Genomic DNA, 119,365 nt, shown 5'->3' with positions numbered 1-119,365 from the left:
AGCGTTGCAATCATGGATCAAACTATCAAATCTTGCATAGAACCTGCCCACATTTTAGTGAGCCCTTCTCATCTTTGACAATATCATCGTGCACCAAGGTACATCTCTTGTGCAGGTATGTTGATTATCTACCTCAAGTGATAGAATCTAAGGTTGGTAGCTTGTCCTGAAGGAGGACAAGACGTTGGCCATATAAAGTCATTGCACAAAGTAGTAGTGTTACTCTTAAGCTAATCAAAGATGAGGGCTTGGTCTTTAAAGAAAGTATTCCACCACATTCTACTGTCTGCACTTCTAGAGAAGGTTTTTACCTTCTTTATCAAACTCCTCTTTTCATACATTCAATTTTCATAGTCAACTTCCCTTCCTTGAGCTTGTGGCTTCTTTACCTCACTATCAATAGCTATAGGTTCTTGCATTGAAGCATGCATTTCACATACTAAAATAAAATTGCAAGCCATCCATGGGTACCCAATCTGGAGAAGAGCCATATTGCTTACCATATCGATATGTTCTTTGATCTACATTTTTCTTGATGAGAAATTAATGCTAAAAGCTCAAGTCATTCAACCTCGTGTTACAACATTCCTCACTTGGTCCACCTTGAATAAATCTCCTAAAATCGTAAGTCTCTTTCAAGTGATAATTATCAGGTTGTGGAAAATAAGTTTCTTTCACAAGATATATTATCTCTACCAAAGTGAATGCAACATTTCTTCCAAGCTTCTTGGAAAATGTACTAAAAGTTTGATCTATTTGATTGTGAGCATGACCAACTAAGAGGAACCCAACCCTAATCGATATATAGTGTTCTTGGAAGGGGGTCTTCACATGACATGAGAATGCAATGAGTTATTGTGATTGATAGATTCACATCATTATGCAAAATTGGATAATTGAAGAGCTTTTTATGATACAAGAGATATGCCAGGAGATGCATTTGCACAAATGTCTCTTACTTCAAGTCTTTTGGAATGATCATGGAGTGTTTCAAATAGGCCTTCTTTTGATCCCATACCATCCATAAAGTGCCTAAGATAATTATCGATATTCTTCAAATAGTTTCTTCTATGCTTTGCTAACTTTAATCTTTCTTAGGTCTGTTCCTCTCTATGGTGCTTAAGAGTAACAAAAAAATTGCTACACACACACAAAGTCTTTTAGAGAATCAACTTGTACATGTAAAATACCTTGGTACCTTATTTGCTTGAGGTTGTTTCCCTTTGTCATTGAACCTTGAGGTTTGCACATACACTATATATTCCCATTCTCAGTTTTGGGGGGGTCTTCACATTATTAAAGGGGTTCTTTCATAATCTATTGAAATGACTATAACTAGTAACTAAATCATTCATTGCTCTCTAACATCTCCGCCTTCTATAGTGTGAAAGCCTCAAATCTTGTGTAATCATCCATCAAGTGCAGTTTTCTTGTTGTGGGCATCACTTCTGCATTTAAAGCAAAATATGTGCATATGTCCAATTACATCCATGATATGTGCATATGTCCAATTGGCCCAATTAGACATGGATTCCTAAAACAACTTATTCTCTTTTGTACACATGCAAGCCTTGCCTTCCCCAAGCAATGAGTGTTGTTAAAGGTTGATCTTCAAATCTACATACTCCCTAAACTATACTTCACCTACTAGTTCTTCAAAGGGATGATTGTTGCATTCAAGTAATAATCTTGTTCCTCACAATTCAAACCAAACTATTGTGTCCTCACAACTCTAAACTTTCTCACACCTACTCTCCCTAAACAATTTTGAACACAACACATAGTGGTGCATGTCTCCTTCAAGTAAGCATCAGATATTACGAATTGCATTCTTCTCCCACCATAACTAGTGGATCTTTTATCAATCTACATAGGAAATTAGAAACAATGTGCCTCTTTGTTTAGATGTTGAAGATAATTTTTTGCATTCATATCATGCGTGGTAGTAGAATGAACATTAGGTAGGTGCTGGCAACTTCAAAACTGATGCATTGCGTTTCAATCCTTGTGAAAGAATATCGCTCATATGAGGACAATCAAAATTTTGCCCGCTCACTAACATGTTCAAACAAGGACATAAACACATTCTCATAACTAAATTCGAGGTTATATCTTCAAGAGATTGAAGGCTTGTGAGGGCTGATGAAACTTCTAGTTTGAGATGACTTAGAGGAAGATGCACTTCAAGGACCATAGGTTGAGACTAAGATTTACATCTTGAAGATCACAATTACAATAAGGAAATGCCCATACAGAAGCCTAGCATTATATATAGACAAATGTATTTAGGCCTATTATTGTACACCCTAAACCGACCCTAAAAATGGAACCCAAAAAGGACTATAATAATGCCAAAAAAGGGTTTTGAGATCCACATCTTTGGAAAAATATATATTAATATATTATTTTTGAAAATGTGTACCTTGGACATGAAAACGTTATTTATATTGAGCTAATAATGAAAAACTAATTTTTAAGTAGTTGTTTGAAAAAGTAAATATTTTCATATTTTTTAAAATGTTGGACTTGAAATTGTAATTTACGTTGACCTGATTATCTAAAACTATAACATCAAAATCCTAACCCTAATCCACCTAATCTCCCTCCTCCCAACTCTAATAGCCTGTAGAATCCAAGCCAACATCTAAAATGTCTACATACCCCAAAAAGTGAGTGGAATCATTAGATTCTTTTTAGATGCTCTTTCATTTTCATTGCAATTACGCATATAAAAATATTTGTTATCCAAATAAAATCATTCTTTTTTTTTGGAAAGCCCTGATGTAAATCCAATCCTGAGATCCAATTCGTATGCAATCCCGATGTGGGCTACATGCAAATCCAATCTCTAAGATCAAATTTGCATGTAGATGCATGCTAACACGATCCCTAGGATTGGATTAGCATGCATCCCACATAGGGTCTACATGGTAATCCAATCCAAAGGATCAAATCAGCATGAAGCTCCATGCAAATCTGATCCCAATTATCAAATTTACATGAAGCTTCATGCAAATCCAATCCATGGGATCGGAATTACATGAAGAGTGGTGCTAATTTGATCTCGACAATTGGATTAGCATGCATTTACATGGAAATAAAATGCCAAGGATTGGATTTGCATGCATTCTTCATGCAAATCTAATCCTCAGGATCAGATTAGCATGTAGTCCCTATGTGGGATGCACGCTAATCCAATACCTAAGATCGAATTCACATGATTATGCAGGCTAATCCAATCCTTGGGATCAAATTTTCTTAACTTCCTTAGACTTATAATCCCAAGGAACAAATTTTGATTGTTTTTGTTGATTTTCATAATTTTTTTTGAAAAACTTATGGTTATCTAGCATATTTTGGGTGTTCTTTTGTCATTTTTCTTTTGTAAAATATAGAGTTTTTGTACATTTGTATAATGCTGAGGACCCTTGGGTTTTTGAAGTTTTTGGCAATAAAATGGTACTTTTATGCTCCAAAATTTTTGTTTTTCTTATTTTTTAAATTGGTTCTAAGCTTTTATTCAAATTTCTAACACAATTGCTATTTTGTCATGTCTCTCTTTTTGCAGACCAATCAAGTTGAAAACTAAGTAGCCCAGTGATGAATCTAACCTTCTGGGTTCCTTTCCTATTACAACCCCTATCAAAATCACCGAGAAAATTAGGTCTAAAGCTTCCTCACCTACAACACAAATGAAGTTGTTTGTCTCTAGAGGATAGTAAGAGGCCTCCTCAACGTCAAGCCACCTACTCATTAGAAGTTGTTAACAGTAGAGCAGTTCCACCAAGAAGGCCCCCAAGACATTTCTAAAGGATTCCACTAGTACCTTTGCAATAGGTGATTTTTGGAGATCATGGACAGAGACTTATTATTATTTTTTGCAAGGGGTTCCATCTTCTCGACGATGAGAAGAATTACAAGTGTTGTGGTCTTGTAAGGTCAGTTACCTATAGTGAAGATGGAAATGACTTTATGACCTAAGTATCAAAGGATCAAGGAGACTTTAGTAATTGAGATCGATTGTGATTTTGACAAAATTAAGCCTCCCTAATTGAAAGTAGATGTAAAGGAAGTAGTAAGGACCACCTCCAGACTCTTGCCAAAACTGCTCACTTACATTTTTTTAGAGAAGGTGTCAATGGAAAACGAAAGTTAGAAGTCCCCAAATACTTAGAGCATCAAGAGGACCAATACTAACTCCTCACTTGGGCTAGTAGAGGGTAGTGCTAAGGGTGCAGTTAAGAGATGAAAGCAGACTCCATAGAATCAAGATTTTGATTTAGCACCAAGCTCAGAGGATGTGGAGGTTGACACTGGTGTTCTTGGCATGCAATAGAATTCACACATTGTGGATACTAAACAAAGCATTCCAAGAGAGCAGATAAAGCAAAACAAGCCGCTTGGTGCCAAGCCATTCTCAATTCAAACAAGCAAGCTTCTTACGCCTCCTAAGGAACTAAACACTGGTAGGAGACCACTTGAGGTCAAACCACCTCATGTACATGTGTCAAGTCGAAGGTCCAGGATGAAGATAAACCCTTTGGCCAATGTGGTCCCATTTTTTGTCATGGTGGATCTAGCTCTTTGTCCTAATAAGAGCAGTTTTAATGTTTCCAAAACAAATATCTATGACTATTTTGTTATTGGTGGGTGTCACAATGCAGAGACTAGGAGACAATTATGCACTAAGTATCTTGACTCTCCTGATTTTAAAATAGCAATCAACATTCCTAAACTTCAACTTCTTGGAAAGTTTGTGAAGCATGTTGCTTTGCATTCTCACAGTAAACTCTCTCTTCTGTAGCCATTGTGGTAGTCATGAGAAAATAATTCATGCTTTCTACTTATATTGTTTTTCCTTCCTGCATATGTCAACATAGATGGTGGTCTCTATTCTCTTGTTGATTTTTTGAGTTGTTGCTCTTCTGGTTGATCTTTTGTAGTTTCTTGCTTTTTGTCACATCAACCTTCTCTATGATTGACTAGTTGGTGTGACTATCTCTTATGTATTTGATGTCTTTCATTATAATTCTTCATCAAATAATACATCTCTAGAGATGATGACCTTTTGGCTGATGGGATCATACAGCTCGTATGCTTTGTTCTCATGTCCATATCCAACCATGATGCATTAATGTGACTTAAAATCTAGCTTCTTGCAACGATTGTCATGTATGCGAGCATGTGCTATGCATGCAAAAATGTGGAGATGCCCAATGCCTGGCTTAAGTCTATTAAATGCCTCATAAGATGTATACCTTGTATTAGGTCATGTGGAAGTCAATTAAGTAGTTTGTGGTGTGGATTTCCATTACTCTTGCAAAAGCTCATGAATGACAAAGACACGTATTCACCTCCTCTATCTAATCAAGTACTTTGATCTTTTCGCCTATCTGGTAGTCATTGGTGGACATGAAGTGGTACACTAAAACATTAATGTTGTATGTATCAAATAAAGAGTACCTATTTATCTATAGAACTGTCTCTAAAGCTACCCAAAGTAAAATGGAGAACTACCCTTAATGCAGAAATGGATGCTTTGTATAAAAACAACACTTGGGATTAATGTGACTTGCCACTAGGAAAGAATTCAATAGAAAACTTGGGTTTACAAAGTCAACTACAATCCATATGTGACATTGAAAGATACAAAACTACTTGCAAAAGGTTAGTACAATAATATGGTCAAATTATGATGAGCCTTAGGCTTTAATAGCAAAGTTGGAATCCATAAGATTTTTTATATCAATAGCTACACTCAAAAGATGGAATGTGCACGAGCTAGATGTCAAAATTTATTTTTTCAATGACTGCTTAGATGAGGACGTCTACATGCAACAACTATTGGGGTATATTGAGCAGGGAAAATAGAATTAGATTTGCCATCTCAAGAAAAGTCTCTATGTCTTAAAGCAAGCACACCCAAGTGTTGATTTAATGAAATTGACAAGTATTTTGCTAAAGTGGGACATATGAAGTCAAATGTAGACCATACGCTCTACTACAAATTTCAAGGGGAGACATTACCATTGAATTCTTATATGTAGATATTTGATTGTGATAGAAAGAAATGATAGCTTTATCAAAAAGCTGAAACAAGACTTATTTGTCAAAGTCACAGAGAGACAATATTCCTTGCTTTGCCCAAAAAATTCCCATTGCACCAATCTCAACCCATAGGCCTTGATACAAGGCTTAAGATCAAGACTAGTGAACCTCAAGCCATAAGACAAACAAAAAACCTAAACCCATGAAAAGTAAACCAAGAACAAAACCAAAAATATGCTATGTTTATTAAAGAAACACAACACAATTGAGATGCAAAAATCAACATTAGACAATTAATAGCTAGCCTACAACCTAGAGACCATGAACACCCTAACTTGAAAACAAAAACATAGTTAGCCTACAACCTAGAGACCATGAACACCCTAACTTGAAAACAAAAACATAGTTAGCCTACAACCTAGATACCATGAACACCCTAACTCCAAAAAAAAACATAGTAGACGTACACCCAATTGAGGTAAAACAAAATTTCATGAAAGTCTTAAAGTACTCTCACAATACTAGACCTGCTTCCCAATGCAAATCATGCAGCTTGCACATGATTGCACATGAAGGCCACGATAAACACACATCACCATAAGGTACCATAGTTTGTGGACAAAAGTGCACACTAACTAGACTGAATGTAGCATAATTAAATCATGCACTAAGTGTAAAGACGGACCAACTAACAAGAAGCCAAACATGATGCAATTGAGTTGCTCATCTCCTAATCGAGCTCTTGAGGTACAAAACCTATCAGTGTGTTTGGCATGTCCTGGGGGGACTTCTTCAATTCATCTCAACATTGTTTGCTCGTGGGAGACGGGGGTGTGGGTGCACTAGTGGAATGAAGGAAGGGAAATTTACTTTTCCTTTGAAGGCATGCCATGCATTCTTGATGTATGCAACTTTGAACTCTATGGCTGGAATGTTCTTCTATGTCATTCAAAATAGACACTACATATATTGGTTGATTAAGAATTATTTAACATGGAGTATGATATTTGGAAGTCTAATTTTTTGTATTCCTTTCTTGAACTATACATATTAGATCTTCTTTAGATTTAAACAATATAGTTTAACATGGTTTTATTTCTCTCAACCTTTTAAAAAGGTGGTTTGTTGTAAATAGTAATCATTCACATGAAAATCGTTCATAAATGGGAGTGTCTTTAATTTCAGTATTGCATTTTAGAATGTGTTTAGAACAACTCCCAAATATTTCTATGTATTTTTGTTTACTGGCATTCATGTCAACTACAATCGATTGCTCACACTTTTGACCTCTTTTTTGGGGTGTGTTACTTTGGTGTTCATTTAATCCATATTTTAAACATTTTCTTGATTATGCTTCAACTGTAGTGGACAATTGAGTTATATATTTTTGGGTTTCTTAATAGTTTCTAAGTTCACCTATTTTGTGTTTAAGTGTATTCATGGACATTTTCATGTTTGAGTATTTTTTCTTAAGATGCTCACTATTGTTTGGATGTTGCTTTTTTAATCCTTGTAAACAATTTTTCTCTTAAGCATAAATTTTGTTATATGATAATTGAACATGTATGATATTCATATCTCAAAAAACATTGTTAACATCATAATGTGTTTCTTAATGTTGTGTCTCCATTTCTCAATTTTAAATAATAGTGCTTACAAGAATGCTTAGTGTTAATAGTTTCTACCTCTTTGTAGTATAATATCTAATTTTCAAATGTAAAAGGAGCAGATGTATATCAAAAAAATAACAACATTTCCATCCTTTCAATGTACTAGGATTTCCATTAATAGATTCATGCCAATTATTGTGAATGTGTAAGGCCCAAAAATGCAATTGAGTACATTGAGTATTACATGTTCAAAAGCAAATCTATGTTGCCACTATGTTTCCAATTAGTATGTAACCGATCATAACTCCAAACATATTTGTCAAACATCTACCTTCCACCCTTTGAATAATAATTCAAATTTGAGTAGATGAGTATTTCTCTATAGAAAGTCAACAAAATAATGGTACCTACAAAACTTTATACACCCACTAGTCCTTTAAAATCACCTCAATTAAGGCTCCATCTATTGTGTTGATCATAGCTTTTAGGTTTGTGACTTTAATTAAAGAACTAATTTTTTGCAAACCAAACAAAAAACCTTTTTACCTTTCTTTCTTTACATGTACCACATATAGATTCATGCAATGTTTAATTGATATTGATAATGAAAAGAGTACCACATATTTGAAACAAATCAAATTAAATTAGTATCTCTCCCTTATATCTCAAGAATATATCTCATCATAAATAGGGGACAGTGAGCATCAAACCTTCACTTAACATAAGGAATACCTATTACCATAGCTTATTTGTTGAATGTGGGTACTTAAAACCCTTGACAATTCAAGTATTCTGTGCACTTTCACTAGAGTAATTGTAGTCAAGTCAAGCATATTAAGGACTATTGGTTGTGTTTTTTTTTGCAACCAACATTCCTTAACATAAACTATAACTCCGCAACATTTTTAAACCTCTCTAACACCTTCACGAAGCTAGAGTTCCTCTTACTCAAAAAACTAAAATGTAGAAAGAACTCTATTAATACAAGCAACTAATAATTTTGAAATACTAATGCATAATTATAACAGTGATTAGATTGTCAGCCAATTCTTGATCACAGAAAAGGAGCTTGTCTTTCTTCCGAAATGAGGTGCCCACTTGATGATCGGGGAAATCAACATTGCTAATGACAACTAATTGCCTTCTTTTTTGTTTATCAAGTTTTTCCTTGTATTTTAATATACTAGTTTTAGGGAAGAACAAGGACTTGACTGGAAATTGATTCATTCATTCAATTCTTGTTGAAGAATTAAATTCTAAACTAAAGTCCGAGGTTCCTCCATCATCTATAGGATTTCTTTTACACAGTTAAAAATTGGAGATTCTGGTCGACAATGACAAATCCACTAGGGTTAAAGCAAGAGGTGGGAATCTCATGAGCTTGTGAAGTCTAGTGCATGAGAGCTTCCTTCCTGTCAGTGGCTGATTGCAGGTGTGTTGGCCAAGCAAAGTGCTCAAGAAGGGATGAGATGTCTAGGGAAGGGTGTGTGGGATGCATGAGGTCTCAAGGTAATAGTGGTTCCTCAAAGTCAAGGGATGAGACAAGAGCTAGTCACAAAGAAGGACGAGACTCCCACTGTCCTATGCTAAGACACTTGCAAGAAGGATAGGAAGTGTTTTTCCAGAGATTCATGATGATCTTGCCAAGAAGTTATTGCATGCAGAAGCACAAAGGATATCCAAGGAGGTTGCTAGGAAGCCGTGGTTCAAATCGAGGAAGAAGCACAGTGTATCATCTAAGATTGGGCTCAACGAGGTTAAGCTGGAGCTCATGTAGCTTGCCAAAGGAGGGGTGTAGCTTTTTTTCACTAAATGTGTCCCATCACTGGTAGAGCTTGAGGAATTCCTCTCTTATGAATGCGATATTCCTTCCATTAGATTTGCTGCATGATTTCTCAAGAAGGGGTTTTTTATGGTTTTGTTGGCCTCGGAGTAGCTCAGAGATGAATTGGTGGGAAGATCTGCTTGTGTCACCATTTTGGTTATCCCATGGAGCCCTTTATTTAGCATCAACGAGTTCCTTTTTCATGAATTTTTAGGCTAGATTGACCTTCCAAATCTCCCTACCATTCTGATGAAATTGGTGGAACGTATTGCAGTGTCTAGGCCACGTTCTTCTTGTCACACCTCCCTTGGAATCGCCATCAAACCTCAAGCGAGATTGGATCTAGATATGCCAAATTTTGTGGAATTTTAGCTCGTGGATGGTTATGTTATTCCGCAACAAGTCGTATTTGGGGTGTTTCCTAACTCTTGCTTCATCTATTGTGATACCTTCCATTTTGCAAAGAATTCCCCTAAGAGGGCTACTAACACTCATTTGGTGATTGGGGGACAGCCAGAGGAGTCTGTGTCCACTCTTGTTGAAGGATTGAAGTGAGATCTGGCAAAGCAAGGTGACATGCAACCGATTGAAACCACTGGAAAGGGTTTGGAGATGGGAATTGAAGATAAGTTCACTAGCAATGATGTCGAGGAGCCTTGGAGGGTGGCCGTCCATAAGGATAAGTCGAAGGAGGTTGTGCACGATAGAATTTCTAATCCATCTCATATTGAATGTGTGCAAGGGATTGAGGGGGTGAAGAGCGACATGGAGCTTAGTGGAGGTGGTGAAGACTAACCAATATGAAGCTTTCCAATAAAGTAGTGGCCCGGAAGGCCTTGAGGAAAAGATGCCAGAAGCATATCATCAAAAGAGAACTCTGGAGTACCAATAAGGTGGGAAGAAAGTTCTTGGCACAAGCAATCAGAGCATGCGTGTCCTCTCCTCGAGGTTAGTTTTCAAAAGGCTTAACGAGGTGGCAAGGAATTTGAGGCAAGGTAAGAAAAAACGATGTAATTTTTTCCATAATGCTTACCACACCTTGGCGTATCAGTAGATGCGTAGATGTACCATAGAGTGGCAATGTTTAAGTCTGTCTTGACCATGTCTTGGAATCTTAGAGGCTATTATAACCAAATTAAGTAGAAAGGGTGTCTGATGGTCTTCAAAAGGTTAATGTGGACATTATTTTCCTACAGGAGCTTAAGTGTGGGGAGTGTGATCCTTTTGGTTTTCAACCTAAAGCTTGGATATGATGTGTTTGAGAATTGTTTGGTTAGGGAAAAAGGAGGGTGTGCTATTTTGACTAGAAAGTCGTTGGGGGCAAGGGATCTTTTTTGTCACCCAAGAGGTTGGTTTGTTGCAGTTTTTGTAGGCGTAGATTTAGGGTGGTAGGATGCTTCAGTTTAACTCAATCGATTAGGCATGGATGCCCGATTGCACCACTTCTTATTTCCTGTGTTCAATTCCCTTGTTGAATCGATTAAAGATGGTTGTAGGTAGGGATGGCTTATGGGTGTTCGTTTGCCTTCAGGGGGCAAGTCATGTTTGTTGATGATTTGATGACATTATGCAGAAGGATTCGAGTAGTGTTGATACCCGTAAAAGGTTGATCTTTGATTTTTGTTTGGTCTTGGGATCTGTCCAACAATTGGTAGAAATCATTTGCACCTAGGACTTCCTTAGATCCTAAACCACGGACTTGGCAGCTTCCATGCCTGTGCAGTGCTGAGTGGACCCCTAGGGGTGAGATAATTAGATATCTTGGTGTGCCTTTGGGCTTGGGGGTGACCTTGAGACGGAGATTTGAGTGTTTTAAGGAGCATATCAGGGCCAAGCTCTAGGGGTGGCATGTCTTGTACCTTGGATGGAATGCAAGATCTTTGGTGGTAAAGCATGTACTCTCAGTGATGGAAATTTATGTGACCATTGTGTGGAAATTTAGGCACTCTCATTGGCTGGAGATTGAGAAAATATTCCATGCCTTCTTGTGGGTTGAAGAGGACAAGAAGTGTTGGATGCATTATAAGGGAACCTCTCAAGGCTCCCAAGCAACAGGGGAGATTGAGGGTTCCTGATGTGGCTCTTGAGAATGTCCCCTTAATTGCAAAATGGCTCCCGAGTTGTTTGGGAGTAATGCTCTGTGGGTGGAGATGTTTTATTGGTTTGTGGAGAATGGCAGAAGAATGGGAATGGGAACTTGGCTAGGGCTAGGGCTAAACTGGTAGGGTTAAAATGGGAACTTGGCTAGGGCTAAACTGGTAGGAAAGGCTTTTCTCTTATTTCCCAGTGCAAATTTGGGGTTCAAATCTGATAGCAAGGTTTGTTACAGCATGGAAAATTATTGTCATGTAAGGGAATGGGGTGTCTGGGGTGATGTCAATTTGGGGGAGTGCATTTGGTGGAGTAAATATGGGGTTGTGGATGGACAACCTTTGGCCCTCTTAAATATTTCATGTGCCAGGGCCATCTTTAAGAAGGGCATAAGGTATTGGGAGCAGATTTGGGACATCAATAAGGGATTTTTTATACATCTAGGTGAGATAACTTGCCGATTCTTGCTCAATGTGAGGGAGACGGTGTTTATGAACTCAATTTTGAGGAGAGTTACAGAGGATTGGCTGACCAAATGATCTATTTCTAGGGGCCTAAGAGTCCAACAATGGTGGTTGGGCAAGACCCAATTGAGAACAATTTCTGCTAAGGCCTCGTATAGATTGTTTCTTGAGGATCAAATGTCACTAATGATCTCAGTAAGAAATGGGGACTTTGTTGGTCTCATCGGGATGGTGGAGGGACAAATTTAAGGAGATTTAGCACAGGTGGAGGGTTGGGAAGGTGAGATTTCTTTTGTGGAAAATTGTTCATCACACTGGCTCCCTCTTCGAGATAAGCTTGCTAAGAGAATTCACATTAAGTTTGTGTGCCCTATGTGTGGAAGTTCTACTAAGCGTATGCAACATTCGTTTTGGCACTGCTCGACCTCCAAGGGGGTTTGGTTGAGGATTGAGGGGGCAATGCAAAAGGTCAGACTAATGTCTAGATTTAATTTGGTTGCTAATTGGCAAATGGTGCTACTTGGTGATGCTTCAAGGTGTCCGTCAACGCTGAAGGCATGCTAGCCTTATGTGAGGAGAGTTGTTTGTGAGGCCATTTGGTTGGTAAGGAATCATTTGGTATTTAGAGAAGTAGGGGGTGTGGGCTACAAGGATTCATGGATTCTCAACTTGGATAGAAGTTTTATGATAGACTTACAGAAGCTAGTTGAGTCTGAAAGAGGTTCCCTTTGAGGTAGTGTTTTAGAAGCTAGCCTTTGTTGGTGTGTATAAGTGCTATCTTAGCATAGGCCTAGGGTGAGTAGCCCATTTTTTGCCATCTTTTGTATCGGGTTTGGTTTTTGGGATTGACCCCCACCTTAATGAAAGCCGGCATTTCTTGAAAAAATAAAAAATATGGAGATTTTAATGGAATCTCCAATGTTCAAAGTCCTAAAGAAATCCTCATAATAAATTCTTCTATGTATAAGTGATGCATGAAATTCGTTCTATATCTAAAAGGCCCACTTTCAAAGATCTATGATATGAAAAGTTTGGAATCATAAATGGTGTTTTGACATAAAGGTCGATCTCCTCAATTAACAATGGATTCACAACACCAATGTCCTTTTCATCATTTCCAATATATTCAAATGGCTCTACAAAATTCAAAGCACTTGGACATGGAGACTGTTTTCCTTTGGAAATACAATCTTTGATTTTTATCGATGTTCTATCAGTAGAAGAAGAACATGTCAAGAGAGATCCTACTCTAGTTATCAAACTAGGGCTACCCCTACTTTAAACTCTTGGGAGACTCTCATTCATAATTAGCTTGTTTTCTTAAGATCAACAATATTCATTTATGTAATAGACAACAAATCATAGGTTTTTAGGATGCAAAGATGTAAATTGAATCATAGTTCTCACAATTAAGACACACGAATCAATGTATGCCATTAAATTAAAATTTTCAAAGAATCCAATTTGAATAATGCACATGCTACTTAAAGATAAGATTTAATGACAATGTAGAAATGAAATTTTCTTTACAATCACAATTTATTTAACTTGGAAACAAATTTCAAATTAATGGTCTAAATGCTTATAATCTTTTGAAGAAAGCATACAAACTGTTGCATATTGAACCGTTCAATCATTAATGATGCAAGTGAAGAATTATTGCATAATGTAGATTTCAAGCCTCACATAACAGTCTAATCTTGCATTACTTAAGTAATTCACACAATATGATATGGAACATCTTTTAAACCTTAACAATTAATTTTTAGAAGAGACGATTTAACATATAATAGTTTTTCCAAACTAAGACGACAATGGTAGATTTTTTTCTCAAATTAGTAATACCTTGCTTAGGCTTTATAGCTCATCCAAGTTGAACAATATCTATAAAAGATGATGTCTAAATTGATCGACTATATTACTAGTCAAAGTTGTGGAGCAATAAAAAGTTTGTGTTGTAGTAGAAGAAATAAATATTGGAGGTCTAAACATATAGCTTCGAATATGTTCAGGATCATAGACATGTAGTTTAAAATACAAGACTTGCCACGTGTCACAAAAAAGGAGCTCTTGGATAGAGGCTTGGAGAGGGGAGGAGGTGGAAAGAAAAGAGGCACCTTTGGGAGGAAGGAGGAGATAGAAGGTCAATGATGATGGAGGAGATGGAAGTTTAGCTTTGGGAGGAAGGAGGAGATGGAATGTCAATGGAATGAAAGGAGGAGATGGAAAGTCTCAAAGCCATGGGTTAAGACAGCCAAAATTTCAAAAGCCAATCCAAGTATCCAAGGTGAATTAATTGGCAATTTAGGAATTTGATAAATGCATGTGCCAAAAGGAGCTTCTCTCTCTCTCTCTCTCTCTCTCTCTCTCTCTCTCTCTCTCGATTAGCAATTTAAGAACTTGATAAATGCATGTGCCAAAAGGAGCGCTCTCTCTCTCTCTCTCTATATGTGTGTGTGTGTGTGTGTGTGTGTGTGTGTGTTCTAAGGGGAGGGAGGCAATTGCTATATGCATATATATATGTGTGTGTGTGTATGCACACATTATACATTTGTGTGTCACATATGTGTACACATGCTCATGTGTATGTATGCTATGTGTGTGTGTTGGGGGGGGGGGCAATTGCTATATGCATATGTATATATGTGTGTATATGCACACATATATACATTTGTGTATCACATACGTGCACACATGCTCATGTGTATGTATGCTATGAGAGAGAAATGAAGATAAATACATACATATATATAAATATAAATATAAATAAATAAATAAATAAATATATATATAGATAGATAGATAGATAGATAGATAGATAGAGAGAGAGAGAGAGAGAGAGAGAGAGAGAGAGAGAGAGAGAGAGAGAGAGAGACCTCATCACATGAGAACACAATGATTCAAAAGAAATTCTTAAAGCCTCCAAAGCCATATACAAAAAGATCCAATAGATCCACATAGACCTCCCCTAATAAGTTTGAATTGTGTTTGTTGAGTATAGAGCAAAGACAACAAATTCAAAAAGATACAATAGATCTGCATAGAGCTCCCCTAATAAATTGAATTGCATTTGTTGAGTAAATTGGGTTACATGAAACTTGAATTTTAATTTATTGACATTTAAAGATCCTACCTTCTTGAGACCCAGTGGAGTGGGTCCGTAACCCATTGTAGACGGGTGATGCAACTTGTATATATTGTCGATCTAACTTATGGGGGGTTTTAGTGGTATAGAGAACTCAAAACACAAAAATGCAACAGACAACTAGAAAGATGCTGAGAAGCGCGCAACATGATGTCACCAATAAAAAATGCAATTTTAGCGCAATTATCTAAGCATGGAGGTAAATAACATAACTTTGAAAATCAGCCATCTCTATGGTTATGAAAAAAGCAACATGAATTGGATACCTTTGATTAAAAGCAAAGGAATGAACATTTTTGTTTAATGCAACTCCTTGTATAGGCTAGAGATGCATACAGCAAATCCTGCAAAGTTAGGGCAGCTATAGAAGCTACTTGCTTCCTGTGTGCATTGCATCTGGATCATACGTCTCATTTCAACTTAGTTTGCATATTTCATTTTCATTTTGCTCGCACTCTTGTTTTGTTTCTTCTCTTCGCATTCCCTTCCATTGTTGTTTTTTTTCATTTCTTCTCTTCAAATCCCCTATTGTCTCATTAGTTGTGCTTTGTTGCATGAGGAAAACGTGGAGGAAATCGACAGACAGTGTAAGCTATCCTATCTCTATCAATGTGCTTTGATGTGAGTGTATGATTTCACATGCTTGATATTACATTTTTGGGTCACCTCACATCTAGCCTATGAGCTTCCTCTGCCAAATTGGCAAGATGATAATAGCCTTGTTTGTGCAAGTTTTGGTAAGAGAAGATAATGTAACAGGCGTTAAACACAAACATCTCCGCACCTGGATGCAATTAAAAAGATCATGCGAGGATGGAATCCATGAGTGTATTATTAGAAATGAAAAATATAACACCATGTCAGAAACAAATTGAAGGTTAGGAAGTTCGGTGCAGATATAAAGAAAACAACGAAAAAACAGAGATCTTGTCAGGATTTCAGATGAGGGGTGCACTAAAAAATTGGCTCCAAACCGTTACTAAGTTTTTTTTCAGTAATAAACCATTTAAAAAAATGCTATCCAAAATAACAAAGAAACAGGTGCGCTAGATCTACTCCATGGTGGCCGTGACAAAATATGAAGAGGGCAGAGGAGAAGAGTGGAGATGAGGAGAGAGGGCACAACTAGAGAGCACACCACAAATGGCAAATTGTACACTAGATTTAGTTGAAAATATAGAATATATACAAACCCATTTAGGATTAGGGTTAAGGTTAGGCATCTACCCCTTTCTTTTATAGCACTCTATTGGGTTTGTGCTATGCACATATGATCACATGATGTCGAGCGTGATCTCTCAACACCTTCCCTCAAGATCAACATCATGAAATAGGCCTTCCCTCAGGATGGTGATTATGGGGAATCGAAGAAGGACTGAACATTACATTCCGTCACACCCCTTTAATGGGAATATCCTTCCTTTGCGTCAAACCAAGAGCTTGTCAATGTTTCTCTAAAAGCTCTTTACCAAGTGGTTTGGTAAAGATGTCTGCAACATTCTCTTTGCTATCACAATGCTGCAGTGTGATGTTACCATGTAATACTCTTTCTCTGATGAAGTGCTCTCTGACATCAATGTGCTTTGTCTTGGAGTGATATATTGGATTCTTGGCCAATGCTTGATCCGATAGATTATCACAGTATATCGTTGTTGGCTTTGACTCATCAAAGTAATCTGTTTCTGATAATAGTCATCTAAGCCATATAGTGAGTGTCCTATATTCTAGTTTTTAGTCGAAGACAAAGAAACAGTTGGTTGTTTGTTTGATGATATGGCATCTTGACCAAGGAAAAATGCATATCCCTGTGTGGATCTCCTGGTCTCATGAGCGGCTTGCAGTCTTGTGGGGAGCTTGGAGCTACGCGAACTACTGGGCGAAGCTGCTGGTATGCCGTTCATGGAGACGTAGAAGTAGCCGCTGCTGGTCGTTGGATGCGTTGTAGAGCCTTAGGTAGAGCTTGGAGATCTGTTGGCCTTCGAGGCATTTGTTGGAGGTGGCTTGTTGGTTGAGACCAAAGAAGCATGCCTTGCAGGAGGCTTATGAATTGTTGCTTTGTTGGAGAAGCTTGGGGAACTCTGGCGCTGTTGGAGACGCCCATGCTGGAGTAGACGGGCTGTCTGCCGAAGCTCTGCGAGTTGTTGGAGATGCCCGTGCTGGAGGAGGTCGTTTGTTGACGGGAGGTGTTGCAAACTTGGTAGATGAAGCATGCACTTTGCTTTGCATGCAGTGTAGCTTAGAGACGACGTTGCTGGAGGTCGCTCAGTTGGTGGAGCTTTGGGCTGTTTGGAGTTTGGTCGTCCGGCGTTGTAGTTTGCAGCAAGCGTGGAGGTCGATCGATAATCCGCTGTGAAGATAGTCCGTTGCAGCAGCCCATGGAAGGCTCTAAAGGCACTGCATTGTGGACGTTGCCGTTCGAAGATAGTCCGTTGGAGCGGGGGGCTTGGGCTAGCCTGTGGAGGAGCCCTTCTAGTAGTAGTTGTTGTTCGGGAGAGATGACTGTTGAGGACTGTGGAGCTTTGGTACTTGGAGAAGTCGCAGAAGGAGGCTTTGCTGCAGTCGTAGCATATGCTGTAGAAGGTTGAAGCACGTTGCGTGTTGGATCAACACCTCTCACCTCTTGGAACACCTATTTTTCACACAAAGAAACACTCTCAAACTCTCTTGGAATACCTCTCTATCTCTGTCTCTCAACAGAGTGGACTCACAAGAGCTTAAACTGAAATCTCTCAAGAAACTCTAAGCGGAAATCCTCTCTCACTCAAAAAGAAGAAATCTCTCCCTCACAATAAGAATGTCTCAAAGAATGAATTGAAATCCTCACAAGGAAATCTCAAGAAATGAACGAAAATCTCTTTCAATCAAATGGACGGAAATCTCTTTCATCAACTAAATGAAAGGATGCTCACTCAATCGGTCTCAATCTCTCAATCTCAATCTCTCTCACAAGGATGGAGCCTCGGTAGAAGGCAGAACCATGCTCTGATACCATGACAAAATATGAATAGGGGAGAAGAAGAGTGGAGATGAGGAGAGAGCGCAGAGTTAGAGAGCACACCACAAATGACTAACTATACACTAGATTTAGTTGAAAATGTAGAATATATACAAACCCATTTAGGGTTAGGGTTAGGGCATCTAACCCTTTCCTTTATGGCACTCTATTGGGTTAGTGCTATGCACATATGATCACATGATGTTGAGCGTGATCTCTCAACAGGCCAAATATAAATGGAAACTCAAATGAATTATGAGATCGCTCAAAGCTAATCGCTCAGAGCCAACAATCAGCCAACCAAAGGTCGATCCTCGAGGGGGACACTAAACCCACAGTTAGCTTGATAAAAAAACAAAATAAAACAAGTGCTGGATTAGCAAAAGGATGTCCATCTTTCCATATACCCTTAGCAGGGCCAAAATTTGGCCACTCATGCATGCTTTATTTTTGCATGGACATGACGGTTCACTCTCGCAGTTTTGAGGTTATTTTGGGTAGCCCTCTTGCCTTTGAAGATGCAACAGGTAGGAAGGGCAAATCTATTTGCAAACAATGGTAGGCCATTCTCTTGAGTCTACAAGTGAAGGCCATAAATGATGTCCCTCTCTCTACAAGAACCTTCATGCTGCATCTTTGCTCTGTTACACACTGGATTTTATCACGAGCATGTCATACATGTATTTGAGTTTGTCATGGAAGGTCATCACCACTTTAGGATGCATAGGCATAGCAAATGACTTGTCCAATTACACACCATGATTAGTCTCCAACGTTTCAAAACACCACTCCGATACAATGACGTCCTCCTCAACAGACATCATAGTACTTGGGTCTTTGGCCTTTTTGTAGGTTCTTCCCTCCATTCGTGCAGTGATGGCAGATGTCCCTCTCTCTACAAGAACCTTCATGCTGCATCTTTGCTTTGTTACACACTGGATTTTATCACGAGCATGTCATACATGTATTTGAGTTTGCCATGGAAGGTCATCACCACTTTAGGATGCATAGGCATAGCAAATGACTTGTCCAATTACACACCACCATGATTAGTCTCCAACACCACTCCGATACAATGTCGTCCTCCTCAACGGACATCGTAGTACTGGGGTCTTTGGTCTTTCTGTAGGTTCTTCCCTCCATTTGTGCAGTGATGGCAGATGTTGTCTTACTGTACTTTCAAGCACATTCCTTTACATCAGTCATTACACTCACCGTGTCCTCCATAGTCCACATCTACTCTACTCTCTGAAAGGGCAGTTTGGGCATAGCAAATGGGGGCTCAATAACAACAGCTGTACCAATAGAGATGGCGTGAGCAAAATCCATCTTCTCAAAAAGGAGGACCTAGATGCTTTCTTCTCTCTTTTGTTGTTGCCTCGTTGTGTATAGACCGATCCCTTAGTACTTCACCTATGCATTGCGAAGAAATCAAAGAGAGAATATTTGAGCTTGGATAGTTGCTTGATAGTACATATATACACTGGAAGATTCTGTTGAGGTACACAAAAATCCAACTATTATGACAAAACAAGCTATTTGGCCCCTTTATGTGCATTCAATTCTCTCTCTTTCGCATCAAAACAGGTGGCAAAACCACTACATTACCTGTTAAGTATAAAATAAAGGTGGCTCAAACAAAGGATACAATAAAATCCTCCAAATAATAGTAAAAGGGGAAGAGGAGATGGTGAAATGTAAAGATTGAACAAAAGTAAGCAAAGGTGAACGCACGGGAGGCGTGAAAAGGAGAAGAGAGATAAAAAGAGCGGATTGAAACAAATGTAAGAGAAGAGGGAGCGGGGAGGGAGTGTGGAGCCCCCTTGTTATACATGTAAATACCCTGTTTCATACATTTATTAAAAGCCCAGTCAGCCCTTGCTAGAAAGGAGGGGTGTGATGGAGGACCAGGTTCTCACATCATCCAAGCCCATTAAATGCAACTGCATATTGATTCCACCAATGGAGTTCGAATGCTGCAGTTTACATCTTTCAACTTGTAAAGTCGTGGGGACATTGTGGCCTTCAAAAGAGATTTCCGCATGATTGGAATACCATGGACACGTCGAAACCAAAAAAATTTGCTCCCAAGGCGAATTATTGCACTCGCTTGATAGTACCTTAATGGGGTCTCCATTGACCATGTAGTGTGTTTGGAGACCATCCCACAAAAGAATTACCATACAATCTCCCTAACAGTAATAGACCATCGTGCCATCCATACTACCAAATTTGCATGTCAGGGATAATTCCACATTAGAAGGTGCAGCTATCTTCCAATACTCATTGGCGAGCCTTGGATCCCAAGCCTGATATCCACAGAGATAGATAGATAAAGAGTGAGAGAGAGAGAGAGAGAGAGAGAGAGAGAGAGAGAGTAAATAGGCCAACATGCTTTACAATGCTCTATTCCAAAAAAAAATCAAGGGAATGCTAACGATGAAATTTGCACCACTTTTTGCTAAACCACTAGGACTGAGTTTGTATTGGGCGCTGCCAAAAGAAAAGGGTTCCCCATATATTTCTCAGTTTGCAATCATATCTGAAAGTTTCACAATGTGTAGGCTCTGTTGACATTCACGGCTCTAGAGACTACTAGACCTATCATGAATTACAAAAAATATTAGGCTCGATAAGAAACGAGGCTGTCTGAACCAATCCCAAGACAGGATTTTGTCCTGGATTATTGTAATTTGGTGGTAATAAGAGTTTTGGTCGATCTAAAATCTTGTGGCCATTAATAGCAAATGGCAGATAAAGAAACCAGTATACGGATCATATGGACAGAAATAGTAACCAACTTTCAAATGAAAAAATTTTGCAAGGGAAGCTGGCTTTGTAATTCCTTGAGAAACAAATTTATTCGACGAAGTTCCTGTACATGGGGTTCATCTGATTCAACAGGAATGATGTTGGCCAGTTCGCCTTCACCAAAATATTCCACTACTCGATTAGCAGCTTCCAAACCTGTCACATATGCCTTTTCCTGGAGGGAAACAAAAAATTTTCAATAGTGATCCATCTCAAGCTCCATTTGAAAATAGCAAACGAAGGAATTCTATGTGCTGTGTGCTTTGAATTAAAACCAAAACATATGGTGAGAATCTAGAATCCTGGTCCAGTTCTGTCATCCTTAGTGTTTACCTCGTTTAAAGTAAACGTTTGCATGCTACTTAATGGATTTGGATATAAAAACGTTGAGTACACACTCAAAATTTCATTCAACAGACTCAGGATTCCTTAGGCTGTTACAACCTGTGACCAAGAGCCATGGCGATTGACAATCCAGTCTCCTGCCATAAAGACATTTGGAAAACTTGTTGTTCCACGCATAAGGTATTCATAAGAGCCTGCATAAAGAAAACTGCAAATTTTAATAAACATTATGCAATACCATGGAGCTGACACATTTTCTATTCAATTTTGGAATCTGCATATCTAAGGAACCATCCATTTAGAAAACCCCTAAAAATATGTATATCACAAACAATAGTCATGCATGTAATTTTTCATTGAAGTTTGAAGTAGTGCTGTATAGAATTGGAGATATACATGTCTACATCAATAATAGCATGTGCTGTCCTTTTAAAAAAGATAGGAAGATTTTGTTGCATATCATGAAGTGAATCGATGCTGTAACCATTTATCTAAAGTCTTTATGTAATTTAGATGAGATCTATAAGGAAGCCTGCATAATTGTTTTCAAACAGAATTTGGGGAACTTATTTCTGCATCAAGGACACTGCCCCCCCCAAAAAAAAAACTGCAATATGCATCTAACTGAATTTACAGGAAGATCTTGGTAATACATTAAAATTTCCTGATACAAGTAGAAGTTTGAAATTATCTTTGATATGATCTCCCCATTAGGAAGTATAAAAGGTGTTCAACATGCAAGGTCTCGTATAGCATTCAATCATACCTATGAACTTTGTGTCATTACAAATGACATATTGTGCATCAAAATTAGAAATGCATATATGTTGGAGGTCATAACAAATATGATGAAGACCACCTCAATACCAGATTCCAAGTACCTAAAATTTACTCAAAGATTTGGGTGCATTCAGGCTTGCACACCTACCTTGGGAGATGATTGGGTGGACAGCCCTCGCTGGATTTTTACTTCCGCCTCTCTCAGGTCTCCTACCTCTCCTCTCATGACTGCCATCCTCAAAGCTTGGGGGAGCTTCAGGAACACTCTTCGAAGGGTTCCGCCCTCTACCCTTGAAGAGATTGATAGGCAGCCGATCATTTGGAACGATAATATACTTGATGAGCATGGCAGACCACTGGGCACTTCCCATTATATGTAGTGGTCTAGATGGGAGAGAGGCCCTGCCTACACAGTAGGCACTTGGATGGCTTTTATCAGGCTACCCAAGGATCAGAGGCTACAGTCCGTGAGTCACCTCAGAGGGGTAGCATGTAGGATTCAATAGATAGATGCAGCCATCCCGGTGGAATGGACAGTTGAGATGCCTATTACTTCCACCACTTGGATGGGAGCTTTTTCGAGGATAGTAGTTCCTCTACAGGTGATCGTTCTTTGAGGTCTCGCGGAAGATGCTCTGGTCTTTGACATTGGAGATGGAGATATACTCTCTAGATCCACGGATGATATTCTTCTAGAGGTTGCCTTTCAGCCTGTCAGGATTGCTGGTTTTGTGGACCATGGAGCAGGCTTGCAGTGGTACTTAGACCCCGACCCTCTGCTCTTGGCCCTGGGATCTTGGAGGTTGTGGTTATATGGAGGTGCACCTATCAGGTGCTTGCAGTGGGACCCAAGAGAGTGGGAGTGGATAGATCATGGGCACCGAGAGAGGGGGATTCTCTTCTTTCGTTTCACGGTTGGTAATGCCAAGAGATTTCAGCTGAGCAGTAGAGGTTGGATTCCCTCCAGAGCCCCCCATTGGGATAGCTTCTTCATCACCGCAGATTTGCGTAGGATTTCTGGAGGAGGCTCTGGAAATCCCTCAGAAATAGAAAGATCACTCTTTTCTTTTGGCTTTCTATTCATGGAGGGATTGCAGTGAACCTGTAGGGGAGATCACAATTTGGGGCTGATCCCACTTGCCCTCGCTGTCATTTTGCAGAGGAGTCAGTGTGACATTGCCTTTGGGACTGCAATCAAGCGAGGACTGTTTGGAAAGAAGTTGCTCGGATAGTCAGCATTTTTCATACTTCCCCTTTCTTCATGACTTGGGGCTCGGTCGCATGGTTATCCCTTACTGGGCCCCAGGTGTTTTATGAGGGTGAGCCTTCTTCTTGGGCACTCTTGATCTGCCGACAGGTGATAGAGCCTTGCTCTCTTCCGGATGTACAACATATTCCCTTCAGAGCTTCACATGTTTCAGTGGACACCTCTTGGGAGATTTTGGCTAGCATTTCCTCTTGGCACATTTGGAGAGCCAGATGCACGAAGGCCTTGGATGACACCCAGATACACCCATCACAGGTGTTCACGGGTATTTGGAGTGGCACGGTTCACACTTTGATAGCCATATGGGCTAGCATGCAGGGCCCTTCACGGGCAGCCTCTTCTAGGAGGACTGTATTTCTTCAAGTTTGGAGGGGTTCTCCCTTTTTCTCGGAAGTTGCTACCGGATTGAGATGGCACTATCAGCCCCAATCCTTTCTTTTTGGCTCTTGAGCTTTTCATGCATTGCATGGTGTATCCCGTATTCTCGAATGGAGCTTGCTCTAACGGTTTTCTTTAATACTTAATAGAAGTCTCTTTTTTGAAAAAAAATAAAATTTACTCAAAGATGGGAACGATATAATCAGTGCAGGGTTTCTTGATTCCTGCCCCACTTTGTAACTTTGACTGCTTCTATTCTAACTCAGCAAAATTGTACTTTGAACCATGTATTTTTCTTCAGTTACCATGCAGAAGAAGTTAGGCTCTCCCTTCTGGTATTCACTCTGCATTGTACTATGTCTCATAGGCCATTTGGTCTTCTAAAGATGTTAATTAAAACTGTCGTTCTTTCTTCCTCTCTCTCAGCTTCTGTGTCTTTATGCCATCATTTACCTGAAGGAGTTTCATGGCTGTCATCAAATGAGACACGCATGCAATGCTAGGTTCTCGCTTCCTACATGCTCATTGATTGTAGGCCAACTTGCAATTTTGCAAGGTTGACTTGGTAGACTAGCCAATTGTGCTCCTATGGCCCCACTATGCCACAAACCTAGCTACACTGGCACCCGCCAAATTGTCTGCCCACAGCCCCATTGCAGTACCACTTCCTTTCTCCATAACTTGTGCTCACAAATACTGCATTAAATTAGGAAAAATGACCACAATTGACTCAAAAACTGTGTATGGATTTAGGGCCTAAAAGCGCCTCTTTAGATGTACTTTATAAATGCTGCAATACAAAGTAAAACTGAAATGGCAGCCATTGTGGCTAGCAGCAGTTTGTGTCAGTGGCTGCGATTGTAGGGATGATGCTGCTAGAATTGGCAACAGTTTGGTAGTATCGACAACAAATGTGTGGTTGGGAGCAATTGCACCTGGTGTCACCACAAGCTGGCTATTAGAAAGGTACTCACTTCACCACCCTTAAGGACTAGTCCCGCTGCATGGCTTCCATCAGTCCACTAGGTGAGCAATGGGCATGGTGCCATGCCACAATATCTAGAATTTTGTTAGAACATCTTCAAATGATGAGTGCGGCAGAGCACAGCTGCATGCACAAATATTGATCTACTTCACCAACATGTCACAAAATCTGAAAGAGTGGTCTACTCAGATTCGGGGTGGATTCATCCTTCACTCTCATTGGTGGAAAGTCCTTATCCATTGCTGAAGCTGTAATAGAGGATGAATCCTTCATTCTCATTGCGTGGGAAACTTATATTGTACTTATCCATGAGCCAAAGCCGAAATAGAACATGAATGAGGACACCTATGCATGTTGTTGTGCTTGCAGACTTTGGAGAGCTTGTTTGCCTAGCAAGAGACACTGGAGCATGGTTCAGGCAGATTTAACTCACTTGTGTGAGCTTGGATCTGAAAGTCTGCCTTCTTCTTCCATATGCTAGCTTGGCAATTGCCTTATATTTCGTTTTGTTTGTATGCTCTCATGAGCCAAACTGTCCCAAGAGAATCCAGACTACCGCACACAATTACAATTTTGTGCGTAATTAGTCTTTGCAACAGGGGGAAGTCTTTTGACGGGCTTTTTAATGTGAGCTTTTTTATCATTTCCTTTGTTTTTGCGAGCTTTTTCGAAAAATCTATACGTTTTTCTTTTATTAAAAAGATGGGGAGGAGGATAGAGGACATGTTCATTTTCATAGCACGTGGGAGAGGTGAAAGAGAGGATATTACAAACAAAAGGAGGGAGGGGGGGGATTTGAGTGGTAAGGAGACAAAAAGGTATGTTCACATTCAAAGTAGAAGGGAGGAACTATGGGAGATATGTTCATTTTTAAGGTGTATAATTTGACAGTATTGACCTCATATTTGGATTCCTCGTCGAATTCCGGTCATTTTGAGTACCGACACGGCCATATTCCGACAAAATTTTAAAAAATGGTGTTTTTCTCATGAATTCAGTTTTGGCCTGTTTTGGGTCAGTGCAGACTCAAAATAGGCCCAAAACAGGCCAATTCATGAAAGAAAGAGCAGACTCAAAACAGGCCCAAAACAGGCCAAAACTAAATTCATGAAAAAAACACCATTTTTTCAAATTTTGTCATAATATGGTCATGTCGGTACTCAAAATGAATGGAATTCGACAAGGAATCCAAATTATGAGGTCAAAACTGTCAAATTATACACCTTAAAAATAAACATACTCCCACATTCTCTCCCTTCCCCTTCACGTTTGGAAAATGAACATAACCTTCATATTCCTCATCCTCTCCCTCCTCCTTGCACTCCTCTCTGCATATACCTTATATGTTCTCCCTTTCCATTCTCCACTATGATAATGAATATACATTCCAACTCCCCTCCCCCTTCTCCATGCCACCTTACCCATGTGCCCGTCCCTCCCTCTTTCCTTCATCTCCACCTTACCCATGCGCCTGTCCCTCCCCCTTTCCTTCATCTGCCCCCACTCCCCCCTTCCCCCCCCTCTTGCCTCCTAGCTATAACCCAAACTTCCAACCAACCCACTCCATGTTACCCTCTCTCTCTCTCTCTCTCTCTCTCTCTCTCTCTCTTCCCCCTCAAGTGAATGAAAAGCTCACAAAATTCATGAAAATCGAAAAAAAAGCTCGTGACAAAAAACTCACAAAAAAATCACACCCTTTGCAATACAACAACCTCACATACAACACCAATGGTGGTGGCATAAACTTATGCCACCTCACGTTCCCTCCATAATACCTACACTCACATCAATAAATAACATCATCGCTGCACCACCACTTTCACAATTCCCCCTACAGCATGTGTTTGCAAATATTAAATGAACTTGAGCAAATTGGTCTCATTGGTTTGCCTATAATACAATTCCTTAGCCTTTGCTATTCTGTCCTTCAATGACACCAAAGCACCTATTCATAGGCTGTCGTCTTTTCAATTTTGTGTGAGGAGTGACTTAAAATATTTTCCCACTCCCATCACAAGGGAAGAGGAGCTACTTGACAGTGAGTTGGCAGATGACACAGCAGTTTACTTGGATGCCACTCCACAGACGCTCATTTCTTTCAGGACAGCATTGGATCTATTTTGCTTGGCGGCAGGGGCGCAAATAAATTGGCATAAATCCAATGGCTTTTGGATCAGTGATGAGGAGACACTAGTTTGGGGGCTTGACATAGGATTCTCTTGGGTTCAGAGGGGTGAGCCTATCAGGTATTTGGGCTGCCAGGTCGGCTTGGATATTCTTACCATGCAGTAGTTTGCTCCCGTTTTGGAGAGCATCAGAAGGAAGCTTCTTTTTTGGAGCTCAGCCAAGCTGGATCTTGCCTCTAGAGTTGTGGTGGTCAACCAGGTCCTCTTGGCCATGGCCTCGTTTGTTTGTTCATGATGGTGCCGTTCTAGGGACTGCATCATTCAGCTCAGAAGACCGATCAGAAACTTTGTTCATGATGGTGCCGTTCTAGGGACTGCATCATTCAGCTCAGAAGACCGATCAGAAACTTTCTCTGGAGTGGGCTTGATGGCACAGCAGATGCCTTAGCCAGGGTGGCTTGGGAGACCCTCATCCTCCCTACACAGGAAGGGGGTCTCAATATTATTGATCCAGATTTACAGTGCAGAGCTTTACTTTGCAAGATGGTGGTGCGGGGACTTATGCCAGGGCAGGAACCGTGGAAGGACTTTCTTATCAGCAGCATACAGAGGTGCACACCTTCTTCAGGAGGAGACTGGATGAGCAGTGTTAGGTGGATCTTCACCACAGCACACCTCAGATCACCTTCGTCCCCTCTCATGGTTGCCATTCTGAAAGCTTGGGCCAGTTTCAGAAGCACTCTTCGGAGGATTCCTCCTTCCTCTCGGGAAGAGATTGATAGGCAACCCATCATGTGGAATGACAGTATTTTAGATGATCATGGCAGACCACTGGGTGCCTCACTCTACATGCAGTGGTCCAGGTGGGAGAGGGGACCTGCATCTTCTATGGGGTCTTGGAAAGCTTTCCGCAGGCTTCCAGAGGAGACCAAATCAAGGTTGACAGGACATCTCAGAGGGAGTGCAGGGAGGATCTTGCAGATTGAGGCAGCCCTTCCAGAGGTTTGGGTAGACACAGATGATATGCCACTCACTTCCTCCACTTGGGCAGGTACTTTTTTGAGAGGCAGTGTTCCGCTTCAGGTTTTGGCCTTTCAAGATGCACAGGAGGATGCTTTGGTTTTTAGTGTCCAGGATGGTGGCAGATTGCTCAGGTCCACAGAGGACATCTTGCTTGAGTTTGCTTTTCAGCCTATCAGGGTTGTAGGTCTTTTGGTGCAGGGATCAGATTCAGAGTGATTCCTAGACCCAGACCCCCGGTACTCGGGTCTTGGAGGCTCTGGCTCTATGGGGGAGTTCCCATCAGGTATTTGCAGTGGGACCCCGGAGAGTGGGAGTGGATTGACACAGGGCATCGAGAGAAGAGCATCCCCTTCTTTCGTTCCACGGTCAGTAATGCCAGGAGATATCAGCTCAGTAGTAGAGGTTGGAGACCTTCGAGAGTTCCTCATTGAGAGACTTTTGATATCACTGCAGATCTGCAGAGGTGCTTCTGGAGGAGACTCTGGAAATCCCACAGGAATAGAAAGATCACTATTTTCTTTTGGCTTTCTATCCATGGTGGGATTGCAGTGAACCTTTGGAGGTCCAGGTTCGGAGCCGACCCTACATGCCCTCGATGCCTTTCTGCTTCGGAGTCTATTCAGCATTGCTTATGGGATTGCAGACAGGCGAGGATGATTTGGATGGGGGTAGCCAGGATTTTCAGTCACTTTGCCCACTCCCCATTTTTTATGACATGGGGCTCAGTGGCTTGGCTTTCTCTTACAGGACCTCAGGTGTTCTATGAGAGAGTTGACTCCTCTCGGGCCATTTCGGTTCGACGTCATCGGATTGAGTCCTGTTTGTTGGATGTGGATCATAGAGCAGCAGGAGGTGACCAGACCACAGGATACAGAGGCTGACCAAATACAGCAGTGAGTCACAGGTTTCTATAAATTTGAGTCAGCTCCAGGACAAAGTTGGGTGTAGGAGGAGGAGCTAGCTAATATGCGGGTAGTCTGGATCACTGAAAGAGGGTTGCAGAGGCCACCCGCGACATGGAGAGCGACCAAAGCACGCTCTATTGAGGTCCGACCTATCACATCTTTCCTCAGAGGAGACCGCCCGAGATGAGGGGTCACTTGAACATAGTGCAGCGGGTTCAGAGATTGAGGAGACCACGTCCCCTCCGCCACCACAGCATGAGACATCCCGATAGACGCATATCCGAGACATTTTCACTGCTCATAGACGAGTCACCACATTGCCGGGTTTCGGATTCTGAGTTCTAGCGTCAGCTGGGCAAATCAAAGTCTCCTTGAATCTTAAAGAACAGAAACAGAAAGACCCTGCCACCGAAGCCAGGTCGAAGAGTCCTAGGGCAAGACTGAATCTGCGAGCTGACAAAACGGTGAACTAATGAAAACTGAGTCATGCTCCTAAGCCGTCTAGCAATCTCACTGTCAAGTAACTCAGCTGACCAGCTTTCGCTCCCCCGAGATCGAAAGCTACCAGCGGAGAAACGAAGAACATGCCCCTCTCTGGAGAGAGTAGCTGATCCCAAGTACTCCTCTACCTCCTCTGACCGTCGGCAAAAACCGGTAGAAGTTCCAATAGAGTGAGGGAGTCTGTGATAATCCCTTGAGCCAAAAAGGGCCAAAACTCAACGGGTAGATCTCTGTCAACCATCCTGGGGTCAGGTCTAGGAGTCTGAAGAGCTGAAAAGGGCTCCTGAAATAGGTGAGAGGGAGAGGAAGAATCTGCGACGAGGTGCCTGTCCGCATGGGTGACTGAAACTCTCGCTCGATCTCATTTGCTAGGATCTCCCAATCCTCACGCCGGTCTGGGTACTGAGCAAAATCTGTGACCGCACTCGCAAAAGATCTGGATACACCAGGAGTGAAAAGCTGCGAGGACGAGGCTGTGCTGGGAGGGGTATCCAAAAGGACGCTCCACATAGCAACAAAGGAAGGTACTGTGTGACAGGGCTGTGAAAGGGGTCTCGAGGGAACCTCGTACAGATGCATGAGATCCTGGGATGGGCTCTGACTCTGACCTGTGTCATAAAATACCACTCTCTCGACGGGCTGCTGGGGAGAGGCATCCATCACCGTAACTGCAGCCTGAGCAGTCTCCTGATGAAAAACTGTCTCCGTAACCAATATCTGAGACTCTGAGGTAGTGGTGTCTAGTGTCATCAAATCCTGAACTACTGTCTCCTGCTCAGTGAGAAGACCTGTCTGTGGATGGTCCTCCGCATCTCCCCTTTCCGGGGTCTCCTGCACATGTAACTCAACACCCTGATCTACCGTCTCCTGCACAGTGTCAAGACCTGCCTACTGATGGTCCTCTACAACTCCCTTTTCCGGGGTCTCTTGCACAAGTGACTCGACTCCTTGAGCGACCGTCTCCTGTACCGTGTTAAGACCTGCCTGCGGATGGTCCTCTGCATCTCCCCTTTTCGGGGTCTCCTGCACATAAGTCTCAACTGTCTACCATCTGTGAGCTCGTACCTAGGGCTGCTCGTGCTGCTGGCTCTCCCTCTGTCTTCGTCTCCCCCGAGCTCTCCGTGAAAGCTGTTGCACTGGAGGCACCTCCAGGTCCTCTGATTCCACTGGCCAGAGGAGTCTCCTCTCGCTCTGCTGAATGAGTCGAAGCAGGCTCAAAGACCCCTCGAGGCTGAACTGAAGGCTCTGGGTCTCTCGTAGGGTGAGAAGGATCCGGAGTCTCTGAACGAGGCCTACGACTAGGGCAATCCCTAATAAAATGACCTCTCTTCCGACAGAAAAGACACTGATCAGGAAGCCCCTCGTACAAAACCCTCTGCTGCATCTGGACCCCATCTCCCGTGGAGTACGAAATCAAAGTAGGCAAAGCTCGGGGAGGGGAAACTCTGAAGTGAGTCTAACCCTCGTAACACCTGTACCAGCAAGTGATTGAGCATAGGAAAGTCTAGCGCCTGATGGGATTACTGTACCTGCCACGCTAGCCATATGCTCCACAGCTCTGCGACAAGAGCTAACCTCATCAGGAAGTCCAGGGAAAAGCATCCAAAAAGAGACCTGACGCGGTCCCGAGGATGTAGTACTGAAGTGCTTCCGCCAAGGCCACAAATGGATGACTCTGCTCTGAAACTGAATCGGAGAGCTCAAAAGTACTCTTTGAGCCTGCTCTGCGGACTGAAGGCCAAAAGAAAAGTACCCTCTGCCAAGCAATCGAAAAACTGTAACAATGTCGGGAGGAAAAGAAACTGTGACTTCGATCTCCTCCGGTTCGGCGATGGGAGTGGCATTAGTGTCCTCCATTGTCTCAGCTTGCACTGTCTTGAGGGGAGGAGCTATCTCTGCTGAAAATACCCACCAAGAACTCGCAACCAACCACTAAAATCCCAAAAACCCCCTGGTTAAAGAATGCTCCCAACTTCAGCCTGCGAGAAATGACAACAGAAAAAAACCCTCTGCCAATGCCTGGAAGCAGCCCAGGAACATAGCTCCCCGGAACTCACATAGAACAGTCCTAAAAGAGGGCCCTGAAGCCCAACCTGAGGTGCAAGGGAGGGGGCAGACAGCTACTGGCGGCCTGAAGGGCGTCCTAGAAGGCAGCCAGAAGGGGCGACCTGAAGAAGGCACAGTAGGGCGCGACCTGCACAGCGGGCTGAAGGGGGGGGCACAACGCGAACAGGCTAAGGGGGGCTCGACCACCAGGACGCCCCTGCAGCAGCCAAACGGGCTAAGAGGAGGCGCAACTCGAGAAGGCAAGGGGAGGCGACACGCTGCAGGGAAACCTGCGCAACCTAGGCAGCAGGTCGCTGACCAGATCGCGGCTAATCTGCAAGGCCTAGGCAACAGGTCGCTGCCAAGGAGCAGATCGCAGCTAAGGGCGGGGCGCTGCCAGGGGTGGCTGATGGCGATGGACGAAGGCAGGGGGCAGCAGCAGACGAAGCTCCTCCTACGATCCAGTCCGCTCTTCACTTTGCCTCACACTCTTTCTCTCCCTCTATCCTTGTTGCATTTCTCTCTAACCACATGAATCCACAACATAATGAAGATGGTGAAGATAATTTGGATTGAGCAAAGTATCAAATGGTTGATAAATGCCATGGTCCAATATTATAAGATAATGTATAATTAAATTGTGGGGTAATGTATTTTATTAATTTTGGATGAGGGGCATATTAAGCTATGTTGGGCAATCCGTCGAATTGTGGACAAGGGATGATTTTTTATGTACTATTAAGGGCTCTTTTTGTTTTTCAATGAAAGATATAGCTACTCTATATGGGAAGCAAGACCCACCATCTAGAGGGGGCAGATTGGACCCCATACTCGGTTGCTTTCTTCTCTTTTCCTAGTTTCCTTTAATCTTTGTCCATGGTTCCTATGTTCTTGTCGATGCATAAACTTGTGGCATGGCTAATTTTCTGCCCTCGTCAAAGGTTGGTAGACTAGTCGACTATACTTTTGTAGGCCCCACTTTGATTTGCTTGTCTAGTCCCGCGACTCCAACAGCATGGCTTTTCTCCTGTTGTCCTAGGCCTTTACGGCTCCCATTTGTTGCACATCATGTGTGGCATCCATACAGCCATGCAAAGCTGTCTTACAGTGTGGCAGCTTACGTGTCTGCTGCCTTGCTGTGCTGCCTGTGCTCTTGGCAGCATGCTTGTCAACATGCAGTCTTGCCATATGTCTCCTATACAAATGTCACATGAGCAGAGGCTCACACATGGGGGTGGAGCATGCTCTATACCAATGTACAATAAAATAACTATATGCATGCAAGCATATGGAGGTAAATAAAACCTAAAATTCCTTGATAGCCAGCACATCTAGAGCATTTTTGGGATCGCTTTTGGTCTCTCATCCCCTGTCCCCTCTAATTGGCCTCCCTTGCCTTGCTTTCTTGGCCAGCGTCTTTTTCCCTGTGTGGTCTCCTCTCCCATGTTGTCCATTGCCTCTCCCTATGTGGCCCCCTCTCCCATCTCTCTCAATGCCCTCTCTTGTTGCCTCCCTTCCCCTCACATCTAGTATTGCAGTTGGCAATTTCTTACTACAATGGGTGTTCGCAGCTACAGCTACTCTTGTTGGCGTTTCTTGTAGTTTTATGTGTGTGTGTGCACGCGTGCGCATGTGTTGTGTGGCTATGTGTTCATGCCATGCTGGCTGTGTCATCACCTATTTTATTGGTCATGTCATGTCTCAAGTTTTGGCTACTCTGTTTGCTTTCCTGCAATGTGTGCTGGCCAAGATAAGTTAGGTTAAGCTAGGAATTGTTAGGCTAAGTTAGTTTAGGTTAGAATAGGTTAAGAGTTGCATTGCATTGATTTTTAAAAGAGTCTGATTGCAAGCTGGATTATGTATCATTAAATATAGTGTTATAGAAGCGTAAAGCCATTATGTATCATTAATAAATGGAATTGCACATCAGAGAGGTTCAAGAAGCAACAACCAGACCGCTCCTTATACAAGTGGGCCATAGTAGATTTGCATGTGAATCAGGCAAGACAAGCAGAATCTTCTAGCTTGATGCATCAAAAGGATCTCATAACCCACCAATTCTTTTCTATCATGCAGCCTAGGATGCAAATCCAACATCTACGTCATGAGTAAGGGACAGACGCATAATGATCCATAGGAGATTATTGGCATGACTACCTTGTTTTAAATCTAATTCTTTCAAGCAAGATCTCCATGCCAATAGTGAAGGCAGCTCAACAAACAAGCTCCCTTAGCGGGTTTCTAAGAAATGATGGGTCCATTGAGTGTACACGATTAAAGGCACGATTTACAAATACCAATGCTTGCGGCCTTGAAGGCCTTAACTCTAAAGTGAAGTACAAGCCTTATATAGGCTACTCACTCACAAACTAACACCTAGTGCATATGGGATAAGTCCCATGATGACACGTGGCACTCACACAAGACTCACACACATAGATTAGTACTAGATCACCTAGTACTACACACCAACACACTCTTTTTTTTTTTTTCAAGAGACTTCTATTAAGTAAGAGAAAAAACCCGCGACAGCAAGCTCAAAGCGGAATACATCATGAAACCATAAGGATAAATAAACCCCTCCAAATGAGGTGGAAAACAACCAAGGCTGAGGCTGAAAGTGCCACCTCAACCCTGTAAGAGTCTCAGAGAATAAAGGAGAATCCTTCCATTCCCTGAAGAATGAAGCTCTCCTAGTTGAAGCTGCACGGGAGTCTCCTTGCATACTCGTCCATACGGCCATCAAAGTATGTATGGTGTCTATCCAAATACTAGCCAATGTGTGCGAGGGATGAACCTGAGTTCCCTCCAATGCCTCTGTGCATTTGGCTCTCCAGATATGCCAGGCTGCTATGCTCGCCAATATCTCCCAAGAGGTATCCACAGAGGCATGCACAGCTGCAAAAGGAAGGTGTGGTACCGCATCTAAAGAACATGATTCAACCTGATGACGTCGAATCAAAATGGCCCGAGAAGAGTCATGTCTCTCATAAAAGACTTGAGGCCCAGTAAGCCAAGCCATTGAGCCCCATGTCATAAAGAATGGGGAGTGCACAAAGTGACTGAAAATCCTAGCTATCTCCATCCAAATCATCCTCGCCTGCTGTCTGCAATCCCATAAGTAATGTTGAATCGTCTCCAAAGTAGAGAGGGAACGAGGGCAAGTAGGGTCGGCTCTGAATCTGGATCTCCAAAGGTTCACTGCAATCCCACCATGGATAGAGAGCCAAAAGAAAAGAGTGATCTTTCTATTCCTGTGGGATTTCCAGAGTCTCCTTCAGAAGCACCTTCTGCAAATCCGTAGTGATATCAAATTCCTCCCAATGAGGAACTTTGGAAGGTCTCCAACCTCTACTACTGAGCTGGAATCTCTTGGGATTACTGACCGTGTAGCGAGAGAAGGGGATGCTCTTCTCTCGATGCCCTGCGTCAATCCACTCCCACTCTCCAGGATCCCACTGCAAATACCTAATGGGAACTCCCCCGTAGAGCCAAAGTCTCCAAGATCCAGTGGAGAGAAGCCGGGGGTCTGGGTCAAGGAACCACTCTGAATCTAATCCTTGCACCAAAAGGCCTACAACCCTAATAGGCTGAAAGGCACACTCAAGCAAGATGTCCTCTATGGACCTGAACAATATGTCACCATCATGCACATCAAAAACCAAGGCATCCCCATGTGCATCTCAAAAGGCCAAAACCTGAAGAGGAACACCCCCTCTCGTAAAAGCACCTGCAAAAGTGGAGCAAGTGAGAGGCATGTCATCTGTGTATACCCAATCCACTGGAAGGGCTGCCTCAATCTGCCAAATCCTCCCTACACTCGCCTCTGAGATGTCCTGTCAACTGAGATTTAGTCTCCTATGGAAGCCTCCGAAAAGCTTTCCATGACCCCAGAGATGAGGCAGGTCCCCTCTCCCATCTGGACCACTGCATGTAGAGTGAAGCACCAAGTGGTCTGCCACTATCATCCAAAATACTGTCATTCCACATGACCGGTTGCCTATCAATCTCTTCGCGAGAAGAAGGGGGAATCCTCCAAAGAGTGCTCCTGAAGCTGGCCCATGCTTTTAGGATGGCAACCATGAGAGGGGACGAAGGAGACCTGAGGTGTGCTGCGGTGAGGATCCATCTAATATTGCCCCTCCAGTCTCCTCTTGACGAAGGTGTGCACGTCTGTATGCTGCTAATATAAAAGACATTCCACGGCTCCTGCCTTAGCATAAGTCCCTGCACCACCATCTTGCAGAGTAAAGCTCTGCACTGTAAATCTGGATCAATAATATTGAGACCCCCTTCTTGTGTAGGGAGGATGAGGGTCTCCCAAGCCACCCTAGCTAAAGCAATCCCTAGAACCGCACCAGCAACAACAAACAAACCAGGCCGTGGCCAAGAGGACTTGGTTGATCACCACAACTCTAGAGGCAAGGTCCAGCTCGGTTGAGCTCCAAAAAAGGAGCTTCCTCCTAATGCTCTCCAACTCGAGAGCAAACTGTTGTGTGGAGGAAATATCCAAGCCGACCTGACATCCCAAAAACCTGACTGGCACACCCCTCTGAACCCAAGTGAAACCTATGTCAAGCCCCCAATCTGAAGTGTCCTTGTCATTGATCCAAAAGCCAAGAAAAATAAATCCAATTCTGTCCTGAAAGAAGTGAGAGTCTGTGGTGTGGCATCCAAGTAAACTGCCGTGTCATCTGCCAACTCATTGTCAAGTAGCTCCTCTTCTCGTTTGATGTGAGCTTGATATCTAATATAGATACTCATAGCTTCCGCCATGAACAAAAAAAGAAAAGGAGCAAGGGGGCCTCCCTGATGGACTGATCTGGAAATCTAAAATCTCTCACCCCTTACCCCACTAATAAGTACCTGGCTGTGGGCTGATCTGTACAAAGAGGAAACACCTTTGATCCAAGCATCCGTAAAGCCAAAACGTAGAAGGGTGCCCTCCAAAAAACCCCAATCTACTCTGTCATAAGCTTTCTCAAAATCCAAGAGTAGAATGGCTGGATTCTGGCCACTCTGCATGGCCCACTCTGAAGCTTCTCAAAAGGAGAAAATGTTATAAAAAATGCTTCTACCATACACAAATCCCGTTTGAGTATCATGAATAAGATCTGGGAGAAGGCGCTGCAATTGGAGTTTCATTTCCTTGGCCAAAATTGTGATAGGCTTCCACTAGGACACTAAATTTTTGCAACCCCTTTCGAGATAAGGTGGATGAGACCCTCTATGAGCGACCCTAGCATCTTGCCAGAGTCCCAAATGCCCTGGTGATGTAATGTAGTCTCCAATCATATCCCAAAATGCAATGAAGAAAGAAGGGGTGAGGCCATCCGAACCTGGGCACTTGCCCTTGTGAAGGACTGGAAGTGCAGTCCTGAACTCTGTGTTGGTGAAAGGAGCATCAAGCAAAACATGCATATCCAGTTTCACCAACATAGGGATGCTTTGCCAAATAACTTGTCTAGCATCCTCTCTACCCTGTGTGTCAGGATCTGCAGTAAGAAGGGCGGACTAGAAATCTGAAGCTATGCGCATGACGTCATCTGGATCTGTCTGTAAAACCCCATGTGAGTCAATAAGCTAGGATACACTCTCTCTATTATGTCTGCGGCCAAAAGTAGAGAAAAAGTGTTTATTGACTCTACCACCCATCTAAATCTAGAAGGACTCCCGTGCATGAAAGGCATACTCTGCTCTCTGATCAAGCAATATTTGCTGATGAGCCGTTGCTGCAGCAAAGCGCTCCTGAATCCAAGCATTTGAAGGCCGTTTTTGCTCTTCCCTTTGCAAAGCTGCCAATTGCTAGCGAATACCAATCTCATGTCTAAGAATATCTCGTCTCCTGGTACTAGCAATGCAGTGGTAATGTAAGAGATTACAAAGATATGGTGTTGTAGGCATAAAGTCAACCCTATGTTTGACCAGTAGTACTTGGGTACTATATATGCCAAGTACTTGTATTGTTTCTTTTGAACATTTCAATTGGATCTTTCTTGTGTGTGCACTCTTGCTCACTTGTGTTCACAACCTGTCTCCACTTTGTTCCTACATTTGGTATCAGAGTACTTCCGTCCCTAGAGCCCATTCCTGCGGTTGCTTCCAGACTCCCGTAAGCTTGGTGCTCCAGTGCGCGTTCCTGGTTCTCACATTCAGCTCTCCAGCTTTCGTTTGGGGTAGCTCCAACAGTCCAACGGCTGTTTTTTGATATTTTGAGGTCCGATTTCGACGTTTTTTAAAATTTATGAGCTGCCCGCATACAAACAAACCTGTCCATAGAAGTCTCTTTTTTTTTTTTTTTGGGGGGGGGGGGGGGAACAAACCTGTCCTGCACCATTTTAGGCGAAAAGAAAAGAAAATCAGCTTTTTTGTCCGTACAGTTGTACAACTGGATGTCCGTACGGATCTGTCCGTACAGTTGCGCAACAGTACTGGATATCCGTGCGACTTGTCAAAAGGTGATTTCGAGTAGTTTTCAGCTGTTTTTCGGCGTTTTTGCTCACATCTTGACCCGTTTCAGCTCTAGCCTCTCCTGGGTGTGTTCCAGCAGCTCCAGGCGTCGCCATACTTCTCCAGGCTTTGCCCTACATGTGTATTGTGTTCAGAAGTACTCTCGACAGCTTCATTCAGCTCCAAGCAACTCACTTCAGCTCCTTTGTCATCTCCAGCTTGCCCACACAGTCAGTGGACTGTTTTGCAGGTGGTTCGGGCCAAGGTGCACTTTCAATAAGTGTTTTGAGCTGTGTATTTCGCTTCGGGACTGTTTTTGCAGCCAATACTCTTGCACTCTCAGGCGCATTTGCAGATACTCTGCATTATTGGGTAAATTTGCAGTTACTCTACAGTTGTGGATGCCTTTGAGCTCCGTTGGATGCATTTGAGCACTGGTGGGTGCGCTATTTTAGATTTGGGTTGTGCATTTTCAGTTTGGGATTGCACTTCAGATTGCCGCAAAGTGCAGTGATTGGTTGATGTCATTTTTGCAGTGATTGCATTGTGCAGTCAGTGGCATTTCGGAGCATCCAGTCGTACATTGCATTTGCAACAAGCATTTGTTTGGGATTTGCAGGCACATTTGCAGCCAGTTGCACTTTTGGAACTTGCAGTTCTTTTTGCAAGTACATTTGCAGCTTGTGGGTATCCCATTTTGCATCATGTCGACTCTTTTAGATAGTTTTGGCAATTTGTCCAAGGGTGACAAGCTAGATGGACCAAACTATGCCTTGTGGTCATTCATGCTTAAGAACATCTTGGTTGGTAAGGGCTTGTGGGATATTGTTAGTGGGGATGAGGTGAGGCCAGTAGGCTCACCTACATCCAGCACAGCTTCTTTGGGTCAGACTAGAGACAGAACAGCAGACTGCTATACCCCCTCCTACTAGTCCCATAGCATCGACGGAGGAGCATAAGAAGTTTGACCGCCGCAGTGCTCAAGCAATGTTTTTGATTGCCACAAATGTAAAGCAGCACATTATGACAACTATTAAGTCGTGCAAGGATGCAAAGGCAGCATGGGAAAGATTGGCAAACATGTATCATGTTAAGAATGAGGCAAGGGCCATTGCCTTGGTAAATCAGCTCAAGGATCTCGAGATGCAGGAAGGCCAGGCCATCACTGATCATATTGCCAGGATCACTGATCTACGTGATCAGCTCGCAAGTATTGATGAGGAAATAGAAGACAAGAAGCTCGTCTCTATTACTCTCAATAGCTTAGCGCCCTGATATGGCACATTCGTCACTTCATTGACCATTGTTCTCAGGGCAGCCCCACTCTTGTTCGATGAGTTAGTTGGGCTTTTGTTGCAGGAAGAGGAGAGATGCTCAAATTTTGCCAAAGCCTCTCGTCAGGGTGAGCAAGCACTTGCCATGGGTGGAAAGGGCAAATTTCAGAAAAAGTTTGAGCCAAAACACAGCCATACAACTCAGCCCAAGGAGGGGAATGCAAGCAGTTCAAGCAAAAATCAGAAAAAAGGGCAAATGCAACTATTGCAAGAAGCTAGGGCATTACATCACAGAGTGTCAGAAAAGGATTGCCAGTGAAAAGAAAAGGCAAAGGGACAGCTCTAGCAGTAATTTTGTTGCTCCCACTGAAACTCGTGCTTCAGATGCACATGGTGAAGCTCATCTTGCCCAAGGTGATAAAGATTTTGTGTTTGCTGCATTTAGTGAGAAGATGGATTGCCGGGGGGATTTGAATGCTGAAAATCAATCAAGGGATGCTTTCCTTGTTGTAAGTGATACATGGTATATCGACAGTGGTGCTACTAAGCACATGACTCCTCGCCAGGAGTGGTTTGAGAGCATCACACCTGTTCATGGTAGACAGGTTACATGTGCCAATGATGCTTCTCAAGACATCATTGGAGTTGGGCACATTCCCATTCAACTTGATAATGGAAAAGTTAAGTATATCCGAGATGTTTGGTATGTTCCAGATTTGAGGGAAAATCTGATTTCAATTTCAAACATTACCCATGATCAACATATGTTGGTCGAATTTCAGGATAACCAATGTAGGAACAAGGATCCAAAGAAAGGGTATGAGGTTGTAGCAATAGGCACATATGACAGAGGCTTATACAAGCTTGATGCTCAGCCTTATCATCAGAAGGTATTGGTTGTAGCAAACACTTCCCAGGCTGATTTTGAAGGGACGATCACAAAAGAGAGAGAGAGTGCAGGTAGCAAAGAGTCATACGATAGTTCAGCCGTCACGTCAAAACTTAGAAAATGAAAAGATACAAGTACAAGGTACTTGTACCTAGACCTAGGACTAAGTGTCCTAGGTGTCACATAGGACTAAGTGTCCTATGTGGCCTAAAAGGCACTAACACTACAAGTGCCTACACTTATGCCTACAAGGCACATACCATGGCCTATAGGGCATCACTAGAACCACCAGAAGATGGCCTACAAACCCCCCTCCATGGGATGGGCTGAAGTACTCTGGAAACGTCTCAGAATACCTGGTAATTTCTGATCATGGTGGCACATGTTCATCCAAAAGGATATAGCCATGTATGAATGTACAAGGGATGTCAGATCATGTAACAAAGGTAAACAAGTGTAAAGCCTGTCGGAAGACTTCGAACTTGGGACGAGGAAGTGCCTTTGTAAACATATATGCTATGTTGTTCTCTGTGGGAAGATAGGACAACTCTATGTCTCCTGCTGACAACCGCTCCCGAACATAATGATAGTGAACTTCAATATGCTTGGTAGGCGCATGAAACACTGGGTTACGCACAATGGCCAAAGCACTCTGGCTGTCAGTGTAGACAATAGTGGAGGATGTCTGGCAAATACCAAGATCTGTAAGTAACTGTGGAAGCCAAACACACTCTACTGTAGCAGTGAAAGCTGCCCTGTACTCAGCCTCACAGCTAGACGTGGCAACTGTTGGTTGCTTCTTGCTGAGCCAAGAGATGGCCAGTATGTGACACTCTGGTGTCGGAACATCCTCCCAGTCACTATCCGTGTAAGCATGCATGGTAAGTGAACCCTGATCACCATAGAAGAGGGCTAAATCCTAAGTGCCTCTGAGATATCTGAAGACTCTCTTCACTGCCTGCCAATGCTGTGAACTGGGCATGTGCATGCATCTGCTGAGCTGAGATACTGCATGCTGCAAGTTAGGTCTGGTGTGACATAAATAAATAAGGCATCCAACAGCCTGCTGATAAAGAGTGATATCACATGGTGGGCTCCCATCATGAGCTGAGAATTTGAAGCTAGGGTCCACTAGAGTAGAGATTGGCTTGCAATCCTCAAACTGAAAACAATCACTGTCCGATTTACTTGGACTGAGACATCATGATACCCCCCTCAACAAGAGCAAACTGAATGCCCAAATAATAATGGAGCCGTCCCATGTCTGACATGTCAAAAATCTGCTGCAAATCAGCCTTGAAAGCTGCAATTTGCTGTGAGTGGGCATACCCTTTTGCAACAAGACGGGCTTTGTATCGATCTATGCTGCCATCAGATTTCCTTTTTAATTTGTAGACCCACCGCGTTCCAATGGCATGCTTGCCATGAGGGAGATCTACTAATTCCCATGTGTCATTTTTGGCAATAGATTGTAACTCAGCTTTCATTGCATCCATCCACTCTTTGCTATCAAAAGCATCTTTATGGCACAAAGGCTCTTCATTGCAAGCTGTAGCAAGGAGTGCAAACTCAAGAAAGTGACCATGCTGTCTGTTCCCTGATCTCGTCCGGGCAGCAAAAGGCTGATCTTGTTTGCTCTCCCTCAATGTTTAAAAAGCCATCTGGGAACTTGCCTTTGCTGTCTATTGACAGCTCTTTCTTCAATGACTGCATGATGAGTAGTGGGATCATTTTGTGCCGGAAGAGAACCCTGCAAATTAGCATGAGGTTGTGGCTCATTATTGCTTAGTGGAGGGCCTGCAGGAGGCTCATGTTGCTGGTCAAAATCCTCTTCTGATGATGGCAGAGGTAACCAAGATTCAAAGGCATCAAACATGTCAACATCTGGCTTTGCTTTGTAGTCTACAAGAGGAGAAGCTGAATGTTCAGCAAAGATCACATCTCTACTGACAATAATCTTCCCAGTATTTGGTTGATATAACCGATACCCTCTGCTCTTCTGGCTGTAACCAATAAATATGCATTTGATTGCCTTGTCATCAAGTTTATGTCTCAGCTGAGATGGTACATGTACATATGCAAGAGACCCAAAAACTCTCATGTGTGAAAGTGAGGCTTCCTGCCTTTCCATGCTTCATAAGGTGTAATGGTCTTCAATGCCCGTGTAGGTGATCTATTCAGCACATAGTTGGCACACATTACTGCATCAAGCCAAAATTTATTGGGCAAAGACTTGGCCTCAAGCATGCATCTGGCCATCTCCATTGTGGACCTGTTTTTCCTTTCAGAAACAGGATTCTGTTGAGGAGTGTGAGGAGTAGTGCATGAGTGAATAATGCCCTGTGAAGACAGAAATGCATCAAACTCCTTTGACATATACTCTCCCCCCCTATCTGTGTTGAGGGTGACAAGCTTGCATCCTGATTCATTCTCAACCATATTCAGCCATCTCTAAAAGCATGAGAAAACTTCAGATTTGGCCTTTAAAGGATATACCCAGCAATATCTTGTGAAATCATCAATGAGAGTCATGAAATACTTATACCCCCCAATGGCATTTGTCCTCATTGGGCCACAGACATCACTATGTACTAGCTGCAATTTCCTTTGTGAGAGTTTTGGACAATTCTTTTGAAAAGGAAATCGATGCATCCTACCCAAAAGACAACCCTCACACACCTGTTTGGAAACTGTGTGAGTCTGAGGTACATCATTTGCCATCTGCTGTGAATGTAGCTTTGCAAGAGCTCTATAATTGAGATGGCCCATTCTCTCATGCCAAAGATGAGTTTCAGCAAGCTGTGAATCTGAAATAGCCAATGCTTCAATAGAAAGTGCAGCTGGATGATGATCAAGGTGATAAAGCCCTTTTTGCAAAGTGCCAGTGAGAACTATGGCATTGTCATCACGGAGATCATAAACTAGACATCTGTAGCCATCAGAAATTACTCTGAAACCTGAAGTAGCAATTGCTGAAATTGAAATCAAGTTGACTTCAATGCAAGGCACAAAAAGGACATTTGTCAGAGTGACAGGATGGCTTGAAATGGATGTGAGCTGCACATCTCCAACTCCTTTTACAGCATATGGAGCATTATTAGCACATGTAATAGTCTCCCCTCTAGGTGCATCAACTAAAGAATGAAACAACTGTCTGCAAGAAGTGACATGCTTGGAAGCACCACTATCAAAGTACCAGGACTGAGCATCATTAGCAATAAAGAGTGCATCAGCTTTGGAGGGATCAAATGAGCAATGGACAGCCCATGCCCAATCATCCTAAAGAGCACGTGCATGTGAAGCATCTGCTGGTTCATGGGATTCAATAGCATGTGAGGCATTAACTGTCAATCTTGCTTTCTTTTTCTCCGAAGCAATGCGCTTCCTGCATTCTGAAATGTCATGTCCAGGCTTGCGACAATAGTTTCATCTTTTCTTCTTTGCCTTATCTGCTGTATTTTTAGATGCATGGGAGGAATTGCAGCTGCTATGCACAGATTTTGGCTTGCCCATAGGCTTGGAAGCCTTGCCTCTTCATGTCTGCTGTGAAGCAAATGCATGATCAGGATTAATGGCTTGTCTGTTAGCTCTACTTTGCTCTTCCTGCAAAAGCAAAGTAACTAGCTGATCAAAAGAATAGTGGTCTGGATTACCCATGGCCACTAATCGAAGGGTTGTAGCAAACCCTTGATATGTATCTGGCAGTCCATTCAATGTGGTACTAACAAGCTGTGAATTTGGCACCACCTCATCAATGTTGGCAAGTTGTTCCATGGGGTCCTTGACCTTTGTCAAGTATGCATCCATTGACTCACCTTCATTCATACTGACTTCCTGTAATTGCCTTCTCAAATATGCAACACGAGCTTCATTGCGAATCTGATAGAGAGAAGCCAATTTATCCCAAGCATCCTTTGTTGTCCTGCAAGACCGGATGTGTGAAATAATGATTCTCTTGCATGATAAAGCAATGCATGAATGTACATTTGCATCTCTTGCATCCCATCTTGACTGTTCTTGAGTTGGAAGAGCAGCAGCAGGAGTGCTACAGGAAGAAGCATAACGAGGAGTACCCCCTGCAGAAGGACCAGCAGTAGAGGCAACCACTGTAGCATTGGCTGGCCTCAGATCAGCCCCAGAAACAATATTCCACAAATGCTTTGCAACAAGAATATGTTTCATGAGATAAGACCACATCGGATAGTTGGTGCCATCCAACTTATCATCTTCACGAAGAACTCCAAATAAATCTTCATCGTTCCCAGCCATAGCAAATGTGATACCCTGAAAAAGACCTGAAAACCCAAAAGCCTCAAGGCTATCATTGCAAAAAGCTGGCTGTCCAAAAATGACAGCAAATATCTGCAAATTTCTGACCCAAATCAAAGGGCAAATGCAGATCTAACCCAAATGTGACTGTGACAGGCAATGTTCACAGCAAAAAATAGCAAATCTGGCAAAAGCCCCAAATTTATTGAGGACAAATAGGCCAAAAAGAGGGCAAATGCAGAAAAGCCCCAAATTTTGCTGAAATTTTTGCAAATGTGACCCAATGTATGCAAATCTGACTCAATGTCCTGCAAATGTAACTTAATATCCTGCAATCTGAACAAGAAATTGCAGACCAAGTCCCAAAACTCCAATATTCTTGCAAGAAATTGCAACCAAAGGAGGTGAAAAGAACTGAAAGCCCCAAATTTGCCAATGTCCTGCAAAAGCCCCAAATTGCACAAGTTGTTGATGGCTGATCTGCAGGTGAAACCGTACGGAGGAACGTACGGAGCAGATGAACTTGTACGGAGCAGGTACGGTGCAAGTACACTTGTACGGAGTCTTCGAGAGAAGTACTAGCTGTACGGACAGCTCAAGTACTAGATCAAGTACACCGTACGATGTCCAGATGTGCGATCGTACGAAAGAGGTACTGTGTACGCTGTACGGAGCAATACGTGGCTGTCCAATGTACGATACGCAAGTACGGTGGTTGTACGGTGTACGATGCAAGTACGTGGGTGTACGATGTACGGCAGCACATGTATGCAACTGGTATGGCGGCGGGACTCGGGATCTGTACGTGATCCGTACGGAAGTCCGTACAATCGTACTGATTGTACGGATGGAGCGCATGTAGATCTAAGATCTGTATGAGGTTGCGGAAGCTGGGCGCCTAGATCTGTAGCACAAAAAATGGCGACTGATGGCCACGGGTGCTGTAGGAGACCTCGAAAAAGCTGCAGCAGGGCCTAGAAGTAGTCGCCTCTGCTGGAAAGCAGCAATAAGGTAAGTTATGGCGACAAAAATGGCTCTGGAAGCCTTAGACAGCAGTTGAAGATCCTCGAACAGGTTGGAGATGTGACGACCAGTAGAGCAACAAACTCCCAATGAGCAATGGAGGACTCGGGGGGCTAAGGAGAGCTGGAAGACAAAAGCAATACCTGCTCTGATACCACTGAAGGGATGATCACAAAAGAGAGAGAGAGTGCAGGTAGCAAAGAGTCGTACGATAGTTCAGTCGTCACGTCAAAACTTAGATAATGAAAAGATACAAGTACAAGGTACTTGTACCTAGACCTAGGACTAAGTGTCCTAGGTGTCACATAGGACTAAGTGTCCTATGTGGCCTAAAAGGCACTAACACTACAAGTGCCTACACTTATGCCTACAAGGCACATACCATGGCCTATAGGGCATCACTAGAACCACCAAAAGATGGCCTACAGATTTATGGCATGCCAGGTTTGGAGATGTCCATCACAAGGCATTGTCCTACTTGTACAACAATAATATGACTCAGGGAATGTCAAAATTGCAGCAACCAGCAAATGAAGTGTGTGAGGGGTGTGCACTTGGCAAATTGCATCGCTTGCCATTCAGTAAACAAGGCAAGAATTGGGTCAAGGCAACCAGAGTGTTGCAGATAGTGCACAGTGATGTATGTGGCCCCATAGCAAGGTACTTTGTGACCTTTATAGATGACTTCTCTAGGTTCACATGGCTTTTTCTCATGGAGGAAAAATCTGAGGTGTTCTATTGGTTTTAGGAGTTCAAAGCTATGGCTGAGAACCAAACCAATTCTAGAATTGGAGCACTCAACTCAGATAGAGGGGGAGAGTACATGTCACATGCATTCCAAGGATTTTTGAAGCAGCATGGGATTAAACATCACTTGACATGCCCTTACACACCACAGCAAAATCCACTCCCTGAGAGTAAGAATCGTACACTCATGGAGATGACGAGATGCATGCTGGAATTCAAGAGAGTCTCAAAGGCTTTTTCGGAAGAAGCACTTGTGACAGCCACTTACATTCAGAACAGATGCCCTACCAAAGCTTTGGTTAATGTGACTCCATTTGAGGCTTTGTATGGCTTTAAGCCAAAGGTTAGTCATTTCAGAGTTTTTGGCTCAGTGGCATATAATTTGGTTCCAGATGCACATCGGACAACGCTTGATGACAAGAGTGTCAAATGCATTTTCGTGGGGTATAGCACTGAAAGCAGGGGATTTAGGCTTTATAATCCCGCTATCAAGAAGATAAGAATCAGCAGAGATGTTCTCTTTGCTGAGAATGAGTGCATGCAGCCCGCTACTGCAGACTTGCCACCATACGATGACACCTTTTGGACATCATCCAGTTTGAGGATGATGAGATGCAGTCTCTTGATGCTTCCTCTTCTACTTCTCATAGTTCAGATGGCTTGCTACATGTTGAGGATGGCTCTCCCTCAAATGTTTCAAATTTGCAGCAAATTAATGAGAATAGATGACCTCATGTTTGGAGGCATTATCAACGTTGTGAGGCCACTAAAGATGTTGATGCAGCCCCGAGTGGTATAGCATAGAAATCTATTCCACGTTGGCCAAGGTTGACCATTCAAGATGCTAAGGATCAGCCTACTTTGGGGAAAACACTCAGAAAAATCAGAAAAAGGTCAATTTTTGGGGCTAATGTACATAGACTTCCTCTCTAAGATCTCCATTGAGGAAAGCGGTCTTGACATCCATCTGGTACACTGACCAACCATAAAATGCAGCAAGAGAGATGACAGAATGAATGGTGGTCATCTTGGCCATTGGAGCAAAAGTCTCCTCATAATCTATCCCCTCCTCTTGTGCATATCCCTTGGCAACCAAACGGGCTTTGTATTTCTCAACTGTGCCATCTGAATGGTATTTCACCTTATAAATCCATTTTGTGCCAACCATATTTTTCCCAATGGGTGCATCAACCAAGTCCCATGTGGCATTCTTCTCAATGGATTTAATCTCAGCTTCCATAGCTTTCTACCATGCCGGATTATGCTGAGCATCCTTGAAGCTCTGAGGCTCATTTTCAGCTTCCATCACTGATTTCCCTCTCGATCATTTACATGAAGCGCAAACAGATATATTACAAACATAGATCCTTTAAGGGAAATGTCGACTGATTCTTCCGAGGTCATGCTACCTCGGCTAGAGCGTAACATTCCTTCCCTCTTCAGACATCAGCGTCCTCGATGATAAAATCTGGGAATACTCTCCGCAACTGGTATATGGATTTCCAAGTAGCTTCTGATAGAGGCTGACCATGCCATGCAACCAACACCGTGGGTATCTTCCTATTTCGCACTTGCATTGTTCCTCGGTCCAGTATTCTTGTTGGTTTGCGCCTTGCATTATCCTCTATCTCCTGAAACAAAACCACACCTTCGATTAGTAAGTCACCTGTATGCAAAAATTTCTTTAAACGAGAAACATGAAACACTGGGTGCACCTTGCAACCCTGTGGTGATTCTAATTTATAGGCTACCTTGCCTATTCTCTTTAGAATCAACCACGGCCCACAGTATCGAGGTGATAACTTGGCACACTCTCCTGAAGTTGACGACTTCGAGTGCGAATGAACTCTGAGAAAAACTTTTTCTCCTTCCTTAAATTCTCTTATAGACCCGTTTTCATCTGCATACGCCTTCGCTCTATCCATAGCCTGGCGGATATTAGCTCTCGCAAGTGCTAGCATCTCCCGCATCTGAACCACAAAGTTCGCGGCACTAGGCACTCTCTGAGGTATTCCAACTATAGTTGGATTCGCTGCTCTATAACCATAGTTCAACTCAAACGGACTGAACCCTGTAGAGGAATGTTTTCTATCATTGTAGGCAAACTCCAACAATGGCAACCACTTGTCCCATGTATGTTGCCTCAATGACACATATGCCCTCAGCATATCCTCTAAAGTCTGGTTGACTCTCTCCGTCTGACCATCCGTTTCAGGATGATTACCACTACTCATTCCCAACTCAGTCCTTAGTGTCTCAAATACCGCTGTCCAAAAATGACCGGTAAACCTAACATCTCTGTTTGACACTATGGATCTAGGCAATCCATGCAGACGAAATATATGTCTAATAAACAAATCCGCCTCTTGCGGGGCACTAACAGACTCTCTAGTCGGAATGAAGTGAGCCATCTTGGTTAGACGATCAACCACCACAAGGATAGAATCATAACCACCTTGTGCCGTAGGCAGCCCTACAATAAAGTCCATGGAAATGCTCTCCCACTTACTTAGTGGTATCTCCAAGGGCTGTAAAAGTCCGGGTGGCTTCACCCGCTCGGCCTTGCTTACCTGACACGAATAACACCGTGTCACATATTCATGAATATGCTTTTTCATCTTTGGCCAAAAGAAATCTCGCTTCACGAGATCATGTCTTCTCGACTCCTGGATGTCCCGCACACGGGCTATCATGGCACTGTCGAATGACTCTCTGCCTGAGATCATTCTGACTAGGTACTACAACCTTGCCATTTCTTTTCAGCATACCATCCCTTATGGTATATCTTGCATATGTTTGGCCTTTTCTGGATGCCAGGTCATCCTTTTCTTCCCCGGGTCTAAACACATGAGCTTTAGGCCATAAGCTCTGGACAAACTCGTCCACCTTTTGAGTTTCTCTAATCTCGGTCATTAGAGCACTCTCTAATATCGTAAAACTCATATTGTGCATAATGCGAGACAACGCATCAGCAACCTTATTATCTTTTCCTCTTCGGTACCGAATTGTCAAATTAAACTCCTGCATGAGCTCTGCCCACCTAGCTTGGCAGCCCCTCAAGTCAGGCTATTTACAAAAATGTTTCAGAGTATCATGATCCACATCCACATAAAACTCTGAACCATACAAATAATGCCTCCATGTTTTCAAAGCATGGATAACAGCATACAACTCTAATTCATGAGTTGGCCAATTCGTTTGAGAGGGAGAAAGCTTCTTGCTTTCAAAGGCTACTGGCCTTCCCTCTTGAAGGAGAACTGCTCCTACCGCAATGCCACTTGCATCGATTTCCAGGAACAACGGTTTTTGGGGATCAACTATTTTCAACACCGGTCTTATGACCACAGCTTGTTTTATGGTGTATATCCTTTGATATGCCTTCGATTAAATTGGACAAATCCCAAGAATGATCGCAAAGCGGTCAGACTCTGAGGGATTGGCCAAGTCAGTATCGCAGCCACTTTCTTTGGATCCATTTCTACCCCCTCTGAAGTAATTATGAATCCTAAATATTCAAGCCTAACCATACACAGTATAGTTTTCTTTTTATTTACATAAAGACTGGCTTTTCTCAAACTACTAGAACACTATTCTTAAGTGTTCACGATGCTCAGTAATACTTTTACTGAATACCAAAATATCGTCAATAAAATGTACTACAAACTTTCCGATATACGGACGTAGTAAATCGTTCATAAGCATGACGAATGTAGCTGGAGCATTGGTAAGTCCAAAGGGCATTACCAAAAACTCATAATGACCAAGCCTACTTCTGAAAGCGGTTTTATGCACATCCTCGGCTCTAATCCGGAACTGATGGTAGCCACACTTAAGATCTATCTTACTAAAAATCACGGCTCCATGTAATGCATCTAGCAAATCATCAATCTGAGCCATCGGATACCTGTGCTTAAGAGTGATATTATTCAATGCTCTGTAATCTATACAGAGGCGAAACATATCATCCTTTTTCTTCTTTAATATCACTGGCGAAGCAAAAGGTGAGAAACTTGGTTGAATTTGCCCCAACTTGAGGTATTCTTCCAGTTGTCTACGCACATTCGCTTCTTCAGTAAAACTCATTCTATAGGGAGGTCTATTTACAGGTTCTACCCCCGGGATCAGTTCAATCTTATGCTGAACATTCCGCTTTGGAGGTAACCCATAAGGTAGTTCATCCCTAAAATAGTCAGAGAACTCCTCTGCTATAAGATTAGCTAGCTTGGCCATCTCACCACTTTGCGCAACATCAGTGCTAGCCGAAGAATCATCAACTGGCCCTACCGATGCTGTACAAAGGAATAAAAACTCTTCTTGAGCTTTTCGGATTTCCATCACGGAAACCAATGGTCCCTGAGGTATATCTTTCTCACCTCATAAGACATAAAGCACATCATTCATCTTGAATTGATATACGTGCTTTTTTCAATCAATGGCTGGATTCTTCCTAGAATGCCATGCCATACCCAAGGCTATATCTGCATGAGCAAGCTTAGTCATTTCAAAATCAAGCTTCTCAGCATAGTCCTGAATACGAAGCTCCAACTGGGTAACCCTTTGGTCCCATACTTTAGTTGAACTTCCATCTGCCATCCTGATTGTATACGCATAGTCAGATGGGCTAGTCTTTAACTTCAGCCTCTTCACGAGCTTGGAGTTAATTACATTGTGAGTTGACGCCAAGTCAAACAACACAATGACATCATGATTGGCCACTTGCCCTTTCATCTTAATTAACTCCGTATCATTAAAGGCTGTATACCCCGTTGCTGCGGGCTTAGATAGGATGTTATCAGGTGCACTCGTTACTAGCTTAGCAACAGACACACATAACAAACAAGGTACTGACCTCTGAGAAGATCCCGCTAGCTGAATCTGCATCTGTTCCGCTCTGAGACTTCCCTCCATTTCCACGTCGCATTCTGAGACTACCATCTCAGCCATCCGACGATCCTTATTTCGTGGACAATCCTTCCACTGATGAGGCTGAAGGCAACCAAAACACAAGCCTTCTCTCCTCGCTTTTTCTCTTTGCTCTGGGTTTAAGAGAGACTTTGACCAAGCCCGGGCTGCCATTGGCATTACTTTTCTCTTCACTCCAATGGTGGTACTTGATTTAGGAGTCTCAGCTGGTTTTGCCTGCTTGGCTTGACCACTCGGCTGAGAACCACTCCCTTTACTAATCCACTTCTTCTTAAACCCAGATTTCTTCTGGTACCCATATTGGGTTCCGACCTGTGCAAACCCACTTGGCCTGCTGTCCTTGGCATCTTCATAGTTCAGGGCTATGGCTATTGCATCATCCAACGTGTTCGCATACTTAGCCCGAACTTCCATTTTAATCCGATCATTCAATCCAAATATGAAATCTTTCACTTGGATTGATTGAGGTAGGGGTTCATCAACCTTCATTACGCTCTCTCGAAACTTATCAGTGTGTTCTGCCACTGACAAATTTCTCTGACGAAGGTTTCTATACTGATCCCAAGCTCGGGATGCTTCGTCAGGAGGTAAGAAGTGTTTCCTGAATTCTCTTTTAAACCCCTCCCAGGTAGCGGATGCAATACCATCTTTTTGTTGTTTAATCCACCACCGATCCGCTGCCTCACTAAACATGTGGATGGCCTCGCGGATTTTCTTGATATCATTTCTGATTTTACAAATGGCGAACGCCTCGTCCCATTTGTGTAACCAGGTCTCAATGACATCAGAACTACGGTCATTCATCCGACCAGAATACTTTTTCGGCCTATAATTGGCAATATTAGGTACTTTAGCCTTTCTAGGCTCGACCATATGGACACTAGACTCCGGTTCCATTGGAGCCTTTCCTTTCTCATCTCGAGAAGGTCTGGTAGACATACTGTGTATCACTCTTCTAAGTTCAGATTGCCCTTCATTAGCCTGTAACTGTTGTGCTAATAACTGCTGTAAGGCATCCTCAAGTAATGCAATCCTGCCAAATAAGGTGTGAGCTACTGGGCGCGACACCTGCTGGGTCAGCCGGACTCCTGACTCACCAGGGTCCCTCCAAGAAGCTCCTTCTTCTGCTTCCATTCAGGTCAATGGGTGTTTTCTTTTTCTTTTAAAAATAAAAATAAAAACACTGCTAGAAAACTGTATTTACAAATTGACAAAATTCAGTGTACTAGCACTCTGACACAATTCCCTATACTAGGCAATACTTGCAATCCCAGATTCACACTGACTAGGTATTTGACACATGCATAACCCAAATACTGCTTTTCCCTATACTGGGGAAATTCCTGCAAGTCAACTCTGACTAAAGCACATAGGCCTATACACAAGCATAATCTGACATACGGGCTGGCTATCCCTTCATGCAAGCTAAATATTCCATTCAAGCTAATGTTCAGAAAAAAAATAAAGTGACGAGAACAGGAGCAAATGATGTCGAAAGCCCCCTGGTCTGTTCGCTCCTGCCACCCGATTTGACACCCCTGGAGTCTTCACATAGCACAGATGTCCCGAAGCCTGCAGCCTCCATGTAACTCCCTGATCGCAAATGTTCTCACCTTTTGCTTCTTCTGCCAAAGCTTTGCTCTCTGTTTGGGATCTGTTTGGGATTTGTCCCAGCCTACGAGCTGCCTATGTAACCTTGGAGGGCTTTGACTGTGAGTCCGCTAGGGAAGCAGGTCAAAATTTATTACGAGCCAATCAGCCACGTAGCCAGAGAGTGTAGGCGAGGGATATACGACAGAACAGATAGTGATCGTCAACCTATCGCCTGTTTTCACAGGCTCACAGATCCTCCGTAATCTCTGCCTGCGCGTCGCCCATCCACGTATCGCATCGAAGGCCTCCCATAACACGAGCCCCTGTTAAGCCCGAGCAAATATTACGAACAGTCACCTAACACACCGCAAAATCCTGCTAGCCAGTGCGGGAGGACCACCGAACAGATACGTCGTTCGCCTTCATTTCGTCGTATATCATGGGCAGCAACACCTCCAAAATTTATTGCGCAACTCTGATAGCGATCTCGTCAATTCGATTGCGTCACGCTATCCCGATCGTCAATCACGTTTCATCCGATTACACAAATCCCCTCTCTTGGTATCGCTTCAGATTACGCTATCCTCGCCAGTAGCCTGCGCTGTAACTTCAGATCGTTGTCTGAAATGCGATACCCTAGCCTGCGGTGTAGCTTCAGATCGTTGTCTGAATTCGTGCTTTCTGCCAGCTCGTTCTCTTCCAACTCAAACCCCTCGTTCAACCTGAGAGCTCTGATACCAAATGTCAAGTACTTTCTACTAACCACAGCAGATCACGGGAGTAGCACCACAGAGTATCCTCCCAGCCAAATCCTGTTGAAGCATGAGAGCTCTCAGAGAGTTGAAATCCAAAAAAAATTACACGTCAAAGTACATTCTCCTTCTCTCAATAACTCCAACAAGCCCCATCTCCCTAGATGGATCTAGATGCCACATGTCATCATCATAGGGCCTTCCTAATGCATCTTTTCACCCCTCTCTTGGGATACTTTAATTTCCTTTGCCCCTAGCACATTTCTTGCATTAGGCCCTTAGCCTTAGATCCACCTCGTCTGGTGCTATCAACCCTCACCTAGGACCTTGACATTAATTCCCTCTCAATCATTTACATGAAGCGCAAACAAATATATTACAAACATAGATCCTTTAAGGGAAATGTCGACTGATTCTTCCGAGGTCATGCTACCTCGGCTAGAGCGTAACACCCAATCTGTATGTTAAGCAACAAAAATCAGAATTGGTCATGTTGGTACTATATGTGGATGACATCATACTCACTGGCAGTGATTTGCAGCAAATTACAGCAGTGCAGTCCGCTTTATGTCACAACTTTGACATGACAGATTTGGGCCTATTGCACTATTGTCTTGGCAGACCCATGGTGGGATTTCTATGTCACAGACAAAGTATTCGAAGGCGTTGTTGCAGAAATTTAAAATGGAGAACTGTAAGCCTGTGGCTACTCCATTGGAAAAGGGACTCAAGCTGAGTAAGCATCATGTTGCTGAAAAGTTTGATGGCACTTTGTATAGGTAGTTGGTTGGCAGTTTGATATATCTATGGTCCACACGGTCTAATATTGCCTATGCCACAGGGCTTTTGAGCCAGTTCATGCATTGTCCCACGATCACACATTGGAATGCAGCAAAGAGGATTCTCAGATATATCCATGGCACTCTCTCTCTTGGCTTGCATTATGCTTCAGATTGTGATCTAGAGCTGAGTGGTTTCACCGACTCAGATTGGTCAGGGGACATTGACGACAGACCGTCCACTACTGGCTATTGCTTCTCATTGGGTTCAGCCTGTATCTCATGGCTCAGTAAGAAGCAAGAGCGAGTCTCTCTTTCCTCCAGTGAAGCAGAGTACAAAGCTGCAAATTCAGCCACTACGGAATTAATGTGGTTAAGGAAGCTTTTGCATGACTTGCATCATGCACAGGATGGCGAAGCAAACTCTATCTTCTGTGACAGCCAGAGTTGCATTGCCATAGCTAACAATCCTATCTTTCATGCTCGCATGAAACACATTGAAAATCATTATCATTATGTACGGGATTGTATTTTAGATGGTTTTACTGATCTCATCTATTGTCCATCTGAGGACAATGTGGCGGCTATCTTCACCAAATCCCTATCAACAGATCTTTTCTTATGACATCGACATGGCTTGGGGATCACAGACATTCTCACAATGTCAAGGGGGGTTGTGAAGTGATTCACAATGACATTATTTTCATTTACTCCCATAGGTTGCATATCAATCTGGATGAATTTGTGCAACCATGGTACTTTAGGTACTACAGGATACACCTGAGACGTTTCAAGGGTACTTTCAGCATCTTTGAGGGGGGATTTGTAAGAGAATACAAAGATATGGTGTTGTAGGCATAAAGTCAACCCTATGGTTGACTAGTAGTACTTGGGTACTATATATACCAAGTACTTGTATTGTTTCATTTGAACATTTCTATTGGAGCTCTATAAGGTCCTCCTTAGTGTACAAGGCATCTGGAATCCTGATGCTAGCAGACCGGCCTCTCAAGTGAGGCTCTGAGATAGCCAACACAACAGGAAAGTGGTCTGAAGTGGAAACCCCAGCAGCAATGCATACCGATCCACCTCTGTCTGGTGTCCAATCATCTACATAGAATCTGTCAATGCGTTCATGAATAGGCATTTGCTGCCTCCTGTTCGACCAAGAGAACAGGAGGGACTCTGGCTGAATAAGAAAGGCATCGTCCAACCAAGTATCTCTACCACAGTAGTGAAAAAGGAAGGCATCCAAAGTTGCTCTCTCCAAAGAGTGAAGTCCTCCTTCTCTACCCCCTTTTTTGTCTGACGGTAACTCAACCATGTTAAAGTCACCTCCAATCACCCATGAATCCGCAATGGGGGCCCAGGAGAGCAAATCCTTCCACATAATGACACGTTCCCCTCTAATGTTGGAGGCATACAGGTTAAGGAAACCAACCTTACACCCTCCAATCAAGAGAATAATCCACTAAGCCCTAGAGGGAATAATGACTCCCTGTCCAACAACTAAGGGGAGAACTGACTGCGAAATTGAAATAGAAGTGCCCCCCCTAGTGCCCAAGGCCAGGCGACTAAAATATATGGCCAGAAAGCAACTTGCCTGACTTGGCACAATCTCTAGAATCCAGTTTGTGCCCTTGAATAAATAAGATATCAATGGAACCCCCACTAACACCTGGATGAAGTTGATCCCGGATCATCTGTCTGCGGTGGCGATGTGGGACGCCACCTAGGCCCTATATGTTCCAGCTAACAATCCTCATCGACGGGAGGATATAGAGTGGAACACCTTATCCGACCTAGTGGCGGAAACAAACCCCTCAACAGGGGAAGACCTCCTACTCCAGGAGCGAGGAATGGAACCAAGTGGTGGAAAATCAACAGGGGAAAGAACCTTGCCCTCTGACGCCCTATCAACAGGAAACCCAATCACTGGATCACCAAAAGTAGAGGGCACAAACTCCTTCTCTGGGAAATCTGAAGCATCTGCTAGAGCTGAAAATGAGTTCCTATGAATCAGGCCAGACACTGGAGTGTGCAGGATCCCTTCTGAGGGAAGAGGATCAATAGTGTAAACCATCCCCTTCCCCCTATCCAAGGGAGTTAGTCAGGATTGCTCTCAATCCTGTGTCTGCACAGCTACGGAGACCTCTACTGCCTCGAGGAGAGTGTCAGACACACTGGTTCTAGGGGAGAAGCTGCAACCGGGGAGGATGTCGAAGCTAAAGCGTCTTGGACTGTGTTAGGTGAGACTGGAAGGATAGCCCGAGGTGAAGCAGAGTCCACTAGTGTATTCTCATGAATTGAAGGAGGAATCTGCACATGAACCCGAACCCACTGGTATGGATTGTGTGCCTTTGCAGGTCGTGAGGCACCTGAGGTAGAAAGTGGCAGTAGCAAAGGAGTGCTCAGTGGAGAAGCACTCTGGCGAGTAGGAGCTATACCACCATCCTGAGGAGGACCGCCATGTGGAGGTCGAGGAGCAGGTGTTGGAACTATACCACCCCCCTGTCGAGGCCGAGGAGTAGGTGCTGGACCTGTACCACCCCCCTGTCGATGCCGTGGGACGGTAGCTGTATCAGAGGGCTTCTTAGGTCTTTTCTTCTTCCTGGGGCAAGGTGTCCAATGGTCCTGCATATCCTGCACTGGTCCTCCCTGCCTGTACTCTCTACTCTCTGGCAAAAAAAGAAACCATCCGGGCGCTGGATCATAACATGGCCCATCATAAGGTTCAGATCCTTACAAAGGACCCTAACTCTAGGTACCCCATCAGCCTTCGTTGCCTCTGCTACAGTTAACGGCAACCCAGGGAGGGGTGGGATCTCAGCAACCGCGCCGAAATGCTCCCCAATAACAGAAAGAAGTCGATGGTAAACCTGGGGAAGCCCGGGAAATTTGATGAAGAGCAAAAAGATTTCCTTATCTGCCTCCACTGGGTTGAAACCAATATCAAAGGCGTCAAAGAAGATCTTCCGGTGTCCCAGGTGTAAAAACTCAGGTTTGAGCACTGAGCTCGCAACTTCTGGAGTGTCAAAAACAACTTGGAAAAAACCTCGTCCCAGAAGACGAACATCTAACAATCGTGGAGTGAGGTCTGGGGGAAGAGCCGCAAGCATCCAGTCTTTGGCTTGGGATCTGGAATGGTGAGACCCGAAGATGCGTGTGAGCAACGTGGTAGAGCATTCAATCTCTACGTCCTTCTTGAGTTGCTGCAACTTGTCTTTAGAAAAAGTAATAGTTTTCTTGGTCGGTGGAGGTGGAGTAGGATTGGCTGACGGAATATCCATCGCCAATTGAAGTGAGGAGGCTGACTCGGACACTTTTGAGGCTCCGCCCGCTCCAAAAAACATTGCGGGAGAAGGAAGAGGGAAGAGACAGGAAGAAGAGGAGGGGGGTAGAGGAGAGGGCTGAGGCGGGGGGATAGGGAGTGGGGGAGAGGAGAGGGGGTAGAGGAGAGGGCTGAAGCGGAGGGGAGGGAGCGGGATAGAGGAGAGGGGAGAAGAGGGGAGGGAGGTAGAAGCGGGAGGTAGAGGCAGGGGGAAGGAAGCGGGTAGAGGGGAGGGGGGTAGAGGCGGGGGGTAGGGAGTGGGGGAGCAAGGAAGGGGGAGCGGGAAGAGGGGAGGGGGTGGGCTGAGCAGGAGAGGAGAGAAGGGGGTAGAGGCAGGGGGGTAGAGGCGGGGGTAGGGAGCGGGTAGAGGAGAGGGGTGTAGAGGCGGGGGGTAGGGAGCGGGGTAGAGGGAGGGTTGAGGCAGGGAGCGGGTGAGGGGAGCAGGGTAGAGGGAGCGGGGGAGCAGGGAAGGGGGAGCGGGCTGAGAGGGGAGGGGGCAGGCTGAGAGGGAGAGGAGGGGAAGGTGTAGCGGGCTGAGAGGGAGAGGAGGAAGAGAGAGGCTGAGGGAGGGGGAGGGGGAGGGGATGAGGGCGAGGGAGGGGGCTGAGGGAGTGGCTGAAGGAGATGGGGGCAGCAAAGGAGTGGGGAGGAGCAGCAGCTCAGACACATGTATCACACAGTTTGGAGGGGATCTCCTTTCTTCTATGAGTTTCCTTTAGGGTTGAGATGGCATTTTCAGCCTCCGCCTTGGTTCTTTATTAGCTCACTTTGAGCTGTTTTTTCCTCATGCATTGCTCCCGCATTTGAGCTTGCTCTCACGGTTTTCATTCATACTTAATGAAGTAATTTTCTTGAAAAAAAAAAAGGAGGAGGAAGGGAGAGGCTAGGCAGGGGGAGCGGGAGGGGCTGAGGGCGAGGGAGGGGGCTGAGGGAGGGGCTGAAGGAGATGGGGGCAGCAAGGGAGCGGGGAGGAGCAGCAGCTCGGACACATGTATCACACAGTTTGGAGGGGATATCCTTTCTTCTCTGAGTTTCCTTTAGGGTTGAGATGGCATTTTCAGCCTCCGCCTTGGTTCTTTATTAGCTCACTTTGAGCTGTTTTTTCCTCATGCATTGCATGATGTATGGACCGCATTTGAGCTTGCTCTCGCGGTTTGTACTTAATGAAGTAATTTTCTTGAAAAAAAAAATCTATTCAAAAAGATAGTATTTTCCTCTCCATGGCATCCAACTTGGTTAGGCTAAGGTCGGTACATGAAGGGAATTGGGCATTTGAGTTGCTAAGTTAAATCAAAGCCTTGAAGAAACATGGGCTAGAAAGAAAGAAAGAAAGAAATTTTATTAAAGGTCCACGGAAGGCCATACATGGCCTATGGGACACAAAATCATCCGAAAGGAAAATACATCATCAACGATGCGCCAACTAGGTGGCCTCATCGTAATACCGCTAAGATGCCAAAAATGGCTACAAAAATCCTAGATACAAAATGAAATGAAATAGAGTACCAAAATTGCCTAGATACAAAATGTAAAATATGAAATATGAGGAACATCGTCTTCCCTAAGGGGTCTGTGATCCAAAGAAATGATGGAAGTCATGGCCATCGACCATGCCTCCTGCCATGAGTGTGAAGATCTGGGCAAGTGTCAAATGGGCTGCTGGCGGTGCCAAGTCTCCATGGAGCAATCTCCTCCGAAAATCTGCCATCATCCTCCGTCGTCTAGAAATAAAGCGACGGGTACGGCCTCTGTGTAAGATCATCCTGCGGTGCTGCCGGATCATGTCATATGTACATCCTCGGGGTGGAACCATCGGTGCTCTCTGGCAAGATGGGCTATCTCTGTGCTCATGGTCCTGCGCCTCGTCCTGCTCCTCATGAATAACCAGGTCTCTGGCAGGGATGCGACGGTGCTCTCTGAGGAATCTCTCTCTGTATCTGGTGATCTCCCTCATGAACAACGCTAAGCAATACTGATCCTCATACTCCATAATCCGAGAGAGAGGTCCAAATCCGTGCCCAAATAAACAGTGAAATCTGCCACGGATCTCATAATATAAAGGGCATCTGCAAACAAAGTGCTCCTCAGTCTCCACCTCCCCCATAGTGCAACAAGGGCATATCCTAGTCTCTCGCCTGGGTCTATGTCCGGTAGCTGTACGACGCATCCTGCCGGCCTCAACGTCTAATCTGTGGGAAGATACCCTGAGCTGGCCCAAGGCAATCCTGAGTGAGTGCGACATATGAACGCCGATATATCCTGGGGATATGATGAAGCCATCCTCTGAAATCCTGAGAAAATGGTCACGATATGTGGCCATCTTCGTAGGAAGCTCCGTGGGATGAACCCAAGTGCGAAACGTGTGTAGCTGCAACAAATCTGCCCTGATAACCTGGCTGAGCTCATGTCGAGTGAGAGGGAGGCGAGGGGCATCTATGCTGTATCGAAATGGTGGCAGCCTATCCATATCCAAGCCCAGCGAGGTGAGCCATGTGGAGAGTGTGTGGTACCAACAAAAAGTATGACCTCTCTCCGCTAACATCTGCGAGGATGTCAGTGCTAGCCACGGTAATCGTGCTCTGCCTGCTGCTGAGTCTCCGAGCGCCCTGATCCTATGCAAGTACGTAACTGACTGAAATGCTGCATCTAGCGCTAGGGGTGTAGCTCCGAACTCTGCGAACGTAATCTGATGCGGTACCGTGGGCTTCGCTCTGATCAATCTGGAGAACATGATGATCTGTAACCTCTCTACTCGTCTCCAATCTGCAACCCTGAGATCTCCTGCCCAAAAGGGGCTAGCATACATGACCGCAGGTCTCACCAGCGTATCGAAAAGTAAGGACTTCGTGTCGGGATGCTGAAAATGTGACTGTGCACACTGCCTCTCGAGAAGAGCCAAGGCGGCATACCCTCTACTGATCCTATCTCGTGCTGCATGCGTCATGGTGAAGACTGGACCTCTAAATGTGGCACCCAAATATGTATACTCCCTAACTAGCTCCACCTCCTGCCCATCAAATGTGAAAGAGAACTCGCCTCTTCTATAAACCTGGTATGACGTGTTGAAGACCATGACTTTGGTCTTCCCAAGGTTTACAGACAACCCTCTGTCCTGACAAAAGCTGTGGAGTGCATGGAGATGTGCCTGTAAACCCTGCTGGGAGGAAGAAATAAGAACCACGTCATCTGCATAGAGGAGAATCGGTATCGTGGATCCTGCCAGTAAAGAACCTGTACCACCCATCGTCTGTATGTACATCTCTAACTCATCGATATAGAGACCAAAGAGTGTCGGAGACAAAGGACACCCCTGCTTCACCCCTATCGTACTGCGTACTTCCGCCGCCAGCCCCGCCCGTGTCCTGACTCTACCTGTGACTCTCTCATACAAGGCCATGATCGCCCATTGAATCTCCCCATTGAATCCCAAGTCACGAAGTCGCTGGAAGAGTCTGAAACGCGGCACAGTGTCAAATGCCTTTCTGAAGTCCACGAAGCAACAATAGAGCCGTTGCTTACGTGACTTCGCCTCCTCAATCAAAGCCCTGAGTGTGAAGATATGATCTAGAGTCGAGTGCTCTGCACGAAATCCTGCCTGCCCTCTAGCTCTCATGCCTGTCGCCTCGGCATGGTCATTTATATGTCCTTCTGGAATGGTCGCATAAATCTTGGCCATGACATGGCCAATCATAATGGTCCTGTAGTTCGACGCCTCCAAAGGATCCCCCGACTTGTGTATGGGTACTATGGTATTTTCTAGCCAACTAGGTGGAAGACCTGTACAAATGGACTAGTTAAAAAGACGGGAGAGGACTGTAGCTAAGGCATCAATCCCATGGATTACATACTCCGCTTGCAATCCATCATGGTCCTTAGCTCTCCCAGTCTTCAAACGATGAGCTGCTGCTCGGACACTATTGGATGAGAATAAGGCAGAGGAGGTGGGTCTAGGCACATGGGATAAGTCGATCTGTGGCTGGTCTGGAATATCATATAAAGTGGAAGTATAGGCAAGCCAAACCTGCGGGTCTGTAAGAGGAGTTTGAGATTTCAAGCGAAGGAATTTCTTCCAGAATTCCTTGGAATCACAGCTGAAAAGTAAACTTCTCAGCTCCTCCTCATTCCGGGCTAGAAATTGGCACTTTTTGCGTCGCACCAAACGCTTGTAACTCTTCTTGGTCTTAATGAGGAGGGGAGACTTCTCCTGTGTCTCAAGGCGAAGCTTCCTGCGGAGTTCTTTACACTCCTCATCATACCATCCATTACAAGGCACAAGACCGACTGGTGGAGGACTGGATGTGTGGCAAGTGACGGGGAAGGACTTGTGGGCTGCTGAGATGATGGAGGTATGTACAAGGTCCCACCGATCCTGTGTGGAGGGTAGGGCATCGAGAAGGTGCGGACGGAGAAGACCACTCAGGTGCTGGCTATAAACAATCTGGACTAAGACAATACAAGTGGGAAAACTTTAATGAGAAGGCCATAAACAATCTGCACTAAGACAATACAAGTGGATAACTGCAAGGGATAAAAATGTGAGCCGGTGAGGAAAAATATTATGGGCTGGTTGGTTTCAATCACACATTGAAAAGAAAAAGCTTGAAATGTAATTAAAAACATGAAAAACATAATGTTCTCTTATTTGAAAGCACAAATCGACTGAAACAGTTTACAAAAAACCTCAGCTACACAACTGAGAGATATCAGGGTAATATTTTGCACAATATCATGACAAAAACTATACTATCATCACAAAAGTGATTGTGGTACGTGTAACCCAAAGGAGCTAGAGAGTAAAGTTCTTAACCTGGAAAGAAATGAGTAACTGCCTTTGGGAACCTGACCACAGCATGTTCTATAACTTCAGCACTTCCAAAATCTGCAATGCAAGTGCTGAGGTAACCTTTAACTTTCTCCACAATTTGGTCATCCCGTAGTGGCAAGAACTGATTGGAATGGTACTGTAAGGGTAAAAGTATGTTAGCACTGACCTGAAATTACAACCACTTTCTGTACTCTCTTGTGTTTCTTGTTTCATTTTGGCAAATTGAAAGTTTATTAAGTATGACCAAATTACAAAACACCAGGATAACATCATGTAAGAGCCTCATACAATATCATGCTGAAAAGAGGTGAGGCCTGTCATGACCAATCCGGGGAGTGGAAATGCCATGCTTTGTTGTCATAACCATGGTCCTACTGTCTCATTAAAGAAACTCTCTTAGCCACTGTGGCATGTGAGGAGCCCTGAATCCTACCCCAAGTGGCCATAAGGGGGTGAACAATGTCTTTCTAAATCAGTGACATTGACTGAGAGGCATAAGTTCGAGTCCCATCTATAGCCGCCGTGCTTCTACGATGCCATAAGACTGCAAATTATCTTAAGCAAGTCTAGACAAGGAAATCGAGGTCCATGCATACCTATTGGTACTGCATCTAGGGTGATAAGGTGAAGGATTCCTCTCTGAATCAAGAAGTCCCAATCCTGATCTACTCCCTTGTAAACTACCTGAGGATTTGACTCTAGAAGTTAGGCCAGAGCACCCCAAGTGATGTATGCAAGATCCTCTTGGCCTCTTTGCGACCCCAAATGCAAATGGACTCTAATACCGTGAAACATCACGGGCATCTTGATCCGTATCTAAGGCTCCACACCAATGGCATGTCTTGGGGTATTGAAAGGGAGTCCACCATGTTAGAAGAGCTAGAAGAAACAAAAACCTGTCTCTTCCGGTAGGATCTCTCCCACTTCATATAAATTGGACATTTATCAGTTCTAATGTTCACCTCGGAGACTTGCCAGCTTTATAGCACTAATATTCAGTATGGGCATCAAAATATGACTACTAACGACAATGAGTACAACAATGATCATCATAATTGCTGTCATCAACATCATCCACATTTAATAACTACTCTGGAAAGTCTTAACAAAATTTCACTCTTGAATTGGGAAATAGCATAGTGTCAAGATATAAGCTTACAAAGTCAGCCTCCACAACAGTGCCGATTTCATCCTTATATTCATCGTGCAAAGTATTCAGATCAAAAAAGGTCCACCCTGTTGTATCATCAAATCCAAAGCATGCATTGCTCGGTTTTGGGATTTGTACCTGTGAGCAGAGTATTGTCACATGATCATACACAAGATAAATTATTGAAAGGTTTATGGCTGCAAGGAACAACTGTTAATATGCCCACTTTTATATTTTCTCACAATTTAATTCAAACCATAAAGTTCCATTGTCTGTTGGTTTATTATACTCCTACTACTTAGGATAGACAAATAATAATCATAATTTATGATAACTGACACATTTATAATGCAAAGAGATCAAAGCAGTTGATAATATTTTTTTGTGTAAACAATCCATGTGATACCTCTCTCCCGGCTGCTGACTCTTAGAACTTTTGCCTTTGTAGATCAAAAGCACAAACCATTTACATGCTAGCTGTTAGGCATAACCTTTGAAAGCTATAAAAGACACTTTGCCTGCCCAAGTATTAATGCTAAGATGAGTTTCTTTTGATCCAAATACTTTAGATTGATGCACTTGTATAGACACTCTCAAGACTCTGCATGTTCAGCTTTATTTTTTGAGTGTGGGCATGTGTAAGTTGATCTTGGAGCTTCAATCATAATTTTTTCAAATCAGATATAGCTGCTCTTATAAGAAGCCCAACAGTATTCTTGTTACACATAGAAATCTCTGCTGAAAACAACTTCACCAATCATAATTGTCAATTGGCCAATACTCTTCTTGCATACTTTATAAATTAATTACCTCAACCTCTTATCAGTCATATGGTATTATTCCCTCGTATGTTTCCAGCCTATATATAACTGGGATTAGCCATTAGAATGGAATCAATTCCCCACTTTATTTCTTGCCACAAATTCACATATTGATGAGTATACCTTGCGATCAAGCCAAAGACGCACGGCGAGGACATCAATGGCACCAAGGTTTGCCACATTCAAAAATTCTTCCCTGGTTTGCAAAGTTGAGCTGACAGATTTGTAGAATGGACAAAAGAGTATAGATTATGAGAATTTAATAATGTGAGTTAAAGGAAAGAATAAGAGCAAAATGGTAATACATCAAAAACAGAGAATTGTCAAGACCACAACTGCTACCTGTTTGCCACGATGCGCTGCAATCCTGTAATGCCTACAGAAAAAACAACGGCATCAGCAGGTATTTTTTCCTCTCCACAGATTACACCATTGATTTTTCCATTTGTCTCATCCAGAAGCAAATCAGTAACTCTCCTTTTGGACAGAAAATGACAACCCCGTTGCTCTATGGCCTCCACCCAAGGCTTAAAAATTTTTTCACCAACAGTTCCTCGACACCAAACTACATCAAAGTCTGGCTGCACAACAAGGAAACATTTGAGAACATATTCTTCTCAAAGACAAAATAAACCTTTCTTCCTACAAAATAAGTTAAACCCCCTATGGCATATGCTGACATGTTACAAACTGTAGTATGAAAGCCATGTAAATGCTTCATGAAAGTTTGCATCTGTTTTGGGATAAGGAAAGCAATGTGGTATGCTTTCAGCTTGGTTCAAAGATGGTCAACATGGTCAATCTTGGTCAACAAGAGCTTGGACCATCATTAATGTTTGGAACAAGTCTATGAAGGAAAAAATCTGAGGGTGGATGATTTGAGGCTCAACCACTACCTGAGTTTAGAGGGCAGTTTCTCATATGATGTAACGGTTATAATATATGCATGCAGACTTACTAACACACATGTAGTTTTGAGAAATATTTGTGTCATGGTGCTTTGACAAAGACTGGACCTGTTAGTCAAGGTTAACTTACCTTATGCTAAGGAGGTGACACACCCACAAGAACAAGAAGGCCTAAGTTGGCACACTATGCCTTTGAAGCCTCGATATAAAAAAGTCCCAAAGCACTAATAAGAAACTTTGAGAGGATTTTACTTTTTAACATCAGAATCTCAAGACTGGGACGCTAGGATCCCTCACCACTCACTTGGCAATACATATAAGCATTCATTTAAATATTCACAAGACTTACTAGTTTCTAACTTGATACAATGATTTGTTTAAAAGATCTTGCCTATTCCCTAGAGTAAAGAGGATAAAGAAGGGATTTCATAACAGCCATTAGATAAAGGGTTCTACTCCTATGACATGTTCATAAATACAAAAAAAACACACTCCCAAAAGGTTCATTCCAGCAGCTCGTTTTTTGAGCTATAGCCCTCCAAAAACACTTAGAAACTTCACACCCTTGCACAGCAACCATCTCCCTCCCCCTCTCTATCTTCAAGATCCTTGTAGCATTTAGCTCTTCCAACTTCACACTCTCTTAGAGAAACTCTCTCGATGTTCCTCTACTTTTCAATCCCCTCTACTTGGGAAGCCTTTCTTTCATCCTCAATATTGCCCACACTCTCTTCCAAGCTGATGCAACTCCTTTCTAGAAGTTCTTCTCCTCTCCTCTTCAATCTCCCCTTGTTGGGAAGCCGCTCTAATTACCCGTCCCCTCCATGAGGCGACCTTGCACAATTTCCCACACACCACCTGCTCCATCACCGACTCAGATGCTTACAATAGCTGGTATGATGATCAGTGTAAGGCAATACCCCACCAACTCAGATTCGAGACTAAGCATCATCTTCCTAGCGGTATGGATATGGCACGCAAGTACCACCGTTTGGTCGCCGGAAGAAGCAGACAATTCGTTTGCCAGAATGAAGAAAAGTTACTAAACATCCTATTTAGCAGCAACTCCAAGGACTTTTGGCAGAAGTTTCTTAAGTGAGGAGCCCCATATCTAACCGATACCACACTTTGGCACTCTTATGCATGGACACTATACAGCATTCCTCACTAGCCACCACTTGACCTCTCCTAGAGCTACCCTACCCTTCTTGTGTGCATTGTTCGCCACCAATGATGTCAAACATGAAGCTCTAAAGCTAATATGCACGAGCCAAAGTTCATGAGGGGCTAATATTGAATACACTGCATATGGCCTAAGTACCTTGGACCCAATCTTGGCAAACCTTTTTAACAAAGCAGCCTGCACTAGTTTTTCCCACACTTAAACACTTAACACCATCATTCCTATTCACAAGGTAGGGAATCCCATCATGAGCCCAAAAAACTAAAGGACCCATCATGAGCCCAAAAAACTAAAGGACCATTATGACTGGGCATGTTATGTTGTTGCCTCAATAGTCGATACGTAGGTCAGTTGATTTGCAAAACACCAAGGGCCCAACAAGAAGGCTTCCTTGTGGATCATAAGACCCTCAATCACATACTTGCACTCCGAGGTGTCATTGAGGAGGCCACAGCATGGAGAAAGAGATTTTATTGCTGCTTTGTGCATTGCATCAAGATCTTTGATACAGTGCTGAGAGATCATCTCATCAGACACTTGTAGAACATTGGATAATCATCTGAGCAACCATGGCACTTTACGAAAGGGTCTCAAGCAAGGTTCGGATGGCTACACAGTTGATAGAGGAGACCAGGAGCACTATCAGATCAAAGGGGTTGTCTATATCAACGACTCTATTTGGCTCTAAATTTATGAGCTTGATACCTTCATTTGAGATAATAGAAAGGCAGGCTCATCTCTCGCTAGCTCTTTGACTCAAATACCCTTCTATGCGATGTGGTCTTACTCTCTTCTCGAGTTGAGAGCCTCTAGCAACACCTGAATCCACTAAAACCCTTCTGTGAGACACGTGATTTGAAGATTAATCTTTGTAAAACCAAGGTTATGATCTTCAATACATCCAGGGTAGCCATGCATAGAGATTAGTTCACCTTCAATGGGTTGTTTGGGGAGATGATTGCATCCTACACATATCTACCAGTGCTTTTCTCTCACCCAGTATGTCCCCATAACATTGAAAATTAAGAAATTCCCATTAGTTAGTTGTGGAGAAGAGAGTAGGGATGAAAAGGAACAGGGAAAGGGCATATTAAACTAAGGGATAAAGGGGGGAGGGAGGAGTCATATGAAGTGGGCTTTAAAGAAGAAGGCACATACTAAAGGGAGAGGGGGAAGAGAGACCATTTATATTTTAGTTAGCATTAGGTATGCTCTTCCACTCTATAGCTTAGTGGTAGGGCTCAGATGTGGGAAATACAACATTGTGGGTTCGAATCCTACCCTCTTGAATAATGTGTACTCCTCTTAGACATAGCCTCCATGGCCCAAAACAGATAAAGTTGAGCGAGTATGGCCCAATCTTCATGATGAGACCAGCGATGCAAGCCCAATTGAGAAGGGGAAATGCTAGGCTTGAGTGGCAATGCTTCAACTCTCAATTCTAGGATTCCTGGACCAAGTCTCCTTTCATTGATCCTTTGGTCCGATCTGAGTCATTTGTCGCGGTCTCACACCATATCATCTTGGCTGATTTTGGGGCCCTTCACTCCATCTTGACACGATATTCTCAGTGATCAAGTATCTCCACCAAGTCAAAGATTTTGATTCTTGGGTCTCCGGACGATGTAGGTTACCATTTCTAGCCCTATCCCCATCCATGGAATAACAACTAAGGGTGATCAAAGGTGTTGGTATGCCCATACATGTAGATGGTTTACGAGCCTAGGACTCCACATGAATAGACTGCATCCTTTTTAGTACAGCCTTAATACCTCCTCTATTCTACTCACTTATCACGAGGCCAATCAGGTCATTTGGGAGGATCCCATACAGCTACATAATACAAAACTTGGTAAGCACCCAGTGAGCGCTCAACTTCTATAGATATCACTACCTATAGATATCAGAGGAGGGCTTCCTCAATCTGCCAGGCTACACACGCATCCACCCTCCCCACTCCCTTATGATCTCAATTGGGAAGCTCAGTGTTTCTTCACATCGCTTACACATTCAGACACGACGGGCTAAGGGCATTCCTAAAGAGGCCGCATCTGCACCCTATGTGACCTACTAGAGATGGGGTCAGAGGAGCATTTCTCTTTATGGAGCTATCTTTGGATGGAAGTACTTGACAATGAGAATGAAGCAAAAAGATGGCACAAAAACTCAGAAGAGAAGGAAGAAGTCACCTCCATTGCTCACTCTCTGTAGCTGTTTTAACTTACAGATATGCCATGGGAGCAAGATTTGTAGTATCACAAGTGGTTTCACATGGACAACCACAAAGGGATGTAGCATGGTTGACTGCCTCATAATTGACTTGCATGCAGCCGAAGTAGTACAAACGGATGTAGCATGGTTGACTGTCTCATAATTGACTTGCATGCAGCCCAAGTAGTACAAGAGTTTGCAATTGATGACGGGATGTTGGAATCAGATCATAGAGCAATCTCTTTCTCCATATATGGGCTAGCAAGAGACAAGATAATTGAAGAGAACAAAGAAGCCCTACGGATAAAGATGGGCCACAGAAAATATCATGTGTACAAACACCACTTCTGGCAAGGCACGTGAGAGATGAATTGTCAGTTGACAGATATACTAACAAAGACAGCCCTCACTTGTTTCAAACAGAGTAAAGAAAAGAACAAAGGAATGCGATGCAACACTTGGTATGACAGGGACGCTTGGAATTCAGTGACACCAAAGGGAAAAATAGAAAAGGAAAAGACATATATGACAGGTCAAGGAAAAAAAGAGGACATTTCTGAAAGAAAAACAGATGGACAGTTTGAAAAACTCAAGAGGAACCCAACAAAATTCTCCAAAAACCTCCATGTAAAGAAATTTCGGAAAAGGGACACACATGGGAAACATGGTAACATTTATTAAAGATCTCAATCAGAAAAATGTGGGAGATGACAAGGGAGAGAAAATACCCTCCATCAAAGCCCGGGATATCCTAATGACAGATGATGTTGAATGGACTGAGGAAACTGGGAGACATCGGGAACCCAAAATATCTCAGAAAACAAAGGAAACTCTCATTATGATAATGAACAAGGCAGTAGAATAAGGATTTCCAAAGGAGTGGCAAATAGTTCCCATATTCAAAGGAGGCATCAAAATGCAAAAATTATAGAACAAACAGGTGAGCAGCCTTGAGGATAAGTTTAATGGCACAATATTAGAACAAAGAGTTAGCAAGTGGCCAGAAAGAAACGGGCCAAGGTTGCCATCATGCAGTTTTTAGACCAAAAGATTCCACAGTTGACCAACTGGTCATGAGAAGAGCACTGAAGGCACATTCAGGTTCTATGAGAGAGTACTGGCTGAACTAGCAAGGCCAGTGGTAGATGGATCAAATGCAGATGAAGAGTACACTATATGCAACGACATCCGTGTCAAACAAGAATGGCCCTCTCCCCAACTTTATTCAACTTCGTTTATTGATGAACTAGACGAATAATTGAGAGCACACGGTGGGGACAAGAGCTAAAATTGCAGACTACATGCTCCTTTTCCTGCTGTATGCAGACGATGTGGTCTATTTGCAAGGGATGAGAGTGGATTACAAAGCAATTGGATGCCTTGAGTAAGTTCTGTGGATTTTTCCAAGGCCGAAATCATGATCATTTGAACAGGACACATGCAACTCACATTGACATTTGAGAGGTATAGGCATACAAATTTTTGGGTCTAGAGTTCACATATAATTACAAATGGAACATGTGTGAAAAGAAGAGCCCTAGGGAGACACAAAATACTCTTTAATAGCCAAAAAAATAAAAAAAGCCACACATCTAGAATTGGGATTTCTATCCAATATGCTAGTGTAGACAGTGGTTCTCTATGGGTGCCAAGCTCGGGCTCCAGGACTTGCCAAGGGATTTCTAAAGAGAGTGAAAAAAGTACAAAAGAGATATTTCTGCTAGCAGAGATAGGCATGCTACCATTGGAAGGAGAAGCTGTCTACCAACATATTGATATCTCACTAATGGACACGGCAAGGCACTGGAGGCAACCAAACACAAGGGCTGGTATAAGGCACAAATAAAACGGATGCGCTATTGGGGCACATATGTATTAGATCTCCAAGACAAAGACACTATCATCAGAGAGATTGTAACACAAAAAATCTTAGATAAAATATGCCAAGAACCAAATAACAAGATGGCTCTCTACAAAATGAAGGAAACGGAGAGAATGAGAGCTAGAGAGAGTGAGAGAGTCGAAAGCTTAGAAGCTGTAGTTGCTCAATTGAGTGTAAAAAAGAGTACAACACAAAGTAGTGTAGATAAGGTTTTGTCATAGTGACAAAACCTTAGTAGTCACTAACCATAGTTAGTGAACTAACTGCAGTTAGGGGGAAAAACCTCTAAATGAGGGAAAAGTGCCCCTAACTAACTTATTATATTACATTGGTCACTGCTGAATTATAGATATAATTCCAACACCCCCCTGCAGTGCCAATGTCATGTACAAGGCTGATCAATCACCAAACGGATATAAGTTCAGGGCACTGCGAAATGCCTCGAACTTCTCACGTGGTAGTGCTTTGGTGAAGATATCTGCAACGTTGTCATGTGTGGACACAAAGATCATACTGATCTCTCCTGCATGTAACTTCTCTCTGACGTAATGATAGTGAACCTCAATGTGCTTCGTGCGAGCATGAAACACTGGATTCTTTGCCACTGCAATGGCACTCTGACTATCAGTGAGAATTGGAGAAGGACCCTCCAAAGACAGATGAAGATCAGCAAATAAACGTCTCAGCCAAACACATTCCACTGTTGCTGTGAAAGCTGCCCTGTACTCAGCTTCACATGATGAGGTAGCCACTGTAGATTGTTTCTTGCTTAGCCATGAAATGCAAGATTTTCCCAAAAAGAAACAATTGCCACTAGTGGACTGCCTAGTGTCATAATCACCAGCCCAATCTGAATCACTGTAGGCATGCATCTGCAAGTCACCCCCCCTGGGAAATAGTAAGCCAAAAGACTTGGTGCCTTGCAAATAACGGAAGATGCGCTTAACTGCCTGCCAATGCATAGTTTTAGGGCTGTGCATATACCTGCTCACCTGAGATACTGCAAACTGAATATCAGGCCTAGTATTGCAGAGATATATGAGGCATCCAACAGCTTGACTGTAAAGTGTGGCATCAACTGATTCTCCTGCATCATGCATTGTGAGTTTCAGCCCCGGTTCCATAGGAGTAGATATGGGCTTACACTCTTGCATGTTAAATCTGTCCAAAAGTTTCTGAACATACTTGGACTGAGACATAACAGTGCCACGTCTCTCATGAGAGAACTGGATCCCCAAATAAAAATGAAGCAGCCCCAAATCTGACATATCAAAGTGGGTCTGCAAATCAGTTTTGAAATCTGCAATTTTGTCGTCATTGGACCCTGTGAGCAGTAAGTCATCAACATAAAGAAGGATGACTAATATTTCCCCCCCATCCATCTTGATGTAGAGGGTGCTCTCAGTAGGACTATTGTGCAGCCCCTTGCTGGTCAAAAAGGCATGTATTTTGGCATACCATGCACGAGGGGCCTGTTTCAGCCCATATAAAGCTTTATTAAGCTTGCAGACTTGAAGTGCATTTGCTGTAATTCCAAAACCCGGAGGTGGTTTGACATACACCTCTTCCAGCAAGTCCCCATTTAAGAAGGCTGTTTTGATGTCCAACTGATGAACATTCCACTCAAAATGTGCAGCCATTGCAATTACTGATCGGATGGTGGTCATCCGGGATGTAGGAGCAAAAGTCTCCTCATAATCTATGCCCTTTTTCTGAGCATAGCCTTTAGCAACCAGCCTGGCTTTATATCTGTCAATGGAGCCATTTGGCTTCCGTTTGACTTTAAATACCCATCGTGTGCCAATAGCATGTTTACCCTGTGGCAAGTCCACAACATCCCAAGTCTGATTTTTGGCAATGGACTGCAACTCATCGTGCATGGCATTCATCCAATGCACATTACCTTGTGCCTCTTCAAATGTGGCAGGCTCCTCTTCATCAAGGAGAGTACCTGCATATGCTGATTCCACTGAATTAGCACCTTCCATGTGCCTTGCTGCACTGCGAGTCCTGCCAGGTAACGGGGCATCAAGTTTACTCTCCCGGAGAGTCTGTAACAGCCAGTTTGGGACTGTTTTTGCTGCATGTATGTCTGCAATTTCTTGCTGTACCACTTGTTCCACTTCCTGTGGAGGAGGCATGACATCCCGTGGCGGAACTGAAGCATTTGAAGGTTGCTGTAAATTCTGATTTGGATCAGAAAAATCAGCAGGGGAACCCAAAGCAATGGGTAGCAACCCTTGAAATACATCTTCTGAAGGTGAAGGCATTTGAAAATCAGCCTGAGTGTAAGCTGAATTTTCAGAAAATATCACATCTCTACTTACAATGATTTTGCGTGTAGCAGGATTGTAGAGACGATACCCCTTGCTTTCTGCACTGTATCCAACAAATATGCATTTGATGGCTTTATCTGACAATTTGTGCCTAAATTCAACTGGCACATGTGCATAGGCAAGGCATCCAAAGACTCGGAAGTGATCCACTGAAGGCTTCCTGTCATTCCAGACCTCAAAAGGAGTTTTTGTTTTTAAAGCCTTAGTGGGAGCCCTGTTCAAAATGTAATTGGCACACATCAAACCCTCTAACCAGAATTTATGAGGCATGTGTTTGCTTTTCAGCATACATCTGTCCATTTCCATGAGGGTTCTATTTTTCCTCTCAGCTTTGCCATTTTGCTGAGGGGTCAGCCTAACTGTGAGCTGATGCACAATACCCTTTTGTTTGAGGAAAGCATCAAATTCTGCAGATAGGTATTCCCCACCTCTATCCGTGCGTAATATCTGTATCTTGAGCCCGGTTTCATTTTCAACCATGGCTGAAAAATGTTTAAACACTGTGAACACTTCAGATTTCTTTTTCAGCCCATAAACCCAAGTAAAATTGGAGTAGTCATCAATAAATGTGACAAAGTAGAGATGACCACCCAATGAAGGAGTCCTCATGGGACCACAGACATCACTGTGTATAAGCTGCAATTTGCGAACAGCTTTAACTGAACCATCCTTCTTGAAGGGAAATCTATGCATTTTACCTAAAATGCACCCTTCACAGGCATGTGGAGGAGGTATCTCAAGAGGTGGCAATGCATCAACCATTGAAAATTTCTGAAGTGTCATTAAGCTGTTGTAATGCATGTGGCCATATCTGGCATGCCATAATTCTGCATTTTGCATGGCAACTGTAGGGGAAGAAATTGCCAAAGCATGAGCTGCTCTTTTCTGAAAAATATCAAGCTGAAAAAGCCCACGCAGCAGAGTACCAGATAACATTAAGGCATAGTTAGCTTCCCTGTCCCGGACAGCACATTTGTCATCCTCAAAGATGACCTGAAATCCATCTCTGTTAAGAGTGGACACTGAAAGGAGATTTTTGGTTATGCCAGGCACATATAAAACATCAGAAAGTCTGAAAATTGAGCCATCAACTGCAGTGAGCTCAACTTCTCCTGTGCCACGTACTGAATATGAGGAGTTGTTGGCACAAGTGACTTTCTTACCAACAGGGGGTGGATGCAAGGAAGTAAAGAGACACTTCCTCGAAGTGATGTGCTTGGATGCACCGCTGTCAAAATACCATGTGTTCAGTGTTTCATCAACACTGAAGGCAGATGCATCTGAAGGAGAGTCAAAACTGCAAGTCAAAAATGCATATGTATCATCACTGCAAGAAGTTGAACTATCCCGATCATCTGGAACAGCCAACCTAGAATCAGAAATGCAAGATAAAAAGGCATAATCTTGACCAACAAAGTTGGCTGCAGCATCCCCACTGTCAGATGCACAAGGGGCTGAATCTGAAACAGCCATTCCTGAGCTGTTTTTCTTTTCCTTTGCAATCCTTTTCCTGCATTCTGCTATGTGATGACCTGGCTTTTTGCAGTAGTGACAGAAACCCTTCTTTTTGGGCTTGCTTGCATCACTTTTAGCCTTTTGTGAAGGCTGTCCTGACCCACTGGAAGGCTGATTTGCTGCTGTTTTTGCCTGTCCCTTTGTTTTTGATTTGAATTTTGAGAGCATGGCTTGTTCACCTGCACGTGAAGCCAAATTTTTCCTGGTCTGCTCTTCCTGAAGCAGAAGTCCTATCAGCTCATGAAAAGAAAGAGGATTTGCACCCCCCCTCAATGATAAATTCAGCGAAGTATGAAAGCTGAGATAAGACTCAGGAAGAGAATTCAGAGTGGTTGTAATCATCTCTGAATCAGGAATAATTTCATCTATATTTAACAACTGCTCTCTGAGATCCTGTAGCTTAGTGAGGTGGGCTGACATGGAGTCACCCTCCTCCATATGTGTATTGCTCAACTCTCTTTTTAAAAAAGATACCCTGGCATCATTCCGTGCTGCATACATGCTTTCCAAAATATCCCACGCTGCCCTGGAGGTCTTACACGACCGGATATGCGGAATGATTGATCTTTTCACTGAAAGAGAGATGCAAGACAAGGCTAAGGCATCCCGTGAATCCCATCCCTTTTGCTCGGGAGTATTAACTGTAGCTGCACCAACAACTTGTCCTGCAGCTGCACCTTGTGCACGACCTCTTCCACCTCCTTGGTGAGGAGGGGTAGCAGGTGCAAGATCTGCTGGTCGGATTTCATCCCCATTGACATAATCCCATAAATTGCGAGAAATCAGAATATTACGTACCATGAAACTCCAGAGGGAGTAGTTGGTACCATCCAATTTGTCTTCCTGAGAAAGACCACCGAACTGAAAATCATTCTGATTTTGATGGGCCATATCTGAAAAAGGAATTGAAGCAGATACAAAGCTGAATTCCCTTACTGGGAATAAAATGCACAACTCCCAAAAACCACACCCAAGCACGGGCTGTATATGCAACTTAGATTTCTGCACTTGAGCTGTCAGAAATCTGTCCAAGCATAAAACACTCTCCAAAATCTGCCAAAAGTGTTCCAAACACTCCAAGAAAGGCAGTATGTATAGAATACTCCAAAAAATGCTCTCCAAACACAAAAGCCCCAATTTGTCGCTAGAAATTGCAGCCAGAAAGGGGTAAAAATGCCAAAAGCCCCAAATCTGCAATTTTAATACAAAAGCCCCAAATTTCAGACAAATCTGCAATTTTGCTCTTGTGATAGCTTCAAACTTGCCCAATGATTGCAATGGCTTCAATCTGTAAAATGCCCCAAATGTTCTTGCAGAATACTTAGCCAAACAATGGCTGTCTGCAAACTTAGCCTGCCAGAGATCACTTGCCAAATCAAAGATGACCTGCCAAAAATCACCTGCCAAATCTCTTGTCCAAAACCGAGAAGATACCTGCTGCTGTACTGAAGCAGATTCAGTACAGATTTACTGTACTGAATACTGTACGGAGATGCCGTACAGTTTGTACGGCACCGTACGGGATGTACAGCGTCGACAGGTACGGTGACCACGACGGCGTACGGTATATGTCCACGGTGTACGGCGCTGCGTCGACAGGTACGGTGACCACGACGGCGTACGGTATATGTCCACGGTGTACGGCGCTGTACGATGTACGGCGCGCAGATGACGAGACTTTTCGCAGGTACGGCGAAGTACGGCGCTGTACGGTGTACGGTGTACGGCGAAGTGCAGCGCTGCAAATGGCGAAACCTGTGTAAGGCTTCCGTACAGTCGTACGGACTGTACGGACGGATTGGAGCAGGCTGGAGCTCAAGGTAAGGTACTGGTATGAAGAAGGAGCTGAGGGCACACAAGCCTAGAACCTGCTCTGATACCAATTGAAGGAAACGGAGAGAATGAGAGCTAGAGAGAGTGAGAGAGTCGAAAGCTTAGAAGCTGTAGTTGCTCAATTGAGTGTAAAAAAGAGTACAACACAAAGTAGTGTAGATAAGGTTTTGTCATAGTGACAAAACCTTAGTAGTCACTAACCATAGTTAGTGAACTAACTGCAGTTAGGGGGAAAAACCTCTAAATGAGGGAAAAGTGCCCCTAACTAACTTATTATATTACATTGGTCACTGCTGAATTATAGATATAATTCCAACACAAAAGAGTTGATCCGATGCTACTTTATGGGAGACATGAGTATCTCAATGAGAACATCCTTCTCTTCAAAAGAAACTTAAATATGCAAACTAGGAACCAGCTCTCATCATGAACTCCAAAAGATACAGACTCTCACACTTGTGAACCTACACGCCCTCTTGGGGAATCCAGAAAAAAAATGGTACGGTCCTACATAAAAGAAATCTTAGAACCTTGCAATAGGATCTTAGAAAGATTGGTCATGGACACAAACACATCAAAAGATGTTGTTGATAGCTATCGCAAAAGCTGCAAAATGTAAAATTGACACAAAATTATCCTTTGTCCATTCTCCATTGGAAATTAATAATATCATATCATATCATATCTTGGACCATCACTTACCTTGACAAGGTTTGAGAATATGGCTAGACCAATGTAGGCAAATAGAGACTATGTTGGAGGGCTCTCTCATCGTCTATGGATGGGAGGTGCTGGTACGCATGGACCTCCAAATAGTTTTACTCTTCAGGCATGTCCATTGACAACCTCCCTCCATCCAATGGTCCCTAGATGAGCCTCCTCTATGTTTGATGCAGGATAGGTTTAGTATCTATGATGACCTATGGCGGCAAAGGTCAATGAACAAGAAGGCGGCTAGTAGAAGATGGATAGCATATACACAACCCATCCATCAAGCATTGTTGACTACGTCTTGGGGTCTCATGCTTTCGGTCGTATAGATCACCAACAATCATAATCCAACAACCTCTTATACCAAGAGCAGAGACCATTCTCATACACAGCCTAGCAAACCATTCACATAATTATTCCCCCTTACTATCGCTGTCACTTTGACCATTTATAGAACACCCCACACAGTAGTTACCTCCACACACTCTTATAAATATAGATAGCCAACCCTCCCCTGAATCCAAGGCCCAATTCCTCATGCACTCTATCCATATAGCAAGACAACATTCATTTTTTTGTTTAAAAGATCCGCCTAAAAGCCACCCAAAAGAAAGTGTTTCTCAACAAAATGATTAGTATGGAAAGTGCCTTGGTAGCACATGTACTCGAATGCAAAAGAACCCAAAAAAGAATGCGAGAACCATTAATTTCTTGCATGCTATGAGCAAAAACTCTCCAGTACTGTTTTATGGTAAAATCCAAAGAATTCTGGATGGAACTCTTGGAATCCCTCTATACTTGGCCGTGATTGTGTGCCCACATGCACGATCCACATGGAGGAGCACATGCAATATCCTTGGAGTACTTTGGAGCAGCTCTAAAAGAGCCACAACCCTATGAAGCTCGTTTTAGGCCTCCTATCTCTGCCTGCAACCCCTTCTACCAAGGAAACCCCTGGGCTTGTGAGAAAACCAAAGGGCTGTAGAAGGGCAGTGACAAATTCTAGCACCAAGAAAATGAATCCGCCCACCCAAAAACCTCCTCTCTTGTCCTCAACATCTTGCCCCTTTCAACGCCTTCAACCCCCTCAGATCACTTACTAACATTTGCCATTAAAATAGACCATCAAGACTCAATCCTCTCACAAATCCCCCACAACTGGGATTTGGGCTACTTTCTATGCTCCCAGGTAGTAGGGCTCACGGGGATGTGGCTTCTGATCTGTCAGGAGGAGGATATTTGGGGTTCAGAGTTTGCAAACGACATGGTGCTCTATGTGGAGGGCACTATCGATAGCTTAGAGGCATCTTGGGGAGCCCTCGCAACTTACTGGTTGGGGTTGGCACAGGGGCTAGGATTAACTGGAAAAAATCAGTTGGTTTCCTCACGGGTGACTAAGGAGATCCATGAGATCCAAGATTCGGGGGCGGTGTTTGGCTTTGAATGGATTCAAAGGGGGCACACAACGAAGTATTTAGGCTGCCATGTGGCGAGTGATAGCAGATTGCTCCATTATTGGAGAGCATGAGGTGCAAGCTTCTATATTGGAGCTCAGCCAAACTTTCTCTAGCAGCCAGGGCCCTTGTGGTCAACCAAGTCCTCTTGGAAATGGCGTGGTACATAGCCTCATAATGATGTTTTCACAAAGGTTGTATGGGTCAACTCGGGCGTCTAATGTGCTTCTTGTGAGCAGGTTTGGATGGCACAAGGAATACTAGAGCCAAGGTTTCTTGGCAGATGATGATCTTGCCACATGCACAGGAAGGCCTTGGCATCATCGATCCAGAGATGCAAAGCAAAGGCCTTTTGGGCAAGCTAGTTGTATGAGGTCTCACCCCAAGCTCTGAGCCCTATAAGCTCTTGCTCCAACGAGGGCTTCTCAGGAACACGTCTGCATAGGGGGACATTGGCAGCAATCTTACACGTGGATTTTCGCAAGGGATCCCCTCAGAGGAAAGGGCTCCCCTTGATGCACAGCCTTTGTAGGGTTTGGTAGCATTTGTCTAGCGGACTCATTCAGACCAACCCTTGTGCCCGGGGGAGTTTGATAATAAGTCACTTATTTATTATTACTTGTTTGACAACCGGAAGTGCTATGGTCTCTGCACCACTCGGTCTTCGAAAACTGCATGTATACACTGCCTTGTCTCTCCCAGCTCTTTGGCGCAACCTAGATCCTCAAAAACAGCTCCTCTAGGACCTCCCAATCAGTCGTGCCTCTTGCAAAAAACGAACTACCTCAGCTTTCTGGCACCACAATCCTCCAAAAGCAGTCTCTACATGCAAAAAACGACATACACCTCTATTTTTAGCTAAAGAACACCCATGCAGATTCTAGACCTCCAGTTTTGCAAAAGTTGTCTTGTAGTAATCCACACCCCCAGTCTCCATCATCCGCATCTCATGCACTTAGCTGCCAGTTTTCCCAGATCCACAATCAGAGGTGTGTGGGTATGCCAGTTATCCGAGAGTGGCCGTGAGCTTTTTCATCATCACTTCCTATAATCAGGGTCTCTCCACGAAATCATATTAGAAAAATCATGATTATTTATAAAAGCAAAACCAAAAGCTCTTTAGGTTCTCTATTGCTACTTCCTAGCTTCCATCCCTAGAGCTAATCCACACTAGCCTAGATTGTGCTCATCAATGCTAATCTCACCCACCTATTGGTGCTCCTACGTGTGATATATATAACTACAACATTTACAACGATTTCCTGGGCTCCAAAAATAGGCGCATCGTATTTTGCCCTCCCCCCAACTGCTAACCATGCACATGCTCAGCAGCACGTCCTTGTCCTCCTAGAGATGAGTATGTATGTATCCTTAAGTAGTTGCTGCCATTAACTCTTCCATAGACATGAGTCTATTTAAATTGACTTATGGTTGCTGACAAGAAAACAAAAGTAGGTAGATACATGACACCCAATGCATAATCCAGCTGCAAGAGACACTTCTATAACAGAATTGAATGTTTTACCTTGGATAGGGTCAAAACTATACAATGAGAAAATATTTTTGTGAGAAAGAAAGAAAAAAGAAAATGTTCCTTGCAAATTTCCTATAGCACAAAGTACTTGGCAGAGCAAGATATTGTGTTAGGCTGTCACCTTCATATTCTGGTCTGTGGTTAATCCTCAAGACACAGTGGAATTGTTACAAGATTGTGAGGTGCGTTCTCTATTTCACGTTCACAATTGTAATAGGTTTTATAGCTTGTGGGATCAGCTATAAATATGTGGAGGAACTACAGGAGCACACAAGAATGGAGCCGCAAGAATCTCAGATGCAGAGAAATAAACATTCAAAACATGGAGATGGCTACGATTTTGGTCCACAGTTGGTGACTTCCTCTTGAAGACTACTTAGACATCAGTACTGTAGCTTCTGAGAAGTTAGAACATCCCCAGAGTTAACCATCCAGGACATGGGAATATTACATACAAGGATAAATAATATGAAGTCAGATAGATTCGTGGACCGCCGGTCGAAGACAGGTTTGTTGGAGTTAAAGTAAATATGCTGTGTATTTCATGAGTAAAAATTATTACCGAGTGTATATATTGTGAGTTCATTTATTGAAACCGATCTTTAAAACTGTTCAAAATAGATCAATATGGGAGACATATGCAGGCATCAATGGGTTGTCATTGTAGTCAAGGTTTAATTAGAGCGCATTCTGTAGTCGGCATGAGCCTTGGCCTTAATCCAAACAAATACCACTGATTTTAAGGTCATGAATGTACAACTAATGTTCATGCGCAAAATTTCTTTAAAAGATTCGAGTCTTGAAAATTTCACCTGGTGAGCAAGGATGAAGTAATAGAGCATGCCAACAGCTGCCGCTGCACTGCATTGTTCGCCTGGGGCAAAGAGGCCAACTAAGAGCATAGGATTGAATGCCTCTTTATATACTCTTTCTGAACATCCGAATTCCCTGAATAACTCTCGTGCAGTTCCTAAAACCATATGAAACCTGAATGAATTAAACTGATTTTAAATTCCAAACCAACTGAGATAAAGAACAATGCTTGCGGCAATGCCATTTCATCTTGGCTACTTTTGGCAATTATCAATAAAAGTTGAGACCACTCGACAGAATGAAATGAAGACAATTCACAAAAAGGACAGTAGGTTAAACTCTTTTCTCTGAGCATGACATTTTGGAACTTTCATAGGAACTCACTTTTGTCATATTTCCTCCAGGCAGAATCACTATTATCAAAGTCAACCACTGCACTTGTAGAAATAGAAACAGTGCATTAGAATATTTTATTCCAAAAGAGAGGGCACACTTGAGCAGGTGAGAGAATGACACAGAGGCTGCAGATTATTACTTTAGTAAGCTAACATCTTTAAAAACTATGGTGACTAAAGTAGACAACAAGGAGAGGAAATAGGCCATTTATGGTACACAGAAAAGAGAAAATTTGCAGCAAGTTAGCCTTCACCTGCATACATAAGTGGAAGAGCAGTCAATCGATCCACTAAAGGTAGCCTCTTGAACTGTTCACAAAGGCACAACAACCAGCCGATCCAACATAGATCAGGCAGGCTTCAAAAAGTCAGGAAAATGATTCACACAAAGATGTGATCAGATCATAAATCTGATCTTAAAACCAATTGCAAGTACAAATGTGATGATCATCAACTCAAGTACTCAATGATTCTATTAAGCAGAATTTAAACCACCTGAACCTCTTGAAGACACAAACCTGAGTGTAAACAAAAGTTCCTAGAGGAGTAGGCAAGAGTGGCTGAGCCTGGAAAATTGGAGATTCAACCTATGGGTACACAAAGATTAGATTTTGATTAGAAGAGGTTAATCTAGAAGCATCACAACATTTCCATGTAAAATGCTATGTTGATAAAACTATAAAAGAATATCTTATTCATCAGATGAGCATGAAAAGAAAAGCAACCATGTTACCTCAAGGCCATTTGGTGAATATTGAGAAGACTGAGTCCACTGTGTAAAAGGTTTGATTCCAAGCTCATCCACCACAGCAAATATATTTCTATATGGGTACCAAAAACCTGAAAAAGGATCATCAACAGAATTTCGAGTCAACAAGTACAACCAGAGAAGCAGAAAGAATGACTAAAAGGAAGTAACCGAGTTATTAACTAGGTAGATCATGTGCAATATATATCTACCTTCCACACACACTTTTTTTTAAAAGTGAAAACTTGGAGTGCTTTATATTACAAGATTGCTATCCAAAAAAAAACTGGTAAGCTAAAAGATTACATCAAGTGAAAATGTCCATGTAGGACAAATATACATCTTGATCTATGTAGTGAGCTTGTAGACAATTGAAAAGCGATTGCTACAAAGAACGACGGAAAAAAACAAAAGGAGAAAAAACCTCACACACTTTTTTTTTTAGGGTGAAATCTTAGATTGATTATATTATATGAGTAGCAACCTCAAAAAAAGGTGCTACAATTACATCAACTGAAAATTTCAGTATATGCCAAAAAGACCTCATGATCTATGCAGCGGGTCTGCGAGTAATCAAAGAAAGATTGCTGCCTAAAAAAGCCAAACAGAGAGAAAGTAGGATCACCAAAGACTTTACAATTCCTATATGTCCATAAAGTCCATAGTGCCCATTAGCGAACCCAAACGAAGAAAAGATGAAACTCCGGTCTGGATGGATGAAACCCAAATAGCCAGAAGAACTTTCCAAACAGAATAGATGGGAATCTTGCTCGCAGGCACTGTCGAAGCAGATAAAAAAACTCACGAGAGCACGGACAATGCCAAAACAAGTGAGGCACAGTCTCCGAAGAAGTAGAACATTTGTGGCAAAGTGCAGAAGCAATGTGTCGATGAGCTAATAGCTGTCCAGATGGCAACACTCCCATAAGAACTCGCCAAAAGAAAACCTGTTGCCGAAGCGGTACTTTATAGGCCCAAAGTTGCTGTAATCTTTTCCTCCACCACTTGGTTGGGCGATGCATTCGCCAAACAGAATCACCTCTCTCTGAAACCCAAGGTTGAGGCAAAAGGATTTTATACAATGCAGGTATAGTAATCTGAGATAGCCTCAAAGGACAAGAAGAGGACCCTGGAGAAGTCAAAGTCCAATCTTCCAGCCAGTCCTGGAGTTCCAAAGGAGGAATTGGAACAAAAGACGAAAGCATAGAAGTAATTTGTTGCCACAAAGAATGATAATGAGAGCCCAATCCATATGTAGTGGCTGCTAGAGAAAAGGGAAGCATAGTACTAGCATCATCTATAACATCAGCAACTGAGGTGATGCCTTTAAACGACACAAAGTAGAAACGTCGAGGTTCCTGCAAAGCCAAGGGAGGCTGAAAGACTTTCGACCAGTGAATGCTTTCAGATCTCAAAGAATTCCCAAGCAAAGATTGCCGTCCATTCCATTCCAGATGAGAAAGAACATGCTTCCAGTCAAGAAGCAGGCGGGAGACAAAAGGGCAGCCAGGCAAAGTGCTATCAGTGCAGTCAAAAAAGAAATCCCATTGATCAAGTTGCCAATGACCAAACGCAGAAATACTGATATGAGTGACCAGAGTCCAAGGTTGATCACCTTGCAGAAATTGCAGCAACATTTTCCCCTTGTGGGCAAGAATATGCACATGAATATCCATGATGTTCAATCCACCATGCATCTTGGGAGAACAAATGTGATGCATCGAAAGCAGCCTGAGACTTTTTCTGCCATGTTGGGATTGCCATAAGATTTCCATAAAGACAGACACATAAAGACAGACACGAAAGATGTAAGATCTGCCTTAGGGAACATGATCAATGGCAAGTAAAATTGAATATATGCCACAAGGATGGACTGCACTATTCAAAGACAAACGTGCAAAGGCCAGGTTGCCAATTTCCAATACTCAAGCTTTTTCTGAAGCTTAGCCAAAACCCAATCAGTTTGTTGTCGACAAGTGAGTTCCAACCCCAAAGGGTAACTAAGATGACGAACAAATTGAGTAGGTGGAATGATATTCCCGGGCCATAATAGACTATGCCAGTCTTTGGAATGCAAAGGGAGCAGCTTAGACTTCTGAAAATCAACATGAAGACCAGCTGCCAAACCATAAACAGAGAGGGCCTGCATCAAGACACCAAGATCATGGGGCATATTCTTAGGGGTAAAGAAAGAATCATCAGCATAAGCTTGAGCAACCATGTTGCGATTAGCATCCAATTCCAAGCCATGAAGTGATCCTGTAGCCACAAGATGATCAATAAATTGTAGCATAGGATGAGTAGCAATGGCATACGGTAAAGCACTGAGAGGGCACCCCCTGGCGGACCGAACAACGAAGAGTCCACTCATCAGAGATATCCCCAGAAAGAATGCAAGCCGCATTGTTATCTTTGTAAAGCCAGTAAATAACCTGCTGCATTGTTTGTCCAAACCCCAAAGCTCGCATTGTTTGTGAGATGAAATATTGAACTGTGTCAAAGGCTTTTGCAATATCTACCTGCAAGAGTAGAACATCCTGCTGCGTGTATTTAGCATATTAAATCCCAATATTAGCATTGGCAATGTTATCTGTGATATGGCGACGTGGAACAAAGCCATATTGGGAGGGATGCAACCCATCATACAAATAAACCACCATTTTGGCAATGATCTTGTAAATGACTGGCATGAGCACGATTGGCCTCCAATCACCAAGCGAATCACATAGCTGCTTCTTTGGAATCAGCTTGAGAAGATCCTTTTTCCATGACATAGGCATCTGCTGATTTTGCCATGCTGTATTTACCATTTGTAGCAAGGTGAATTTAAGAAGATCCCAGAATGCAAGAAAGAATTCAACAGTGAGACCATCCCATCCTGGAGATTTCCATATGCCATAGGATCTCAGTGCATTAGACAGTTACATTTTAGTGAAGGGATGTTCAAGTTCCAAAGCTTGAGCATCAGACAGAATTGGATGAACATGCTGCAAAAGAAGCTGACGTGTAGACACGACCCGAGGAGAAAGAGTATCCACATGCCCAAAATGAGTGGAGAAGTGCTGCACACATAAATCAGCAAGCTCTGAACGAGATGTTGACCAAGAACCATCAGGCATCTAGATCCGACAGATATTGGCAGCCTATCTTTTGTAGTGTAAACTCTTAAAAAATTGCTTGGAAGAGCAGCCTTCATCCAAAAAAGCCCGTTGTATAGATTGGGTTTTCCATTTAGCAAGCTTTCCGCGATAATTGGATTGAAGAGAGAATTGAGCCTCACATAATGGCATGCTTTCCTCTGAAGACAAAGGGCGAAGATGAGCAAGCTCAGTCAAACTCTGACAAGTAAATTTAGCATGTGCTACAGTCTGCCTTGTGGCTTGCATATAGGATTTGCCATAGTCCCGAATAACTACTTGCATCCGAGCAACAGAAGCCTGCCAAGCATAATCCAAACCAATGTGTATCTGACGAGAGAGAGGCTAAATAGCATCAGAGACCAAGGCTTTAAAGTCAGCATACTCCAAATAACTATTATTAATCAACAAAAGCCTTTGGCAAGGCAATCCGTCAGTGGGAAATTCATGTAAGGAAAGCCTCAACCAAAGAGGAGCATGATCCGAATGTGTGAAAGCATGATCAACCCAAATTTAACAAGTAAAGGCATCACAATGCTGTGGATCAACCTGATACCATCTGTCCAAGCATGCCCGATAAGAAGATTGAGCATTATACTGAAAGGTATAGTCCGGAAGCATGGGCTGTAATTCCTTCCAGAGATCAACCAGATGCAACTGAAGCAAAAAATCAGACCATGCCTATGTTTCAGAAGCCAACATATGAGTGTAGCCTGAGGTGTTGTCACCCGATGGAGGGTCATTATTAAAGTCACCACAAATGAAGCCAACATATGAGTGTAGCCTGAGGTGTTGTCGCCATGGATAGCTATGCATGGCAGTCCAAATCAAAGCTCTATCACAAGAAGATTGGGGGGCATAAACCGATGCAAATTCAAAAATTTCCCCTTGAACAAGGCATTGAACAATAATCCATGTACCATGGCGATCATTGAGAGCCACAACAGGTTGAAAGTTGTGCTTTACCAAAAAAGCCACACCAGAAAAGGAGTGCTCTCCAGCATAGAAGATATCGTAAGCAACAAAATGGCCTATCCGACCAGCATACATATGCTGATTATGCTCTTGCGAAGCAACTATATCAGGCTGCAATTGCTTGATATAAATCCAGACTAGTTTCCATTTGCAACCATCACACATTCCCTGTACATTGAGAGTAACACACTTCAGATGATCAAGCATATTTACAATTATGGGATAGGTATTTACAGCAACAAACAGGCTCTCTGCGTCTGCATTTCCACCTCAATGTCCGGGCCTCTACCCTGGGATGAAGCATCAGCCGGAGGAGAGGACAAAAGTGCAGCAACTTCTTCCTTAGGAAACAAGGTCTGATTTGCAGTCCCAACACCAGAGTTTTCAGCAGGTGTTTTCCCATGAGAGGATGCACCACTCCAAGTCCGAGAAGGCAAAGGTTGCCTAGGGGAGATCACTTTGCGAGGAGTTTGCCATCCATCAGTCAAAAAATTTTCCCCATTTCCCTGAGGTGAAGAGGACAAAGGCACGGGGAAAGAAGCATTACCATTTGAGATAGCCAGGGCTTTGCCTTTGTCTTGAACAGAGAAAAACTGTTTGACCCCTTTGTTTTTTACCATAGAAGAGGCATTTGCATTCTTATTCAAAGGCTGAACCATTTCAGCTTGCACTGGCATCCGTGGAGCTCGGGAAGGGCATTGTGAAGCCATGTGCCCAAATTGCTTGCATTCAAAGCAAGCACCTACAAAACAGCTCGCACTTGAGCTTGTAAAAGGCACTCCCCATGGAAACATTATTCACAGTAACCGAATATGAAGCTCGAGTGGGATGATCTGTATCCCACAAAATGCGGGAGCGATTTGAATTTCCATTGGGTCGCGGTGGACATACCACCTTACCGAGGGAAGCTGCAATTTTAGGTAGAAGAGAAGACAAGCATTGAGGAAAATCCACAACTTCTACCCAAACAGGGCAATGATGCCGAATCAATGCCTGATAATCCTGGGTGGGAGACTAGGGCAGGACATGGACAATCTGCTGGCCATAGAAGAGAGGAGAGTGCTCCAGCAAATCCTGACAATGCTCCTCATCAGCCATGATGATCTCAAAAAAGCCCCTCGCTGCATAATGAACTTTTTTGACATAAGAACCACCCACGGTTCGAGTCAACCAATTCCCAACATCTGTTGCAGCAGGCATCCGTCCTGGGAAGAAAATTATAATGGCATACAAGGCATACTCCTTAACTGGATCAAAGATATCATCCACTTCCACCATAATGACAGTGGTGGGAAGTGTCTTTCCAACCTTTGCAGGTGTCTTTAAACCCTTCATGCATAACCTCATAAACAAGCTGAGCCTCCGCAGAGTCATGAAGGGAATCATCTGAATCCACATATAGAATCAATACCAGCCGCAAATCCCCCTCTGTATCGAGATAAAGATTTGCCTCCGATGGACTCCGCTGAAGCCCGATCTTTTGAAAGAAAACATCTATCCGCTAGTACCAAGTTTTGGGGGCCTATTTCAGCCCGTATAAGGCCTTCTTTAGTTTACAAACTTTTTATGGGGATCCTGGAATCTGAAATCCTGGTGGCTATGCCCCACATATACCTCCTCCTCCAAGTTACTCCCCATCCTAGCTGTGGGGGCGAAGGTCTCGTCGAAGTCAAGTCCTTCTGACTGTGCATAGCCTTTCACCACCAATCTTGCTTTGTACTTGTCCAAGCTTCCATCTGACTTGAACTTAAGCTTGTACACCCATTTAGTCCCGATGACCTTCCAGGTGTCATTTTTCAAAATGGCATCCATCTTTGCATGTATGGCTTCCTACCATTCTCAAATATCCTTCGCCTCTTGGAAGGAACAGGGCTCCACAAGCTAAGCCACCTAAGCGTAGTTCACGCCAAGACCGTTGCGCTCCGGAACTACTCTCGGGAATGTCCGTGACCCGTGGGTCTGCTAAAGTCTTCAAATACCATTGTGGTAGCTTCTTCTCTGATGGAGGTACTTTTGATGGAGTTGACTTGGGAGCTAGCTCTGAAATGGCATGCTCCTCCTCCTCCTCCTCCTCCTTGGGGTCTTCACTCGGCTCCATCTCTCGGATGGTGACCTTGGGTGGGGGTAATGCTGGAACCTCTTCTGCAGGCTGTGGCTCAGTCTCCTCAAAGATCACATCTCTGTTGATAAGGATCTTATTTTTGTCCAGGTTGAATAGGCAATAGGCCTTGGACTCTTTGCTGTACCCCACAAAGATAAAGCTCCGGCTATGGGAATCCAGTTTTGTCCGCTCATCTTTATATACATGCACAAATGCTTTAGAACCGAAAACCCCCCTTAAATGAGATATGATGCGCTTCTTATCATAATAAGCTTCGTATGGAGTCTTGCCATCAACAGCCTTGGTCTTGGTTTTGTTGAGGATGTGAATGGCAGTATTCACGGCTTCACTCAGTAGGCTTTCGAGAGATTCCTCCCTCGCAACCTAGTCAATCCTGTCTCTGTGATGGTCCTGTGCTTCCTCTCAGCAACTCCATTTTGCTGAGATGTGCGAGCTGTAGTGAGCTCTCTCTTAATCCCGAGCTTCTTGCAGAATCCATTGAACTCGGTAGAAGTGAACTCTCCCCCTCTATCGGTGGGGAAGGCTTTGATTACCTCCCTGCTCTCCTTCTCTACCTGGGCCTTCCAGTCTTTGAATTTCTCGAAAGGCTCAGATTTCTTGGCCAGGCAGAATACCCACGTCATGCGATTGAAATCATTCACTAAATAAGAGAGAATACCGTGAACCTGCGGATGAATTTGTTGACATTGGACAGCAGATGTCGACGTGAACCAACTCGAGCGGCTTCTTGGCCCATGATGAGGCCTCCTGTGGGAATTTTTCCTTGTGTTGCTTGCCTTCCATGCAAGCCCTGCAGACACGATCATTGCCTGCAATCGGTGGAAGTCCATCCACCATCTTTGTCTTCTGCATCTTGGAGACAGTGCCGTAGTTGATGTGACCAGACTACTCATGCCATAATCTAGATCTGCCATGGTCCTCGTGCACCAACAGAGTGTTGAGCCGATATAGCCCATGCTCCTCAACACCTTGAGCCACCACCTGTCCGTTTGCCTTGGATGTGACAATGACCTTGCCGTTGTCAAATAAGACCGACATATTGTGCTTGTCCATCTGACTGACAGACAATAGGTTCTTGTACAAATTCGGCACGTACAGTACACTAGAAATCAACTCCTCATTTCCTGTGGTCATGATGAATGGAATATCACCGATACCCTTCACAGAGCATGATTGGTTATTCCCAACAGTGACCTTGGAATCAAGATGCGTACCTTCCATGGTTTTGAACCACATACCTACCTTCCTCTCCTTCACTAACTGCATAAGCAGAGCAATACTCAGTGATGATGAAGAGAGTGCTGGTCGTGACGTTTGCCGATTCAGTCTTTGGCTCCTCCTTGGACTTGGACTCCTTCTTCTTGAGGTCCGCCTTCTTCTTGCGGCAATCTTTAGCAGAATGACCAATCTTCTCACAGTAGAAGCACTTCATTTGCCTCTTTTTCTTTGCATCCTCGGTCTTGCTTTTGTTCTTGAAGTCTTTGAACTTACCCTTGCCAGGCTTGTCCCTTGCCCCAGGCTAGTCTGCTGCAGCCGACTGGACCGACCTAGTTAGGGCCCTTTTTGGGGCTAAATGTGGGCCGACCAGACCTCGCTGGTCTAGCCTATAAGTAGGCCACCTCTGGTGGCCTTTTGCTGCTACTGGCTGGCCCTGGTACTGCCTCCGTACCATGCTGGCGCAGTCCTCCATGCAGCTAGGTAGCCTTAGCCCCTTTCCCCCTACAGTCTCCTGCCCCCTTGTCCCCTCAAAACGGGGGCTCACAGGTGGGGCAATGAATTTTCTAACAAGTGGTAGAGATAGGTGGCCTAGTGAGCATTTGATCTCCGAATCTGTCATAAAGACAGACCACTAAGACCAACGAGCATGTTTCCCATTGGAAAGTGAAGCTCCTTGTGTAAGTCTTTGTTGATTCATTGTTTCTTTTTTTCTTTTTCAATGAAAAGACTTCTATTAAGGACGAAGGAAACCCTAAGAGCAAGCTTGAGGCTTAAGTACATCATGCAAAGTATGAGAAGAAAACACCCAATGCAGGCTAAAACATGCTCATTAGATCGATCTAGAAAAAAACCTAGGTTAAGGCTGAAAGTGCCCCCTCTGGACTCCAAGAAAAATGGGGAGCCACTCCACTTCTTGAGGAAAATTATCCTCCTAGCAAAAGCCACCTGCAAAGACCCCTACATGCTCGTCCACATGGCCATCAATTATGTATGGTATTTGTCTAAGTACTAGACAATGTGTGTGAGGGGTAGATCTGGGAGCCATCCAAAGCCTGTGTGCATCTAGATCTCCAAATACGCCATGCTGAAATGCTCGCCAGAATCTCCCACCAAGTATCCATTGCGGAATGTGCAGATTTGTAAGAAAAATTGTCATGAAGAGTGGAGAAGGTACAAAGGTGCTCAGAAAACTAGCAATCCCTTCTAGATCATCCGTGCTTCTGCAATCCCAAAGACAATATTGAATAGACCCCTCAATAAAAAGGCAATGAGAACAAGTACAGTTTTCCCAGAACTTGGACCTCCACTGGTTCACTGCAATCCCTCCATAAATAGAAAGCCGAAAGAAAAGAGTAACTTTTCTATTCCTGAGGGATATCCCGAGTCTCTTCCAAAAGCATTTCTACAAATCAACATAAATTTGAAAGGTATCCCAATGAGGATCTCAGTGGGCTTCTAGCCTCTTTGGCTAAGTTTGGAATAATATTAGGGGGTAAAGAAGGCTTAATCGGGTTGAGATCTATGCTTGTTGGCTTGATGTTGATACTTGGCTTGTGTCTGCTCCAAAGTATTGTGAACAAACTAATGAATATCTAACAATGCTTTGTAAAAACTTCAGCTTTGGGAATATCTTGGGTAGCCTTGGAAGAGGTAGCTTTGAATGTGGGAGTTTGCATGGCCAAATCCATAGGAAGAACTAGTTGATAGCCATAGCAACTCTCAAAATGACTTTGTCCTATAGAAGAGTGTGGAACATGATTATAGGCAATGTTGGATATAAGGAAAATAACCATCCTAAAGCTTCAACTTATGTTGGAAATATATTCATATCATTTGAAACAAGGTACAATTCACAACATCAGTTTGACCTTCCATTTGAGGATGGACTCCCAAGGTCTTGAGGCGACTGGAAGAGGCTGATATAACCCAATTTGCTTCTCAAAAGACTGGTTGTTGGAATGCTCCACAATCCATAATAAACCGATGAACATCATGTTTCATGTGAGGTCAATAAAAATACCTCTAAAGAGGAGAGTCTTGTTGACACCAAAGTGACTGAAGAGGCTGAATTGAATTTTATTTTTTTTTCAAAAAAGAGACTTCTATTAAGTAAGAAAGAAACCCGCTAGAGCAAGCTCTATGCAGAAATACACCATGCTAAGCATGTAATAAAAACACCTCAGAGGAATGAGGTAGAAAGAAACCAAGGCTGAGGCTGAAAATGCCATCTCAACCCTGTAGAAGTCTCAGCAAAGAAGGGAGAGTCTCTCCAATCTCTGAGAAAAGTAACTCTCCTGGAGGAGGCTGCTCGAGATGATCCTTGCATGGTCGCCCAAATGGCCATCAGAGTGTGTATCGTATTTGTCCAAGTACTGGCCAAGATCTGAGAAGGGTGAACCTGAGAACCCTCCAAAGCCTCAGTGCATTTGGCTCTCCAAATGTGCCATGCTGCAATGCTAGCTACGATCTCCCATGGAGAGTCGACCGGGGAGTGAGCAGCCCTGAAAAGAGTGGTCGGAACATCCTCTAGAGAGCACGACTCCACAAGGTGTCGTCGGATGTGAAGAGCCCAAGAGGAGTCAAGTCTCTCAAAAAATACCTGGGGCCCTGAAAGAGTAAGCCAAGCCACTGATCCCCAGGTCATATAGAAAGGTAGACGAACAAAAGTGCTGAAAAGTCTTGCAATCCCCTTCCATATGATTCTCGCCTGTCTGCAATCCCCTAGGCAGTGTTGTATTGTCTCCAAAGCAAAAAGGCAACGAGGGCAAGAAGGGTCAGCTCCGAACTTGAATCTCCAATGGTTCACTGCTATCCCACCATGAATAAAAAGCCAAAAGAAGAGAGTGATTTTTCTATTCTGGTGGGATTTCCAGAGCCTCTGCCAAAAAATTCTCTGCAAGTCAACAGAAATCTGAAAGTTCTCCCAATGAGGAGCTCTTGTAGGCTTCCAACCCCTAGAGCTGAGCAAGAATTTCCTGGCATTACTGACCATGTAACGAAAGAAGGGGATGCCCTTCTCTCGGTGCCCTTCATCTATCCATTCCCATTCCCTAGGGTCCCACTGCAAAAACTTAATTAGGACACCTCCATAGAGCCACAGCCTCCATGAGCCAAGGGCGAGGAGAAGCGGGTCAGGATCCAAGTACCACTGTGAAAGAGAGCCATGCTCCATGAAGCCCACTATCCTGACTGGCTGAAACGGTACCTCCAACAAGATATCGTATGTGGATCTGGACAGCCTGCCCCCCGAAGAAACATCAAATACTAAGGCATCCTCATGTGGGTCAAGAAAAGCAATCACTTGTAAAGGAACTCCCAATCTAAAAAATGCCCCCATCCAGGTGGAGCAAGTAATAGGCATGTCATCTGTGTCCACCCAATCCAAGGGCAAGGCTGCATCAATCTGTTGGACTCTCCCTGCACTCCCTTTGAGATTAAGAACCATCTCGGCCTGTTGGTCTGCAGGAAGCTTCCTGAAGGCTTTCCATGCTCCCACTGTAGATGCAGGGTCCCTCTCCCATCTAGGCCATTGCATGTAAGGAGAAGCTCCAAGTGGTCTGCCAAGCTCATCCAAAATCCCGTCATTCCACATGATAGGCTGCCTTTCAATCTCTTCACGGGTGGATGGGGGAATCCTGCGAAGAGTACTCCTGAAGCTGGCCCATGCTTTCAAGATAGCAACCATAAGAGGGGAAGAGGGAGACCTGAGGTGGGCTGTGGTGAAAACCCATCTAGTACTGTGTGTCCAATCCTCTCCTAAAGTGGGCATGCGAGACTGTATGCATCTAATAAAAAAATCCTTCCAAGGCTCTTGTCCTGGCATAAGCCCTCTCACAACGAACTTGCAGAGTAAAGCTCTGCACTGTAGATCTGGGTCGATGATATTCAAACCCCCTTCTCTTGTAGGAAGAATTAAGGTCTCCCAAGCCACCCTGGCTGTAACATCAGTTGTGCCATCTAGACCACTCCATAAAAGGTTTCGTACAGGTCTCTTAAGCTGAGTGATACAATCCCTAGAGTGGCACCAACAAGAGCATACAAACCATGCCGTGGCTAGAAGAACCTGGTTAACCACCACCACCCTGGAGGCCAAGTCAAGTTTGGCTGAGCTCCAGAAAAGAAGCTTTCTTCTGATGCTTTCCAACACCGGAGCAAACTGTTGTGAGGGAGAGATGCCCACCCCAACCTGGCAGCCCAAATATCTGACGGAGAAGCCCCTTTGTACCCAAGTGAAGCCAATATCATTACCCCAATCCGGAATGTCATCCTCGCAAATCCAAAAACCATTGGATTTATGCCAATTAATGTGTGCACCTGCAGCCGTGCAAAACAAATCCAAGGCTGTCTGGAAGGAAGTGAGTGTCCTGGGGGAGGCATCCAAAAAAACAGTCGTGTCATCTGCCAACTCACTATCCAGGAGCTCTTCTTCCCGGCGGATAGGAAGCCTCAGCCCATAAATATCAGCTTGAGATCTAATGTAGATACTCATAGCTTCCGCCACAAACAGAAAAAGAAACGGGGCAAGAGGACATCCCTGGCGGACGGATCTGGAAATCTGAAACTTGTCCCCTCTTACCCCCCCAATGAGCAACTGGCTATGGGCTGATTTGTAGAGAGAGGATACTCCTCTAATCCATGCATCTGAAAAACCAAAGCAAGATAGAGTACCCTCTAAAAAATCCCAGTCTACTCTGTCGTAAGCTTTCTTAAAGTCCAAGAGTAGAATGGCCAATCTCTGGCAGCTCTGCATGGCCCATTCTGAGGCCTCCCAAAATGAGAAAATATTGTCAAAAATACTTCTGCCATGCACAAACCCTGTCTGCGTGTCATGAATCAAATCTGGAAGAAGAACTTGTAGCCGCAGACTGATGGCTTTCGCCAGAATCTTGTAAAAAGTGGCCAAAAGAGTGATGGGTCTCCATTGAGACACAAGATTCCTATTACCCCCCTTTGGGATGAGATGAATGAGACCATCTGTAAGTGAGTCCAGCATCTCACCAGAGTCCCACATGCCCTGCAGGGCTGATGTAATGTGATCACCAATCTGCTCCCAAAAAGTAATAAAAAAGGAGGGGGTAAGTCCATCTGAACCTGGGCACTTGCCCTTGTGAAGGGCAAGTAATGCAGTCTTGAATTCTGCATTGGTGAAAGGTGCATACAGAGAAACATACATCTCATCCTTCACCAATACAGGGATACACTGCCAAATAACCTCTCTCGCATCATCAATGGCCTGTGTGCCTGGATCTGCAGTAAGAAGGGATGCAAAAAAATCTGAAGCTACACGCATGACAGCATCAGGATCTGACTGTAGCACCCCGTCTGAGTCAACAAGCTGCGAAACACTATCTCTACTATGTCTGGGCCCATGAGTAGAGAAAAAGTGTTTGTTGACCCTGCCACCCATCTGAATCCAAAAGGATTCCCGTGCATGAAAGACATACTCTGCTCTCTGATCCAACAATGTCTGCAAATGAGCCCTTGCTGCAGCAAGGCGCTCCTGAATCCAAGCATCTGTGGGCCTCTTCTGCTCTTCCCTCTGAAGGGATGCTAACTGCTGGCGTATACCAATCTCACATCTGAGAATCTCATGTCTCCTAGAATCAGCGACTGTATGATAATAGTCACTAATTCTGGATAAGGCTGCAGCTATCTGAGATGGATGGACAGCTCCACCCTATATGTGAGAAACCCAAATCTGTAAAATATCCTCCGTGAGGCTCTCCTCTGCATAAAAAGCATCCGGAATCCTGACACTGGCAGAGCGTACTCTCCGATGAGGCTCAAGAATCTGCAACACCACTGGAAAATGATCTGAGGTGGAAACCCAGTAGAAATGCATACAGATCCTCCTCTGTCAAGTGCCCAATCGTCTACATAAAATCTGTCAATCCGTGCATGAATGGGCATGTGTATTCTCCTGTTCGACCAAGAGTAGAGGAGTGACTGTGGCATAATATGAAAGGCATCATCCAACCAAGTGTCTCTGCCACTGAACTGAAAGAGAGAGGCATCTTAGGCTGCCCTCTCTAAAGAATGAATTCCACCCTGTCTGCCTCCCTTTTTGTCTGAAGGCAACTCAACCATGTTGAAGTCGCCACCAATGATCCAAGAATCTGCAATGGGGGCCCAAGAGAGTAACTCCTTTCAAAAGGAGATCCGCTCCCCTCTGTTGTTGGGAGCATAAAGATTGAGAAGACCAATCTTATGCCCTCCAATCAAAATAATGATCCATTGAGCTCTAGAAGGGGAGATAATACCATGACTAGCAACCAAGGGGAGAATAGAAAGAGAGACCGAAATGCAAGTACCTCCCCTTGTGCCCATAGCAGGCGACCAGAAGGTATGTCCTGAAAGCAGTTTGCCAGACTTAGAGCAATCACTAGCATCCAGCTTGTGTTCCTGGATAAAAAGGATATCAATAGCACCTCCAGTGATGCCTGGATGAAGCTGGTTCCGGATCAGCTGCCTACGGCGACGGTGTGGAACTCCGCCTGGGCCCTGTATGTTCCAGCTGACTATCCTCATTGACAGGAGGATGCTGGATGGAAAGGCTTACCCGACCTAGTAGAGGAGACCAGCTTCCCCTGGGCCGAAACACTCCTGCTGAGGGCAGGAAACTCAACAGGTGAAAGGATCCCCACACCTACTGAAAGGGAGGCCCTGTCAGAAGGAATCCCAATGACTGGGATTCCTAAGGTGGAGGGCACAAACTCATCATCATCCATGAAAGTTGCTGAATCTGCCAGTGCCGAAAAAGAGTTCCTGATAAGCAAGTCTGGCCGAGGAGTGCGAAGAAGACCTGCACTCGTGGAAGATGGAGGAGAAGGACCTGCCAGGCCTCTATCAACAGAACTAGAGCTGGAGGTTGAGGAGGCCTGTGGCTGGGGTGAAGAGGAATCAGGAGCCCTCATCTGCGCCTGTACTTTCTCGGTTGTCCTGACTGTGGCAGGAACAGTTTGCGGGGAAGAAGTACCTGTAGTCCCCTCGTGGTCAGAAACCAAGGGGTTAGAGACCAAAGTGACTGGGGCTGGTGGATCTAAAGGCCCCTCCTGATGTGGAACTGTAGTGTCTGGGGCTGCAGCAACATCCACCTCTGGAGTCTGGAAGGCGTCTGTCTGAACAGGATCAAAAGTCTCCTCCTGAGGTAAGGGAGCCGCTCTGATAGCTCTCCATCGTGGTACTGGGTGTGCTGCGGGCATTGGGTGCCCTGCTGCCCCTGGTGGTCCTGGGGTGCGCGAAGTAGGGCGCCCTGTTGCTCTTGGTGGTCCTGGAGTGCGTGGTACAGGGTGCTGGGGAGGTGCAGTCGTGGTAGTACGTGAAGGAGCCGCACCAGAAGACCTCTTGGGTCTTTTTCTCTTCCTTGGGCAGTCTCTAGCAAAGTGCCCAAGGGTCCAGCAAATCCTGCACTGGTCCTGTCTACCTGAAATCTTGACTCTCTATCGCAAGAGAGAGCCGTCTGGACGCTGAAGCATAATGTGGTCACCTGAGATGTCAGGGTCAGAGACAATGACCCTAACACGAGGCACCCCGTCTGCACTGACTGCCTCTGCCAAGGAAGAAGGCATGCCAGGAAGGGAGGAGATCTCCGTGACCATTCCAAATGTGGCTCCGATAGTGGCAAGCAGTTGATGGTAGACCTGAGGAAGACCACGAAACCTAATGAACAGTGATGTGACCTGCCTGTCCTCCTCGACCGGATCGAAGCCCAAGGTGTAGGGCAAATGAACGATCCTCCTCGATCCCAAAGCCAGGGGATTAGCTTTGAGAACAAGTACTATGGACTCGTGGGAGTCGAAAACCACTTGGAAGAATCCACGTCCCAAAAGTCGAAAATCCTTGAGGTGAGGGGCGAGGTCTCCTGGTAACGCCGCCAGCATCCAGTCTCTAGCCTGTGATCTGGAAGGGTGTAACCCAAAGATGCGGGCAAAAAGTAATGTGGAGCTCTCTAATTCCACATCTTTCTTGAGCTGCTGCAGCTCGTCTTCTGAAAAAATGACGGTTCTCGCGGCCGGTGGAGGTGGAGGTGGATGGAGTGATGTGACCTGCCTGTCCTCCTCGACCGGATCGAAGCCCAAGGTGTAGGGCAAAAGAACGATCCTCCTCGATCCCAAAGCCAGGGGATTAGCTTTGAGAACAAGGGCTGTGGACTCGTGGGAGTCGAAAACCACTTGGAAGAATCCATGTCCCAAAAGTCGAATATCCTTGAGGTGAGGGGCGAGGTCTCCTAGTAACGCCGCCAGCATCCAGTCTCTAGCCTGTGATCTGGAAGGGTGTAACCCAAAGATGCGGGCAAAAAGTAATGTGGAGCTCTCTAATTCCACATCTTTCTTGAGCTGCTGCAGCTCGTCTTCTGAAAAAATGACGGTTCTCGCGGCCGGTGGAGGTGGATGGAGATTGGTTGAATGGGGATCCATTCGCCAATCGATGTGAAAAGGCCGATTCCAACACTGAAAAAGCCACGTCCGTGAAACTACTGCCCAGGACGCCCTGAACGCGGGTGCAGGAAGAAGGAGAAAGAGGGGGTAGGAGAGAGGGGAAGGGAAGGGAAAGAGAGGGGCAGGAAGAAGGAGAAAGAGAGGGGAGGAGAGAGGGGAGACACAGGTAGGCTGAGGGGGAGGCGTGGGGAGCTGAGTTAGGAAGGAAGGGGGCGGGGAGGGAAAGGGAGGAGGTTTTTTTTAAAAAAAAAATTAAATAAACTCTTTAAAAAAAAATTTCCGGGGGGGTCACCTTGGGGGGGAGAGCAGAGGGGGGGGGGGGGGGGGGGCAGAGCACGGGGGAGGGAGGGGGGCGGGGGGGCTGGCGGGGGAGAGGGAGGGCGGAGGAGAAGGGGGCAGCGGGGAGGGGGAGAGCAGCGGGGGGGGAGAGGGAGGGCGAGGGAGGGGGGCGGGGGAGGAGAAGGGGGCGGGGGGGCTGGCGGGGGAGAGGGAGGGCGGAGGAGAAGGGGGCAGCGGGGAGGGGGACAGCGGGGGAGGGGAGAGGAGAAAGGGGCAGTGGGGAGGGGGGCAGCGGGGGGGGGGCTGGCGAGGGAGAGGGATGATGGGGGAGGGGACGGGGGAGGAGAGGGGGGGCGGGGGGGCTGACGGGTGGGGGAGAGGTTGGGCGGGGAGGGAGAGGTAGGGGGTAGCGGGGGGGGGAGAGGGAGGGCGGGGAGGAGGAAGGGGAGAGGGAGGGTGAGGGAGGAGGGAGAGGGGGCTGGTGAGAGGGGAGGGAGAGGAGGAGCAGCGAGGGGGGGAGAGGGGGGGGCAGCGAGGGAGAGGGAGAGGGAGAGGGGGCTGGCTGAGAGAGGGAGAGGGGGGGGCAGTAGCTCACGAGGAGGAGCAGCAGCTCCTGAATTGAATATTAGGAGACTCCTTGTCTGGATCTTGGCATTGGAAAACTCTCTTTGAGGTGGGAGCTCTACTGTCTTCTATAACTTGCTGATGTCCCTCTTCAATTTGGTAGTTCTTTGGATCGTTGCCACCAAAGAAAGTGGCAAGCAAATCCCTCAAGAATAGAAAGATCACTCTTTTCTTTTGGCTTTCTATTTATGGAGGATTGCAGTGAACCTATGGAGATCCAGGTTCGGGGCTGACCCTACTTGTCCTGTTTGCCACATTGCAGTTGAGTCAGTACAGCATTGCCTTTGGCTAGGATTTTCAGTATCTTTCATACAGCACCTTTCTATATGACCTGGGGTTCAATAGCTTGGTTCTCTCTTACTGGCCCTCAGGTGTTTCGAGGGACATGATCCAGATCCATCTCTCATTGTACGGCGACACTCAGTGGAGTTTTGTTCCCTCCAGGATGTTCCCTTCACTCCTTTCAGAGCTGCTCATGCCTCAGTAGACACGCCTTGGGAGATTCTGGCTAGCATTGCAGCTTGGCATATTTGGAGAGCCACGTGTACAGAGGCGATGGAGGGTATCCAGGTTCACCCTTCCCAGGCTATGGCTTGTATTTGGACTGACACAATACACACTCCATGCATGGATCCTCCAGAGCAGCCACTGCCAGGAGAGTTACTTATTTTAGAGCTTGGAGATGATCTCCTTTCTTCTCTGAGTCTCCCTCAGGGTTGAGGTGGCATTTTCAGCCTCCGCCTTCATTTTTTATTAGCTCCTTTTGAGCTGTTTTTTTTCCTCATGCATAGCACGATGTACTCCCACATTTGAGCTTGCTCCCGCGGTTTTTATTCATACTTAATGAAGTAGTTTTCTTGAAAAAAAAAGAAAGAAAGTGGCAAGCCTGAGCTCTGATACAACTGAACCCTTAACCAAACCTCAAGCCCAGCTTCTACAATCAAATCACAGCCTTCTAGTTAAATCACAATGGCCACGAGAGGATTGCAGCATCAAGATTCAATTAGCAGCCCTTGATGAAGCACTTTGTCTGGTGGCTGGAAATCCCAAATAGAAGGGAGGGATCTCAATGATTGGGCTGGAATACAATTTTTTGTAGAGAGAGTGTGGGAGAGAGAAAACACTAGGGGCTAGAAATGAGGGCTGCCCCCCCCCCTCCAAGATTTTATTGCAATAGAAATCTGTTTGTACAGGGTGACTCATAAGGGAGAAAGAGCTGAGTACAAAACTCAACAACTTTGGTCCCAAACAGGGGCTCTCAATTTATAGATTGGGGTGGTTAGCTAGAAAGTGCATGCTTTCTAAAAGCTTCCCCCCCTTGTTTTCTAAAAGCTAGACCTTTCTTAGCTTTCCCAAAAGTGGGCTTTAGGGCTTTCTCCAAAAGTAGTTGCTTTCTCCTAGAAGTGGGCACCTCATTTGCTTTTGGCTTGAGTGGGCCCTCCATTCAAGTGCGGCGCCACTTTTCTTGTTCTTTTCCCCTTAAAAGGGGGGGAATTAAGCACTCTCCAAAGTTCTACACATTTTACAAACAATAACCTACACTTCAACCCATTAGAGGTTAGCCAAATGCATGCATTCTAGTTCTTGGGCTAATCCTAGTCCCTTGTGGGCATCCCCGCAGTGTTCATTAACCAATGCAACACAAAGGAAAATGAAACTTGAACTAGTTAACCAAACTCAACTTTCTTTGACCAGAGTCAAGACCAGAGTCAATATAAAAGATTTCCCTTTATTTCTTGGGAGAAGTATAGGTTTTGTGACATAAGATGGCTGATCTTTCATATTGATAGAGCTTGCCTAGAAGCAAATCCCCACAATCCATTTCAAACATATCAAACAAAGCTTTATCTTGAAAAGGTGAGATAGCAAAACCATTGCTTGTTCATCTCCATTGTTGTACCCTTTGCCATCCATCCCAAGTGCGTATGGATGAGGATATGCTTGTGTTGGAAGTCCCAAAGTCTACCATTTGCCATCCATCCAAGAGAGTTTGAATGAGGATGAACCTATGTTGGAGTGCCAAAGGCTTCACCAAAGTAGATGAGATTCCTCTGGTGATGGACAATTCCTTCCTTGAATTAAAACCAAAAGGAGGAGAAGATTTATGGCCATTAAAAGATCGAGTCATCAATTGGAGCTGAGGATTGACTTGGTCTTGAGCTGGAATGCTTCCTTTAGTTGTCACATGTGCATGAAAATGATGCTTTGCCTTGCATTGTTTCTCCAAGTGTCCTGGCTTCTTTTGCAGCCACTGCAAAATTTGTTTCCTCTTTGCTTTTGCATACTCCTTGGGTAGCAAGTGCATCAATCCTACTTGTAGACTTCATATGTGTCTTCCCTTATTTAGCTTAACATAGATGTTCATTTAAATAGAGCATAGCTGGCATGGGCCTCCAAGTGTTCGTCATCTTGAGACTTCCATCTAGGATTACATGCCTAGCCCTACTGCCTTGTTCCATTCAATCATCGAAATGTTCATATCGTGATCCAACTCATATGTGATATCCTCTCTCTCTATGAGCAGTGTCGTGCTTCTTGAACCTTCCTTTCAAGATCCCTTGGACATATCATTTGAAAGATATGATAGCTTGATTGTCTCAAAGTCCTCTCCCTCATTTGAGAAGGGAGCTTTTCATGCCATCTCATCTATTCATGTAGGCATATCTTATAAGCACACGAAAATGAGAGAAGCGCACAAAATAAAACAAACACAGGAGGACATGATGGAAAGAAAAACATTCCAAAGAATGGTCAGATTTAGAGCCCAACTTCCTCTCTGCCCTTTCTTCCATCAAATAAGCTACAACTAAGCCTTTGGAGTGAATAAATCCATTTCTTGCTGAATGTGAGAAAGGAGACCCCCCACATACTTGATGGTGAGCTCCCCTCCGACTCTTCCACCCTTGTTCTTCAAAAGAAACTAGTGAAAGATCTTATTATATTATTGAGCTGAGTGACACAGACACTTTCTAATCCTTCGTTCTTCTTGTCGATTCACTAGCTAATCCAAAATCACAGGCGCTGGAATCTCGAATATCCTCCCAACCTCCTTGTGGATTGTAGGTACACAAAAGATACGTAATTTTCTTTCCTCATGCATATCCACAAGCCCACAACTCCCTAGATGGTTCCCTCTGCCACATGTCATCATTTTAGACCTTTAGCTAGGTACACCATTTACCCCTCTCTTGGGGCACAATTAAAACATTTGCCCCTTGGCATTATTACACATTTAGGTGCACCTAGGCCTTAGCACTCAGAACCACCTAATCGATGCCAATACACCCTCACCTAGGACCTTGGCAGTTACTTCCCTTGACCATTTTATTTACGCACATAAAATATTACAAAAGTCGGTCATCTAAGAGAAAATGCCCACCGATCTTTCCGAGGTCATGCTATCTCGGTTAGAGCATAACATTCCTTCCCTCTTCAAGCATCAACGTCCTCGATGATGAAATCTGGGAACACTCTCCGTAACTGGTATACGGATTCCCAGGTAGCTTCGGATAGAGGAAGACCATGCCATGCAACCAACACCGTGGGTATCTTCCGATTGCGCACTTGCATTGTTCCTCGGTCCAGGATTCTTGTTGGTTTGCGTCTTGCATTATCCTCTATCTCTTGAAACAAAACCACACCTTCGATTAGTGAGTCACCAGTATGCAAAAATTTCTTTAAACGAGAAACATGAAACATGGCGATACTATTTTGGAATATCCTTTGATATGCCTTCGATAAAATTGGACAAATCCCAAGAATGATCGCAAGGCGGTCAAACTCTGAGGGATTGGCCAAGTCAGTATCGCAGCCACTTTCTTTGGATCCATTTCTACCCCCTCTGGAGTAATTATGAATCCTAAATATTCAAGTCTAACCATACACAGTATAGTTTTCTTCTTATATGTACATAAAGACTGGCTTTCCTCAAAGTACTGAACACTATTCTTAAGTATTCATGATGCTCAGTAATACTTTTACTGAATACTAGAATATCGTCAATATAATGTACTACAAACTTTCCGATATACGGACGTAGTAAATCGTTCATAAGCATGACGAATGTAGCTAGAGCATTGGTAAGTCCAAAGGGCATTACCAAAAACTCATAATGACCAAACCTGCTTCTAAAAGAAGTTTTATGCACATCCTCGGCTCTAATACGGATCTGATGGTAGCCACACTTAAGATCTATCTTACTGAAAATTACGGCCCCATGTAATGCATCTAGCAAATCATCGATCCGAGCCATTGGATATCTGTGCTTAACAGTGATATTATTTAATGCTCTGTAATCTATACAGAGGTGAAAAGTATCATCTTTCTTCCTCTTTAATATCACTGGGGAAGCAAAAGGTGAAAAACTGGGTTGAATCTGCCCCAGCTTGAGGTATTCTTCCAGTTGTCTTCGCACCTCAGCTTCTTCGGTAAAACTTAATCTATAGGGAGGTCTATTTACAAGTTCTGCCCCCGGGATAAGCTCAATTTTATGTTGAACATTCCGCTCTGGAGGTAACCCATAAGGTAACTCATCCCTAAAACAATCAGAGAACTTCTCCGATATCTCTTTAGCCAACTCGGCCATTTTTCCATCTTGGGTAGCCTCAGTGCTAGTCGACGCATCATCAATCAACTCTACCAATGTTATACACAGACACAGAAACTCTTTCGGAGTCTTCTGAATTTCCATGGCTGAAATCAATGATCCTCGAGGTAAATCCTTTTCACCTCGCAAAACATATTCTACCCCGTTCATCTTGAACTGGTAAATATGCTTTTTCCAATCAATGGCTGGATTTTTCCAAAAATGCCAAGCCATACCTAGGGCTATATCTGCGTGAGCAAGCCTGGTCAGCTTCTCAACATAGTCCTGAATTCAAAGTTCCAACTGGGTAACCCTTTGGTCCCATACTTTAGTTGAACTTCCGTCCGCCATCCTGACCGTATAAGCATAGTCAGACGGACTAGTTTTCAACTTGAGCCTCTTAATAAGTTTCGAGTTAATTACATTGTGCGTTGACGCTGAGTCAAACAACACAATCACATCATGATTGGCTACTTGCCCTTTCATTTTAATCAACTTGGGCTCATCGAAAAACATATACCCCGTTGCTGTGGGCTTTGAAAGGATGTTAGATGTTATCAGGTGCACCGCTTACTAACTTAGTAACAGACACACTTAACAACACAGGTACTAACCTCTGAGAAGGTCCCGCCAATTGCATCTGCATATGTTCCGCATTGGGACTCTCCTGCATTTCTGCGTCGCATTCAGATATTATCATATTGGCCGTGCGACGGTCTTTGTTTAGTGGACAATCTTTCCATTGATGTCGCTAAAGGCAGCCGAAGCACGATCCTTCTTTTCTAGCTTTTTCTTTTTGCTCAGGGGTCAACGAGGACTTTGACCAAGCCCGGGCTGCCATTGGAGTTACTTTTCTTTTCACCCCAACGGTGATACTTGTCTTTGCTTGTCCCTCAACCGGCTTCACCTGCTTGGTTTGGCCACTTGGCTGCGAGACACTTGTCTTTGAAGTCCATTTTCTCTGAAATCCCCCTTTTCTCGGGTACTCATGCTGAGTCCCTGCCTGCACAAACCCACTAGGTCTGCCTCTGGCATCCTCATAGTTCAAGGCTACTCCAATAGATTCATCTAATGTAGTCACATATTTAGCATGAACTTCCATTTTAATCTTGTCGTTCAGTCCATAAATATAGTCTTTCAACTGAACCGACATAGGGAGAGGGTCTGTTATCTTCATAACACATTCTCTGAACTTGTCAGTGTACTCTGCCACCGACAAATTCCTCTGGCGAAGGTTTCTATAAGCATCCCAAGCTCGGGACTCTTCGTCAGGTGGAAGAAAGTGTTTCTTAAATTCAGCCTTAAACCCTTCCCAGGTGGTAGGGGCAACTTGATCCTTCTGTTGCTTTATCCATCATCTATCCGCTGCCTCAATAAACAGGTGAGTGGTCTCGCGGATTTTCTTTAGATCATATCTGATTTCACAAATGGCGAAGGCTTCTTCCCACTTGTGTAACCAAACCTCGATCACATCAGAACTGCGCTCGGTCATCCGACCAGCATACTTCTCCGGTCTATAGTTGGCAATATTAGATACCTTGACCTTCGCACGTTCTGATGAGTGTATACTGGGCTCTGGCTCTGCTGGAGCTTTGCCCTTATCATTCCTAGATGGTCTAGCTGACAAGGCTTGCACCATTTCTCTAATTTCATTTTGACTAGCGTTCACTTGAAGCTGCTGGTTCATGATCTGTTGTAAAGCATCTTCTAGTACAGAAATTCTACCCACCAGAGTAGGTCTTGTGTGATGGGACATTTCTTGCGTAGACCGCGCTCTAGATTCACTAGGATTTATCCTGGAATCTTGTCCCTCTGTCTCCATTCTTTCAAAAGGGAAAATAGTTTTTTTTTTTTCACTTCAGATTCCCCTTTTCTGTACAGGAATAAATCGACTACAATTTGAAAATTAAAATTTATACAGAAGAAATAAATGATGCTCCCTGGAAGCTCCACATAACGTAGATATCCCGAAGCCCCCGCTCTCTGTTCCGGATTGATCAGCCACTCGTGCCGGTATCACTATCAGGGTGAATACCAAATGACACGCTCCTATTTCGCTTTCAGTTCCTTTCGTCAAGCCTGACTTTTGTTGGCTGTCTGGTTCTCTCGTCAATTCACGGGCATCCTCAATTCACGGGCTAATTCTACTATCTGTTCCTTCATTCGTATCGCAATCAATCACAACGAAATGATAGGCTCTATTACTTCGTCGATGAGGCCACTGATACGCTTGACACTGCCAACACCTCTGAAAGGCCTAACAACCTGATCTCTTCCAAGGAAATCTGACAAGCCTAACAACGGGATGCGTCCAGAGAAAACTGATGCAGCAGAGGGCAAAGGTGACAAATTGAAAGAGCGCGATAGGATGAGGCGATAGCAAATGAAACGCTCCCTTTCTATCCAGTCGTCGCCAAGAGTCCGTCAGAGCCCGTCGCTAGCCTCTCTCCACGAAGTAATCCTCCGTCACCTGCCTTACGAGAACCCTCTGCTCCTGCGACAGCTGATAAGCCTAGAGCTTGGCTGTGTCATCGTCACATATCCCGCGTCTGCGCTCCCTTCATACGCACTCCTCGTCCAGCCTGAACGCTCACCCGCTCTGATACCAAATGACACAGACACTTTCTAATCCTTCGTTCTTCTCGTTGATTCACTAGCTAATCCAAAATCACAGGCGTTGGCATCTCGAATATCCTCCCAGCCTCCTTGTGGATTGCAGGTACACAAAATATACGTAATTTTCTTTCCTCATGCATATCCACAAGCCCACAACTCCCTAGATGGTTCCCTCTGCCACATGTCATCATTTTAGACCTTTAGCTTGGTACACCATTTACCCCTCTCTTGGGGCACAATTAAAACATTTTCCCCTTGGCATTATTACACATTTAGGTGCACCTAGGCCTTAGCACTCAGAACCACCTAGTCGATGCCAATACACCCTCACCTAGGACCTTGGCAGTTACTTCCCTTGACCATTTTATTTACGCACATAAAATATTACAAAAGTCGGTCATCTAAGAGAAAATGCCCACCGATCTTTCCGAGGTCATGCTATCTCAGCTAGAGCATAACACTGAGCTACCCACCTTTTATCTGAAAATTTGTCATTGGTGGAGCAACTTCTCTTTGTACCCCAAAGGTACAAACTTCTCTTTGTATATACCTTTGTAAGACTAGAATATATCCAATCGTACAAACTTCTTCTTCATAGCTTCAACCATTGCATCCCATGCGTTGATAGGAGGATGAATACCTCTTTGAATCTCTCTTTGAACATGATCCCACCATTGGGTGGCTCCCTTGGTGAGCTTAATGGAAGCAACGTACAACGTGTCTGTTTGAGAAAAAGGTTGAGAGTTGAAGTAGAGAGAGAGAGCTTCTTCTCCCATTGATCCAACTTCTCAAGGAACCATCAAATGCAATAAGGTCCAAGGTTGTATCAACCTTGAAGCACTTGGCCAAGCTAGTGCCTTGAGAAGTTATGTGGGAACCTCAAGATGAGAGGACCCTCCTTGTAATGAAGAATTGGTTCCTCCATGTAGAATAGAGCCACTACCTTTGTTGAGACTGTGAACTCCACCATTGTCTGCTCCATTTGGTACTTGCTGCCAAGAGGACATGACATTGGAGTGCCACTTCAATGCTTGCCAGTCCCTCTTGCTATTGAGTTGCCAAAGAGTGAGCCAGTTGGTCCATTTGTTCACCCATCTCCTTCTTGAGGCTAGAGACTTGTTGTTGAAGAGCTACATGCCCTTTTTTTTTTTGGCAAAGAAAGGAACCTTCTATTACTGCTTGAAAAACTTCATACAAAACAGCAGCCCCGAAGGTACTGAGTATGGAAAAAACCGATAAAGGCTGAAAGAAGAAAACCAGCTTGTTCCAGAGAAACCCAACTCATTGCCTAGGGAATCTCTGGTACAGGGGCTAACAACCAGGTAGGGGGACTATACAATCAACGAAACCCTCGCGGAGTGAATATGTAGAAAACTCCTGCAGGCCAAGCCTTGCAGAAACGTGCACGCCTCGCGACAATCGCCGTAGAGCCCGGGGTCCCACGCTCCCAAGTGGAGTCCAGGGTGTAAATGATATCCCGCCAGATGGCAACCAAGGTAGCCGAGGGTGGAACCGGATGCTCACCCATCACCAGACTACAGCGAGCAACCCAAATGTTCCACACATGATATTAGCTACTACCTCCCACATGCTATCCTTCGGAGGGGATGAGGATCCGGGCTATCAGGAGGGACCGCCTCATGGAGCTGTATCCTCTGAATGCTCTGGCCCTGTATCCGGTAAACTAGAGAGACCTCATCAATCTAGAATGCATGACCTCTCTCAGTCAACTAGGCCACCATCCCCTAGGTGTAGTCCCTTTGAAGAATCTGCATGCGGGTCATACTCCTGAGGGCTCCCATCCAGATCCTCACTGCGCTACGACAGCTTCAAAGGCGGTGAGGGATCGTCTCCAACCACGAGCCTATGAGCAAGCCTCTCTGGGCAGCCAGGAAGAAGAAGTAGGAGATCTTTCTTGGCCGCAAACTGGACCATAGGTGTGTCCAAAACTTGGAACGGACCTCCTAGGGCACCCGTTAGGCCACCCAATGCCTCTCCCTCGAAGGGGTCCATGTCGAAGAGTCCATCTGAAGCCTCCTGCCAATTCGAGTGGTATAGTAAAAAAAGGGCACCTCGTCTATCTGCTTGGTGAGGCCAATCCTGGAAGGCCAAAACCACTCTCCTGATCCCACTAGACCTGCCCTAGGGGCCTACTTTCCCAAAATCAGAGACGCCATCTTGGGGCATCCTACTCTGGGATGCTGGGGAGATCAATGCGCCACTTTTTCCCAATCCGCCCACCACTCTGATCATCTGCCAATGAATCCCATCTAGACTCCCGTCCATCTCTGAGTCTCTCTCAGTGATTGTTTGAAGTAGGCCTCTGGGCTCTACACGAAAGAAACCAAGTTGCTTGCTACCTCACTGGATCATCATTCTAGGGGACCCCAGTCCAAGAAAACTGACCCAACCATCTGCTGTCCATCCACATGTGGAGTCACTCCCACCAAGAATCAGGGATAGCTAAGTCAATCCCCCTCATCCGCTGCCCTGTCCCTCACATATGTGCTATGGCTCCAAGCCTCGCCTCTACCTCCATGGGTAATCTGCTCCATCTGCCAAAAGAATCAAGCTGGGCCACTGTCCTATTGTGCCCATCCAATGTGAGTCTACTGCTCGAGCATGCGTCCATCCTGATCCCTGACCTCCAAGTGCCAAATGAGGGGCTGACGCTCGAACTCCTCTCTGCAACAACGGGGCTGAGCATGGATGAGGCCCCCTGCTAGTCTCTGCCAAACCCTATGTAGGCTCCTCATCATGGGGGAACCCTTTCCTGTAAGGGGGGCCTCTGAGAAGATCCATCTGTGTGAGTGCTTCCACTGCTCCCAAGTGCGTGGGGTGTTCCTAAGAAGCCCTCGCTGCTATAAAAGGAGCTTCCAGGGCTCTACACCAAGGGTGAAGCCGCGCACAATAACTTGCCCAAGAGGGCTTTGCTCTGTATCTCCGAATCAATGATACCCAAGCCTCCCAACGCCTGAGGTATGATCACCGTCTGCTAAGCGACCCGGGCTCTGGTGTTTCTCGTGCCGTCCGATCTTGCCCAAAGGAAATTCCGAACCAATTTAAAACTGAGTTAATGCATTATTTATTAGTGCTTTCCTTTGTGAAATCATTATACCTTTATATGCTAGAATCTGGAGGTATGTTCTTGTTCATAGGTAAAGCAATAACAAGCCAAGGAAACATGCATTACCTGTCTACCCAAATTAAGCTATATTGATCAAACATAAGGTTTATTTGGATGGTGACAGGTAAGTGGAACCTAACCTTGGAGCCTGGACTACTTGACGGATTCAACACTTATTTACTCATTTTTTGTAACCCTACTAGGGTTTGGTTGTAATAATACATTTTAAATCTTAAAGTATTTATTCTCCATATCTAAATTATTTCTAGTTAATGTTAAGCTATTCTATGACTGAATCGATTGTATTTTTCATTTATTGATGGTATTATTAAATCTAAATACACACAATCAAAATAGATGTATGTATGTATGTATGTATGTATGTATATATATATATATATATATATATATATATATATATATATATAGAGAGAGAGAGAGAGAGAGAGAGAGAGAGAGAGCAGGGGGGTTGATGTCTAGGCAATAACAAAGGACATAGATGCACAAAGGAAGGGGGCCTATACAAGGGAGAGGAAGAGAAACCTTCGAATAGATGTAATGCCTATTCTCTTCGTACTTCATAGCTATGATTCCTTTAATAATCATGCCCTCTACACAAGTCATGATAGTATTTTATGGTGTCCAATGCACCCTTTGTGAAAGCACCAATAGGAGGCAATGTACCACGCTGTGGCAAGAAGGACCTCGTTTGCTACTAAGGCACGGCCCGCTAGGGAGAGTTTGGTCGAGCTCCAGTAGAGAAGCTTGCGCTGAACACTCTCAAGAACTAGGCGATCTGTTGCTCTGTTGTAATATCAATACCCACTTGGCACCTGAGGTATCTCACTGTCTAGCCCCGCGGTACCCAATGGAAGCCAAAGGCACTCCCTGCTCTCAAATCTCCTGTGTCTTCCCAGAGCTTGTGAAGAAACCGATATATTTTGTCCAATTGGTCCGTGCACCTGAGGCCTCACAGTAGATAGCCAGGGCTCCCCTGACTCTCTCCAAGCTCATTGTGGTGCCCTCTATGTACAAGGCTATGTCATCTGCAAACTCTGAGTCTAGCAACTCCTCCTCTTGTTTGATTGGGAGCCTCAACCCTATGGCCCGCTACCTGCGATCTCAAGTAGTAGCTCAATGCCTCCGCCACAAAAAGGAAAAGAAAGGGAGCTATAGGGGGTAGCCTTGGTGGACCGAACGAGAGAGAGAAAAGGCCTTACCCGTGTGTCCACCAATAAGCATCTGACTAGAGCTCCCCCCATATAGCATAGAGACTCCTCTAATCCATCTGTCTGAGAAACCCAACCTCTGCAAAGTGCCCTCGAGGAAAGATTACTCCACCTTGTCGTAAGCCTTCTCAAAATCCAAGACAAGGATGGCCAAAAGGCTATGACTCCTCCCTGGCCCAATCCATTGCCTCCCAGAACGTGAAAATGTTGTCTAGAGGCCAAGTTAGAGGCCCTTTAGGTGGGAAAATTTGGAGGGACTATATAAGTCTCCATCCACTCCCTACTATGTACTTTTTGATGTGACATCTGAAGAGACATGCCATAGGAGAATGCCAATCTAACTAGGAACGGAATGGAAATATGGGAAGCATAATGGAAAGGCAAAATGGAAAGAAAATGAAAGAACAAGTGCTAGGCAATAATAACCAAAATACTCACATGTAGATATCTTGATGTTGACTGATGTAAATGACTCAAGACAAGTACAACACTATATAGTGTGACACTAGACTCTAGAAATCCATAGTGTATATGGGATAACTCCCAATATGACACGTGGCATGTCTAGGACTCACTAGACTATCAAACATCCCCTAGATACCTAGAATACTCATTTTTGACTCACTTTGGCTTCATATTCCAACACCCCCCCATGAAGGCAAGGTGAGAGACTACTGGAATGGAACCAAGAACAGAACATGACAATGACAATCATCAAACTGTGCACCCGATATAACTCAAAGGCTAAAGTCTGAGCGTGTTCAGAGGCTGATCCAAGCACTCTCATGGCTTGAGACTCAGCATGCTCAGAGGCTCACGTTATAGCATGGCTACATGACCAGCTCATAGGTCTAGGAATACACCAACATCCTGGAACTCGGCCAAGCCTGATAATGAGACCTATCAAAGCCAATACATATGGCTCCCACAGTACATCCCCCCTTGGCTTCATATTAGGACATGTTAGAAAGCCACACACCAAAATAGAAAAACCAATACATCTTTTTAGGAGGACTATCCAAGGCAGAGGACCTTTAGACTCAATGAAAACCAAACACTCAATACATATCATTTTAGGGGGACTATCCAGGACAGAGGACCCCAAAATACATCAAGCTGTAGTAATAAAAAAATAGATCTCTTATGATAAGAGATGTCCTCCAAGTAGCCACTGCACATGTGTGCACATCCCTGCGAGACGATGACGATGTTGAAGAAGCGCTAGGCTGGAATGCCCCAAAAGATGTGTCGGTGAAGTCCATGGGGTAGCTAGATGGAGCACTTACATAGTGACTCTCAAAATGGCTAAGGGAGAGTCACCGATGTCGAAGTAGAGGTCGGAGGTGTCACAATCACTCGGAGAGTTGGTCAAAAGTGGAGCTCGGGCACCAAGGACAATCGGGTGGTAATCAGAGAAGTTGGGAAGTTTGGAGCTCACATCAAGCTCGGAGCAGCTCCAATAGAATGTCGGGCAGAAGGATCAAATGGCGGGCTGGAGCAGAGGTCAACGATGAAGAGGATGGACAACTCCACGTTGAGCTGGCTGCATCATGCTTGGGCTGTCAAATCATTGAGCTCTAGAACAAAATTCGCGCGCAGAAACAAATTTCGTCACTTCTTGCAAGGGCTGTAACTTTTCACAGAAAACTCGGATTGCAATGATGTAAAAACGAAATTTGTAGTACTCAAGGTCCTCTACAACTTTGCTGAAGACTCAAAGCCGTAATTCTGTTTTTAGCTTCGGACAGAAGTGTCACATCGTCCGCAGGTCATAGAAAGATGTAGCTGAAGGAAGGAGAAGAGAGGTGGCAGATCATGGCATGGAGAAGAGAGCTCAAGGAAGGAGAGAAGAGGGCAGCCTTCCAAGGAGGAGGAGGTAGATTAGCTTCATTGGCCTCCCTCACCTCAACCTCTTGGAAGGGAAAGGGAAAGAGAGAGCAGAGCTAGGAACATGGCTTTGATACCATATGAAGAGACATGGCAGTAGGAGAATGCCAAGCTAACTAGGAATGGAATGGAAATATGGGAAGCATAATGGAAAGGCAAAATGGAAAGAAAATGAAAGAACAAGTGCTAGGCAATGATAACCAAAATACTCATGTAGATATCTTGATGTTGACTGATGTAAATGACTCAAGACAAGTACAACACTATATAGTGTGACACTAGACTCTAGAAATCCATAGTGTATATGGGATAACTCCCAATATGACACGTGGCATGTCTAGGACTCAATAGACTATCAAACACCCCCTAGACACCTAGAACACTCATTTTTGACTCACTTTGGCTTCATATTCCAACAACATCTAATCCTATCTACTCTCCCTTCCTCCTTGCCTATGCTCACTCACTCTCTCTCTCTCTCTTCCCTACTTCCTCTCAATCTCTCCCTCTCTTTCCTACCTCATTCTCTCTCTCTCCTTCCCTTTCCTCTCCCTCTTCCCCTCTCTCTCTCTCTCCCTTCTGCTCCTCTATCCCCCTTTCTCCAAATTTGTCCCTACCCCCTTCTCTACATTGGTATCAGAGCTCCGCCCTTGGCACCGGTGCTTCTCCACTCCATCGTCTAAAGGAGTTATGGGCCTTCATGGATCCGTCGCCTGCTCCCATTTCTGTCAGCCCCCCTCCCGCAGCTACCGTCCGTGAGCCCATACGTGCTATGCCAGCAGTCTCGTCGTCGCGTCCGTTGCTATCCTTGACCACCTGCGTGGCCGGCCGCATTTTCTTCGCCGCCCTCGCTGCACCGCCTCATTCATCGCCTCCTGCAAACCTTAGCCTACAAGGTTCTAAGTGTTAGGTTAGGTTAGTAGATTGGGTTAGATTAGGTTTATTCAGTTAGGTTTAGTTAGTTTGGCTCTAGGTTAGGTTATACTAACTAAGGTTAAAGGATGGATTAGGTTGGTCCAAGACAGTGCCCTAATAGTCCGAAAGGTCTTAGGCTAGAACTATCCTAACTGTCCTAGGTGACTTATGTCTCTCCCCCCCCCCCCAAAAAAAAAAAAAGAAAGGGGGAAAAAAAAAAAAGAGTCCACTTTTCAGCTTCCTTCTAGGGGCCTTTCACAGGCCGTTTGGAGCCATTTTGGCTCCGTTTTGAAGCTTCTTCGACGACCCTGCTTCCGAGCCTCTCCATCTACATTTTCGTGTTTTCACGCACTACCTCAGGTGCTCATTACGCAAGGCTTTGTTATCCATTTCTCCTTGCCTACATTCAAGCTCCTCTCTCCAGGGTCAGTCACCATGGCACCAAAGCGTGTTCCTCGTGATCCATGTGGCCCCATCCACTCATCCATCATGAGTGTAATCTGATTCCCCAAAATAGCATCGAACACCTCCGGGAACCATTTCTCCACCCCTGTGGAGGCAAATGGAAATCTCCAAATGGGGCATGTCAGAGATCCCACTGCACTGATCAAACCCCCTTTCGGGGCTGAAGGACCATGACCGTTGCCTCCAATGGTAGAGGATAAGAGTTCGGAACCTCCAAATAGTTCCAGGGTCCTAACCTCTAGAAGTCCCACGGTAAGGGACGCCCAAGCTGGAGGTTAGGGGCCGCTGACTGGGAAGATGAGCCTTGTTCCTCAGGATCCCTCCCTGAACGGGCCTGCTACTGCGATGAGGAGGCAAAAGGGGGCGTCATCATTTCCTAGCCAGCTGGTAGGAGTGTCGAAGCGGAAGAACCTACTACTGAATTGGAGAGGGAGATAGCAGGAGAGGGAGCGGTGGGGACATAGGGGATAGAGGGAGGGGGGCGGGTGGTGAGGGTGACTATAGGAGGGGGGGCTGAGGGGGGGGGAAGGGGGCGGGGGGAACCTTGGAGGGGAAGGGGGAAGTGAAGATGAGGTGGGTGAAGTGAAGATGAGGAGGGGGAGGGGGAGGGGGGGGGAGGGGGAGGAGGAGGAGGAGGGATAAGGATGACATCAGGTCCCCCCTGCTGATCTGGATCGCCAGGGCTCTGGATCGGCTCCTTCGCAATCCTCATCAAACTAGCGACTGCAGCTTCTGCCATCACCACATCTGGAGATCCTGGGGCTCGCTGCTGCTGCAAGGGTGGGTGTGGAGGTTGAACCTCCCAAGCTAGAGGATCGGTAGAGTGGGCGGTGGCCCCTACCGCTAGAGGAGGTGGCTCCTCCTGATCCTCCTTCGAGGCCTCTCGGTCAACCCTGTCCCTCTCTCTGCGATTGGCCCTCTGCCTGTGGCATTTGCGGGCCTGCTTACTTTGTTTCTTTTTCTTTTTAACCTGTGTCCAATCCCCTACTAAGGGGGTAGCCCATGGGGTTTGAGACTCCGGCTGCTCCTGCCTGAGAGGGCACTAAACTCGGGTCTGCTGACTCGGCCTACTCTGCGGATGAGGGGGGGGAGGCGCAGGGGGAGGCCACGGGGGCAATCTCTGGCGAGGTGACCCATCTGTCTACACCGAAGACACTAGCCTGGTAACCCGGAGATCTCCACCCTCTGGCGAAGTGTGCCCCCTTCCAATGTCTTGAGAAGGATCAATTCTGGGAGGGACTCCAGGCTCTCCACCACCAGTCTGATTTTGGGGACTCCATCATCTCCTAGAACAGAGGCAGTCGTCTTTGGCGGGGACTCAAGCACTGTGACAAATGCCCGACCAATGGAAGGGAGGATGGCTCGATACTCCTTGGGGAGTCCTCGGAAGTGGAGTGTAACTGAAAATTGTGGAACATGGTGTGTCCTATCCATGTCCTCGACAGTGAACCCATGATACCAAGGAAAGAGGTATGCAGGCCAAGGAGTGGGACTCTGCTCCACAAGTGTCGAGGCGGTGTCGGGGGAGCTCAACTGGATGAGGAAAACGCCTCGTCCATAGATGGTGACCTCCTATATGTGGTCTCCCTCTAATGCCAAGCTCGCCTAGATCCCCTCTCGCACTGTCTCCGTGTAGGCGTGAGGCCCACAATTTTGCCCACAAGCGCCTTGTCCTGGAGGGACTGAACTGCCTGCTGTACCTATTGCTTGCCAGCTGGGGAAAGAAGAACCTTAACGGCTATGGGATTCGAGGGTGCTGCCATAGAGCCCCTCTGGCCAGACCAAGTGTCGCCACCAAGCTTTTTCTTTCGCCTTCACAAGCACAAGTGCTCCCGCTGTAGGGAGGGAGAAGAAAAAAGGGGGAAAAAGCGTCAGAGGGGGAGGTGGAGACAAGGCGGGGCAAAGGAAGGGGCAAGGACATAAGAGGAAGAATGAAGGCAAGGAGGGCGGAGGGCGGAAGAGGACGGAGGGCGAGAAGGGGATGGGGGAGATAAGGAGGGGAGGAGAGGCAAGAGGGCGGAGAGGAGGCGGAGAGGGGAGCCGGCAGGGGAGAGGAGAAGGGCACGGGAGGCAGAAGAGGTGGAGTTAGGGGGGGCGAAGGTGGAGGAGATGGAGGAAGAGAAGGCAGAGGCGAAGGGCAGAGGGGTGGCAGGAGGTGAAGCGAACGGAGGGGGGCGCCGCAAGCGGGCGGGGAGGCAGCGGAGGAGGGAGAAGAAGGGGCGGATGGGGGCGCAGTGGCGGGCACAGGAGGGGCGGCAGAAGCAGAAGAGGCGGCAAGGAGGATGGGGGAGTGCAAAGGGGGCGGATGGGGCAGAGGCAGCAGGGCAGCCAGGGGCGGCGCGGCGTCACACACCCACACATACTTGAGCATCCATTTATACAAAGTCTTTGTACTGAGTTTCTGTGGTGAAGAGCAGACTCAGCCATGACAAAGGCTAGCACTAAAGGAGAAGGCTAATAAAAAAGTAGTATGTACGTACGTACATACGTACGTACGTATGTATGTATATGTATATACATATATATACACATATGCCTTGTGCTGATCTGCCAATTTTCTGGTCTAGAATTGTGCTAAAGAGCTTGGCCATCAGGGTGCTTACCATGATTGTTTTGCTGTCAGACACCAAAAACAAACAACAAAAGGCCTACAGTGAAACCTCATACAAGGAAATGTCTGCAAATGTAAGAGAGGTGTAAACAGTAGGGAGAAAAGCAGAGTAAAACAATGATGCCTACCCTATGACTGATATGGAGTTAAAAAAATCCTCACTCAGCGTGTAGAGCCTTATAAAACCAGTAGGGACAAGTCCAACTGAATGAGGTCTTCTCGAAGCTCCAGAAGAAAACATGGATCTACTAAGGCGAATAAACAACCAAGGAATGGAGGGGTTGCACCCGGAGAATCTGCAGGGGCACAAAATACTCTGTGATGCCTCATATGAGAATCCCTGTCCTATATGAATGGTCTGATACATCTAAACGTTTCTTACTGTTTGACTTTAGCATTGCTACAAGGAATGGTACTAATCACAATGTCTAATGTGTTAAACAGTATATGTTATGGGCTAGTACCATTGCTGAGTGCCAATCAACATGACAGGAGCTCCACAAGCCAGCATCGTAGAGTACAGCGAGAGATATATGAATGGTCACCGTGACTTGAATAGATATGATGAGCCAAAATTAAAAGTCTGTGGAGGCAATGGTACTGAAACGGTCCCCAGCTGCCTCAATTCAGAGCAAAGGACTGAAGAGCAGCATATTCTAGTGCTTGTCATAATGTGAGTAAAATAATTGTGATTCTTTACTGTCTACTAAACCTTTGCATGAGTTTTCTAATTTCATCCACCTATGACCATAAGGTTATGGGAATGCTCTAAGCAGCGTCCAGCTTCCACGATCCAAACCAGTATCAACCAGTGCGGTATGGGAATGCTCCAAGCAGCTGCCAGCTTCCAAGGTCCAAACCAGTATCAACCAGTGCTTCGTAAATGTACTCACATTTAGCATACATGCACAGAAAGTAGACCACAGTCATCCATAAGTTCTCAGCTAAGAACAGTAACGCAAAGTATTCCTCACATATGTAGCCTTTCAGGTTGATAAGTTCCATTTAGGATTACCATGGATGCCAACCTCTACTGACCGTCCTGACGAGGTCTTCCATCCTGCCACAAGCCCTCCTGGCTGAGAACCAGCTTCTAACAGAATGACATCAAAGCCCTGCATAAACCGGATAATTTGTGAAACTAGCCACTGTAAATCAGACTAAAGTTTAGAAAAATAAACCGACTGGAAACAAACGAGAGGCAAATATGACTATCTAGGGACCTTAGCATTGGTTCTCTTTGCAGGACGTAGGACAACTTCTATATACCCATAGGTTGCTCTTCCTAGTTTGGCTCCGCTGTGCTATAGGGCCTTGGCATTTAGGTATTTTCCTCATCATGCAAATTCAGGCACTTCCATTAAAAATGTTGTGCCACCTGAAGCACGTGCATGGCATTGCATGCAAAATTCAAAAAGACTGCTGAAAAAACAAGTGCAAGATTTATATAATGTACCAAATGAGGCTCTGCTGATAAATCGGCCCCGACAGGATTTACAAACTAGGGGAAATAACGTCAACAATAAATAAGCATTATAGCAGGAGTAAACATTCGAGAGAGACACATAGCACCTCGTTTTCAGGTCATACTACGAACGAAGAAGAAGAAACTAACAATCAAGGTGTGTGACCATTTACCAGTGCATGATCATTCCATGTATGCAATTATGCATATCTTCGTAAGTGACACACTAGCAGTAGTTCGGAGTGAATGCAAACTGCGTCAAGGATATGAGAGTTTGTGAACTAAACTCGCCGCTCAAAACACAAGGAAAATTGATCGAACTGTGAAATACCTGCTTAGAGAGATGATGAGCTGCCCCTAAACCAGCCCAGCCTGCTCCTACGACCACCACCTTCTTTCTAAAGGCAGGATTTCCTGTGTCGCCATCAATATCAGCAATTGGGGGCTCCTGGGCACATCTAACACCAGATGGGCGACGGTGTACTCGCAAGGGGAGGCGAGAGTGAAGGCAGCGATGGAGAAGCCAAGGTGGGCTGGATGAGATGGGAGCAAGGAGAGTTCCCAAGTCCATATAGAGGATTGGAGGGGAAGCTTGAGATGGGCGATAGTTACATGGGATTGATATGGAGGTGGGGTGGCGAAGCTTGCTTGTGTATATGATAAGGTGTGTGCGCAAATGTGGAGGACGTTGGCCGTTGCTTTTCACGGAGGCATGAAGGCTTAAATATTCAAATGCCATTAGTTTTTCTTGTTTTTACCACTCACCCCCCCATGGCCCATTACCACCTCTAGGCGCATATTTGTCTGGAACCTATGGTGCCACCAGGCAACAAGAGATATCCCACATTATTCAAATGAGGACATACAGCTCAAGTGGGTGATAACCGTTGTTGCTGCTACTACAAATGCCTAGAGTTACCCTCTCTCTCTCTCTCTCCTTGGGAGCTTCCATGTGCCCTCCTGTGCAAATGTACTAGATGGTTTTCCCTATCCTTTAAACCTATCCATCTCTCATGGACATTAATAGACTCTCTCTCTGTCTCTCTCTCTCTCTCTCTCTCTCTCACACACACACACACACACACAATAATTTTGATTAGTAAATGTATCTCACACACACAGACACTTATTTCTTTACACACACACACACACACAAGTACACTTCCCCAACGATGAAATATTATTTTATGTACTTACACTCTTTTTTTAACCACCCCACACACCAAGCACACTAATCCTCCCATACCTCCACTAATCCCTTCTCAACCCATGCTCTCATTCGCTCCTTTAAACGTTTTTTAAATTATCTACGAATCAGTGAGCGAATGATGGAGACGGAGGATGATGGAGACAGCAACAAAGGAGGCTTTGAGGGTGACGTTAGATCTCTACACCCGTACTCTTCTACTCCCATCAACCCTTTAGATATCTCCTTCGACTTACCTCAACGTCTGTATGAGCCTGACTTCTTGTCGGAGTTCTCCAGTGACGTCGATGCTCGCACCTCTCCCCAACTACCAGACCACCTTAACATCTCCGACGACTGCCGCTTCCTTGCTCTTGTGTCCAACCAGGTTGATGAACGTGAATCACCACCTTTTCAGTATGGAGCTTGCCTAGTTTCCTGCGATGGAAGAGGAGGAGGAGATGTGCACCCCTCCTATGCGCATGTAGCTTAGAAGCCACGGGGTGGCTTCTTCAGTCTCCCCCTAGGATCGTGTGCTTCTATTAGCTCTCCCAATCTAGATGGGACCATGGTTGCCAGAGACTTACACAAAGCGCACCTTACTCAGTCTCTCCAGCACAGAGACGCAGCCGATAGCAGTGAAGGAAGAGCTGTAAGTACCTTTACTAGCCCTGCCTCCAAGCACCCACTCAATCAAAGTGGTGAAGGAGGAACCATGCGAAGTGATAAAGCAAGAGCCAATGGAGATAGACCAACTGCAACCGGCGACAATACCCCCTCAGCCAGTGGAGG

The 119,365-nt window shown here is 44.5% G+C and overlaps 1 protein-coding gene across 3 annotated transcripts; it reads right to left on the bottom strand.

Annotated features, from left to right (window-relative positions):
* Positions 1-20,695: 20,695 nt before the first annotated feature.
* LOC147904500 (uncharacterized) lies at positions 20,696-118,050 on the bottom strand. Of its 3 annotated transcripts, none has more exons than XM_087394492.1 (13): positions 117,719-118,050; positions 116,938-117,037; positions 81,680-81,786; positions 81,465-81,533; positions 81,201-81,255; positions 80,936-80,983; positions 80,551-80,708; positions 64,514-64,752; positions 64,295-64,385; positions 63,360-63,488; positions 62,183-62,336; positions 21,434-21,528; positions 20,696-21,164 (listed from the first exon to the last, which is right to left on the bottom strand). In XM_087394492.1, exons 1-13 carry the CDS (start codon positions 117,956-117,958, stop codon positions 20,982-20,984), a joined length of 1,668 nt encoding a protein of 555 aa, XP_087250618.1. In that variant the 5' UTR covers positions 117,959-118,050; the 3' UTR covers positions 20,696-20,981. The 3 variants fall into 3 exon arrangements, with proteins under 3 accessions (XP_087250618.1, XP_087250636.1, XP_087250628.1); XM_087394502.1 differs by having other exon boundaries at positions 21,006-21,145; XM_087394510.1 differs by lacking the exon at positions 80,551-80,708 and having other exon boundaries at positions 64,514-64,547.
* Positions 118,051-119,365: the final 1,315 nt, after the last annotated feature.

This window comes from Dipteris shenzhenensis, chromosome 2 (genome assembly GCF_047967505.1).
Source record: "Dipteris shenzhenensis isolate YYH24624 ecotype China chromosome 2, Dip_SZ_1.0, whole genome shotgun sequence".
Classification (NCBI taxonomy): domain Eukaryota; kingdom Viridiplantae; phylum Streptophyta; class Polypodiopsida; order Gleicheniales; family Dipteridaceae; genus Dipteris; species Dipteris shenzhenensis.
Note: the sequence above shows the minus strand (reverse complement) of the source record. Positions and strands in the feature narration are given on the sequence as shown.

Bases quoted from the DNA above. Each gene is read 5' to 3' on its own strand.
- LOC147904500 (XM_087394492.1), bottom strand. From the start codon at position 117,958: ATGGACTTGGGAACTCTCCTTGCTCCCATCTCATCCAGCCCACCTTGG. The intron at 81,534-81,679 runs GTAACATGGTTG...GTGTACCCATAG, and splicing joins ATTCACCAAATGGCCTTGAG to GTTGAATCTCCAATTTTCCA. The intron at 80,709-80,935 runs GTGAGTTCCTAT...ATATGGTTTTAG, and splicing joins CTGGAGGAAATATGACAAAA to GAACTGCACGAGAGTTATTC.